The sequence below is a fragment of the Pituophis catenifer genome, unplaced genomic scaffold (assembly GCF_029215685.1).
Source record: "Pituophis catenifer annectens isolate HBS135680 unplaced genomic scaffold, rPitCat1.0.hap2 SCAF_4, whole genome shotgun sequence".
NCBI classification, from domain to species: Eukaryota; Metazoa; Chordata; class Lepidosauria; order Squamata; family Colubridae; genus Pituophis; species Pituophis catenifer.
In genome coordinates this window covers 48,988,096-49,132,274 of record NW_027256884.1, presented here as the reverse complement: position 1 = coordinate 49,132,274, position 144,179 = coordinate 48,988,096, and the positions used below count along the sequence as shown (strand labels likewise).

General features: G+C 40.3%; 1 protein-coding gene across 1 annotated transcript; it reads right to left on the bottom strand.

Moving 5' to 3' along the window:
- Positions 1 to 35,634: 35,634 nt before the first annotated feature.
- GRPR (gastrin releasing peptide receptor) lies at positions 35,635 to 116,795 on the bottom strand. The gene is made up of 3 exons (XM_070943413.1): positions 116,380 to 116,795; positions 36,963 to 37,314; positions 35,635 to 36,039 (listed from the first exon to the last, which is right to left on the bottom strand). Exons 1-3 carry the CDS (start codon positions 116,793 to 116,795, stop codon positions 35,635 to 35,637), a joined length of 1,173 nt encoding a protein of 390 aa, XP_070799514.1.
- Positions 116,796 to 144,179: the final 27,384 nt, after the last annotated feature.

The following is a 144,179-nucleotide window of genomic DNA, read 5'->3' as shown; positions in this document are numbered from 1 at the left end:
GTGTTGTTCACATTATAATTAATTGTATAATTAAATAAAATGGGAGATGAACATGGAAGTCTCTCCAAAGCAGCTAAGTAAATGTAATCTTTTAATCTGCTTCTTTATTAAGTAGACCATTTTGCAAGTAAAAACTCATTCATTCGTTGAAATTGCAGATTTCTATATAATTGTAACCAGTAGTGTCAGATTACATAGATTAGCTATTAACTATGTTTTCCTCTTATGAAAACAAGAATGCACAAATGGCTTCATTTCCCCCACAATTAGTAACATTTTGTCATCACAGCAAAACTAAATTCATTTTTTTATTTGGAGCAATTTCAACAGCAAGAAAGAGAGCAAAAGAAACCCCTTACAAATTTTAGTTTGACAAAAAAGTTAAATTGCCGTATTGGCAAAAAACAAAAACAAATTCTTCAAGGATGGGGGCTGGTGAGTGGGCGGGGCTTTGGTAACATTCGATGTATAAGACGCACCACAATTTTTGCCCACTATTGGGGGGGAGGAGTGCGTCTTATACTCCGAAAAGTACAGTAGTCATTATATTGTTTCAGCCCAGCATATTTCCTTAATATAAGTAGTGCTTCCTTCCCCAATGTTATTATAACAGCAACTCTACAGAATAGATTTGGCTGACAGGAGTGACCGGCTGAAGTCACCTTGTGAACTTCCATTGCTGAAGGTAAATTTGTTATATTGTACCTGGATCTTTATAGTCCTAATCTAGTAATTACATTATATCACAGTAGCTCAGACATGTTAACCTACAATTCTGTTTATTCTCATCGAACAAAGTCATTGGAAAGTGAGAATTACAACTCCAATCCAGAAACATCATGCTGGGGTCCTTGGTACTCTCTGAGATTGTTTGTTTTCTGGCAGACCCAGAAAACTTCATGAGCTGCGGTCGTATAGTGGTTAGAATGCATATTGCAGGCTAATTCTGCCGACTACCAACTGTTCGAATCTCATTGGGTGAAGAAGGTTGATTCAATCTTCCAAGGTCAGTAAAATGAGGACCCAGATTGTTGGGTGCTGACTCTGTAAACTGCTTAGAGAGGGCGGTAAAGCACTGTGAAGCAGTATATAAGTCTAACTGATATTGCTATTGCTATTAGTGCTGGAAGGAAGTCGGGTGATCATGTCAGATGATGAAAACTCCTTAATTTCACAACTCATGGACAGTTTCAGGGAAATTGTGACCATCCTAGTCTAAACAAACTCCAAAAATGCTAAAGAATTCCTGAAAGCCTGGCACTCAGACAAATCAGTCATCAACAGGCACATAGAAATAAACAACATTTACATACCACTCTAAACAGAGAATCCAGAAGCTGCAAAGGAAACAAAAAGACTAAAACATATTTTCACCAGTAATAAACACTCAATAAACAAAGATTAAGACCAAGATTAACACTAGAACAACAATCGAGAAGTAAATATTACCCCAATTAAGGAACTACCAACTCAAATAAACAAACTGACTGTAAACAAGAGCCTAATCAAGGAACCATCAAGAACACTCCCACCAACACCGACAGGGCTATCCACTGTATATAAAAGTATATAAAAGAGAGCAAACCCTGTTGTTTCGATGAAGAAAGACGCGTAGGCAGGATGATGATTCACGGGAAGGCCCCTCGGTGTGAAGGTACCTTGGGGAAGGCACACTCACCCCATCCAGAAGGCTTCCTTTTATTGTCATTTTACAACTATCATGGCAAAACATCAATCAACGTTTACTTGTCCTGATTGGCTAAAGAAAGTTCGTGAATGGATCCCTCATGTTTCCCACATGTTATTTCCTGTGACAAACAATGCTTATGTGTTGGGCCCACATGCCTTGTATATCTGAGATAAGGTCTCTGCCAGACATCCTGTCTTTACATTCCTGAGAAGATTAGGATTTTTGTGGTAGTTGTTTATTCAGCACGGTTTGCCAATGACTGAGATAACACCATCTCTGTCGAGTGTCAGCCATTCCCTCGACACATGATCCCGGGGACTGTAACAAGCCAGAAGAACAGAGATATGGTGAAGGGGGGTGTTGTAGCGTTTAGCAGGGCACGGTGATATCAGGTGGTGGACGGTATAGGGAATCTGGGGACAGGGTCAATAAAACGATGTCAAAGGAAACAAACGCTATTCAATACTAGGGACAGAGAGATCCGGAAGTAACTGGCAATCCACAACAAACCTGAAGGAGTAAATAGCGCGGTCACTTTAAATGCACAATTGAGCAAGAGTGGGGCGCTAGTGAGGAGACAGTTCTGGTGGCCATGTATGCGAAAACAGGTAGAGACATATGTACAAGGTTGTCCCGTTTGTATAAGAGCTAAACCCCTGTCAGGGAAACCGTCTGGTTTATTACAGTCCGTGGCTGAACCACAGAGGCCTTGGGAAGATATAGCCATGGATTTCATAGTCGAATTGCCTCCCAGCAAAGGACACAATGTAATATGGACTATTATTGACCTGTTTTCCAAACAGGCGCATTTTGTCCCCTGTAAAGGACTACCGTCCACACGGCATCTAGCGAAACTATTTGTCCAACACGTATATCGACTTCATGGCACACCCAAACGTATAATCTCAGACAGAGGTCCCCAATTTACCGCCCGGTTCTGGAGACATTTCCTAGGACAATTAGGAACAGAACAGGGACTGAGCTCTGCATTCCACCCAAATACCAACGGAGCCACTGAAAGAGCCAATACCGTGGTAGAAAGGTATCTACATTCTTATGTGTCATACCAACAAACAGACTGGTACGAACTCTTACCTTTCGCAGAATCAGCATATAATAACACCGTGCACAGCAGTACAGGTTATACACCCTTCCTAGTGGTTTCTGGAAAAGAGTTCCCGGCCATCCCCGATCTAGATGTACAAATGACTAGTTCCCATAGTCCAAAAGAATGGACAGAGAAGGTTAAACAGAGTTGGCCACACATCAAAAATGCATTAGAAAAAGCTTCTGAAGCGTACAAAACTCAAGTAAACAAACGGAGACGAGATAACCTACCCTTCAAAATAGGAGAAAAAGTGTATTTGTCCACAAAATATATCAATCTGTGTATGCCCAGTAAAAAATTAGGTCCAAAGTATATAGGTCCCTTTACCATCACCAAAATAATAAATCCCGTAACGGTATCCTTACAACTACCCCCCTTACTGAAAAGAATACACCCAGTATTCCACAGTAGTCTCCTAAAACCAGCAGCCAAAATAAGAGAGACAGGAACACATCCAGGGCCCGTGGCAGGAAGCTCATACAAAATTAAAAAGATCCTCGATTCTAAGATATATCATGGGAAGCTTAGGTATTTAGTACATTGGAAGGGATACCCTATATCAGAAGCAACATGGGTGAAAATGAAAGATATAGATGCTCCACGATTACTAAAACAATTCCAGGAAACATATCAAAACAAACCAGGTGGACACTTTACCACTTAATGAGAATAACCGAATGTTTTTATAACCCTACAGGAAGAGACCTGGTGGGGGGAGCCGCATGTCGAGTGTCAGCCATTCCCTCGACACATGATCCCAGGGACTGTAACAAGCCAGAAGAACAGAGACACAGTGAAGGAAGGTGTTGTAGCGTTTAGCAGGGCACGGTGATATCAGGTGGTGGACGGTATAGGGAATCTGGGGGCAGGGTCAATAAAACGATGTCAAAGGAAACAAATCGTATCTAGATCCGTTCCAGTCGGGCTTCAGGCCTGGGTACAGCACGGAAACGGCATTGGTCGCGTTGGTGGATGATCTCTGGAGGGCTCGGGACAGAGGTTGTTCCTCTGTCCTGGTCCTATTAGATCTCTCAGCGGCTTTTGATACCATCGACCATGGTATCATGCTGCACCGGTTGGAAGGGTTGGGGGTGGGAGGCACCGTACTGCGGTGGTTCTCCTCCTTTCTCTCTGACCGGTCGCAGTCTGTGTTGACAGGGGGGCAGAGGTCGACCCCGAGGCCCCTTATATGTGGGGTGCCACAAGGATCGGTCCTCTCGCCCCTTTTGTTCAACATTTATGTGAAGCCGCTGGGCGAGATCATCCGTGGTTTCGGGGTGGAGTACCATCAGTACGCTGACGACACCCAGCTGTACATCTCCACCCCAGACCACCCCAACGATGCCCTTGAAGTAATGTCCCGGTGCCTGGAGGCCGTACGGATCTGGATGGGGAGAAACAGGCTCAGACTCAACCCATCCAAGACCGAGTGGCTGTGGTTTCCGACGTCCCGATATAGTCAGCTGGTGCCATCGCTGACTATTGGGGGCGAAGCATTGGCCCCCACGGAGAGGGCTCGCAACTTGGGTGTCCTCCTGGATTCACGGCTGTCTTTAGAAAAGCATTTGACGGCCGTGACCGGGAGGATTTTTCATCAGGTTCGCCTGATCCGCCAGTTGCGTCCCTTTCTGGATCGGGACTCGTTACGCACGGTCACTCATGCCCTCGTCACCTCCCGTCTGGACTACTGTAACGCTCTCTACATGGGGCTCCCCTTGAGGAGCACTCGGAGGCTCCAACTGGCGCAGAGTGCAGCTGCGCGGGTGGTGATGGGAGCGACGTGGCGCTCCCATGTAACGCCCCTCCTGCGCGAGCTGCACTGGCTCCCGGTGGTCTTCCGAGTGCGCTTCAAGGTTTTGGTTATCACCTTTAGAGCGCTCCATGGCTTAGGACCTGGTTATCTACGGGACCGCCTGCTACCACCAATAGCCTCCCACCGACCAGTACGCTCCCATAGAGAGGGGCTCCTCCGGGTGCCGTCGGCCAAACAATGTCGACTGGCGGCCCCCAGGGGGAGAGCCTTCTCTGTGGGGGCACCTACTATCTGGAACGAGCTCCCCCCCGAGATACGGAGGATTCCGGATCTGCGTACCTTCCGTCGCACGCTTAAGACGTTCCTATTCCAGCAAGCCGGCCTGACCTAAACTTCTCCGCTTTTAAATGGGAATTTTAAATTTGGTTTTAAATTATTGGGGTTTTAAATATGGTTCAGCCAAATTTATTTAATTTGTTTTATCTCTATTTTAAATTTTGTATTTCCATGTTTTATTTTTATGGCTGTTCACCGCCCTGAGTCCTTCGGGAGTAGGGCGGTATATAAATTTAATAAATAATAATAATAATAATAATAATAAATGCTATTCAATATAAGGGACAGCGAGATTCGGAAGTAACTGGCAATCCACAAGGAACCTGAAGGAGTAAATAGCGCGGTCACTTTAAATGCACAATTGAGCAAGGGTGGGGCGCTTGGGGGCGTTCTATAAAGCCGGATAAGCAGAGGAATCGGGTGTCTCCGACTTTGTTTTTCATCAGAAAACTTCAGCGCTTACTGTATGACCACCATGTAAGCTACGATTAAACCAGATAGCTTCACCTTTGAGTGTGTGTGTGTGGTGTTTGTTCGGCGGAACACAGGTGGTTCCAGAGGAGGCTGACAATCTCCACATGCCCTTTTATTTTATTTTTTAATATTTTGCAAGCATACATAATTTCAGATTTGGAAAGCCGAATTCTTGGACGAAATATCTCTAATAACCCAGGCAAACATTGTGTGCAACAGCAACAACAAATTAAAGCAATGATGACTATTATAACGATGGATACTATTTGTCGCACCCATCCAAAATCTGGAAGCCAAGACCATAACCATTCCCATGAGGATTGTGGAATAGTGGAGCCAATTGGATTATCTGCAATCATGTTTTCCATGTGCTCAATTGTAGCTGAAATATTTGCTTTATAATCAGTAATATACATACAACAATGTGAATGAATCAAAGCACATACACCACCCTTGGCTGCTAAAATAATATCTAAAGCATAACTAAATAGGATAATTAGCATTTTCATTTCGTAGCATTCCAGGGATCTAAAGATGTTGATTCCATCCAGTTTCATGAAAAGAATAGCATGTATTAAAAGTCCTCCTCTGGCATGTGGGGTAACGTGCATGCAGATCCAACAATCAGTCTTGTTTACTAATCAAGAGACATTTTGCATATCCCATATATAGGAAATTTGATCCCAAAGACCTTGTTCTGGAATTCCATGTTGCAAAGTCATCGTAGCTGCGCAAGGAGGGAAAATACACATAAAAATAATACACATTATAATAGTTACAGAATTAGCATTTAAACAAGCAAAAGCCGCTACTAAAAAGTTCTCTGGTGTCTGCGGCATGTCCTTTTCCTGTAGCAATTTTGAGCAGAAAAGGCTTTAATCTGTCCCCAGGTCATTTGATGAGCCTGGCAAGGTGCTCGATCCTGATCCTGCTGAGGGTTCTGCAGGCTGAGTGAGAAGTTTAGGATCGGGTTCTTCAGTCCTTGGTGCCACACCATCCTTCCACGGTTTCACGCACCTAGCAGGGATCCACACCGGACCTGTAGGCATAAGCACAGCAGCATATCCCCTTCCCCATGTCAATAAGGGAACAGGTCCATGCCATTCAGGGTTAAGCAATAATCTATACATTACCTGTGACTGAGAGTGACTTATTCTACTTCCAAAATGATCATCTACTGGAATTGATAAATTTGTGATATTAAGATGATTCAGAGTAAACAGAACTTTATTTAACCATTCCTGTTTACCAGGGAGACCTATAGGAATTCCTCCTGTTTTTGTTTTATCCAAAGCAGACTTTAATGTAAAATTTGCACGCTCCACTATGGCTTGTCCTGTAGAGTTAAAAATATGCCAAAAAGATGATGTCAGCGCCTCAACGCTGGCATAGAGAGCAGAGGAGAGAGATAAGCTCTGAACTTTTGCCTGCTAAATCCCTTTGAAGTCGGGTTGTCGTGGAAATGAGGAGGGGAGACATTCCTGGGAAATGATGAGACAAGAAGGCTGGAGAATGACTTGATAGATAGCCAATGAGAAGCAGAGATTTGGGGATCGGAAAGGGAGGGATTGGGGGGCAAAAGGTCAGTCTTGTCCGCATCGAGTCATGATCCGGTTGCTGTGCTCAATTAAAGAAAAGATTTCCTTAAAGATTGGCAGTTTGGAAATTCATTTACTTTGAGATAGCATCGAAGTCTGACAGATGTTTAATTTGCCATGTGCCACAAAATTCAGCAAAGGAGCGATTACAATATGCAAGCCATTGTCTGTTTTTAATGTAGAAGGTAGGCCCATGACAGCAAATGTTCAAATACAATGATTAACAACATGTTTAGTAGCTTCCCCTTTCTGAGGAGTAGCCCATATAAAATAAGAAAAAGTAGCCAAAGTTGTTTGCTTTAAGCCCTCTTGGATTCACCCCAATGGAAGGAGATGGGGTAATCTGAGAACATTGAGGACATTGTTGTAAATCGCTCTAGCATGATTTAAAAGAATGTGAAATTGTTTTGCTAAAGCCTTGGCATTTTGATGAAACATAATGACTTTCCCATGGAGTAACAGATAAAACGGACATTGCTTACCTGAACGTCCCTTCTCGACGTGCAGCTGGAGAATCCAAAGCTTCGGGTAGTTCAGTAGTTGGGTAGCCTACACTGAGTGTGTTCCTTTAAGAGATTTCTCTTCAGACACGCCCACTTGCTCAACAGAGTCCCAGTTTTGTTCACGAAGAAAGAAGCAGTAGATCGTCAGGAAAAAATGTTCAGCAGCCCAACTGGGTGGGTTGGATTCTCCAGCTGCGCGTCGAGAAGGGACGTTCAGGTAAGCAACGTCCGTTCTCCAACGCGCAGCTTGGAGAATCCAAAGCTTCGGGATTTACCCAAGCAAGTTCAGACAGGGAGGGAGATCGGCTGCTGCACGTCATCTGAAGAGTTGCATATAGCTTGGAGCACACGGCGACCAAAGGATGCCTCCGCCGAGGCAAAGGAGTCCACCTTGTAGTGCCTGATGAAGGGATTTAAGGATGACCAGGTAGCCGCTCTGCAGATGTCGGAGACGGAGGCATTAGTGGCCCAGGCAGCCGTGGTAGCGGCGCTCCTGGTGGAGTGTGGAAGGATTCTCTGCGGAACTGGTGTGTTCCGAGCTGAATAAGCCCTGGAGATGCAGGATTTGATCCATCTCCCAATTGTCGTAGAAGAAACCTTCCGGCCCATGGAAGCGGGCAAAAAGGAAATGAAGAGCGATTCAGATTTTCGGAAATGCTCCGTTCGTTTAATGTATCTGCGCAAGGCCCGGCGGACATCTAAGAGATGCCAGTTTGCTTCCTGAGGATGCCGAGGTTCCGGGCAGAAGTCCGGGAGAACCAATTCCTGGGCTCGATGGAAAGAGGAATTTACTTTAGGTAGAAATGATGGATCTAGTCTCAGAACAACACGATTGGTGTGAAAAACGCAGAGGTCGCTTCTCACCGACAAGGCTGCAAGTTCAGATATTCGGCGAGCCGAAGTGATAGCGACCAAAAACGCCACCTTAAGTGTCAGAAAACGGAGGCTGATGGAGGCGAGAGATTCAAATGGTGGATGTGTGAGGGCCTGAAGGACCAGAGTCAAATCCCAGGTCGGGTAGCGATGTATAACCGGTGGGCGCAGGTTGGCTGCCCCACGAAGAAAGTCGCGAATCGTAGGGTCCTGAGAGAGAGGAAGCGGTGCGGAAGCAGAAAGGACAGTACTTAGTGCGGCAACCTGGCGACAAAGAGTGTTAGGCGCAAGGTGCTTGTCCAGACCTTCCTGCAGGAATCCCAACACTTCAGGGACGGATGCAGACGTTGGGTCCAGGTGGGATTTCGCACACCAGGAACAAAAGGAAGTCCAAGTTGCATTGTAAATGCGGCACGTAGACGGTCGCCTGGACGCTTGAATAGTGGGGATCGCATTGCTAGGCACATTGATCCTCCTTAGCAAGATCCGCTCAAACGCCAGGCGGTCAACTGCAACCATTGGGGATCTGGATGCAGAACGACCCCCTGGCTGAGGATGACCCTGTTCCCTGGAATCCGCCACGGCCGTGCCACCGATAGGTCCACCAAATACGCAAACCAGGACCTCCGAGGCCAGTGGGGTGCAATTAGAATGACTTCGGCCCTGTCTGCTATTATCTTGCGGATCAGATGTGGAAGGAGCGGTAGAGGGGGAAAGGCATATAGGAGGCCCCTGGGCCAGGGAGAGGCGAGCGCGTCGGCTCCTTCCGCTTGAGGACACCGATACCGGGTGAAGAACCTGGGAAGGTGCGTGTTGTCGCGGCTGGCAAACAAATCGACCAGAGGTGTCCTGAATCTGCGAACTATCTCTGCGAACAGGTCCGGGTGAAGGCGCCACTCGGCGTGGTCCAGATGTTGCCTGCTGAGCCAGTCCGCTGTGATGTTCGTGGTCCCGGCAATGTGCTCCGCTACTAGGGACAGGACATGCACTTCCGCCCATGTCAGAAGAAGGGTTGTTTCCTCCATCAGCGGTCCCAAGCGGGTCCCCCCTTGGCGGTTCACGTGCGCCTTTGCTGTTACATTGTCCGTTCGTATCAGGACATGGCACCCCTCCACAATCTGCTGAAAACGTTGGAGGGAGAGGCAGATCGCACGGAGTTCCAACCAGTTGATCCCTCTGAGACGATCCTCTGTTGACCACGTACCCTGGGCAACGTATGAGAGAAGGTGACCTCCCCATCCCGACAGGCTGGCGTCCGTTGTCACTACCAGGCGCTGTAGGTTTTGGAATTAGCAGCCTTGCTGTAGAGTCTGGGAAGACCACCAGAGAAGAGTCCTTGAGACGTCTGGCGGGAGGGATACTTGTGCGGAAGAGTTGCTTCTCCTGGCCCTCTGAAAGGGAAGGAGGAACCATTGGAGCTGGCGGGAGTGAAACCTCGCCCAAGGGACAACGGATAGGCAGGATATCATTTTGCCTAGCAGGCGGGAGAGAAGCAACAATGTCACCTTTTGAGACGCCAGGACCTGGGATGTCAGTGACTGGAGACTGGAGCATCGATCCGGAGACAGGAACACCTGGCCAGCCACTGAATCTATTATTGTCCCGAGATGGGGAATTCGAGTAGTGGGCTGTAAGTGGCTCTTTGGCATGTTGATGGAGAAGCCATGATGACGAAGGCAGCGACACACCACTCCTAGATCCCGAAGGGCTCGGGTCGGGGAAGGGGAGAGTACTAGGATGTCGTCCAAGTAGCAGTGGAGCCGTACCGGATGCTGACGTAGGTGGGCCGCCACTGCTGCCAGGAGCTTCGTAAAGGTTCTTGGGGCTGAGGAGAGGCTGAAGGGCATTGCCCTGTATTGGTAATGCCTGTTGTTGTAGGCAAAACGGAGATAACGACGATGGGACGGTCGTATGGGCACGTGGAGGTACGCCTCTTTTAAATCAATAGACGTCATCCAGTCCGATGGTCGAATGGAAGCCAGAATCGAGCGGAGGGATTCCATTTTGAACTGATGGTATATGATAAATTCGTTCAGCCTCTTGAGGTGTAAGATGCCCCTGTGACCCCCCGATGTTTTGGGGACCAGAAAAAATATTGAATAGAAGCCGGTCCCGCGATGATGGAGGGGGACCGGTTCTATGGCTTGAATCTGGAGCAGGTGATGGATTTCTGCCTCCATCAGTTGACGCTTGGCCAAAATGGATGAAAGAGGGCATTGGACAAAGTGGGGGGGGGGACGGGAGCGAAATTCGAGGGTAAGGCCCAGCCGGATTGTCTGGAGCACCCAGGCGTCCGTCGTCAAAGACTCCCACTGAGATAGAAAATGAGTCAGACGGCCGCCAATTGGAAGGTGTGAGTAGTCATTTTCCTCTTCTAAAGGCATGGGATCCTGTGCCTCGGAAGGGTCGTTTGGGTGCTGGAGCCTTTCGTCCACGGTCTCTGAAGGAAGATCTATCGGAAGGAGGGTCGAACCCTTGATAGTAGGGCCTGGAAGAGAAGGACCCGGAAGGTCCGGTGTCGGGACGAAAGGGCTGCCTGGTGGAGTATGACGAAGACCTTCGATCTGCCCTTTTGTAAGAGGATGGCATTACCTTCCGCTTATCCTTGTCCTCGACCAGGATAGGGTCCAAGGCGTCTCCAAAGAGACAGGAACCCTTGTACGGAGTTGAGGCTAGGCGCCATCTGGACTTAGCATCAGCTTTCCAATTTTTAAGCCACAATAAGCGGCGAGATGTAACGGAGGACACCAGGGCGCGTGAAGCGAACTTCGCGGCATTGAGCGAAGCGTCTGCCGTGTACTCTGTAGCCGCATCTACAGATCTTGTTCACATCTTGGCGGAGGCGCGAGTCGTCAGGAGGGAGGCGCTCCTGAAAGTTGTCGGAGCCAGATCAGGGACGCTCTGCTGAAGAAGGAAGCCGAGGTGGCGGCCCTAACAGCCCAGGCGGCAGCATTGTGCGTACGCCGAAAGGTGAGGTCAGCCTTCCGATCCTCTGCTCGCAGGCCATCTGCGACATCATTGGAGATCACCGAGGAAGTGGTTAGGTTGACCACAAGGGCGTCCACTGTTGGCAACTGTAGGAGTTCCTGGAGGCTAGGTGCCAAACAATACAGCTTTTTGTCCAGACCCGATGGGGCCGGCAAGGAGGATGGTGTGGACCAGGAACGCTGGATCACTTCGGAGAAGAGTTGTGGGCATGGAATAAAGTCCGCTTCGGGCTTGGGCGCCGTGAACAGGGCCTCATGTTGTTGTGAAGGGCCCGGTTGATCGACCTGTTGAGTCGGATCTGCCAACTTGGTGGCCAATTTGGCTTTGTGTAGGAGAGATTTAAATAGCGAGGGCCTAAACAGGCCAGAGAAGGTTGGTTTTTCAGGTGGCATATCAGCATCATCGGATAAGTCCATATCCATAAGGGCGGCCTCGTCCTCCTCCGAAGACGAATCCCTGCCATGACCCAGATCTGGATGAAGAGCGTCTACGTGTGTCATGGTGGGATACTGGTAAAGGGCTGGTTGGGATGCCCGATGCAGAGGTCGAGGAGGCGGATATTGTGGTTGAGGCCACGCAGCGTAATGGACTGGATGTTTTGATTTAGCTGCCAGAGTGCGCGATACCGTATCTGATATGATTTGTTGAATGTCATAGGGATAAGGCGGTGGTGCCAGCTCCGTGGCCCGCAACCCTGCGGCCGTGGGGGTGAACGTTGCCTCTGGCTGAGCCCTTTGAGATTGTGCGTTGGTACAGGAGAGGTCCACCGGTTCCACGCACTGGGGCAGAAATGATTCAGGTAAACTGCTCATGTCAGGTTGTTGAATTCCAGGCAGCAGAGGCAGGTGGTCAACCTGATGGCAGGGTTGATCACTGGCTTCAGATACCGGTGAGAGAGGAACTGGCAAGTGTGAGCAAGAAGCTAGATTAGACTGCTTATGGGCTTTTTCAAATTGTCGTTCCAGAGCCTTGTGCCATCTGGAAGCGTCCTTGGCTGCAGCAGAAGAAGACTTGGACCTCTTTGATGTTGAGGCGGCAGACGAAGACGAAGAATGTGCAGAACGTTTACGAGACCTCTTATGCTGCCTGTTTTGGTCTGAGTGCCGTTCAGGAGAACTGTGGACATCCTCCAGGTCAGAGGAAAGGTCACGTTCGGCCATATTGAATAACAATGAAAACAAAAGGAAAGGTATCTGTCTTTTTTTTTTAATTCAGTAGAATATTATTAATTGTCTATCCGTATGTATTATTAATTTTTGTATTTTTTTTGTATTTTTTTTTGTATTTTTTTTTTAAACAGGTATGAACTGAAGTTTAAATAACAGAGGGAGAGCTGAGGAAGACTACAACAGGTAAGTCCAGAATGAACCAGGGAGAAGGCAGAAGATATTGCCAGAAGTTGCCAGCAAGGGAAGAAATTGGCACTCAGCAGCTAACTGCTCATGCGTGAGACAGTCACTAGGCAGAAAATGGCAGCCGTTATATTTATTGGCCAGGAACCAAATAAAAGGCACAGGGCGAGGACTGTCAGATAAATTGAGGGACTTGGGAATGGATCTGCTGATATTCCAGTCCTCTTCAGATGTCCCAAAACAACGAACAGGCTCGAGAGATAATTAGGCGTTAGCAGATGCAGGCAAAAACGGTGCGAGCTGTCAAAATTCCAGCTCCCAGCGCCGAAGCGAACAGGAAAATGGCGCGAAAAGGGTCAGAGTCTCAAAGCGCCGTCGCTAAACAATTGAGGGTAACTTGTAGAGTCGCTGGTGAAGGGAACACAGCAGAAGCCTCAAAAGCACCCAGCGCTGCGTTAAACTGTTCGGAGCCAGGAGGGAGAGACCGTTGCGATGGCGAGGGCGGTCCGATGATTGAGGGCTCAGCGAAAAAGAGCCGCGGCGTTTCCCCTGCGCTCCCCAGGTGTGCGATCACTCAGAAGTGATCCAAACGCCGAAGGCCAGTCCAAACCAGAGAGAAAGTGCCGCTGAGAGCAGGGCAACGATCTCAAAGCCGCTCGTAGTAAAGGAGGCTTGAAAAAGGAGGGGGCGGTGTTGCCGTCAGGCTTGGAAAACAACCCACACGCCAGCGGCTGTTAAACGGGGTGGATGATTTAACGAAGTGGCCGGGCTTCCCGTTGGGGTAGGAACTGCCCACAAACAGCTTGCCTGAGGCGGCTGTCAAAGTAAAAACTCACCCCAGGCAATCAACGAAGATAGGAAAAAAATTCCAATGAAGAGAAAAAAATTAAAACTTTAAAGAATCCAAAGCTTCAGGAACAATAGTTAGGTAGAATGTAGAGAAATTTTCAGACAGTGTCACAGGCTCAACTGAGTGAACTAAACTGGGACTCTGTTGAGCAAGTGGGCGTGTCTGAAGAGAAATCTCTTAAAGGAACACACTCAGTGTAGGCTACCCAACTACTGAACTACCCGAAGCTTTGGATTCTCCAAGCTGCGCGTTGGAGAACATGTTGCTTCGTTGCAGCGTCTGCAACAGTATTTCCTTCTGATAACATATCTGGGAAAGACTGATGACTCCTAATATGTGCAATATAAATTTGAGTCTTTCTAATTTGTAAAACTTGCTGTAATGTCAAAAAGAGAGACAGAAGATCCTTATTCAAAGAAAGTGTAACATATGCACTAGGAAGATTAAAAATCAGTTGACACACATACTGAGAGTCAGAGATCAAATTAAAAAGCTGTTGAGAAAAAATGTGGAAAGCTAAAATAACAACAGACAATTCTGAACATTGAAAGGAAACTTTCCAGATGTCATCATGAGGATCTTTGTAAGCAATCACTCCTCTCATTCCTCCCCCATCAGAAAAATAAAGAGCTTGTGATAATGGAGAAGGAAAACAATTTATGAATAGTAAAAGAGGATATCATTAAGCAAGTAAACCTAGGATCTGTAGACAAATGATATGAAATCTTTGACAGGCTTGAGCACGCCCCAAGGTTATAATTTCAGCAGTAGCTTAAATAAAAATGTTGAAAAGAAAAAGAAGCCTTTCCCTTTAAGGATTGCTGAAAGGCAGAGCTTTCCCTTCTTGAATTCAAAACTCCTGGCTGGGAGGTCAGCTGCTTGAGAGTAGAATCAGTTTCTTGTTTATAGGAAAGCAGACAAGAAATAAATGCAAGCATAGTGTTTTGAGGCTAGCCTGTTTGAACTGTAAGAGTAACCCTTTTTTTATATATATCCTAAAGCATCTTTTGATTTTCTATGTGACCCTTTAAAGTTTTTTGAAATTCTTTTGATTTTCTATGTGACCTATAGTCTACTTTCTGTTTTTCCTAGCCCTTTGTAGTTGTTCGTTCCCTATAATTATTCAGCTTGCTATTTCTGTGTTTTTCTCCTTTCCTCATGTGTTAAAAATTCTAGTTACTTTAACTTGATTTCTTTTCCTTCTTGGGTGTGTGCTTTTCATTCCTGTGTCCCATAGCTGTGGGAAATAAGGTAGCTTCAGCTTCTTAATTATCCATAGATAAAAGTGGGGGCTGAAACTCTGCCTAAGTTTTTGCTTTTCTCATATCTTTCAACAAGGGTAAAACTTTTTTTTTTATGGTAATGAGGCAAATAAAGCCATTCAATACAATATACTTTTTGCTGTTCTAAAACTCCCAATATTTTTATGTATAGTTTACTAGTAGGAAATATTAAGAAATAACTAACAATCTCTATGAGAGATTCAATCCACAAATTAAATACTCAAGATATTATTAATTTTCTCAACTGTAGCACATACTACAGATGAAACTATAATTAAATCTCCTGGCTTTTTTCTTTTAGTCAATAACTCAAATAATGGATTAAGTAAATGCGTAGGTAACAAAAATATGAATGGACCCAATTAATAGTACCCAGCAATTGTTGCAAATTTACTAAAGAAATAACTTTTGGTAACTTTAAATGAGGAAAAGCCGGAGCAGAAAAAACTGCAACAGTTTATGTCCTTAAATACAGATAAGGAATGTGCAGCTGTACTTATTCTGAGCAATTTACAATCCATAGACACATAAATCATTTTATATTTCAGAAAGCCAATTAAGTTATATTTTTGAGCTCCAATTAAAATATCATCCATACGATGATATACCAAATAAAATTTAGCAATAGATCAAGGTAAGATAAGACTCACTAAACCAGAGAGAAGAGGGCCCTTAAATTGAGAAGTAATCAATTTAACTTCCAAAGTAAATTTAAATTCCACAGACTCCTGAGTGATTAAATCAAGGCCAGCATTATCTGCTGTGCAGATAAGAGACTGGAGGAGGAGATATGACTAAAGAAAAACACTCTTTTTAGCTCTGTCCCAAACAACATATTGTATTGAAGTTAAAATCATTAGAAAAACTTGCTTCCAATCTTCAGGAAATATATTATAGCCATTAGATATACCCTCCACCATCCCAGTAGTATAGGTGAAATGCAAACCTGTCTCTGTGATGCCTTTCCTTAGCTCTCTCAAAACTTTAGATGGCAAAGGATTCCACTGATATTGAGCTTGTCCCTGGGGATTAACCGTCTGTATGACAAGAAAAGCTTGGAGACCCTCTACCCCAGTGAGAGTTCCTTTTTGTTGCTCTTCCTGAAACCCTGCTATGACAGCTGAAAATGTCTCCTGTAAAGGAGAAACCAATAAGGGAGCTGTCGGGGAACTAATTTCTTCTGGCTGTGTAGCTGGCAAAGTTAGCTGAAAATAAAGAGAAGGGGGAGCAGACCCCTGATCAGAAGACAGAGAGAGAGATGGCGACGGTGCCTTGAGTTTATGAGTCCCCATAACCTCTACTGCTTCCTTACATTTTTGCCACAGCAACAAATACTTTATTTCTGCTCGTGGCGGTGAGTCTAACTCACTTAACTTAATTCCTGCCATTCCATTACTTTAAGTATTTTCCTCAGTTCTTGTGCATGAAACTTCTGCGGAACTGAGATTCCCCCCCCCCCCATACTCACAAAATATTGAGAGCGAAGTTCGCTGAGGTGCACCTGGGCTCGTCCAGCCGAGTAAGCATAGGAGGAATCACGTCGGGGTCACCAGATGTTGTTTCGATGAAGAAAGACGCGTAGGCAGGATGATAACTCACGGGAAGGCCCCTCGGTGTGAAGGTACCTTGGGGAAGGCACACTCACCTCATCCAGAAGGCTTCCTTTTATTATCATTTTACAACTATCATGGCAAAACATCAATCAACGTTTACTTGTCCTGATTGGCTAAAGAAAGCTCGTGAATTCCATATGGATCCCTCGTGTTTCCTCATGTTATTTCCTGTGACAAACAATGCTTACGTGTTGGGCCCCCATGCCTTGTATATCTGAGATAAGGTCTCTGCCAGGCATCCTGTCTTTACATTCCTGAGAAGATTAGGATTTTGTGGTAATGTTGTTTATTCAGCACGGTTTGCCGATGACTGAGATAACACCATCTCCACAAACCCCACTATCTTTTAGCCCTTGTGATATTATCTAATTGGGTAATGAAATGTCTGCAAGAAAACAACCAAGCTCAGAGAGCACCAAGGACCCCACAATTCAAACCTGAGCTACAAATATTTTCTTTTAATGGTACATTATGGTAAAGGAAATCTCTTTTACATCATGCATATTTTATATTTGACAGAGCTGATCAACAACAGCAAGATACATGATTGAGTAGAAGCATTCAGAATGTTGAGAATAAATATTCCCCTGTTTTGGCTGTTATGAACTATCAGTCTTGAATGGTGCTATTTAAAATTACATCACCTCTTAAATATGAATTGCTTTCAGGAATCTTCTGCCAGGTTCTCTGATGGAATATTGTCTTCAATTGCACTGCTACATACAGTATGGACATATGGACAACTATAGATTGCAGATGGCAATGGAGCAGAGATAAATAGAAATTTCCTTTGAGTTCCCCCCTTTAACTTTTTTTCAGCTATTTGTCTAACAATGTTTCCTTTCTACCTTTATTTTCTCAAGCCTACTTGCACCACTATTTTTTGTATTATAAAGAATCTCAACAAAATGCTAAAGACCTACCTTCAGTAGAGCATGTGGCTAAAAGCTCTACTGAATTTTAATTAATAAAATGTGGTTGCACAAATATATCTATAATTCCAAATGTGTCTTTTGAGTACTTACAATTCCTATGCTTCAATACACATTTAAAGACATGGGGTTTCATACTATTTGGAGTTGCTGAATAAAGTGTCTGTGATATTTGACCGGCAAAGTCTGGGTAATAGCAGATGTACTGCTCCATTTTTCATGAACTAGAAAGCAGGCAGGGGTCAGGGTTTAATGAAATCAAACGTGATGAATGGAAAATATGATCTCAGCCTCATCAGCAATGTCTGCACAAATTATTCATTCCAGACAAGACTCTACTTTCAACAAAAGAATATGGGCCAAATCAAATGCCATTGGGAAAATTAAATTATATGTAAATAGTTCAGGCCCACTATAACATTATAAGCATATGACCAGAGGCAGGGTACAACCATAGTAACTAATTGCATACTTATCCAAATTAACTTAAAGAACAATTGATTAAGATTGGTTCAGTGAAAACAGTTTAAGAAGTATTATATTTTGGGAGGGAAGGGGGCCCTTGAGTTGTCTTTCCTAGTGCCATCGGTCCCTGATGCTTGTCCTATCTACAAATCCTTAGATTTTGTTTAGAATTAGGATTGTCCTCTTCTTGTTTGTGTTTTGATTCTGATCTTATTTTTTTCTACCGTTTTCATTGTACCAAAATAATTTTTAGACCATTGATTATCTTTCCAATGCTTTGTTTAAAGTAGTTATTTTCTGCTTTTCGTGGTGTGTTTGGAATTTAAAGGCATTTAAGATAAAAATAATATAAGAACTAATTGTGTCTAATGCTAAAATAAATGCTAAAAGAAAATCCATATGTAATTCAGCTGCTCTATCATGGGCTCTTAAATCCCTTGGTGACTGATATGTTTCCAATATGTCCCTATAGGGTAATAAAGTTGCTTGCATGAGAAGGGGGCGGAGAAGAGTCAAACTTATGGATTTCAGAAGACAGAATTTTGATGAGATGGCATGTCAGGTCAGAGCCAATGACTTGAAATCCTGAAGGATGAAAATGCCCAAGAAGTATGGAAAGTATGGTAGAGTTGCAGAGAATTTCTACAGGATAGGTAAGAAAGAAACTGGGGGGGGGGGGGGGAATTATTTAATTTGATTTTATTCTATTTTTAAATTTTGTATTGTATGTGTTTTTATTGTTTGGCTGTGCACCGCCCTGAGTCCTTCGGGAGTAGGGCGGTATAGAAATCTAATAAAATGAAATGAAATGAAAATGAAATGAACTTTCTAAAATGATGAAAAGACAAAGGGACATGGTACAGTTTAGACTGGACAAGGAAAGACTGAATAAAAATCACTTACTGTACTATCAATAAATACAAGTACATAAATATATTATAAATACAATAATTACCTCTGCTAACACCCATTTCATTTAATTAGAATGGATTGATATAAGTTTAAATCAGAGCCACAGGTTATAATCACCATTACATTGGTTTGCTAACAGTCTATTTGGGAATGTCCAAAGATCCAGCATAATATATTTGCCTCAAAGAGTGCTAAACAAACATTTTAGTGGATTTCAAAATTATTGCTATATATCCTAGAATTAGTACTTCCATCCACTTGATTTCTCAATTTCTTGACATAATATATATATAGAAATGGAATTATAGTTCACATTCCTGAATATATATTAGAGTCAACTGGATGCTGATTAGAGTGAAAATAGAGTCATTGAGATGTAAATATTTGCAAACTATGGAGGGGAAAAGCCAGCTTCAAGTTTAGTTTCTGCCACAAAAATTCTTTGGATGATTATTTATTTCAGGCTACCCTACATCAGAGGGTAGTAATGGTGAAATTAAAATGAAGGCTGATTCCCCATATAAATGGCCTTCAACATTAAATTAAATATGGATCTTAAATAAATGATTAAACAACAACACATTTGATAGGTAACCTGTATCACTTCAAATGCTGATGATTACAATTCTTAGCATTCTAGGAAACATTATCAATAGTGAGTAACAAAGGGAACTGTAGCTCAGCATTATTAAGAATATGGGGTCTAATATGTCTTTGACAATGAATGTTGAATCTTGGAACCATTAGAACATTTCTGAGGAAGATGTATAGATTTGTATTCATCCACACTGTATTGGGGTGATTTGAACAGCAATTAGACACTTTCCTTTCCATGAAGTATAGTGCCTCACTTCATGGAGCAATAGGATACCTCTTATAATGGAAGTTGAATGGAGATTGCAGTGATTGGATACTTTTCACAAGATAAAGCAGGTTAAAGCTGTTGATTGGTAAACATTTCTGTGAATAAACTTTTGTTCTCCTTTATCTGTATGGATAGGGCTACTAGATCTTGGCTACAAAATTATGTGTGAGCATTATATAGTAACAAAGAGCTACCATGTTTCCCCAAAAATAAGATCCTGTCTTATATTTTTTTGAACCCTGAAATAAGTGCTTGTCCTTATTGCTATGCACTCAAAAGCCCAATTGGGTTTATTATCAGGGGATGTCTTATTTTGGGGAAAACAGGGTACAGAATGTTCTAATACTTCAAGGCTATGAATCTAGTTATCATTCAGATTTTGCAGTCTAGTTCTGATTAGTCCTACATATGGGCTTTTCTCCATTGCTAAATTTGAAGCGCTGTCTACACATTCTTGAGCTGACAGAAAACTATGCTGAAATGAAAGCTACTGTCTCCAGATTCCATTGTCTCCCTTGCATTAAAAAAAGTACTACTTTAGAGGACAACCAGTATGATGTAGTGGTTAAAGCACTATGCTAGAAACTGGAAGACTGCCCCACTTAGGCATGAAGCTTTGGACCAGTCTCTCTCTCGGCCTTAAGAATATGGCAACAGCTGATATTTCTGAAGATCTTGTCAAGGCAATCATCAGGAGTCAACACTAAACTGAAGGTATCCCCCACTCCTTTACTTTAGCACTGGTTCTGCTAAGGGTGATTGAAGCCTGTTACAGTCATGAGGTGGGCAATGAGATTGTGCCATGGCATATAGATGAACTTAAGTCATGATTGTGCTACAGTTAGATATGGGGAAATCTTGTAGTTTGTACATATGCATAAAAATGATATAGAGTGAGACATATATAATGAAAGATGCTAGGAAGATTTGTTCATAGATCTCCAGCACCTCATTTTACACAATCTTGAAATGAACTGAATTTTTTCCTGACATTACTTTATTGGATATGATCTTAAAGGAACTTGATCTGCCCCTTGGTTCATTTCAGTAATAAATGTGAAAGAGAAATTCTTGATAGAATTTCTTGATAGAATTTCTACCAAGAATTTCTATAGAACTGGGAAGGGAAAACAGAGAAAGCAATAAAGTTTCTTGTTCATCCTCAGCGACACTTTCTTATTATTTCTCAATCATTCAGCAGTATTTAAAATCATGCAATTTTTCTTTTATTTATCTAGTTACTGCTATTTTATCTTGCTTCTAATATGCTCCATTGCAAAGGCTCAGTCCAGATGACTATCACGTCAGAATTGGATTAGGTTTTTTTAGGAATATTTCTTTGAAGATTTAATATTTTAGGCTTCAAGTTAAATCTATTTTATTATCCTAAATCTGAAGTGGTTGTTTTTTTTGCTATGCTCTCACAGCTTTACTTTTAGCATGCTTTTTACAGCTTGTTCTCAGCAGCATGTTTTCATTGTTAATTTGATTTTATTATTGGAGCTCTTATTTGCTGACAAATGAATGTGCAACCTTCAGGGGAATTCAGGCACCATGTTAGTTTTCTGGAAGCAAAAGGGAAGATTTGGCAGCCCAAAGGAGATAGAGTCAAAGCATGCCCATTTTTTTTCTACATTTATGATTTTTCAGCCATAATCCATTCTCTCCCATCACTAAACAGCCAGGTTTAGCTGAGTAATGCCACTGACCAGGAAATAGCTGGAGAGATATCTCTTCTCTTCTCTTCTCTTCTCTTCTCTCTAAAGAACCACTATATTGCTACAGAATTGCATGAAACCAAAGATGAAAACCTAGAATGCATATGGGTCAATATAAAAGTAAAAAGGAATGATATAGCCATAGGTCTATAGTATAGGCTACCCAATCAAGCAAATGGTTTTGCTAACCAACTAACAAATATATGTAACAATCACTACTATAGTAATGGAGGACTTCAATTACTTTGACATCAATTGGAAGACTAATTCTGCACCAAGTGAGAAATCAAATAGTTTCATAACCAACCTAGCTGACAACTTTGTTGTCCAAAAGGTAGAGGAGGAAACTAGAGTGAGAGCCATACTGGAATTAATTCTTACAAAGAAGAAGTGATAGAGGGAGTTGAAACTGCAGGAACCTTGGGTGAGAGTGACCATGTCATACTAGAATTCAACATAACACAAACACAAGCAATAGAACATAATGATACCAGAGTCTTAGATTTCAAAAGAGCTGGTTTTAATAAACTCAGAGAGAACTTGGGAAAGAGTCCTTGGATGAAAATCCTAAAGGGGAAAACAACTCAAGAATCTTTGGAAACTCTGAAAAATATGAAAGTCCAGACCAGCACAATACCACTGAGAAAGAAAAACAAGAGGGATAGTGGTATATGTACGACATCATTTGAAATCCCAACAGGTTTTTGCTGATCAGGAAGGCCGGGTTCTCATGCTCGAAATAGAAATTGCCCAGTGGAAGTCTTTATTGGTTTGTATTTATGCCCCTAATGATAATCAGAGGACTTTTTATCAAAACTTATATGTTAAATTGGGGGAACTGGAATATGAACATGTCTGTCTAGTGGGGGATTTCAATGCTGTAACAGATAGAATGCAGGATTATGTCCCGGGAAACATACAAGGAAGGTTAAAGGATATTAAGAGAACATTACCAAAAATATGTAATGATTTAAGGGAGGAATTTGGATTACAGGATATATGGAGGTTGAGAAATCCCAATAAAAATCAATATACTTATTTCTCTCCCAGACACCATTCGTGGACCCGAATAGATATGATATGGATGTCTCTTGAGTTGAGGGGGCTGGTCTCGGAAGTGGAAATAGGGCCCAATCAGTGGGCGGATCATAACCCGCTAATGGTAACTTGGAAGATCCCACATTGTAGGAAGAGTAGATGGAGAATGAATATAGGTATCCTGAAAGATGAAGAATTCATGAGTAAATTTAAGAAGGAGTTATATCTTTTTTTCCAGGAAAATAAGAAAGAGGATACTTCAATATACAATACATGGGATACGGTTAAGGCAGTGATGAGGGGATGGTTAATCAAATATATGATTGACAAACGTAGGGCGGGTAAAAAACACCGAGACAACCTCTTGAATAAATTACAACGGGTGGAAGAAAGGATGCAAAATGGATTAACTCAGACAACATTGATAGAGGAAAGGGAGTACTGGCAACACCAGATTAAATTATTAGATCAAGAGGAATTAGCAAATAAACTAAAGTGGACTAAACAAAACTTTTTTGAAAGGGCGAATAAAACAGGAAAATGGTTGGCTTATCGGCTTAGAAAGGAGCAGGAACAACGGAGAATAGAAGGGCTGAAAGATGTAATTGGGAATTTCCATTGTACTAAGGAAGGCAAGAGAATGGTAGCTCAGGATTTTTTCACACAGCTTTATCAGAAAGGAGAGGAAAATATCTGTGAAATTCGGAAATATTTGGAAAAGACAGACTTGCCTAAAGTCTCGGAAACAATGAAGGAAATTCTTAATGCGGAATTTACGATAGAGGAAGTAGAAACAGTTATGAAAGCACAGGCGAATGGCAAAACCCCGGGTAGAGATGGCCTTCCAGTTGAATTATACAAAATAGTGTTTGACGTGATAGGAAGACACATGACGGATTTATTCAATGCGGTTATGAAAGAGGCTCAGGTTCCAGTATCTTGGACCGAGGCTTATATTTCTATTATCCCAAAAGAAGGAACTGATCTATCTCTTATTAAGAACTATAGGCCAATATCATTACTAAACTCCGATTATAAGATATTTGCGGGGGTTCTTGCAGCTAGGCTTAGCTGCTTCCTTAACCAATTCATTCACTCAGACCAAAACGGCTTCCTTCCTAATAGATATCTACGAGATAATCTTAGAATTATCATGAATACATTAGAATTTTTCGAAAATCGCCCGGATAAACAATTAGCCTTAATTTTTGTTGACACCCAAAAGGCGTTTGACAGAATCAGTTGGGAATTTATGATTTCTCAATTGGAATATATGGAGTTTGGTGGGAATTTTATTCGGGCAATTCGAGCTATCTACCGGGAGCAGACTGCAAGAGTTCTCATAGATGGAGAGGAGACGGAGAGAATTCAAATTCATAGAGGTACAAGACAGGGATGTTCCCTTTCCCCATTGCTATTTGTATTAACTTTAGAGCCTCTGCTTAGAGAAGTGAGAGGAAACACGGAAGTAAGAGGAATGAAGATTAGGCAGGAGGAAGTTAAAGTTCAGGCTTATGCAGACGATCTTGTATTTATCTTGGATCAACCACTGGACTCGGGCCTGAAATTATTATGTTTGATTAGAGAGTATGGGAAGGTAGCGGGGTTAAAGATGAATGAAGAAAAAACTAAAATCCTAGTGAAAAATATGACTCAGATGCAAAGGCAACAGCTGGAGCAGTTAATGGGTTTAAGAATAACAAATAAAATTAAGTATCTGGGTATATGGTTGACCGCCAGATGTTCCTCCATAAAGGAGGATAACTATCTTCCTCTTTACAGCCAGATGCTCAGAGACTTAGAAAGATGGAAAAATCTCCAGCTATCAATTTTGGGAAGGGTGGCAACCATTAAGAGGTGCGTGTTACCCAAATGGTTATTTCTATACCAAACAGCCCCGGTAAGGTTGAATAAAGAGTTTTTTACAAATTTGGATAGGAGTATATCTAAATTTATCTGGCAGGGAAAGAGGCCGCGGATTAGACTTAAAATGTTACAAGAACCCAAAAATAGAGGAGGATTTGGACTCCCAAATTGGGAGCTCTATCACCAAGCAGTGAACTTGATTTGGGTGAAAGAATGGATGGTCCTACAAAAGAGACGACTTTTGACATTTGAGGGAGCCGGTCTTCAACATGGCTGGCACTATTTTCTATGGCCGGGAGCATCCGGCCGTCCTAGATACTTTGATGATCACTATTTACGTAGGACGCTTGGGTACACTTGGGAAAAGGTTAGAAGAAGAGTATATACAAAAGTTCCATGTTGGATTTCGGCGCAGGAAGCTCAGGTTTACCCGACATTGTATAAAGGGGAGAAAACCTTGACGTATGAAGGTTTCTTGGATGTTCAGGGTAATCCAAAGTCACGAGAATTATTAACTCTTCAAGGATATAAGATAGACTGGTGGTCTTATTCGCAAGTGCACTCCAGGTATAAAAAAGATTTACATAGTGAAGGAATCTACCGTAAAAGACAAGAATTGGATAAGATCTTATTAGAAGGAGGGAAAGGGATATTATCTAAATGTTATGCATATTTATTGTCTCTGCAGATAGGACAGGATGTAGTGAAGGATTGTATGATAGCATGGGGGCGAAATTTTGGATATCCCCTTGACTTCCAGCAATGGGAACAGATTTGGTTGAAAAATATGAAATTAACCATGGCCTCCTCATATACAGAAAACATATATAAAATGATCTACCGGTGGCATCTACCCCTGGCGAGATTAGCTAAAATGTTTCCCGGGACATCTGCCTGCTGTTGGAAGTGTGGTTACAGCAATGGAACCTATTTTCACCAATGGTGGACCTGCCCGCAGGCGGTTAAATATTGGAAAAAAATACGGCAATGGATTTTGGAAATTACACAGATTAATTTGGAATTAAGACCTGAGATTTTCCTATTGGGGGCAAAACCTTTGAATGTTAAATCAGATATATGGTTCTTGTTGATTCACATTATCACTGCAGCAAGATTAGCGTAAGCGCAGGAGTGGAAAAATCAATACTTACCGATAGATTTGAAAATAATATATAAAATTAATGAGTGTGCGGAATCAGATAGACTAACTAGATTGATCAATGGTAAAAAAGATTCAGAATTTTATAACAGTTGGAAAGTATGGTACGATTGGGTCCAGAAAAGGTGGGATAGAATAGACATATGATGATGTATATATATGATGGCAAATATGTATGTATAAAGGAATGATTTTATACTTATGGACAATGTAATCATATTATACCATGGTGGCAGGATTGTATATTTTATTTGTGTATTAGTGTATAGAATATATTAATAAAAATTATATATATAAAAAAGAGAAAGAAAAACAAAAAATCCAAGAAGAAACCAGCATGGCTGCACAAAGATCTCTCTGACAAATTGAAAGACAAAAAGGACAAGTACAAAAAATGGAAAGAGGGACACACAACTAAGGCAGAATATCAGCAGATAGCCAGAATCTGCAAAGATGAAGTCAGGAAAGCAAAGGTTCAGAATGAACAAAGACTTGCAACAAAAGTCAAAGATAATAATAAAAAAGTTTAATCCAACATATAAATAACAAGAAAAAAAATCAAGGAAACAGTCGGTCCACTAAAGAGAGAAGATGGCAAGGAAGTAACAGGCAACAGAGAGAAAGCAGAGCTGCATAACTCATTCTTTGCATCGATCTTCATGCAAAAAGAAACTATAGCCCAACCTACCAAAAACATAACTGTAAAAGACAGACTAAAAAAAAAGTCAAAATAAGCAACAACAACAAAAAAATAGTAAGAGAACACCTGATCTTGATGAATACAAATCACCTGGACCTGGCGGATTACATCCCAGAGTTCTAAAGGAGCTGGCAGATGTCATCTCAGAACTACTGTACCACATCTTTCAAAAATCCTGGAGCACCAGGGAACTATCAGAGGACTGGAAAAGAGTGGATGTGGTTCCCATCTTCAAAAAAAAAAAGGGGGGGGCAGGAAAACAGACCCAGGAAACTACAGACCAATCAGCCTAACATCAATACCCAGGAAGATACTGGAAAAGATAATTAAAAAAAAAATAGATCTGCAAACAGCATGGGTTTGTTAAAAACAGATCATGCCAAACCAATCTTATTTCATTCTTCAACATAGTGATTAAATTAGTAGACCAGTGAAATACTGTGGACATAGTATACTTAGATTTCAGCACGGAATTCGACAAAGTAGACCACACCCTACTTCTTGATAAGCTAGAAAAAAATGGATTAGATAGCATCACCACCAGATGGATATATAACTGGCTGACAAACTGTACTCAAAGAGTAGTCCTTAATGGGTCTATATCAGTGATTTCCAACCTTTTTTTTTTTTTTTGGCTATGCCCCACCTAACCATCTCTAAAATCCTGATGCCTGAGATTCGACTGGAAGCATCGTGGCGAGACAGTCAGGGAATTAGTGGGCTCCGGTGGGCTCTGTGAAAACCTGGACTGACAAGCCACTGCCGAGAGGTCTTTGGACCGGACTGTCTCATAGGGACAGGGAAGAAGGAGAGGCACCTCAGAATACCAAGAGGAACAGGCAAGTTCCTCAAAGGTCAGAGGAAACCCTCTCTGACTTGGCAGTGGGGGTGGCGGCCATTGTGGCCGCCAAGAAGCTGGGCCAATCGGGCTAAGCATTGAGCAGGAGTGGTGACCTGAATGGAGTTTTGAGCCGGGTGAGTGACAGCCAACTCATAGGCAAAAAAAGAAAAAGGTTTTTAAATCTGAAAGAGCCCCAGCAGAATAACAGCAGCTAATGGGCATGGGAGAAAGGAAGGAAGAAGATTAAAATGGAAACTTAAATTGACAAAACCCAAAAAAAAAATTGATTTTTGGATAAAAATATTTTGAGAACTTTAAAAATTAGAAGAAATAAAACCCCATAACAGTGTAAAGGATTGGAAAGAAAGTAAGCAGATCCTTTTTTGAATGTTGGAGAAAAATTAAAGAGAAATTTGAAATTAAGCCCTGTAATAGAAGTTTTGTATCAAAAAAAAAAAGAGGGGGAAAACGGACTGTGTAATTTGGATTGGACTTTAAAACTGATTTGGCATATATAAAGGTAAAAAGAAGAGGAAATTTTTTTTAGCAAAGACCGTTAACGTGGATTGAAAACAAAATGGATACTTTTTCAGGCTGCTGATTGGAATTGTGGATTGTAGAGAGACATCTACAGGAGAAATAAAATCATTACAACACTGAACTTTTGCTTTGGAAAAAACCTTGAACTTTGATGGTGATAACAGCCGTGAGAATTTCTAAGGAGGATTTGTTTGTCTGTAAGCGGCTTGATTATTAAAAAAAGCAGCTTGATTATTTAAAAAAGAGGAATACAACGAAACTTTAAATTGGAACAATATTAATCCGGAAAGAATAAAATGGCGCAGGAAATTAGAGAAATGATGAAAATGATGTATTTGTCACTGAAAATGGAAGTAAGGAAAATAATTACAACGATGCATGGAGAACCGAAACCAGATGATCCAAAAATTGTGTTAGAGGATACTCAAGCTGACAAGGAAATAATGAATGAGAAGCAAGTCACAGAGATTGAAAATAAAGAAGAAGACAAAGACAACGAAATTGACTATGGAAAACTAAATGATTGTGTGGATAGTAATAATAAAAAAGGAGAATTTTAAAGATTAGATTGAGATTAACAATGGAAAAAATAGAAAAGGTAGAAAGAGACAAAGAGGGAAAAAGGATGGAATAGAAAGAATATAAAAAATTTAAATGATTACACTGGGGTTAACAGTGGGAAAACAAGAAAGAGGGAAAAGGGATGGAAAAGAACGGGAAATACAGAGCAAAATAGAAGAGTCCAGGATTTTAAAATACAAAATGATTACACTGGGATTAACCATGAAGAAATAAGAAAAAGGGAAAAGAGATGGAAAATAATGGGAAATACAGGGCAAAACAGGAGAGTTCAGGATTTTAAAACACAAAAGAAAAGAAGGGGAAAGAAAAATAAAAAAATAGAAATAGAAAGGGGGAAAGGGAGGAAGAAATGAAAGAGGAATATGTTACATATAATTAGAATTGAAATAAGAATTGATGAATTGAAATAATTTTTAGAAATATGTAATAGTTTGAATATTTTTAACTAAAATTATAGAAATTGTAACAATTGGAATATTCTTAATTGCATTGTTTGAATTTATATAAAGTTTTAGAAATATATATAAGTTTAATAAATCAGAGGATAACAGCTAGAATATTTTCAAATTTAATTAGGGAAATTGTAACAATTGGAATATTTTTAATTGTATATCTGGAACCTAATCAAAAAAGGAAAAATTGAAATGATATTGTATTATGAACTAATTAGATCGTGGTGAAAGCAGAAATGATTAAGATGTTATTTGAAGAGGTATAAATACATATGTTTGATAAAATAATGGAAAACTAGAGATAAGATTCAAGGAATTATATGGTAGAAACTATTATTATTATATAAAGAGAAAAGATGGCTATATAATTAACTAATTTTTATTAAATGTTGGATTGTATTATTTGGAATAAGATTTAAGGAATGTATGGTATAAAACAATTGGGTCTACTATTTTTATAAGAAATGAATAATTGTAACACCACTTAATTAATTGATTTGTATTAAGATGTTAGATATTGAAACAGCTGACAATGGAAAACATTAGTGATTATATTAAAGGAATATAAGGGAATACTAGGAATTATATTTGTGAGATTTTAAATTTAAGGGGTTTAATATAGAAATGAAGGGAAAAATTGAATTTGGTTAAGATTAGAGGTTAGGATGAAGGGTAATATTGATTTTAAAAAAATAGAGAGAATAAATATTATTGCAAAAAGGGAATATATAAATTGTAAATTTAGTTGAAATGACTAAAAATTGTTTAAATTTGTGAACCGGCAAATACTCTGTTCAGAAAAAATACATTGTGTGTTCGTTTGTTTGTCTGTGTAAAAAATAAAAAAAACTTTAAAAAATAAAAATAAAATCCTGATGCCGCCCCTCCCCATGACATAATTTTTACTATTCAAAAAGTGAATTCCTACTCATGCAGAGGAAGCGTAAAAGGCCATTAACTTGGTTTAAACAAGGTTCCAAAGAACATGGCATCCATGAAAGAGAAAAATAAAAGAACAAAAGACAGTAGAAGTACTGAGGATCTTAAAAAATAATAGTATGAAGGGATATGAAAAAACAGCAAACCAAGTTTCAAAACATATAATAAACTGAAATGCATAAATATAAAATAATTTTAATGAAAGCTTTTTCTGTAATACTTTGATCATATTAATTACTATACATATTAAAATAAAGGTATCTAACAAATTCAAAATACGATTTGAGCTCACCTCAAGATCATATTTACAATGCAATCCTATGCATGTCTACTCAAAAGTAAGTACCATTGTCTTCAATAGAGCTTACTCCCGGGAAAATGTTGTAGGATTACAGCTTTAGTCTACTTAAATTAGTGAGATCCTTGTGCTTAATACCTGCTGCAGAGATTTTATATTAGGCTCCAATTTAGTCAGCTTCATTCTCAAGTCTCCTGATTCAGTGATATCCAGTCAATTTCTTTTCTTCACTAGCAAATCATTTACAGCACTAAAGCCAACATTCAGCTAAATATGAATATGGGAATGGTACAGCAGTTTTCTTGCAAAGTAGATTGAATTTGGGTATTTAGTTTCTGTCTCATCACAAAGCCATGCCTTTTATGCATAGGGTTTGTGACTAAAAGAAATAAATGTGAGAAAAACTTATGAAATGATGCTAATTATTAAAAGAAATAACTATTAAAAGAAGATGGCGTAGAAAGAGGGAAATTTAAAAAACATTCTTAGCTTAATTTATGAATAATAAGATTGTCATGAATGAAATGGGGGATGTAACCTATGATCCCCCTACTTGCCCACTCGGTTTGAACCTGCAGCTTAGTGGGGAAATGCTTTGGTAGTTCAGTAGGTGGAGGTGAATCACACAAGCCTGACAAAGCCTACGCATGCGTGGCCCAGCCCCAGATTGCTCTGAGGAAAAGTCTTGTAAAACACGCCCTGGGAAAACACAGACTAAAAATAACTGTAAATCTAACAATTTCTTACTTAAACTTGGGTCCTGGTTCTGTATCCTCACTGCTGGGCTTCCCCAAGCAGTCATCCACTCTGTCTCCCCACAGAGCAGCTCTCCCTGCAACCACCCAGCAGCAAAGCCCACAGGAAAGAGAGAGAGAGAAACTCTGCCAGTCCCATGGATCCTTAGTGGAAACACATCTGATTGGCTGGCAGTTGTTCCCTCCTCCCCCCAGCTGGGATATCCTTTTCAGACCAGGCCCTAGGAAATGCACTTTAACAAAGACAACAATAGCTGTCAACAACACAGCTGTTTCATCACAAATATATAAGAACAATTGGCGGGCTTTCAAAAATCCAGTTAATAGCTCAGTTTCGAATTGCCCCCATTAAAAATTAAATTTCCCCCCTGTGGCACATGGGCCCCACATTGGGAACCACTGGTCTACATCTACATGGAGGGAAGTAAGCAGTAGGGTACCACAAGGTTCTGTCTTAGGCCCGGTACTCTTCAATATCTTCATAAATGATTTAGATGAGAGAATAGAAGGGGAACTTACCAAATTTGCAGATAATACTAAAATGGCAGGAGTATCTAACACCCTAGGAGATAGGCTCAAGATTCAGATGGATCTTGACAGACTTGAACACTGGGCCCTATCTAACAAAATGGAATTCAATGTAGAGAAAAGTAAAGTCTTACACTTAGGCAAGAAAAACCAAAAGTACACATACAGACTGGGTGAAACCAGGCTTAATAGCAGTAATTGTGAGAGGGATCTTGGCGTCTTAGTGGCCAACCAGTTAAATATGAGCCAGAAGTGTGCGGCAGCAGCCAAAAATGTCAATGCAATTCTAAATTGCATTAACAGAGGGATTGAATCAAGATCAAGTTTGGTAGTAATACCACTCTATAAAGCCTTAGTAAGACCACACCTAGAATACTGCATCCAGTTTTGGTCACCACACTATAAAAAAGACTTTAGAAAAGTGCAGAGAAGAGCAACCAGGATGATTATGGGGCTAGAGACTAAAACATATGAAGAACGATTACAGGAACTGGGCATGGCTAGTCTAGTGAAGAGAAGGACCGGGGAGACATGATAGCAGTGTTACAATATTTGAGGGACTGCCACAGAGAGGAAGGGGTCAAGCTATTTTCCAAGGCACCTGAAGGCCAGACAAGGAATAATGGATAGAAACTGATCAAGGAGAGATTGAACCTAGAAATAAGGAGAAAGTTTCTGACAGTGAGAACAATCAACCAATGGAACAGCTTGCCTTCAGAAGCTCTGGGAGCTTCATCACTGGCAGTTTTCAAGAAAAGACTGGACTGCCATTTGTTAGAAATGCTGTAGGATCTCCTGCTTGGGCAGGGGGTTGGACTAGATGACCTACAAGGTCCCTTCCAACTCTGTTAATCTGTAATCTGTAAAATATGGCATTAGAAAAGACTAAATGTGCTGAACTCTTTCAACATGGAAGTTTCTCTGGCTTTGAATAAAAGACCATTTGAATAAAAGACCATTCTCTAAAAAGGGATATATGTATTTCTTTCACTTCTGTCTTCAAAAGAATTCAGAACAGTGCATATGGAACAGATGATGGTAATCTCCTGTCTTGGTAGTTTACAAATTTAGACTTGTCTAGTCTCCTAAGATTATATGGAGCACACTTCCTGTCTCTAGTCCTAAATAGCTGATTGCAAGTTCCCTGACCTTTTGAAATGACAATTCACGTGGAGCTTTATGGCTGCATTTATTTTACGAGTGAGCAATTTGGAAGGAAAGGTACTTACCTTCTGATAAGATGCTGCAAAATTGTAACGGAAGATCATTCCAGATATTACAATATTTGATGATTTGGCTACATGTGTATATGTTTCAGTTTGGCTCATTTTATTCTACACTGATGCAGCAAAGGGAGTCTTTGTTTTAAAAAAAAATAGCTATTAAAGCCTTGATCTTGGTAACTATGATTTTTTCTATTCTTATTAAATTTGTTTTAGAATAATTATCTGCAGTAGCTATGTTACATAGGCTTCAGCCATAAGTTTGGTTTGTTCTATAGCATCTATGTCTGCTACTTATTGCTTTAATAAATAACATGAGATCTAAGTAGAAATTTAATGTAACTTAATGAATATTGATAAAAGTCAAGCTCAGTGTTGATATCTTCATGATCCATGATTACTGAAGCAGTTTTTACTGCTTTCTTCCATGAATCTGTGAGATTCTGATATTGTTGACCTTCAATTCCCAACATTCCTTTAGGAAGCATGATTTACTGTGAGATGTGCTATATGTTGTGGTTCCATAACATCTGGAGGACCAGTTTGTTTACACAATGTGCTTATAATTTGATTTGAAAAAATACCAAGCAACCATTCTTTAGCATTTAGGTATTGCTTTGTTATAGCTTTTGTAAGAGTCAGTTTGATCTAGTGGATAAGACACCAAGCTAGAAGACCATGAGTTCATGCCCCTCTTAGCCATGAAAGCCAACTCAGTGACTCTAGGGTACTCTCTCTCAGCCCAACCCAGCTCACAGGGTTGTTGTTGTGGGGAAAATCGGAGAAGGATACTAGGCATGTTCGCCATCTTGAGTTATTTGTAAAAATAATAAAGCAGGATAGAAGTAATAAAATAAAATAAAAGCCAAATATTTACTTGTTTTAATGTTTTAGTAATCCACTTAATCAGAAACCAGAATGTAGAGGGAGACAGCATTCAAAAAAATAGGGATGATGCTAGGACAAAAGCTAAATTTTATTTTATTTATATTTAAATTAATTTTAATTTACATTTAGTATAATTGTTCTGTCATTCCATATTTATGATTTTTTTTTCCTGTTACATCCAAAATTATAATATGATAACTATTTTTGGAAGTCTTGTCAGTGCTTTTCCCATGGCTGATCTCCCCATGGGGAATCAAACTGAGAATAAGACAAGCTTTAAGCCAGCTATTTTCCATCATGTTTCATCCTTTTTGATTATAATACATGCCAGATGTTAAAAATGTTTTCACCATTGCAAAATCTGGAATTTCTATTTGTTTTGCGTCTATTAATATCAAAACATTTAAACTGTATTACTTATATCATCTGGAAGTATAATGTGGCAGAAGAAGAAAAATGGTTGAGATTTTAGCATTGATCACTTACATCATTACTATAGTCTATCTTTGAAAATGTAAGGAAAACGTGGAGATTCCTTTTACATTTGTTCACCATAACAAAACATGTATAGAGCACAATATGACTTATCTTGACAACATTGATACATGGGCTAAAAACATTCTTATAAAAACTTTATGACATTTGAGTGCTTTACTCTCCCCACACTCTACCCCACATATGTAAAATGCATACACCTGTAAATATAATGAAGCTTACATTTATTGAAATGGCACCACTTTTCACATTCAAATTATATACACTATACTTTTGCATTCAGATGGGGGCAAAGTAGTGAGACAAACCCCAGTAAGCTTAATTCTCTTTACACCTTTTAAAAAGCACCATGGATTAATACTGCCTGAAAAATCAGTGTGAACATCCAAGTTGATAAAGTTCTTGAAAATGAACAGGTCAAGATCCTGTGGAACTTTTGGATCCAAACAGACAGACATATGGCCCACAATATACCTGACATCACTATTGTGGAAAAGAAAAAAAGTCTGGTTCATTGATATTACAATACCAATAATGCACAAATTAAAGAGAAACAACTAGAAAAAATGAGTTATTGTGATTTGCAAATTGAAGTTGAGTGATTGTGGAGGAAGAAATCAATGGTTGTACCAATAATAATAGGAGTCCTTGGAGCAATACCCACAGGATTGCCTAGATACATAGGAATTTTGAACTTATTAGACCTGAATATTTTGACTTTGCAAAAAACCACCCTACTCAGAATTGCCTGTATACACAGACGTTACCTTAACAGCTCTTAGGTACATGGTTAGGACTTGAACTGTTTTTATCAGTCCCAGACTGTGAATTGAACTGAAGACATCATCATCAGCAGCAGCAGCAGCAGCAGCAGCAGCAGCATCATGCTCTTCCATTTAGTTACATGACTCTAAACATGTTTCAACATGTTTCTTTTGAAGAAATTGTGCTTTTCCTTTAGCAAACTGGCTTACTTTTCTTTAATACAGAAAGCAAAGAACCAGGAATGTATGTTCTTAAGCTTGAATATGGATAAATGGAGATTCTATTATTTTATCAATAGAAACTGAGAGACTGTAAAAATCTAACATATCAGTCCAAGGGAGAAGAATAATCTCATGCTGTACACATTTATCTGTTAACTGAATGCAAGTGCATGGCATTGTTCTGCCTTGGCCTTTAGAGTTCTTCAGTTTGTCCTGAAACTCCTAGGAAGGTCCTAAAGTGACCTTCCACTTTAAAAAAGAGAACTCAAATATCAATGGTGTACTAGAAGTGGGGAAGATAAGAAGAAAGGTTCAAAAGGGAGTAAAAAGCTGGCTTTGCACTGAATCCTGTGCTTGTTTTTTGTATATCACAGATAACCCAGTGAGGGACAGGCTCATTCCAGCAATAAATAAAAGTCCAAAGCTTTATATATATTTATAGGGTTGTGGAACATCTTAGCTTACGTAGGTAAAACCTGGCTAGAAAGAATATGCATATATAAAATAGTTTCTCTAAAATTATTTTCTTTCATTAAGCCCCCTGCCTTTATTTGGCTTTAGAACAGTATTTCTCAACCTTGGCCCCTTGAAGTTGTATGGACTTCAGCCTCCAGAATTCCCCAGCCAGTCATGCTGGCTGGGGAATTCTGGGATTTGAAGTCCACATATCTTCAAAGGGCCAAAATTGGGAAACACTATGCTAGACCACCCTTTATCTAACATCTAACCAAATATTTTTTTATTCCAAATCTCAGAATTCCTGGCTTGTGCTGCAGTCCTTTCACATCTACAAAGGATCAGACACCATGTGAATGAAAATGGACCAGCATGTTATAATATGAAATCATAAAAACAAAATGCAGGTATGGACAGCCCTTTAAATCTGCATTATTATTTTTTCTTGCACACTGCCTAATTCATGGTCTGGCCACAGACCCATTTCTTTATGTACATACTGGTATGTACATTTGTTGCTGACTACATACAAATAGGCAGCAATAGTTAGTAAGCTCTGGCAGTAAGTATTAATTTCATGCATACTGTACATTTTCTTCATGACAGTTGTGGTTGCCATTAATAAAACTGAAGGTGATCATGGATTGCTGGTTGGTGCTCTTGAAAGATGTCATCCGGGTGGTGCTTCTGGCTGTACTCTGGGATCGAATGAGAAGACGGGTTTTATAACAAGATAACTGGTGATTAAATTGTTTCCGAAAACTTTTGCTGAGCAAGTACAAGGCAAAAGGGTTTATGCAAGAGTTAATAAATGCCAATATTCGAGCACAAAGAGAAGTGATAAAGTGCAGGACAGATGTATCCACTTCTGAATAATGGTATGACCGATATAAGTAGATGATATGGTTAGGGAGCCAACAGAAAGCAAAGATACAGACAAAAACTAGCACTGTCTTGGCGAGGCGTTTCCGAGATTCCATCTGAAAAAAAAAAAAGAGATATTAGCTCAACAATGCCAAAGATAAGATGAAATCCTATGTTTAGTTTTAGTTATCTAGACAGTAATACATGGATGATCACTCTGACTTCCAGTTCTCTTGGGTTAGTCTTTATTTATTTTCTTAAAGAATTGCTTTTCTTTTGAAATTGGTCATTCTAAATATCACTCATGCTCTGCATCCCTAATTACAGCCATTTGAAGTCCCATCCAAATACTGATGTTTTATAGGAATATGACTTTTATCTCCTTTGTATTTTAGGACCAGATTGTAATGTAATTATGTAGGCAGAGGCCTACATAATCTGACCCAGGCTACCTTTTGAAATTAGTGCTCCATGTTTATATTTGCTACTTGATACTCAGCATGTTTTCTGCATTAAATCTCATATGCTACAAGACCAGATTTTGACCCTCATATCAGTCACTTATTGGCTGCTATTATACAGTATACAAGCTTTACTGCAAGGGGCAGGGTAAGTATAGTTCAGCATATTTAGTGATGGCAGTCTTTGTCTTACCCTGATACAAACTAGACATTACCAAATCATAATATTATTAAGTATTTTTTCCATCTATGTTTAGAGGTTCTTGTGTGGTGGCATTTTACCTAGTCAGTACGCTCCAGCTTCTGCCAACCTAGCAGTTCAAAAGCATGTAAAAATGCAAGTAGAAAAATAGGGATCACCTTGGTGGGAAGGTAACAGCGTTCCGTGTGCCTTCGGCGTTTAGTCATGCCAACCACATGACCACAGAATTGTCATCAGGCAGCGCTGGCTCTTCAGCTTAGAAATGGAGATAAGCACCGCCCCCTAGAGTCGGGAACAACTAGAACTTATGTGCGAGGGAAACCTTTACCTTTACCTTTATGTATGTATATGTCCTTTTAAACCAAACATAACATACCTGCTTTCTAACCTGAATAGTTCCTTCCATTGGTAGATTGTAAGCACTCCGGATCAGATTTTTTGCAATGAAATAATAATATACTGAAATAACAGACAGCGGGATTACGTAAAAGATAAGAAAGGAAGCCATGGATTGAATTTTTGGATGCAGTTCATTGGTAAGTGGGTAAGGTGTGCAACTAATAAATGTTTTATTAGTGCCCTTGTCATAGAAACGACGCAAGTCTGAAAACACAACCTCTGGAATGGCCAGCAGCATGGAGAAAATCCAAATTGTAGCAGCTTTCAAACAAATCTTCAGCAGGGCATGTGAAGCTTGGATGTCCATTGGTCTCACTATGGCTTTATACCTAAAGACAAGAGAAAGAGTTCTGTTATTGACCAAATCAGACGATTTTTACTAGGACAGAATCATATTGAGTAGTGCTTTTTTTGTAAAATGTATACAATTTACGGGGGGAGAGGGGGAGATGGTTCCTTAAATACTAAAGCAGGATTGCACCTTCTGTTTTATTTCTCCACCCTAGGCACTGAATCTACAGTATATTGAATTGTAATATCTCTTTTGCTGAACATGAATGAATAGTTGTTCATTTATAAAGACACTAAATCTCCAATGGAAACTCTGTAGAAATCAAACTAGAGATGATGACAGGATTCAACAATTAAATAAAAATCACAGGAAACTCTTGAGCTGCAAGTATAAACAGGGAGAGTTATTCCTTTTCTTTGCCATAATCAATCTTAATTGAAAGGAAAGAATCTACCTTGTCAGTGCCACATTTTTTTCCATCTGCATATAATAGTTTAGATGGTGTCTATTTCCAAACTACAGAAATAAATGTTTATTCTTGTCTTTGATTTCTCATAGCTGATATTACATATTGCTAAGTGTGCATATTTATTCTATGTATGGTTAGTTTTGGAGCTGCGTTTAACATCAACATATGCCAGCTAATGCTTACCTTTTTGTTTCTCACCCAGTTTCCTTCCATGTTTCTTTGAATTACAGTACCACAGATTGCATAATAATTGTTGTTTCTTCAATGATGTAAAATTACTTAATTTTGCTAATTAGATAAATAAATGGGAAGCTTTCTTAGGGAATTGGTTCCAGTTATGACACCAGTTAATCAAAACTTCACCTGGACATTTTGTGAAAAAGGTAAGCTTCATTGACAAATGAAGCAATTTGTTCTTTTTAACAAAATTTTCCAGTATTTATCTATCAATTCAGATCGATGCAAAAAGATTTGCTTTGGGAAATACAGGGAATTTCAGGTAAATTATCATGGTTGAATTGCACTTATTTCATTATGACATAGCCAAAGGTTGGATATAATATTGTCCAACAAACTGTAGTTTCCTGGTCTTCCACACTTCAATTAAATTCCAGTGGAAGACCTGGGGCTTTTTAATATTTCAACAGTACAGTTACTGCCAAAAGGGAAATCCACTATCCAAGTTTTCCGCTCACAAATTTGGTACAGAAAAAGATTATTTTTGGTGTTCAGAATTAATTTCTGAATTAATTAATTAATAAGAACTACAGGAGATAGCCTGAGACCAAACAGAAAGAAGTCTATTTGTTATTTTTGCTCTTAATGCTACTGTCATACTTTTGGTAGATCTGTGTATTGAATGGCTATGATAAATATTTTCATCAGAAGTTAGAATTTATTTTTTTCTTCACAAACTGATAAAACTCTACATGGCTATCATGCTCACAACTGTTTATCAAAGATGTTGATGTTTTGAGACCAAACCGAAAGAAGCCTATTTCTCTATTTTGTTCATAATGCTATTGTCATATTTTTGGTAGATCTATGTATCTAATGGTTATAACTACTTTCATCATTTGAGGCTGGAATCTATTATCCTTCTTGATAAAACACTACATAGCTATTATGCTCACAGTTGTTAATCAATGACATACAGTGCTTCAAAATGTAGTTTTCAAGCAATGTGACCACAAACACCTGGTGCTGTTAAATCAGTTCACTAGGCAAACAATATGTCATAACAGAATTTGCCATGCACTATATAAAAATGCATTGCTACAGGATTCAGGGTAGCTAATGTATGTTAAAATGAATCTATGATGTTGGAACAAGTCTGTGTCAAGCACATCTTGGTCAATGTCAAACCACAGACTGATTTATGTTTGTTCTAGATGACCATTCTTTGATAAGAAAAAGCAATATTCTAAAAGCAATATTTTTAAAATGAATGTCAATGGAAAGTTAATCAATCCTACTGAAGCCAATAGCATATGAAAGGCTTATCTGTGGCTTGATATTGCTCACTTTGATTATTCCAGAATTTTTGTAAAGAAAATCATGAAGCAACTCGGCTAGAGATATTTTTAGAAGACATACAATGAAAATAATTTAAAAATATTTAAAATACAGATAGTCCTCGATTTACGACCACAACTGAGCCCAAAATTTCTGTTGCTAAGACATTTGTTAAATGAGTTTTGCCCCATTTTATGACTTTTCTTGCCACAGTTGTTAAGAGAATCTGGCTTCCCCATTGACTTTGCATGACAGAAGATCGCAGAAGGGAATCACATGACCCTGGGACACTGCAACTGTCATATATATGAGTCAGTTGCCAAGCATCTTAATTTTGATCATATGAACTATAGGAATGCTCCAACCATCATAACTATGAAAAATGTTCTTAAGTCACTTTTTTCAGTGCTGTTGTAACTGTGAGGACAATTAACCAGTGGAACAGCTTGCCTTCAGAAGTTGTGGACACTTCCTCACTGGAGGTTTTTAAGAAGAGACTGGACAGTCACTTGTCTGAAATGATATAGGGCCTCCTGCTTGAGCAGAGGGTTGGACTAGAAGACCTTGAAGGTCCCTTCCAGCTCTATTCTGATTGATTGAAAAACTATGGTTATTATTTATATGTATATATTAAATAGCAACCTCTGGAGTAAGAGTAATCTTGTAATTTGAAGATTGGGGGAACATGGGTACAAACTGAAAGTTATGAGATGTATATGCAGATATCTATTTATGCAGTTCTTTAAAAATAATTAAAAAATAAGATGCCAATATTCTTGGAAAGCAGGAATCCTGAATTAAAAATCTCTTCCTCTACCCCCATCAAAGGCTGAACCTCAACTAGGCTTTTTTTACTTTGTATCAGCTCATGGCTTCATTTCTTTTTTAGGAGCAGCCTTATTCTTGCCTCTCTTTCTTCTTCATGTTGGTTTAAAAATGTGAAGAAGAAACAGAGGCAAGGATAATGTAGCAACTGGATGATCTACTACTAAATGAAAATAATAAGCTTTTATATCCATAGCAATGACACAATATATTTATAGCAGGATATCTGTATCTGCATACCTCAGGATTTATAATAACCTGCTTTCTAATGAATCTTAGATCTATGCCTGAGTGATGTCAATGGGTAGATTGAAAATGGTGAAAGAAAAGCAACTTGTTGAACCCCTCATGAACTCTCACCTACAAGATAAGCTATGTTAGTATTAATTCAGGGGTGGAAACTATGGTCCCCTTTATGACCTGTGGACTTCAACTCCAGCCATGCTGGTTCAGGAATTCTGGGAGTTGAAGCCCACAGGTCATAAAGGGTCCATATTTTCCCACTCCTGGTTTTATATGAACATTCCAGATTACTTTAGAAAAGATCAAATTATTTTCCTAAAATAAATAGAAATGTCAGCTGTGGCAAAATTTTCATTTACTTAGTCTAATATGGTCTAAATGAGAGGTGGGATTTTTCATCTGCAGGATTTTCCTGACTTTAGCTATGCAGTTATAGTACTCTCATTCTCTCAAATACACAATCTTACATGCACAAACACACACATATATATACTCAAATAAAGATGATAGAATTGTGTTTCATCACATGTAATTGCTATTGTCACATCTAAATTAGTCTTAGGAGAGCAAGCTTTGCAACTAGTTGTAATCCTACCCCATCTACTACTTTGATTTCTTCTGATTGGTAGCATCTTTTCAGGCTTTCAGGCATTTTTTTATTCAGGGATTGAATGTGGTATCTTCAGCTTGTAAGCACCAGCTAAACTACTGATCCATAGTCTGTTCACACCAGTCCCATAAGCCAATTGCACACCTGGTATTTTGTGTTGCTACAGCAACCATCAGTCCAGAAAACAACATAATTTGTATATATTAATGAATGAACAGCACTGAGTATCAAGTTTAGCAGTAACAGAGAAGATTTGTTTTTAAATTCTCTTCCTAGATCAGCAAACTGTCAGAAATATATATTAAATGTAACTGTTTTAATGTTTGAAGTTCATATTACATTTTTCCAATTGTTTCATACTGTATCAAATGATTAATATAATTACATTTCTGTAACTTTCTTCACTTCTGTTACTGTTCTTTAATCAACTTTATCAAATGTTTTCTCTCTATGTAACTGATATTGCAAATAAAGCAGAAATAATTATTTAAAAAAAAATCAAAAGAATGATAAACTACCGTATTTTTCGGAGTATAAGACACACCTTTTTCGCCCAAAAAAGAGGGTGAAAATTTGGGTGTGTCTTATACTCTGAATGTAGCCCTGCCCAGCCTCGTAAATGAAGATTTCAGAGGCTGAAAGAAGCCACTGAAAGAAGCTTCAGAAAAAAGCCTCTGAAAGGCTTTTATCTAAAATAATATGGCAAGCAACAAAAGAAGAATCAGTAAAGGTTCTAACCATACTATGTTAACAAATCTGGAGAATGACACAATAACCAACAGATCGGAAGAGGTTAATCTACATACCAATACCAAAGAAAGGAGATTGAACAGAGTACAGATAGTTCTTCACAGTGGTGGGTTGCCCCCGATTCGGACCAGTTCACAAGAACCAGTAGTAAAACCGGCCAGAAGCCCCGCCCACTGCCCCGGATGTCATCACCAGCGATCTGCGCATCCCGTTGCAAACCGGTGGTAAAGGTAAGTAGAACCCACCCTTGGTCCTTCAGAAGAAAAGCCTCTGAAAGAAGTTTCAGAAAAAAAGCCTCCAAACAGAGCTTCAGAAAAAAAGCCTTTTTTTTCTGAAGCTCCTTTCCGGAGGCTTTCAGAAGCAGAAAAAAAAGTTTTTTTTCTGAAATGGAGTTTCAGAAGTTTCAGAGGCAGAAAAAAAAAGCAAGGCACAGAGCTCACAACCAACGAACCTGTTGCTAAAATTCACCTCTGGAAACAGCTGATTGGGAGTATTCCGGGAGGCCGATCCACTCACCAATCAGCTTTTCTTCTTATTTTCCTCCCCAAAAACTAAGGTCGACTTATACTCTGAAAAATACGGTATTAGTACTACCTATTATAGAACTATTCATGTAGTCTAAAAAAATGAATACAACTTGAAGGGTATCTTATTTTTTAACAAGCCAGTGGGATTTATTTTCAAAATATGCCTAGTCTTACAAACATTTTGAAGATCATCAAATGGTGATACATATTTGTTGAGGATGGGGGTCCAATAGCACCCAGTCTTTAGTGCCTCTCAATCAATGGTGAAATCTAAAATTTGTTACTATCAGTTCTGGGGGCATGGCTTAATGTGACTGGGTGGGTGTGGCCATTGTTTTTTTACTTTTAAAACCATTTTTTACATGTAAAACCATGTAAAAAATGCTTTCAAAAGGCTCTAACGATCCCAGCTGAGTTGCCTGATCATCAGAAGGTTTTTAAAAAACCCTCTGCTGATCAGGCAACTCAGCTGGGATCTCCAGAGCTTGGATCATCAGAGCCATTTAAAAGAAAAAACCTTTTTCTTTTAAATGGCTCTGACGATCCCAGCTGAGTTGCCTGATTGGCAGGCAACTCAGCTGGGATCGTCAGAGCTTGGATCGTCAGAGCTTGGATCGTCAGAGGCATTTAAAAGAAAAAAAGCCTCTGATGATTGCCTGGCTCAGCTGGGCATGGGGGACGGGGGCAGGGATTTTTGCTACCAGTTCTCTGAACTGCCCGCCACCATCGCTACCTACTCATCCGAGCCGGTCTGAACCGGGAGCATTTCACCCCTGCTCTCAATCCAGTAATGGTTGAATTTTTAATGTATCAATGGGCTGTAAATGAACAGTTAAGTATCTATACCCTGTCTTCTCTTTGTCATTCATTTTGCCAACTTCATCTAAGAGATAATCCCAGGTTATTTACCGCCGCCTTCCTTCTAGGCATGCATATGTCTTGACTCTTCTCCTGGTAGGATGGATTTAATAAGGTATTAGGCTTTGTCTGAAATATATTTCTTAGAAATAAATAAATCTCTCTGTAATAAAGCTTGATTCATTAAACAATGCTGAGATTAGATTTCTGCTTTCAGGGGTGCTCATGTGTGCACACAAAATGCTTCAACCTCTAGTAATACTTTAGCTCTTTTTCTCTTTTCCCCCTTGACACAATATGTAGACATTGTCAACACTACATGAATTTTATTTATTTGAAAGCATTAGGGTTTTTTTATTTTTGAGTTATGAATCTCACATGATCCATACATTTTACAATACCTCTAAGAATAATGAGATATGAGTTAAACAGATAAATATGAGACACCCTGTATTTTTCCCATGGAACAACAACTGATGGAGCAGATTTTTTAACAAACATAATGCAGATTCAACTAAAAGGATATCACTCTCTCTGGGTCCCAACTGATTTACAAACTTACAAAAATTATGTTTATCCCTATACCTATAGAGATTTATCCAGTGGTGGGATTCAGCTGGTTCAGGCCAGTTTGGACAAACAGGTAGTTAAATTGCTGGCTGCCCCTGCCCCTCCCCACCCTGCCCATTCCAGGAGTTCCCACAGGCCCCATTTTAGCTCCCAGGTAACTGCAGGGAGGTCTACTAGGCCCAAAATGGAGTGCGGGGTGTGTGTGTGCAGTGCACCCCCTATGGCCTGTTTTTGCTCCCAAGAGGCTTCAGGGAGGCCTCCTAGGCCCAAAATGGGGCACAGGGTGCAGCACAGCCCCCCCGTTGTCGCTCCCAGGGGGGTGCAGGAGGCCAAGTGCTGCTTGTCACACCCCCTGGCCATGGCCACCATGGCCACGCCCATCCAGCCGGTCATTAGGGCAGAGAACTGGTTGTTAAATTATTTGAATCCCACCAGTGGATCTATCCACACAGTATGTTTTGTTTTAAAAGAAGAAAACAAAGAAATTGACTCCATATTTTCTTTAGGGTAAAATGGTAAGCACATAAGGACTCCATCATGGTATATTTTTCTCAGCAAAAATAATAATAATAATGAAGCAACACATGCTTAAGAAATTTAAATACAAAACAAGCATATATTTTAGAAAGCCAGATGAAAGAAAATTCAGTACAAATTGTTTTTATCTGACAAAGTTGTAGAGAAAATACTTAATAAATTTGTAGGTTGCAAAACAAAGACTTCATAGTTTGCTAAAGATTTGTAAAATGTGATAGACTTAAATAATAATTGGACATGTATGACAAGGAACAGATTAAGGTGCTGCTAGGTCAGAATAATCAGTGTGCTTCAAAAAACTCATTCGACAAGACCTCTGACCTTTTAACCTAATGACTAATCCAACCATTGATCAAGCCTCATGAGCTAATAAATTAGCACTTTTCTCCAACAAATTATTTTAAAAAGTCTCCCTAAACTAAAATTCTTAGCAAATGAATTTTCTCTTGTTCTGCACAATATTCCAATTTGCATCACTTGGAAATCACAGGACATTATCTCAATTAAAAAAACAAATTTTTAAAAGAAACTGTTACCATAGTTATACAAATATAATATTTTTCAAAAGCAGGATTTCATTTGGGAGCAGAAGCAAACAAGAAATACCTTTGATAATGTTGTGTATTCAGATTAAACACACAAGGAAGCGGGCGCCCATTAACAGTTGTTTATTGTAGTAACGAGGGTATTAACAGAAACTGACAACCAAGCAAAGCACAACGAACCAACAATTCTCCTCAGAGCGAGGCTTATATAGCAAGCTGTCAAATTGTGTAGCCAATCCGACAGCTGGTGGCTCCCGCTACTTTTGTTGCTAGCGGCTGCTCCAATCAACATTCAAACGCTAGTTTAGGCATAGGACTCAACACTCCTTCCCACCCGGACCGTGCATGCATAATCAGCCAAGTACGCCGGCCGGCGTCGGCTCCGCCCCGAGCGGCGAAGGACCGGTTCCGATGAAGGTGTGTCTGCCACGTCAGATTCTGGGACCAACGGCGAAGGCAGACTGACAGGTGGTGGAAGCTCCGGACCAATGGCTTCGCCGGGTGATGGTGGTAAGGCAGCAAGCGGTTCTGCACGGTCTAGGCAGTCGGGGCCCGTAAGCAGTGGTTGCAACCCTTGCGCAGTAACCGAGGGGCAAGGGGGTGCCTCAGGGGCCAACATGGGGTTGTTTGCATCAGCAGCACGTCGCCTTAATTGGTTAATGTGGCGCCTCCACACTCTCCCATCAGTGAGCTGAACCCTATAAGAGTAGGGGCCTGTTAATTGTATTATTCTGCCGGGCATCCACCTTTCCCCCTGATTAACATTGAACGCATAGACCAGATCCCCTACAGCAAATGATCTAGCGGGCAGCTGGACGTTAGGCCGTCCAGCCTGAGCATAGCTGGGGTGAAGGTGGTCCAAAGTGATTCGGAGCCGCCGGCCCATCAATAGCTCAGCAGGGCTGAGCCTTGACGTGGGAGTAGGGGTAGAGTGTTGCGCCAGGAGATACTGAAAGACCCTATGATGCCAATCGGACCCCCTTAGGCGGTATAAGGCTTCCTTTGCTGACCGCACGGCCCTCTCCGCCAATCCGTTTGCAGCCGGGTGTGAAGGGGCAGTACGTGCGTGCCGAATGCCTAGCCTGGCCAGAAATAATTGGAAAGGGGCTGATGTAAATTGAGGGCCGTTGTCCGTGACGACGGTGTCCGGAAGGCCATGTGTCGCGAACAACCCTTCCAAAACTCTTGTAATAGCCTCAGTGGTGGTAACAGACATGAGGGACAGTTCCACCCACTTAGAGTAGGCATCTACCACAATAAGGAAGGAACGACCCAGGAATGGGCCAGCTAAATCAAGGTGTAACCTCGACCAAGGGGCCTTGGGCGAATCCCACTCTTGCACTGGGGCGGCGGGTGGGGCGGACCTAGACTGTTGGCAAATGGAACACCTTGCAACCCAGGTCTCAATATCTTTGTCAAGCCCAGGCCACCAGACATAACCTCTGCCCAAAGTTTTCATCCTCACCACTCCGGGGTGGGCATCATGAAGACTGGACAGGATATTCTTGTGCAGAATGGTGGGAATTACAACTCTGTGGCCCCAAAGGAGGCAACCTTCTTGCACAGACAGCTCATGTTGCCTGTGGAAGAAAGGCAAGAATTCTGTCCCTGGGTGGCCATCCGGCCAGCCCCGCCGGACCCAGTCCAGAACCCGAGACAGCACCGGATCGGACGCAGAACGTGTCCGCACCTCGCTAGCTGTCACCAGGGCAGGAAATTCATTGATCACAAGGACAGACCCCACGGGAGATGGATCCTGGACCGGAAAAGGGAGAGGACAGCGGCTGAGGGCATCTGCGTGCCCAATGGCCTTCCCTGGTTTGTATTGCAACCGGTATGAGTAAGCAGCTAAAAATTCTAACCACCGTGACATGCGCTGGGACAACACCAGTGGCGTTTGGCGGTCAGAAGCCAACAAACCCAATAAGGGTTTGTGGTCGGTCACTAGGGAGAAAGAGCGACCATATAAATAATCGTGGAATCTTTTGATTCCAGCCACCGCTGCCAGGGCCTCCCTATCAAGTTGACTATAATTTCTTTCCGCTGCAGAGAGCGTGCGGGAGTAATAAGCAATTGGGGCTTCAGCCCCATTAGGTAACAGGTGACTCAAAACCGCCCCCACCCCGTAGGGGGAAGCATCACAGGTCAATGAGACAGGTAGGGAAACATCATATTGAACTAGGACGGCATCAGAAGTGAGCACATCCTTGACTGCCTGAAAGGAGGCAGCCGCCTCCTTTGACCAGAACCATGGAGTTTTCTTATCAAGGAGTCTATGCAGGGGCTCTGCCAAGGAAGCCTTATGAGGCAAGAATACTGCATAAAAATTAAGGAGCCCCAGGAATGCTTGCAATTCAGCCCTCGAGGTTGGTGTAGGGGCATTCTTAATTGCTTCAACCTTGGAAGGCGCTGGCCTGATACCGGCCGCGTCGATAAGGAAGCCTAAGAATTCGACCTGAGGCACTCCTATGTGGCATTTTTCTGCTCTTAGTTTCAGCCCTGCCTCCTTAAAACGGGATAGTACAGCCCTTACTTTGACAACGAGGTCCGCCTGATCCGCAGCCGCGATCAGGACGTCGTCGAAGTAAGGGACCACCCCCTGCAACCCATGGAGTAAGCGCTCCATGAGACTTTGAAAAATTCCCGGGGCCACAGAGACCCCGAATTGGAGGCGTGTACACTTGAACGCCCCACGGTGTGTAACTATAGTCTGGGCCAGGGCTGTGTCCTCATCGACGGGAAGCTGCTGATAGGCTTGAGCCAGGTCCAGCTTCGCGAAGATTTTGCCCTGGCCCAACGAGTGCAGCAAATGCTGCACTACAGGGACGGGGTAATGATTAGCCTGGAGGGCCCTATTCAGGGTCGCCTTATAATCGGCACAGATCCTAATGGATCCGTCCGGCTTTAGGGGAATGACTATGGGTGTCTCCCACTTGGAATACTCCACAGGCTGCAGAACCCCTTGAGCAATTAATTTATCCAGCTCTAGATCTACCCGGGCTCTCAGTGCGAGAGGCACTCTGCGAGGCTTAAGCCGGATCGGGGCCACCTGAGGATCGAGTGAGAATGAGATTGGCACCCCTGTGTATTTACCCAATTGGCCATTAAACACCTCAGCAAACTCTCGGGTCAGCTCAGCGGAGACATCCATCCCGATAGCATGGATACCAGACACCCCCAATTGCAGCGCAGCGAACCAGTCAAGGCCCAGCAGGGTCGGCAGACTGTCCCGAACGACGATCAGCGGAAGATGACCTGCAAAGGAACCATAAATAACAGAAAACGACCCAGTGCCCAGGGTAGGAATAGCCCGACCCTGATAATCTTTGAGTTTGACTTGGCACGGTTGAAGGCGTTGTTTAGCGAAAGTCGGGATCAGCTTCTTGAGGGTGGACCATGCAATCAGCGATCGGGAAGAGCCAGTGTCCACCTCCATCCGGCAAGGCGCTGATTCCAGGAGGACCTCGATGTGAATCTTGGATGCAGAGCGCTGTGCAGACGCTTGACTCACTCCCACAGCGTCAACCTCGGAATCTGGGAATGGCTGAACAGCATTCTCTCGATGGACAGCTCGCTTCGTTCTCCGCTGTTTGGGGGTGGGCTCCCCTGAGTTATCTGGACTGGGGAAAACGGCTCGGCAGACCCTGGACAAATGGCCCCTCTTGCCACAACGCCGGCAGACTGCCGTCTTGAACCTGCAATCCGCGCGTCGATGCTGACCGCCACAGCCCAAACAGTTGCCCTGGGATGGTTTAGAAGGGGTGAAATCCTTGCTTTTCCGCGCTGTCTTGAGGCGGCTCACTTCTTCTTCCACTTCTTCGTCCCCTTCCTCATCAGAATCCTCATGGTGTACTGAATGGGGATTTGCAGGTGGGGAAACCCCCGATGGCTGCGCACGCTGTATCTCCGCTGAGGAGTGAGCAGACATTTCTGCAGCCCGGGCCTCATCGAGGGCAATTGGAAGTGTCAGATCTGAACGTGCTAACAAACGCCGCTGAAGTTTAAGATCCCTCACGCCACACACCAGCTGGTCTAAAAGCATTTCATCCAGCTCTCGAAATTCGCAGTGCAGGGCAGCAGTTCGCAATGAGGCCATATATTCGCTCACGGATTCACCGGCCCTTTGGGATCGCTGGTGAAAAGCATGGCGCCGGGCGATTTTGGAGGGCGTGGGGGAGTAGTGGTTCTTCAACTTGGCCAGCAGGGTCTCCCACGGAATTGAGAAAACGGGTTGTGGTGCGGCCAAGGCTCTGGCGGTTACAAAAATTTCCCGGCCACATGAGCTCAAGAAATAGCCTCTCTTTCGAGTGCTCGATAAATCTGCCAGGTCATTGGCCTGGAGAAAGCACTCAAAACGCTCCACGTATTCATCCCAGGTCTCAGAGGCCGGTTCGAATTGTGAGAATGGGGGAAGCGCGAAAGCCATCGTACTCACAGAATGGCTCTATGGACGCTCTTCTTCTTCTCAGGTTTCCAACTACTTCGACTCGTTACAAAATGAGAGTTGAATGGGCCGCCTCACAGACATCCCACCTTCGTCGCCAATTGTTGTGTATTCAGATTAAACACACAAGGAAGCGGGCGCCCATTAACAGTTGTTTATTGTAGTAACGAGGGTATTAACAGAAACTGACAACCAAGCAAAGCACAACGAACCAACAATTCTCCTCAGAGCGAGGCTTATATAGCAAGCTGTCAAATTGTGTAGCCAATCCGACAGCTGGTGGCTCCCGCTACTTTTGTTGCTAGCGGCTGCTCCAATCAACATTCAAACGCTAGTTTAGGCATAGGACTCAACAGATAATTTGAAATTTTTATTCATGAGATGGGAGTTGGGAGGGGGAAAATTGTAATTAAAGAAGCCCCAATTCTACCCTAAATTAAGAAATTACATTGTTGTAAAAAGGGAAATTACAGCAATGAAAATAACTATGATATTCTGCCATTGGAAGTTTCATAGTGCCAGATGTCCTTTTCCAAGTTACCTGAGAAGTAGTTAAAAGGGACCAGGTATACTGATATAAACATGACATTTCATATATTTTCAAGAACCGTAATACTTGCATTACTCAAGACAAATGCCTTCTTGAAAGATGCTTCTAATCAAAATATCACTGTACATGAGCACTATTTGTAACTGGGAATCAGTTCTTATTTATGATTGTTACAGGGCACTTTCCACCCTCTGCTTAGGAGCAGTGATGACCTTAAGAAGATAGAAAGTAGGGACTGAGCAGATGAACCAAGTCAATCATAGCACTGGGTATGGTGTGTTACAAAGTTCAAAAGGAAGAGCGACTCTAATTTCTTTACTGTTGAAAGTTAATCCTATAAGGCAGAAGCTATCTACCATTTTGATATCTTCATTGTCAGTTCTAAGGCTTGTTAATCTACCTACTGTCATTGGTTTGATTTTCTTTATATTTAATTTTAGTCCGATTTTTAAAATTGTGCTCTTTCATTTTACTGCTAGGGTTGCAACTCTTTTTCATTTTTGGCTATCAGAGTAGTGTCATCAGCATAGCACAGGTTATTGATGTTTCTCCCTCCAGTTTTAAAACTGCTCTCAACTTCTTCCAATTCTACTTTTCTTAATATATATTCAGCATATTGGTTGAATAAATAAGAGAAGAATATGCAGGTTTGTGGCACTCCTTTGTCAACTTGGAGCCAAATGTTTTGCCATATTCTATTGACACTGTGGTTTCCTCACCTATGTATACGTTTCTCACCTATGTATACGTTTCTCATGAGAACATTGAGTTACTCCAGGTTTCCCATTTTTCTGAGTATTTTCCACTTCTGGACAACAAAAGGCCTTTGAAAAATGATGATGGAGTTGGAAAAGCCAAGAGGAGCAGCAAGGATGTAGCAAAATAGAAAACAGAAAAGTAAATGACACATTCTTGAGGATAAAGCATCTCTTTCCAATTCTATTATTCTATGAGATTTGAAGACAAGTCAAAGATCTTATGCTGGAAAACCATATTCAGACATAAGGAGTGGTACTATTGATCAGAGCGAAGAGACAGAGACTGTTGAATAGCTATAAAAGGGGGGGGGGAATATAAAAATATAAGAGGGGGGAAATGACATTGCCATAGATGTGTACTATGTATACTATGGGCCACCCAACCAAACAGACAAAATAGATGAACTTTTTCCTACTCAGGTAACTAAGGTATGTAGGAAGCAAATCACAATAGTAATGGGGGACTTTAACTACCCCAAGTCTCAAGTGGGAGACAAACTCTGCACCAAGTGGAAGATCAAACATGATCCTGACAAACTTAGCAAACAACTTTGTTTCCCAAAGGTAGAGAAGGGAACTAGGGAATCAACCATATTGGACTTAATTCTCACTAACAGAGAGAATGATAGAAGGTGTTGAAGCTACAGGAACCTTGTGGGCCTTGTTGTGGGGGGGGGGTTGATCATGCAATATTGATGTTAGATATTGAATAGACAGGTGCAGGAACCAATCAGGAGCCCGTAGCTAGAGCAGGAAAATTAAGCACATGTCAGTGGCTGAAGCCGCGAACAGCTCTCATTTAAAAAGAGCTGCCGCGGCTCGCATCGCCATTGCTATTACTGGAGCTGAATAAACCTGTTGACTTTGCCGGACGTGTCCTGTGTCCTTTGTCTGAACCCACTATTCAACAATAACAATGAAGGTGGGATCTTCAGAAGAACAAAAGGCACTAGGCTGAACAGACACTCCACGTGGCAATCGATGGCCATCGAACTCAACAACTGGCCAGCGCAAGATATATTCTATAATTCCATCCACACCATTCAACCCATTGGGAGAAGACTGGGATTCCTACATGGAACGTTTCCACATGCTCCTGGAAGCCAACAACCTCTTGAGCCCTTCCGAACAAAGGAAAAGAGCACTATTCCTCACACAATGCGGAGCTGCCAGTTTTAAAATGGCAAAAGCCCTATCTTCTCCAGCGGAATTGAGAGCAATGACCTGGCCAGCACTACAAAGAATCCTGAGGGCACACTACACTCCCCAAGTATCGTCCCTTGTGAGATGACACAAATTCTACTGGAGAGACCAATGGGAAGGAAAATCCATCAGCGAGTTTGTCGGTGTGCAAAATAGCCACCACCTGCCAGTTTCTCCAACCTGGACAAAGCGATGAGAGACCGGTTGGTATTGGGACTGCGAGACCTTACCCTACAAAGCCAATTGCTTGTGAAACCAAGAATAACTTTCCAAGAAGCCATGGAAGAAGCGACGGCGACCAAAGCATCACAAAAGTCCGTAGCCACGATGAAAAAAATGAATAAACTAACGCAAGCAAATGAAGACACCACCGTCCACTATGAGGACGCTGAGACCGAATCCAAGGATGGAGATGAGGATGAAGTACATCATCTCCATTCGGAACAGAAAGGGAGACCCCAAGAAAAAGGAAAAAAGGACTTCTGGTGTGCTGAATGTGAGGGAAACCATCCCAGGACTGAGTGCAGATTCCAAGATGCCATCTGCTAGCGCTGCGATTGAAAAGAACACATCCCAAGAGCCTGCACAGCATTCCAACCAATTTCCCACAGATCCAGTCAATCCAGCTCTCCACAATGTTCAAAGAATTTCCAAATAAGCAGCAGGAGACAACCGTTCAGAAGAAATTGCCAAAATGAGGATAATGGTTCAGAGAGGGGAGACACACCAGACCATAATAGTTGGCCACTTGAGCACTGGAAAAGCAAAGAAGATGGCGGCAACCGTTTCCAAAGAAGATGGCGGTGACCGTTTCCTGGAGGTCAATTCAGATAGAATCCTGAGTTGACCTCCAAGATGGAGGTCTACTCAGGATCCTACCTTTCAATGGTCTCCTGGACAACCATCAAACAACTAGTACCCAGAATCACAGCCCACACACTCAAGCTGCAGAAACTGATGCTAAAGAACTACCAAGGAAACTGAATTCCAGTAATGGGAATCAGTTATTTCAATGTAGCTTTCAAAGATTTCAAAGGACAGCTACCCCTAACCATAGTAAACCAGGACAGACCTAGCCTACTGGGGCTAGAATGGTTTGAACCTCTGGGCTTGGCAGTGATGGGAATCAACCAAGTTGAAGACAACAACTGGGAAGAGGAACTACTAAGGGACTTCACAGATGTTTTCAATGGAAAACTAGGCAAGTACACAGGGACCGCCATCTCCTTTAACCTAGATCCCGAAGTTGCCCCTGTCCAGATAAAACCAAGGAGGGTCCCATTTGCTCTATGGCCCAGAATTGATGAGCAACTGGATAAACTCGTTGCCCAAGGGGTCTTAGAGCCGACGGACCATGCTAAGTGGGAGACACTGATAGTAACCCCTGTGAAGCCAGATGGGTCAGTGTGTTTGTGCGGTGACTATAAAAGTACACTGAATAAAGCCTTACAGCAGAGCACATATCCTATGCCAGTTGTGCAACACCTGTTGCATTCCCTGGGTCAGGGAAAAGAGTTCACAAAGCTTAACCTGGCCCAGGCATACCAACAGCTGCAATTCCTTCCACACTGAGGGCAAATACATTCTGTCCCCTGCCCAGCCCCCAGATTTTGCTGGTTACAGGACTGCCTCTTTGCCTCAGCCTGTGGAACAAGTGTCTCTTCGAATTGGAGAAGGCCATGCTGCATCTTTAGCCTCCAAGCTGAACGATTGGAGGTCAAGGTTTCCCAGTTGTTAATGTCCATTCCCAGGGCCTTTAGGTCCCTCTTGCAGATATCCTTATATCGCAGCTGTGGTCTCCCTCTGAGGAGCTTTCCCTGCACTAATTCTCCATACAGGAGATCTTTCAGAATCCGACCATCAGCCATTCTCAGGACATGCCCCAGCCAGTGTAGGCATCACTGTTTCAATAGTGTATACATGTTAGAAATTCCAGCACGTTCCAAGATTGCGCTATTTGGAACTTTATCCTGCCAGGTGATGTCAAGAATTCGTCAGAGACAGCACATATGAAAGGTGTTCAACTTTCTCTCCTGCCGTGCGTAGAGGGTCCAAGACTCACTGCAGTACAAGAGTGTGCTCAGGACGCAGGCTCTATAGACCCTAATAACAAGCAGATTTACCCATGAAGAGAGTTCTCCAGCTCTCCTCATGGGTAAATCTGCTTGTTTTAGGGGGGAAGGGGAGTGTCTGTTTGGGTGAGTGAATCATGTGACTGCAGGGAGGAAAGTCCTCCAGCTCTCCTCATGGGTAAATTTGCTTGTTTTTAGGGGGAAGAGGAGTGTCTGTTTGAGAGAGTGAATCATGTGACTGCAGGGAGGAAAGTTCTCCAGCTCTCGTCATGGTAGCCCTAGGACAGTGATGGCTAACCTTTTTGTCGTCACGTGCCAAAAGCAGGAGGAATGTGAGGGGAGGCTCATGCACCCGCATGCCCACACCCATAATTCAATTCCTCCCAGTGACCCACCCCCCTGCGCATGCGCGTGTGACCCCCCCTGCGCTCCCCCTGCTTTTGGCACATGACAGCAAAAAGGTTACCGGTGGGCCCGGTAGGCCCGGTTTTCACCTTCCCCAGGCTCCAGAGGCTTTCTTGGAGCCTGGGAGGTGAAAATGGCCTTCCCCACCCCTCCAGAGGCCAGAAACAGCCCATTTCCTGACTTCTGGTAGGCCCGGAAGGCCCGAAAACCACCTGGCTGGCGCACGCATGCGTGCTGGAAATGAGCTAGGGCAACATTCGTGTGCCCACAGATATGGCTCTGCATGCCACCTGTGGCACCCATGCCATAGGTTCACCATCACGGCCCTAGGAAATAGAAAAATGGGTAGTGACATTCACACCCTGCCAAGAATCTCGGCCAACACCACACGCAGCACCCACACATGATTGGGAAAGTCCTAGAATAGAATATAATTTTTTATTGGCCAAGTGTGATTGGACACACAAGGAATTTGTCTTGATGCATATGCTCTCAGTATACATAAAAGATACGTTCATCAAGAATCCTAAGGTACAACACTTAATGATAGTCATAGGGTACAAATAAGCAATCGGGAAACAATATCACTATAAATCGTAAGGATTCAAGTAACAAAATTACAGTAGTACAGTCATAAGTGGAAGGAGATGGGTGGTGGGAACGATGAGAAGATTAATAGTAGTGCAGACTTAATAAATAGTTTGACAGTGTTGAGGAAATTATTTGTTTAGCAGAGTGATGGCCAGTGGTCTTCCGGGTGCGTTTTGGTTACCACCTTTAGAGCGCTCCATGGCTTAAGACCAGGGTATTTACCACCTTTTGCCACCAGTAGCCTCTCACCGGCCAGTACACTCACATAGAGAGGGGCTCCTAGGGTGCCGTCAGCCAAACAGTGTCGACTGGTGGCCCCCAGGGGGAGAGCTTTCTTTGTGGGGGCACCTGCTATCTGGAATGAGCTCCCCCCGGAGATACGGAGGATCCCGGATTTATGCACCTTCCGGCGTGCCCTCAAGACCTATTTATTTCAACAGGCTGGCCTGGCCTAACTTCCCTTTTAATTGTAACTTTTAAAATTGGTTTTAAAACATTAGGGGTGTTTTAAATTGTTTTGGGCCAAATTATTTAATGGGTTTTTATATTGTCTTTAAATTTTGTAGTTTGTGTGTTTTATCTTTCTGGCTGTTCACTGCCCTGAGTCCTTCGGGAGTAGGGCGGTATATAAAATCTAATGAAATGAAAAGAAATGAAATGAAATGAAATGAAATGAAATGAAATTTGGGAAAAAATTGTTCTTGTGTCTAGTTGTTCTGGGGTGCAGTGCTCCAAAGCATCATTTTGAGGTTAAGAGTTGAAAGAGTTAATGTCCAGGATGTGAGGGGTCTGTAAATATTTTCACAGCCCTCTTTTTGACTCGTGCAGTATACAGGTCGTCAATGGAAGGTGGGTAGCAATTGTTTTTTCTGCAGTTCTAATTATCCTCTGAAGTCTGTGTCTGTCTTGTTGGGTTGCAGAGCCAAACCAGACAGTTATAGAGGTGCAAATGACAGACTCAATAATTCCTCTGTAGAATGTATCAGCAGCTCTGAGTTGGCGCAGAAAGAACATTCTTTGTTCTGCTTTTTTGATGACTTTTTTGATGTTAGCTGTCCATTTTAGATCTTGCTATATGGTAGAACCTAGAAATTTGAAAGTCTCTACTGTTGATACCGTATTGTCTAGTATTGTGAGAGGTGGAAGCATGGAAGGGTTTCTCCTAAAATCTACCACCATTTCTACAGTTTTGAATGTGTTCAGTTCCAGATTGTTCCGGTCATACCATGAGGCTAGTTGTTTAACCTCCCGTCTGTATGCGAATGAGAGCGATAACTGTTGTGTCATCTGTGAACTTCAGTAGTTTAATAGATGGATCTTTAGAGATGCAGTCATTGGTATCCAGAGAGAAGAGAAGTGGGGAAAGCACACAGCCTTGGTGGGCCCCTGTGCTAATTGTACAGGTATCTGATGCGATTCTATTTAGCTTCACCTGCTGCTTCCTGTTTGTTAGGAAGTTTATGATCCACTTGCAAGTGTGTTCAGGTACCTGTAGCTGGTTTAGCTTAGTTAGAAGTGTGTCAGGAATGATGGTGTTGAATGCTGAACTAAAGAGGACCATTGCATAGGTCTTTGGAGATTCAAGATGTTGTAGGATGTAGTGCAGAGTCATATTAACAGCATCATCTGTTGATCATTTTGTTCGGTATGCAAATTGCAGGGGTCTAACAGCAGATCGGTGATGATTTTCAAGTAAGACAGCACTAGCCTTTCAAAGGTTTTCATTTCATTTTCTACAGATGTTAGAGCAACTAGTCTGTAGTTGTTCAGTTCCTTATGGTGGGCTTCTTCGGCACTGGGATGATAATACAGCGTTTGAAGCAAGAAGGAAAATAGCACATCTCTAGCAATTTATTGAAGATACGGGTGAAGATGGGGGCCAATTGATCAGCACAGACAAGGAGTTATCTTGTCTGGACCTGGAGCTTTTCCTGGCTTTTGTCTGTGAAATAGGCCTTGCACTTCCTTTTCTGTGATCACTAGGGGTTGTAAACCCAATGGGACGGGGTCAATTGTAGAAGGCTTGGCTGTTGTTAGTGTGTCTAAGATGGGGGTTGTGGAGATAGGTAGCTGTAGTTTCCTTTCAAACTTGCAGTAAAACACGTTCAGGTCATCTGCCAGTTGTTGATTTCCTTCAGCCTGGGAAGGAGGTTTGCCATAGCCGGTGATATTTTTAAGAGTTTTCCACATGTTTGCTGGTTCATTTGTTGAGAACTGATTCCTTAGCTTTTCAGAGTTGCTTCTTTTTGCTGCTCTGATCTCCCTTGTTAATACATTTCTGGCCTGATTGTATAGCATTTTATCACCTTTTCTGTAGGCTTCCTCTTTGGAATGACGTAGCTGCTTAAGTTTAGCTGTGAATCAAGGTTTGTTGTTACTGTATATTCGCAAGTTCCTGGTGGGTACACATAGGTCTTCACAGAAGCTGACATATGATGTTACAGTCTCTGTGAGTTCATCTAAGTCTGCGTAGGTACTTTCAAAAACATTCCAATCAATGCAGTCAAGGCAGGCCTGTAGCTTTAACTTTGCCTCCTCCATCCAGATCTTCACTGATTTAATTGTTGGTTTTGTGGTTTTAAGTCTTTGCCTGTAAGCAGGTATGAAGTGAATCATGCAATGATCAGAGTGTCCCACAGCTGCTCATGGTAAGGACCGATAAGCATCTTTTAGTGTTGTGTAGCAATGGTCTAAAGTATTCTTGCCTCTAGTGGGACAATTGATATGCTGAAAGTATTTTGGTAGCTCTTTCCTTAAGTTTGCCTTGTATAGATCTCCCAAAATAAAGGCCAGTGAATCAGGGTATTTGGCTTCAATCTCCATAATTTGGTCAGCTAGAGTTCGTAATGCCTTGTTTACACAGGGTTGTGGTGGTATATAAACAGCAATTAGAAGAAATGAGGAAAATTCACAAGGTTTGCAGTTGATAATTAATGTCTCTAGGTTTTCGTCACAGAATTTATACATTATAGTTATATCCTGAGACCAGCTGTTGTTGATATATAAGCATAAGCCTCCTCCCTTCTTTTTACCAGATGTTCTGCAATTCTGTCTGATCGTTGAAACTGAAACCCTGGAATATGCAGGCTGCTATCTTCAATTGATTCATTTAACCAGGTTTCAGAGAAGCGCCATCTTGGATCCCTTCCAAGACACCATGGTCCTGCATACACATTGACTTTGCAGGACCCTGCCAGGGAAACACATTTTTAATCACAGTCGATGCATATTCTAAATGGTTAGAAGTAAACTTCATATCATCGACCACAACAGAAGCAGTCATCAGGGTTCTACAGAGACTATTTGCAACACATGGGTTGCCCGATTTAGTAGTCTCCGATAACAGGCCACAATTTACTGCCAATCAATTTGAAATGTTCCTAGCTAGCCAATGGATCAGACATGCACTATCTGTGCCAGGACATCTGTCCACTAATGGACAGGTGGAATGGATGGTGAGAACAACCAAAGAAACACTAGCTAGAATGTGCCCCTGGGAAATCCAAGCAAAAATAGATAAGCTACTAAGCATACAACACATAACTCCCAGTGCAACCACACACAGAAGTCCCACAGAGCTATTGATGGGGAGGAAGCTGAGATCTCAGTTAGACAGGCTACACCCCCAATATAACGGAGAAAACCCAGTAGATTCTACCATAGACCGTTCCAAGTGGGGGATAAGGTGTATGCGAAGAATTATAGCAGAAACCCCCTATGGGTTCCAGCGAAAATAACTCAAATCACGAGCCCATTATCATACAGAATAGAAACAGAGGACGGCCGAGGGTGAAAGAGATACATAGACCAACTCAGAGGCCGAATAGTTAGAAAGGAACATGGGACACAAGAGGAAGCCTCAGAGCAGGAGAGGAAACACCACACAGAAACCACAGAAATAGACCAGGCCCTACCCAATACACAGCCAAACATACAATAACAACACTCAAACCCGAATAGAGTCAGCAGGCACTTATCTGATGTCCAGCGATGAGTTCTTGACGTTGGAGACAGTCCACCAGTTCAGCAGGGGAACGAAGAAATAAATATCCAAAGAGATAGATCCATGCCAATAGCTGAGTTTGAAAGAATTCCAAGAGTACCCACAGGAGAGGCACAGAACCCAACCTCTCTCCATGAAGCTGAGTCAACTGAACTACGGAGGTCAAGTCGCACCTAAAGATGGCCCACTTACTTGCGTGATTACATTGCCTGAGAAGAGCCTGATTGGACAGTACCAGCCTAGAAGGGAGGGGTGTTAGATATTGAATAGATGGGCACAGGAACCAATCAGGAGTCCATAGCTAGAGAGGGAAAATTAAGCGTGCATCAGTGGCTGAAGCCGCGGACAGCTCCCATTTACAAAGAGCTGCCATGGCTCGCATTACTATTGCTGTTACTGGAGCTGAATAAACCTGTTGACTTTGCCGGACATGTCCTGTGTCCTTTGATTGAACCCACTATTCAACAATTGGAATTCAACATTATGCAAGTAACAAGCAATAGAACAAAGTCAAACAAGAGTCTTGGACTTTAAGAGAGCTAATTTCAATAAACTTAGAGAGAACTTGGGAAGGATTCCATGGATGAGAATCCTTAAGGGAAAAACAACTCAAGAATCTAGGATTAAAAAGAGGCTGTCTGGAATAACCTAGTTATGGAAAAAACACATCATAAAATATCTGTTATTGTTGATGTAGCTATTTGTTTGATTCTAATTTTTATCATCATTGATTGATCATTACCATAGCATCTATACTCATTAACTAGTAGTACCATACACTGCTTCATATTCAAAGGCCAAGGGAACATCTGTATTTATCTGTGTATTGCTTGTTAAACAGCACAAATGCTTTAAGATGCAGCTTTAAGGAGCTGCAAACACTCACTGAGTTCATTTTCCTGTCGAGTCTGAAGCTTTTTTCCTTTGAATCCTAGCTACCGCATATCCTTATTGATTATCTGTACTGACTTTTCCTAGAACAATCTCCACAATGCACTGTAGATATTTAACAATATGAACTGAGAACAAATGAGAAAATTTATAAAAGCCAGAAAAAATGGACATGAGAGAAAGATCATAAAGATGCAAAGAAAAGAAAAATGGTGGGGGCGGGGAATCACTGAGATTTTAAAAACAATTTGTATTCTATAGGAAAGCATCATATAAACCCCAACCGGATAAGGTCCAGGAAGAAATAAATTACTAACATTCAAACAAATGTTTACAATGAAAGCATTTAACCAAGACTCTTACTTAGTGAAGAATCTGCCAAACCTGCAGGAAGATCTGCCCTAATTTGCATGGGAAATCCTTCCTTCCTTCCTTCCTTCCTTCCTTCCTTCCTTCCTTCCTTCCTTCCTTCCTTCCTTCTATGGAAGTAATTAACTATACATTCTCCTGATATTACCAAGAGTACTATTGTCATTCAAAAATATAAACTATACTAATCTGAAGGGAGTCAACCCTTTAATGCTTATTAGTGCTTTTATAACTATTTGGTTTATTCTAGTTTGTGTAATCTCAGTTATGCTGATACAGTTCTACAAAGGAATTACTGAGTCTGTCATTTGCACCTTTATAACTGTCTGGTTTGACAAAGCAACCAAACAAGACAGACACAGATTTCAATGGACTGCAGAAAAAATAATTGCAACCCCCTGCCTTCCATTGAGTACCTATATAGTGCATGAGCCAGAAACAGGGCTGTAAAAATGTCTACAGACCAGGGGTGAAATCTATTTTTTTTTGCTACCGGTTCTGTGGGTGTGGCTTAATTAGTGGGCGGGGCTTGGTTGTAAGGTGACTGGGTGGGCGTGGCCAAGTCAATGTCACTTCTTTGCCCTTTTTTAACCTACAAAACACAACACAACACAACTAGCTCACCCACAATGTAAAAGCAGCTGTGCTAGATCCAAAATGGCCCCGCAACAAGCAGGAATCTCACACAGCCACAAAAAGCCCCAAAAAAACAACTTTCACACTTTACACAGACACAACACAGCACAACACAAGTGGCTCACCCACAATGTAAAAGCAGCTGTGCTAGACCCAAAATGGCCCCTGCAACAAGCAAGAACCTCACACAGCCACAAAAAGCCCAAAAAAACACCTTTCACACTTTACACACACAAAATTCCACATACAGCTTTGTGAGATTTTGTGTGTTTGTGTAGTTAGAGTGAAACACTACAGAAACACACAAAATCTCAGAAAGCTGCACAAATATTATTTTATTTTATTTTATTTTTATTTTTATTTTTATATAAAAGCAGCTAAATTTAAAACTTCCTAAACTTTAAATGGCTAGATCTAAAAAAAGAACAACTAAAAAAAAACCCCAATTAACTATTTTTTTTAAAGCTCCCAAAGGGGAAAAAAACTTACCCAATAGAACAGGGGTCTCCAACCTTGGCAACTTTAAGACTTGTGGACTTCAACTCCCAGAATTCCTCAGCCAGCTTTGCTGGGTGTTGAAGTCCACAAGTCTAGCCAGGAAGACAGGCAGGCAGAAAGAGATGCTCACCGATGAGCTTGATTGCAGGCAGGGAGATTCAGTTGCTTGCTGATGCATGGATTGCGATTGTCATGTGATCAGCAGCTAAGGTAAGCAAGCTGGAGGCTGGAAGAGGGGGGGGAGAAAAAAAGAAACTTTTTTTCTTTTACATGGCTCTGGTGATCCAAGCTGAGTTGCCTGATTAGCAGGCAATTCAGCTGGGATGTCAGACTTGGCTGGTCAGAGCCATTTAAAAGGAAAAAAGGCTCTGATGATCGTGGGGCTCAGCTGGGCATGGAGGGCAGGAGCAGGGATTTTTGCTACCGGTTCTCCAAACTGCCCACCGCCATCGCTACCTACTCACCTGAGCCGGTCCGAACTACACCCCTGCTACAGACCCCTCACATCCTGGACATAAACTGTTTCAACTTCTTCCCTCAAAATTACACTATACAACTTTGCACAATGCACACCAAAACAACCAGACACAAAGACAGTCCCCCACCACCACCATGCTATCACTCTGTTAAATAACTAATTCCTACAACACTATCTATTTCCTGGGACATCAAACCACCTAATATGGCTGTATTACTTATTATCCTTCCCATCTGTCCTTACCTTTACAACCAAGTACTTACATAGTGACTAAATTAGTAGACCAGCAAAATACTGTGGACATATTGTAATATACTTAGATTTCAGCAAGGCATTCAACAAAGTAGACCACAACCTTCTTCTTGGTAAGCTAGAAAAAAGTGGGATATATAGCAACACCATCAGATGGATTTGTAACTGGCTGACAAGCCATACTCAACAAGTAGACCTTAATGGTATTACGTTTACATGGAGGGAAGTAAGCAGTGGGGTACCACAAGATTCCGTATTAGGCCCAGTACTCTTCAATATCTTCGTAAATTATTTAGATGAGGGAATAGAAGGGGAAATTACCAAATTTGCAGATTATACTAAACTGGCAGGAATAGCCAACACTCTAGATGATAGGCTCAAGATCCAGATGGATCTTGACAGACTTGAAAACTGGGCCCTATCTAGCAAAATGGAATTCAATGTAGAGAAAAGTAAAGTCTTACACTTAGGCGAGAAAAACCAAAAGTACACATACAGACTGGGTGAAACCAGGCTTACTAGCAATAATTGTGAGAGGAATCTTGGAATCTTAGTCGACAACCAATTACATATGAGCCAACAGTGTGCAATGGCAGCCAAATAAGCCAATGCAATCCTAAATTACATTAACAGAGGGATACAATCAAGATCAAGTCAGGTACTAATGCCACTCTATAAAGCCTTAGTAAGACCACACCTAGAAGTTTTGGTCATCACACTATAAAAAAAGATGTTGAGACTCTAGAAAAAGTGCAGAGAAGAGTAACCAAGATGATTAGGGGACTGGAGGCTAAAACATATGATGGACAGTTACAAGTACTCAGCATGGCTAGTCTAGTGAAGAGAAGGACCAGGGGAGACATGATAGCAGTGTTTCAATATTTGAAGGGCTGCCACAGAGAAGAGGGGTCAAGGTATTATCCAAAGCACCTGAAGTCTAGACAAGGAATAATGGATGGAAACTAATCAAGGAGAGATTCACCCTAGAAATAAGGAGAAAGTTTCTGACAGTGAGAACAATCAACCAATGGAACAGCTTCGTTTCAGAAGTTCTGGGAACTTCATCACTGGTAGTTTTCAAGAAGAGACTGGACCGCCATTTGTCAGAAATGATGTAGGATCTCTTGTTTGGGAGGGGGGCTGAACTAGATGATCTACAAGGTGCCTTCCAACTCTGTTAATCTGTTAAATCTATGCCCTTAGATTGTTAAGACTCAGGGGCGGGTTTCAAAACCAGTTGCTACCGGTTCGCTCATGGGTGCTCGCGCGCTTGCGCGCTCGCACGTGCACACAATGCTTCTGTGCATGTGCAGAAGCCTCTGTGCATGTGCAGAAGTGTCCAGGCAGGTAGGCGGAGCCTCCCGCCACCGCCGCTACAGGTTTGCCCGATCCGGGGTGAACTGATAGCAACCCACCACTGTTATGACTATAACTTGGGGTACTTGGTTGTAAAGGTCTTGAGAAAGCAAAAGAAGGACCTCCAGCCCAGATGATCACAGCAGGGAACAATACAAGTGGCAAGTGATTGACAGTTTATAAGTGACTTACCTTGCTAAATTTAGGTCCATTCTCCTGCAGCTGTGATTATAATGCACCCAGCCAGTGCTGTAGTATAAAGCCTATTCTTATTACTGCAATATTGGCCTAGTGATGGCTGAATGACTCTAGAATAAGGTGACCAGACGTCCCACTTTTGGCGGGACAGTCCCGATTTTTAGCAATTTGTCCCGCGTCCCGCGGCGTTTCAAAAAAGTCCCGATTTTTCATTCTGCCTCTTGAGTCCCGCTGCCTCTTGAGCCCCAGCTGATGGCTAGAGGGGAAAAAAAACCTGTGTAAACTCTTGCCGGGGCTTCAAAGGGCCGCCCTACAGGCAATCAGTGTAAAGAGTTCCTGAAGCAGTTTTTTTTCCCCCTAGCTAAGCTGCAGAAACGAAACCGAAACCAGGATCTTTGGTGCAACGTGACAAAATGAGGCAGAGAGAGATTTATTTTTATTTTTATTTTTCCTCCCCAAAAAAGGTAGGTGAAAAACTGCAAACAATGGGAAATTTAGGAGGAGAGTTCAAGATTTTAAAACACAAAAGAAAAAAAAAGCTGTATTTAACTAGGGAATTGTAATAATTGAGATACTATTAATTGTATATTGTCTTGAAAGCAGAAATGGTTAAGTTGTGGTGCAGAGGAATATATGGGGGAAATTATTTGGTTTATTATTATTGGTAAATATAATTAATTGATTTGTAAGAAATTGGATTGCATGGAAATAATTGGAATATTCATGTTCATATTGATTAATATACAAAAAAGATAGTTTTATAACTAATTGATTTATATTAAAATGTTGAATTTGTATTAAACAACTGTATTACATAATTAACCAATGTGAGGATGGATATAAAAATAGATGACAATGGGAAGGAGTATAATATAGAATAGAAGGGAAAAATTGAATTTGATTAAGATTAGAGATGAGGATGAAGGGTAATATTGTTTTTTTAAAAAAATAGATGAGGAATAAATATGGCAAAAAGGAAATATAGAAATTGTAAATTTAATTGAAATGACTAAACGCTGTTTAAATTTGTGAACCAGCCAAATACTCTGTTCAAAGAAAATACATTGTATGTTTGTATGTGTGTTTCTAATTATTGCTATTTATTCATATTTGTTCTCTTTTATTCTTTAAAGTTTAACAATTCATTCTTTATCTTAATATCTTTATATTTGCTTGGGGTTGGCTTTCTTCCCTTTCATCTTTTTTATTGTACAGCAATCTTTCTCCTCAAACCTACCACCTCTCTCTTTTCTTTCCTTCTTACTTTCTCTTCCCCCCACCCTCTTTTTCTCCTCCCTACTTCCTCTTCCTTTCTCCTTCTCCTCCTCTCTTCCTCCCTCTCTTACCCTCACTCCTACTCTAATTTCCATTCCTTCATCCCTCTCTATTGCTGTATCCTTTAATGCATATGGACTACTCAGAGGGCTGAAAAAGTTATTTTTGACTGGTCCTCACACTTTTGACCAGTCCTCGAACTTATGACTGTCCTCACATTTTACATTTTTGCCCTATCTTGTCATCATGGTGAAGAGAAGCAGTTGTGAAATGAGTGACATGGTTGTTAAGAATGCTGCATGGGCATAAATGTGAGGATGGTCATAAGTGTGAGGACCAGTCAAAAGTGCGAGGACCTGTCAGAAATGACTTTTTTCAGCCCTCTGGTTAGTCCTTTTGTGCATATGGACTACTCGGAGGGCTGAAAAAGTTATTTTTGACTGGTCCTCGCACTTTTGACCAGTCCTCGAACTTATGACTGTCCTCACATTTTACATTTTTGCCCTATCTTGTCATCATGGTGAAGAGAAGCAGTTGTGAAATGAGTGACATGGTTGTTAAGAATGCTGCATGGGCATAAATGTGAGGATGGTCATAAGTGTGAGGACCAGTCAAAAGTGCGAGGACCTGTCAGAAATGACTTTTTTCAGCCCTCTGGTTAGTCCTTTTGTGCATATGGACTACTCGGAGGGCTGAAAAAGTTATTTTTGACTGGTCCTCGCACTTTTGACCAGTCCTCGAACTTATGACTGTCCTCACATTTTACATTTTTGCCCTATCTTGTCATCATGGTGAAGAGAAGCAGTTGTGAAATGAGTGACATGGTTGTTAAGAATGCTGCATGGGCATAAATGTGAGGATGGTCATAAGTGTGAGGACCAGTCAAAAGTGCGAGGACCTGTCAGAAATTTAATTTAATTTAATTTAATTTAATTTCGAATTTATATACCGCCCTTCTCCCTGAGGACTCAGGGCGGTGTACAGCCAAGATAAGAAACATAGAATACAAATATTAAAACATTTAAAAATATATATAAAATTTGGCCCAAAAAATTAAAAATCGCAGACTAATTAAAGGATTTAAAAATTTTAAAAATTTCTTCTTAAGCCAACCCGGCTTGCTGAAAAAGATAGGTTTTCAGGGAACGACGGAAGGCATTGAGGTCCTGGATTCTTCTTATCTCCGGGGGCAACTGATTCCAGAGGGTGGGAGCCCCCACAGAGAAAGCCCTCTCCCTGGGGGCCACCAGCCTACATTGTTTGGCTGATGGCACCCTGAGGAGGCCCTCTCTGTGGGAGCGCACGGGTCGATGGGAGGTCATCGGTAGCAGCAGGCGGTCTCGGAGATAGCTAGGCCCTATGCCATGGAGCGCTTTAAAGGTGATAACCAACACCTTGAAGCGCACCCGGAAGACCACCGGGAGCCAGTGCAGCTCGCGCAGGAGTGGTGTTACATGGGAGCGCCATGTTGCTCCCATCACTACCCGCGCTGCTGCATTCTGGACCAGCTGGAGCCTCCGGGTGCTCTTCAAGGGGAGCCCCATGTAGAGAGCATTACAGTAGTCAAGGCGAGAGGTGACGAGGGCGTGAGTGACTGTGCACAGGGAATCCCGATCAAGAAAGGGCCGCAACTGGCGAATCAGGCGAACCTGATAAAAGGTCCCCCTGGTAACAGCCGTCAGATGTTCCTCCAAAGACAAAAATGACTTTTTTCAGCCCTCTGGTTAGTCCTTTTGTGCATATGGACTACTCAGAGGGCTGAAAAAGTTATTTTTGACTGGTCCTCGCACTTTTGACCAGTCCTCGAACTTATGACTGTCCTCACATTTTACATTTTTGCCCTATCTTGTCATCATGGTGAAGAGAAGCAGTTGTGAAATGAGTGACATGGTTGTTAAGAATGCTGCATGGGCATAAATGTGAGGATGGTCATAAGTGTGAGGACCAGTCAAAAGTGCGAGGATGTGTCAGAAATGACTTTTTTCAGCCCTCTGGTTAGTCCTTTTGTGCATATGGACTACTCGGAGGGCTGAAAAAGTTATTTTTGACTGGTCCTCGCACTTTTGACCAGTCCTCGAACTTATGACTGTCCTCACATTTTACGTTTTTGCCCTATCTTGTCACCATGGTGAAGAGAAGCAGTTGTGAAATGAGTGACATGGTTGTTAAGAATGCTGCACGGGCATAAATGTGAGGATGGTCATAAGTGTGAGGACCAGTCAAAAGTGTGAGGACCTGTCAGAAATGACTTTTCAGCCCTCTGAGTAGTCCCTATACACATAGCCATGGCCACCCGGTCACATGACCAGCTAGCCACACCCACCCAGTCACATGGCCTCCAAGCCACGCCCACACAATAAGCCACGCCCACAATGGTGTCCTTCTTAACCAATGTTAAAATCTGTTCACCTTACCCTATACACATAGCCATGGCCACCCGGTCACATGACCAGCTAGCCACGCCCACAAAATAAGCCACACCCACAATGTCCCTCTTTACCAATGTTAAAATCTGGTCACCTTACTCTAGAAGATACTATAAATGACTTCATATACATGACTGGAGAATAATCATATTCATTGCATTTAATTTTAATTACATTTCAGTGTACATGAAAAGAAATTAGATACAGCTTCTGACTTGCTCATTATTTTTTAGCTTAAAGCAAATCCACAAGCAAATCTCCTTGGCCCTGCTCTGTGATATGCTTACTGGATTAAGTGTTCAATTCTACTGTCCAATTTGTTGATATAAATAAATATATAAAGTAATGTTAAAGATTACAGGGTAAGTCTAAGAAAGAAGGTAGAAAAGAAGGGATAAATAGAAGAAAAGATGGATTTAGATTGTGCACATATGCATGCATACACATACACATAAACACATATACCTTCTAATTACAGAAAGCAAAAACTAATTGGGAGAAGTTCCTCTATGGTGGCTTCTCTCGAGGGTCAACAGAAGTAAGGAAAACTACAAGGCTTAAGAACACTGGAAAGATAATAGTACAATCATGCACACTCTTTTCTATTCTGAATTTAACAATTTGAGAAAGTTCATTTTCTATGAGAATTTCATTGAAATCTTCATTTTAAAAAAATCAAATGAACTATAATCCAAGTTGTGCAAAGTTAATTTGCAACTGTATGGATACAGAAGGCAGAAATCAATATACAATTTAATTTTTAGCTACAGGAATCAGTGTCTGTCTCTAGAAATTAAATGTTTGCTTCAATAGGATCAGTTTTTAAATGATTTTGAATGTATCATTTTCACAAGAATATGGAGACACATGGATTGAAAGACACATGGATCCAATATGCCCACAGATGCTCCCTTTATATCTGCCTGACTTTCTCAGTCAGGATCCAGTCAGATTTCAATTTATTTAAGCCCAAAATAGGTCCCAGAGACATTGCCTCATGTGGATGGTTGCAGCTCAACCCCTGACCGACCCCTGCTCAAGAAAAAAAAAAAAGGACAAAAATGAACTGGGCTGCTAGATGTAGTAATAATAAAGTGACCAGATTTTAACATTGGTAAAGAGGGACACCGTTGTGGGCGTGGCTTATTTTGTGGGCATGGCTTGGAGGTCATGTGACTGGTGGGCATGGCTAGCTGGTCATGTGACTGGGTGGCCATGGCTATGTGTATAGAGACTACTCAGAGGGCTGAAAAAAGTCATTTCTGACAGGTCCTCGCACTTTTGACTGGTCCTCACACTTATGACCATCCTCACATTTATGCCCGTGCAGCATTCTTAACAACCATGTCACTCATTTCACAACTGCTTCTCTTCACCATGGTAATAAGATAGGGCAAAAAACGTAAAATGTGAGGACAGTCGTAAGTTTGAGGACTGGTCAAAAGTGCGAGGACCAGTCAAAAATAACTTTTTCAGCCCTCTGAGTAGTCCATATGCACAAAAGGACTAACCAGAGGGCTGAAAAAAGTCATTTCTGACACATCCTCGCACTTTTGACTGGTCCTCACACTTATGACCATCCTCACATTTATGCCTGTGCAGCATTCTTAGCAACCATGTCATTCATTTCACAACTGCTTCTCTTCACCATGATGACAAGATAGGGCAAAAACGTAAAATGTGAGGACAGTCGTAAGTTCGAGGACTGGTCAAAAGTGCGAGGACCAGTCAAAAATAACTTTTTCAGCCCTCTGAGTAGTCCATATGCACAAAAGGACTAACCAGAGGGCTGAAAAAAGTCATTTCTGACACGTCCTCGCACTTTTGACTGGTCCTCACACTTATGACCATCCTCACATTTATGCCTGTGCAGCATTCTTAGCAACCATGTCATTCATTTCACAACTGCTTCTCTTCACCATGATGACAAGATAGGGCAAAAACGTAAAATGTGAGGACAGTCGTAAGTTTGAGGACTGATCAAAAGTGCGAGGACCAGTCAAAAATAACTTTTTCAGCCCTCTGAGTAGTCCATATGCATTAAAGGATACAGCAATAGAGAGGGATGAAGGAATGGAAATTAGAGTAGGAGTGAAGGTAAGAGAGGGAGGAAGAGAGGAGGAGAAGGAGAAAGGAAGAGGAAGTAGGGAGGAGAAAAAGAGGGTGGGGGGAAGAGAAAGTAAGAAGGAAAGAAAAGAGAGAAGTGGTAGGTTTGAGGAGAAAGATTGCTGTACAATAAAAAAGATGAAAGGGAAGAAAGCCAACCCCAAGCAAATATAAAGATATTAAGATAAAGAATGAATTGTTAAACTTTAAAGAATAAAAGAGAACAAATATAAATAAATAGCAATAATTAGAAACACACATACAAACATACAATGTATTTTCTTTGAACAGAATATTTGGCTGATTCACAAATTTAAACAGTGTTTAGTCATTTCAATTAAATTTACAATTTCTATATTTCCTTTTTGCCATATTTATTCCTCATCTATTTTTTTTAAAAAACCAATATTACCCTTCATCCTCATCTCTAATCTTAATCAAATTCAATTTTTCCCTTCTATTCTATATTATACCCCTTCCCATTGTCATCTATTTTTATATCCATCCTCACATTGGTTAATTATGTAATTATGTAATACAGTTGTTTAATAAAAATTCAACATTTTAATATAAATCAATTAGTTATATATATCTTTTTTGTATATTAATCAATATGAACATGAATATTCCAATTATTTCCATGCAATCCAATTTCTTACAAATCAATTAATTATATTTACCAATAATAATAAACCAAATAATTTCCCCCATATATTCCTCCAAACCACAACTTAACCATTTCTGCTTTCAACACAATATACAATTAATAGTATCTCAATTATTACAATTCCCTAGTTAAATAGAGCTTTTTTTCTTTTGTGTTTTAAAATCTTGAACTCTCCTCTTTTGCCCTAAATTTCCCATTGTTTGCAGTTTTGCACCTACCTTTTTTGGTGAGGAAAAAGAAAAAGAAATCTCTCTCTGCCTCATTTTGTCATGTTTCAGCTTTACTTTCGCTTTCACTTTTTCAGCATAGCTAGGGGAAAAAAAATCTGCTCCAGGAACTCTTTGCAGCCAATTAACCTATGCGGAAGCTGTAAGGGGCTGTTTTTTCTATTTTTGCAGGCATGGGTCTACTCATTTGTTTTCTTTTAACACTGATCAGCTGTAGGTCGGCCCTTTGAAGCCCCGTGGCAAGAGTTTAAACAGTTTTTTTTTTCCTCTAGCCATCAGCTGGGACTCAGGAGGCAGAATGAAAAATCGGGACTTTTTTAAAACGCCGCGGGACGCGGGACAAATTGCTAAAAATTGGAACTGTACTGCCAAAAGCGGGACGTCTGGTCACCTTAAGTAATAATGGCGGCTGGGCATAATCTCCATTTCTATTTTACATATTAAGAACTAAGTGTAAAACTATTACTATTTTAGGAACAGAATGTTCTGAGGAATTGGGGCTTGTGGAAGGAATTTACTGATTCCCTCCTCCTTGGAAAAATGATTATTATACCTGTCTCTATTACCTATTTTTTGGACTATTTGTTCCAAAGAAGTGAGTCAAGTTATGTGTCTTTCTTTCTCCAGTTTGTTTGTTTGTGTGGGGGGGGAGGGAGAGAGAGAGAGGGAGACGGGGAAAGAGAGAGGGAGGGAGGGAGAGGTTATGTCTCCTGAGTGCTATTTATATGCTTCACAAGTGAAGTGATAAAGATCTTAAGAGGTGTGTTACTTTTCTTTCACAAACAAAATAATAGCTTTTGCTTTCCAACAGTATAAAATATGATTTTCATTAAAATTCATAATATGAAAATTCCCTACCACTTTGCATAACTGATGCATAAAATTGCTTCCTTCTCTTTTGGTACATCTTTAGAGTTGAGAGCTAGATTAGAGAGAGATCATCATAGTCCACTAGGGCTTTTCATGACCTTAATTTAGCCATGGATCAAAGTGAGATAAATGAAGATAAGAAAGGAGAAGCAATGGAGGTAAGACATTCAATTCAAACTCTGTTATGTGATGATTCCATGGAGAAGCATGCATTTTCATGATTTTTCATAGGTTTTATATGAATGGCCATCTAGTTTGCCATCTAGAATGATCATTCTAGTAAAATCTGTTTTTGCATTTTGAAACTCCAGTTACTCACGTCAACTGTCTGGCATGTCCAGGTTTGGTTTGGCAAACCAAGGATAATATATGATTTTTACCACTATCTTATTAAAAGATTACTCCTGCATGTAATGGTTAGTGCTCCTGTTTCTTGTTGCTGCTAGAAACTTAGCTGTCCACTAGAAATTTAAATGGCCAGAAATGTAAACTCTGGTTTTCATAGCTTTTCTTTTCTACTTAAAACTGTCCTATAAAAAATATTCCTTTCTTTAATTACCCAATTATTATTGAATTTTCAATAATAATATCATAATATAATAACCATAATATCCATAATAACCATAAATAATATCCATAATAACCATAATATCCAACAGTCTAATGCCTAATATCTTTTTACTTGGTATTATTTAAAGCCTTTCCACTGAAAAAAAATATAGCTTCCAGGAATTATCTGATTGTGTGCACCAGTGGTGGGTTCCAACCGGTGTTACCACCGGTTCTCTTCACGCAAGCTCATTAGATTTCTGCCCAGCTGAGGTGCAGCAATCCACTCTGCCGCGCCTATCAGCTGGGCTAAAAAATGACAAATGAAGTTAGGTATAATGCAGGGGCGGGCGAGAGAGCCAGCTCACAGTCATAGAGAACTGGTTCGCTGACATTATATCATCACCACTACCAGCTTCCCTGAACCGGGCTGAACCGGGAGCAACCCACCACTGGTGTGCACTTTATTTAAACATTTTATGCAGATGCACAAAAAAGAATATTCTAGTTTGAATCAGATGGAATAATATAAATAATAGTTAAGAGCTTGAAAGTTAAACACAATCAGAATTGAGAATCAGGAATAATTCTATAGCAATGGGAGATATGTGATTGCTTCTATGTGAAAGTAATCTTTGTGATGTGAAGAAAAAAAATTGCTTTCCTTTTGTTCTGCTACAATCAAGAGCCATGTGGCCAGTGACTAAGCCTGCTTGAAATCCCTCTTGCAAGTCATGGTTAGATGAAGATGTCATGCTAGCCTAAAATGTGGTTGACTTGTTTATTTGACTTGTATAAATCCAACCAGAGTGGTTACTGCAAATACAGGTAGTCCTCAACTTATGACCACAGTTGAGCCCAAAATTTCTGTTAAATGAGACATTTGTTAAGTGAGTTTTGCCCCATTTTATGACCTTTGTTGCCATAGTTGCTAAGTGACTCACTGCAGTTGAGTAATATGGTTGTAAAGTGAATCTGGCTTCCCCATTGACTGCTTGCCAGAAGGTTGCAAAAGATGATCACATGACCCTGGGACACTGTAACCATCATAAATATGAGTCAGTTGCCAAGCATTTAAATTTTGATCATGTGATCATGGGGATGCTGCAATGGTCAAAAGTGAAAAAAAGTCACTTTTGTAAGTCACTTTTTTCAGTGCCATTGTAACTTTGAATGGTCACTAAATGAACTTTTGCAAGTCAAGGACTACTTGTACAGGCAGTAGGTAAATTCCCTATTTCACATTCCATTAATCACAGTTTAGCTTGTGTTCTTTTCATATATTTCTTAATAGATCTGTTTTTTTGTGTAAATATAATGATGTTCTCAAAGTAGTTTTCCCATTTTACAGTATATTCAGTAGAAATATATTAAAATAAATTCAACAAAACACATTGTAACTGAAATTACTTTAAAAAATAAACACACAACTATCCAAAATAATAACTATCCAAAATAGCAGAGTGGGAGCAGATTGATCCTCAGGGAGGGATGCTGTTCCAGAGGGCAGGTGCTGCAACCCTCCTATCAGAATTCACTTGTTCTCTTTATTTACTTCTCCTGTGGGCCTCTGACTTTGCTGTAATACGAGTAATTCTTTTCTTCTAGCTGTTTCCAGATCATTTGCTTTCTTTTAATCATCACATCAGAATGATGGCTGATGTCCAATGGTTATTGCATAAAGAGATTGTCTTTATTAATTTTTAAGCCTGAAGAAAGATACTTGCATTTTCATATACTCTACCCTATACTTCCTGATTTTTTTTCTTTATGCTAACTAGATAATGGGACAGTTGTAAATGATGAAACTTGAGAAATTGAGGTTCAATCCAATACTAATACAACAGGCATCATTACAAGAATTATGCTACAACAATCATAGAAAAGAGGGAATGTGTTTTATTCCTGATATGGAAAATTGTATGGTCAAGTTAACTATGAGACTGCCTCTTTTAGAAGATATCTGCCATCTTTTTGAAAGCATCTGCACTAGGTCAGAAAAGATACTCCAGGTCCCTTAAATGTTGTAATCTAGTGGGACCTATGAAGTGCACCTTTTTAGTAGTGGCTCCACTCCTGTGGAATACCCTTCCCCAAGAGTTGGCAAGCCCTCAGCCTTTGAGCTTTGCAGAAGGTCATAAAAAGTTGGCTCTTTCCTTAAAGATAAGGATAGGATGAGGCTAGAGAGCTGTTTCTTGCAACATGGATTTTGGTTTTCTTTGTTGTTTCTCATATACATTTGTATTGTTGCTGTGAGGTACCCAGAATGTTATATGAGATGGGTGGTGATATAAGTCAAATAATAATAAGAGAAGAAATTGTAGCAAAATATTAGTTTTGGAAAATACATGATTCATGGATTACCCACTTCTGCCTTACTTATTAAAGACTTTTAAACCCATCATGAGCGCCATTAATTGGGCTAGAAATTATAGCAATTTTGATATGAATACATGTGGAAACTCCTATATGCCACAATTTCTGGCCAGTTGAATTTTTTATATTATCTTCAAACTACCTTATGAAAAGTGCCTAACAGTAATCTAATAATAAAATCACTAGTACCCTATGTTACTGCAGCCAGGTCTCCTCCAGGCAAGAATGCACCCAGTTTATATACCCAAAGTATATAAACTTTGCCACCAATATTATATTGCTGTCCAGCATCAATGACCAATTGAGGAGGATCCTTGGGCACAAATCTGATTCAGAAGAGTGGATGCAACCTCATTCAGAACACAATCCCATTAATTCCCAAAGTCCCCAAAACTATTAACAATTCAATCTTGCCTTTGTTAGGTTTGAACTTGTTCTTTCACATTTTGAGACTAGGCTGAAACTGCCATAACTAAAGATGAAGCAGGGAGATAAGCAGAATAAACGCCAAGAATGCTGCTTAAAGATTGCTTGGTGAAGTGGATAAGAGGGAAACAAGTGGTTAAGGAAACAAAGGAAAATGTTATTTGTAAATGCTTACATACCTCAACTACCTGTGAATATGAGTGGACATACACCAAACCCGGGAGTTCATGTAACATTAACACCTTTACTTCCATTTTCACTTCATTTCAATTTTCAGAATTAGATATCATCAAACACATGAATGACAGTTCACCCCAAAGCTGCAAATAATGCTTCCACTGCCACTGCAGTTTTGAAGCAATTCTAAATCTGATCTTCAAGTGCTGTCCCAAATACATTGCAGTCATCCAACTGGGAAGTGACCAAGACATAAGAGACTGTGAGCAGGTCTTCCTGATCTGGGAATGAGCATAATTGCCACAGGATGGATCTGCCTAAAACTCCCTGGACATAGCTACCACCTGCTTTTGAGATGGACCTGCGATTCCAAGAGAATTTCCAAATTGTGTACCAGTTGTGCCTGGGGAACTGCTGTTCTGCAACAGCTACGGATCCCAAAGAACACAGCACACACAAACTCTGAACAAAACTTAGTTTACTCAAATAACGCACTTTTAGCAAATGCCGGCTGTTAATAAAGTGTTCTTAACAGCCTGCCAGAATTCCACAGATAAGATAGTCAGAGTCTTACTCGAGTTGGCAGAAGGTCCAGAAGCAAGGATGCAGAGACATCCCAACGCGATGATTAGCGAACTAAAGTTGTTTCCTGCAGCTTGTTATCAGCTGCGTACTTTCTTAAATAGGCTAAGGGAATGGCCAATTAGCCCCAAGCCTTACTCTCGAGGAGACATCCTCCTGAGGAGCTACTTCTGTTTTTTGGCAGCTCTGCGTGCCCGTGCATTGAGAAGAGGCTCCTCCTCTTCATCCTCTTCACTTAAAGGAGCCTCTGGAGGTTCTGAAGGCCCTGACTGAATCCCTGCCTCTGGCACCACATCTTCTTCAGCCTCCTCGCTGTCTGACTTGAGCGCCGGCTGCACAGACTGCTGGCACAGCACCACACCAGCCTCCTCCTCGTCGGGATCAGCAACAATCCGCGCTGGCTGCTGGCGGGCCACAACAACTGCTACTCCATCAGAAGTCAAATATGACACCTCTCTGGATTCAGAGGGGCTAAAAACCTCAAGCCACTCCATCTCTCTCTAGGATTGAGTCAGAGCTGGTTCCTCCCCATCCAGACCTTCACAGCCCCCAGGCACTGGGTTACCACATAAGCGGCATGGCCTGCTCTACCAGGGGTGAAGATGTATAACGGCATAGCTTTTTGATGCTTTAGGGGATAATGAGAGCTTCCCCAACCTGCTCCCTTCCAAGTTTTTAGACTACAACTACTATCATTGTTAGCCTACAAGGCCAATGAGTATTCTTTTTTAGGATTATGAGGTTTTCAGCTCAGGGCAACGATTTAGGGAATATTGCCACAAAATAAAATGACTATGTGTTTATAAATGGGTACGTATATGCTACTGTTATATACTATATGTAAGCCTCTTGACACTTTTTATTCTGGTTTTGAACTTTCAGGCTGAAAATAGTATTTAGGAATAAATAATAGTAATAATAGCTTTTTCAAATAAGGCTAATTCTATCCATAATTCTATTATCCATGGATATTCTATTGTCATATGGATAATTCTATGTATAGCCCTCTCCAAATGTACTGTTTTAAAGGAAACATGACTTGGCATTCTAATTCCATTCCATATTTATTTTGTTCTGGCAGTGAAGATCTGGTTCATTCTTGGGATTGGTAGGCATTTTGGATAATCACTCAATCCATCCATTCCTATTTTGTAAACATAAATATTTATTCCTTCATGCACAGTGCACGCAATGAAGCTTTGGCCCACACTCACAAATGTCATACACTTTGCAAAAGGATAAATGTGTGATTCAGGTTCCGGTTGGTGATTTGCAGTGACAGGGTGTGGAGTGAGTCCTCGCTGCTCCTCTACACCTTTTTTCATTGTGTTTTGGGGATCCCTTGGGGGGCGTGGGGCCCGGAGAGTCCTGTGGACAAGAGGGGAAGCCAGGCGAGTGGGAAAGTGGGGTGCAACCACTTCTCGCTGGACCCGGCGCCTCTGTCAAGCCAACGCGGTGAGCCGGCCGCTAATGGCGGGCCTGAAGTTGCAATAACCGACAAGTGACGGGAAGTTAAGAAGGAGATCGGAGGTGCGGTGCCAGATCGAAAACCTTATTCCCATACCCTAGAGTGATTTTTGCGCTGAAAGAGGAGGTCGGGGGAGTCGGGAGAGGAGCGTTTTGACTCGATGTGAGGCGGCGATGGAGAGGGCAAAGCGGATTGCAGCTACGGAGACCCGACAACCCGACGAGCTGACGAGAGACACAGAGGGAGTAGATCGTCTTCTTAAAGAGCCCCAGATGGTGTGGTGAGAAGGGAAAAGTTAAGGAAAAGTCTTTTGGGGCGGTTGGGTGTTTGTTTGGCGAACGAAGCGAAAAAGAAGAAGGAGAAATTTGCGATCTGCCTTTGAGAGCTCTTGAGAGTTTTAGAGATACAGGAAGTGCGTCCATTGAAGTGGAAGACTGTAACAGCAGAGGACTGACAAGGAGACGCTCTAGCCGTGAGCTTTTACCATTGAGAAGCATCGGAACTTAGCAGAGCTGAGAGGCGAAGACCTAAAGCTGGGCGATTACTGTACTACATCATAGATATACTCCTACTTATTTTCCCTCCTGCTCCTTCCAATATTTGTGACTCTAATACCCAGAACTTTGACTTTGTTTTTGATAAGTACTTTTAAAATCACCAAAAATTATACCATACTATTAAATAGATTTCCTTAGTGTTAAGTTACATTGAAGTCATAAATTGATTAACTAAGTATTATTAAATAGTCATTGGATAAAATTTTATATTAGGACTTAGATTTGTATTTATTGAATTGATATATTATATATAGCTATTTTAGGTATATTTATCTTACTCACTGAATCTCTTTAACCCTAAATATTTATTTCTTTTGGTAATAGTTATTTTATAGATTTATTTATTTTATAGTAACTTTGTATATATTAAGGGTTTAATTTTAGATATATAAGAACTATTGAGAGAACTGATAAATTTATTAACTTATTCATTAATTTAATTTATTAACTGTCCAACTTATTAACTTATTAATATATCTACATTAACGAATTATATTAAGACTGTACTTAGTTTCATAAGAACCCTACTTTTACTTATTGTGGTTAGCTGGTAACGTAGAACTATCATACTATAGTAATCTAAAATCAAGTTCTTCCTGAAACCTATTAAGAGATCAGGGGGAATCAAGTAAGGAGGTTGGGACCTAAGATAGTGCCCCGGAGTAAAAAGTGGCAAGTGCCAGTGGATGATCATTTGGAGAAAGATTGAGAATATAATTAGAGACCAAAAAGCGCTTTTGAAAGAAATGGCAAGTTTGACATCAACTATCGCTAAAACCAATAAAAAAGTGCCATCCATCCCCACGTTAGCAATGTCATCTCCAGCTACCCAGAAATTAGTAGAGGGTCTACAGAAAACAGACAAACCCCCAGCAACTCCAACGTTGCAAACGGTACAAGCGTCTCTGTTAACAATACAAGAAACCATGCTTGCGATGCAAGAAAAACTTCTGAATAGCCATTCTGAACTGAAATTAGATATACATGGACTTGATGCTAAAATGAATGAGATTCAAATTTCGATCGCTAGTAATGAGAACAGAATCCAAAAAGCGGAACAAAGAATAGAAAAAAATGAGAAGAAATTGGACATAGTCGATCAAACCCTGTTGGTGCAGAATAAAGAAACAGAAGACGCCCTAAAACAACTCGAGATGGACAAGGCCTCATTTTACTTGCGATTCCAAAATATAGTGGAAGATAAAGATGAGGACCTAGGAGATAAGATGGCCGAGTTGATTGCAGAGACTCTCCAACAGGATAAGCAAGAAATAATTCGAGAGATCGATGAAGTCTACAGAGTTCAAACAAACTACGTGAGAAGGAACAGGCTCCCTAGAGAAGTCCATGTTTGGTTCGCTAGGAAAAAAGTGAGAGATATTTTGTATAATATTGCTAGGGAGGAAAAAATTATTTTGGGGGGAAAAGAAGTGAACATCTTAAAACAAATTCCAAGGAGAGTGAGGGAGAGGAGGAAAAACTATAAATTTCTGACAAATCAATTAAATAGGAGAAGTATAATATTTAGGTGGCTCTTGCCAGAAGGAATGCTAATATCTTGGCAAGGGAGGAAAATCAAAATCGATTGTGTAAGTGACGCCCAAGACTTCCTAGAGCAATTAAGGGGAGGTGAAGAGGAACAAATTAGTAAGGAGGAAAACGAAATAGTTAATACGGAAGAAGAGACATCTCAAGAACAACTCACAACAGAAGATATAGAAGAGGAGAAGAAAAAGGAAGACACAGAAGAAAAGGGGAAAAAATCTAGACCAGTGAGAGCAGTAACATTAAAAGGTAAATAAAAACTAGAGACTAGAGAACAGTTATAGGAATGAACGATACTAAGATCTTATCGTTAAATGTGAATGGTTTAAATGATTATAAAAAAAGGAGGATAATATTGTCAAAATTGGCGAAACAAAATCCCGACATAATTTGTATCCAAGAGGTTCACATAAAAAAAGAAGAAGCCAACTACTTAAATTATACTAAATTTGGTAAAGTATTCTTTTCATTAGCTGAGAAAAGAAAAAGGGGGGTGGCTATTTATGTTAAGAAAGGAATAGAGGCAGAATGTAAATATAAAGATGAAAAAGGGAGAATACTTATAGTAGAAATAACGAGAGGAAATTCCAAGGTGTTATTGGTTGGGGTTTATGCCCCGAATAAGAAACAAGCGAAATTTTACCGGAAATTGCATGAACAGTTGGCAAAATGGGCAAATTATGAAATATGTATGCTAGGGGACTTTAATGGAATAATAGATCCAAATTATGATTACAAATGCGATATAACTAAAAAGAATAAAAGATCTCCCTTACCAAGGACCTTTTTTGATTTAGTGGACGAGATAAACCTAGCTGATATGTGGCGCACTTTACACCCCCACGACAGACAATTTACTTTCTATTCAATGCCACAAAACTCTTGGTCTAGAATAGATATGGTCTGGGCTACCAGGAAACTGGGCCTAGAAATTAAAAAGGTTAGCATGCACATAAATGCTTGGGCAGACCATAAGCTCCTTGAAATTAGTTGGCACCACGATACAAAGAAAATACAACAGAGATGGAGTCTAAGGACTAAGCTGCTATATGAAGAAGAGTTTATATTGAAATTGAACGAAGAAGTCAAACGCTTCTTCTTAGAAAACGGAAACCGAGAGACAGCCAAAGAAATTGTTTGGGATACTATGAAGGCATATGTGAGAGGGGTTGCCATCTCATATACCGCCTTCAAAAACAAGGAAAAAAGAAAGAGTAGAGAAGAGCTTACCAATAAGCTATTGCAAGCTGAAGATAAACTCCAGCAATGCCCGGGGGATGAGGCGACCAAACAACAGTGGTCGATGATAAGACATAGATTGAACTTATTGGACCAGGAGGAAATGGCGCAAAAAATAAAAAGATCCAAGCATTACTGCTTTGAGAACGCTAACAAGTCAGGGAGATGGCTGGCGTATAAACTAAAAAAAGAGAGGGAAAAAAACCAAATATTAGTATTAGAAGACTCCCAGGGTAATTTGCTGACGAAAGAAGAAGATAAATTAGAGAGTATAAGAAAGTTTTATGAAGGTCTATACAAAAGTGAAGGAATTGCGACAAACAAGGTATAACAGTATTTGTTGGAAGCCAAACTACCGTTAATCCCTGAAGAAGAAAAGGAAATGTTAAATGAAAAGATCACTATTGAGGAATTAAAAATGGCCCTTTCTAAAATAAAGAAGAATAAAACTCCAGGCCCAGATGGTCTCCCCGGGGAATTATACCAAAAATTTGATGATGCCCTAAAACTAGAGTTACTAGAAATACTAAATGAGGCTACGGCAGGTATCACTATCCCAGATTCGTGGAGGGAAGCGTATGTGACGCTTATACCCAAAGAAGGTGCCGACCTGAAACAGATATCCAACTACAGACCTATCTCATTGTTGAACGCAGATTATAAATTGCTTATGAATATAATCGCGGAGAGGCTCAAAAAATTTTTAAATCGCTGGATACATAAAGATCAAAATGGCTTTCTCCCAGGGAGACAGATCAGAGATAACCTGAGAATAGTTCTAAACACCTTTGAATATTACGAACAACATCCTGAAAAACAGCTGGCCTTAATGTTTGTCGATGCCCAAAAGGCATTCAACAACTTGAATTGGACATTTTTAATAAATCAAATTGACTTAATGGGATTCGGTACCAACTTTAGGAAGATGCTTGAGAATATCTATAAAAACCAGAGGGCAAATATACTAGTGAATGGAGACAGAACCCAGTCGTTTCAGATCCAAAAAGGAGTCAGGCAGGGATGCCCCTTATCTCCCTTATTATATATTTTGGCACTAGAGGTGCTACTTAGAAAGATAAGAGCTAACAAAGATATTAAAGGATTAAAGATTAGGAACAAAACATTCAAAACCCAAGCTTTTGCTGATGATGTAGCCCTCATAATGGAAGACCCGTTAGAATCCGGTCTAAAATTAATGCAAGAAATCCAGGACTATGGAGAGGTGGCGGGCCTTAAACTCAATAAGGATAAAACCAAAATAATAGTGAAAAACATGACAGTTCTACAAAAGGAAGAATTGGAAGATTTACTAGGCCTCCAGACAGTTAGGAAAATAAAATACCTGGGAATATGGATCACTGCAAGATTCTCCTCATTAAAAGATGATAATTATATCCCACTTCTGCAGAAAATACACCAAGACCTTGAAAGATGGAAAAAGCTTAAATTGTCTCTGATTGGTAAAATTGCAGCGATAAAAATGAATATCTTACCTAAAATTTTATTCTTATTCCAAAACATTCCATTTTCATTAGACAAAAATTTTTTTTTCAATTTGAACAAATACATCAGAAACTTTCTGTGGGAGGGCAAGAAATCGAGGATCTCTTTCAAGATACTCCAAGGGAAAAGGAATTTGGGAGGTTTTGGGCTCCCTGACTGGGAATTATATCAAAAGGCGGCAAAAATGATCTGGATCAAGGAGTGGATCAAGTTACAAGATAGGAGAACCCTGATTTTGGAAGGACATGACCTCCTAGAAGGATGGCACTCCTACCTTTGGGATATAAAAAACAAGAAAAAATCCCATTTCCACAAACACAAAATTAGGGAGACTCTTATTCGTACGTGGGTCGAGATTAGGCAGAGGATTTATACCAAGGTACCCAATTGGCTTTCCATTATGGAAGCGTTGGCGGCACCAAACAGGAGAGATGAGTATAAATGGAGTACATACAAGGACATCCTCGATGAAGAAGGGAAACTTAAATCACTGGACCTATTGAGGAACCAGGGCCTAAATTTGGACTGGTGGAACTATTTTCAGATTAACTCAAGATTCCAAAAAGATAGAGACAAATTTGGTATAGCAGCAAAATACGGATATTTTGACAAAATTATTTGGGGAGCAGATAAGAAAATGTTAACAAAAATCTATAACTTTTTATTAGATGAAGATAAGGCAGAGTCCATAGCGAAAAATCAACTGAACATCTGGGAAAAAAATCTAGGACACAGACTAAATTTTAACGATTGGGAGATAGCGTGGAACAGAAACTACAAAATAACCAAATCGACAATGTTTAGGGAAAACCATTACAAATTGCTACACAGGTGGCATCTAGCCCCAGCGAGGCTAGCCAAGATGTTCCCAAATCTCTCTCCCACATGTTGGAAATGTGGAAAAACGGTCGGCACTTTTTATCACCTATGGTGGACTTGCCCTGAGACTAAAAAGTACTGGTCCAAAATCAGACATTGGCTCTGTGAAATAACGGGGCAAGAGGTAGTCCTAGCCCCAGAGCTTTTTCTCCTAGGTATAACCGAAGAAGGCTTTAACAATAATATAACCCAATTGATAATCCAGATCATAACTGCGGCTAGATTAGCCTTCGCAAAATGCTGGAAAAACAAACTTATGCCCTCAGAAGAAACTCTAATAAATAAGATCCTAGAGTGCGCAGAAATGGCGAAACTGACAAGTGAGTTAAAAAATGAGGATAATGTAAAATATTATGATGTATGGGGTATTTGGTATCACTGGTTGAACAATAAGATGAAAACATGACTTTAGAATTTTGACTTGGCACATGAATTATAGTAATATTGTATAAAATAATGTATAGTTAAGGATGAAGCTTTTTTAACTTTTGTTTCACTATATTGTATAAACACTGCACCTCCGAAAGGAGAGATAGATTGTATTTTTTCTTCTTTTTTGTTTTGGAAAACTCAATAAAGTATTTAAAAAAAAAAAGTGTGATTCAAAATAGCTCTGGGAATTGTTTTCAATTCAGAGCACTCTGATGTTTGCGCTGTGACTCTTAGTCAGAAAGATGAAACAATGCAAATCCAAATACCTCATCCATTAGTGAGTGTGTGGGATCCTTGATGCTCTCTGAGCTTGCTTGTTTTCTTGCAGACATTTCATTACCCTAACTAGGTAACATCATCAATCTAGTAAGGAGTGCTGTTTGCTGTTTATATTCTGGTGTCTTGCCTGTCTGTGTGGGTGGGGCAGTCTTAGAGATTCTTTGGTTGGGCTGTTTGCTGTTGGTTTCTTTGGCAGTTTCTTGATTGGGGTATTGCTTACTTGATTGTTTGTCTGAAGTTAACCTTGAAGATAATCTATGCTGATCTGAGTGCTGATTACTGGTGGAGAGGTGCTGGAGTCTTTTTTTCTTTTGGGATGCTTGATTGCATCTTTTGCATAGTCTATAGATGTTGTTGATGTCTATGTGTCTATTGATGGCTGATTTGTCAGAGTGCCAGGCTTCTAGAAATTCCCTGGCTTTTTTAGACTTGGCCTGGTCTAGGATTGTCACATTTTTTCCAATTGAAACTATGGTTAAATCTGTCTATATGTTGTGAAATTAAATAATTTTTGTCATGTCTTCTGACTGCCAGTTAGTGTTCATTCTCCTTTATTGGTACTAGTGAGTGTGCAAGCAATGCAGGATGTCAGTTTCTGGAAATTAATTGTGTCTAGCTGAACTTGGGCTAAACATGGAATGCAATAAATATTATTAAGCAACAATAACTGGGAAGCAATATTTTAAGAATTTATTGTAAGTCTTTACTGTTGGAGGAAGTCTGTTTTTATTGAGAGCTTTAAGGAAATTGCCTGGTCACAAATTCATGTGGATTCAGGATTTGTTTTAAAGGGAAAATAAAAATGTATTACACTTATATTCAAAAGAACTCAGCAAGGTAGGATAAGCAGAATGAAAGACTAGCCATGGATCACTCAGTAAACATAATGGGTGAATAAGGATTTCAATTTGTAATGGCCAACTTCTAAGTTCTGATCTCTTATAGAGAAGCACAGAGAAGATCTTGGAGGAATTATGCTGAGATAGTTTCAACATATATAAAAATATGCTTTAAGGTTTGAAAACAAAGAAAACCCTAGGAAGAACAATAATAAAGGCAGAAAAAGAAGGAAGGAAGGAAGGAAGGAAGGAAGGAAGGAAGGAAGGAAGGAAGGAAGGAAGGAGAAGGACTCAGTCTGGCTCCATCCGACATCTCTGTTAGAGGAAAGAAGAAAAATGAAGCCAGGCTTTTAAGATTCTGTTATTGTAGTGTGTATTAATAAAGTACAATTCCACACAAACTTGCGGAGTTAGATCTGGTCTGTCCTACCTGATATTGTTACATCAGATCAGCTGTAAACATTGAAATGTAATATAGGTAGTCCTCAGCTTACAACCACAACTGAGCCCAAAATTTCTGTTGCTAAGCAAGATAGCTGTTAACCTAATTTTGCCCCATTGTATGACCTATTTTGCCACAGTTGTTAAGTGAATCATTACAGTTGTTAAGTTAGTAACATGGTTGTTAAGTGAATCTGGCTTCCCCATTGACTTTGCTTGTCAGAAGGTTGCAAAAGGTGATCACATAACACCAGGACACTGCAATTGTCATAAATACATGCTAGTTGCCAAGTATCTGAATTTTGATCATGTGAACAAAAGGATGCTGCAACAGTCATAAATGTGAAAAGTGGTCATAAGTCACTTTTTTCAGTGCTGTTGTAACTTCAGACAATCACTAAATGAATGATTGAGGACTATTTTTAGAAAGATTAGCCCTGCTGTTCTCCTATCAAAGTAATTATTTAAAGGATTTTATCTCTATAAATAAAAGTTACTCAGATTGCAACAAACCAAATTTAAATTTCCTGGACTAAACTGCAGATTGGAAAGCAATTATGTTAGTAATTTCATTTATCTTCAATTTTGTAATCAGCTGCTGAATCCAAAATTGCACAGAAATGAGTATGCTAGGAAAACATATGCTCAGAGAGATCTGAGTGCAAGTCTAAATGAATGTTTTTGTGCCTTTTGAAAAATCAGATACTGAACACCTGTGCAACTGAATCAGAATCAGAATAGAAATGGAAGGGATCTTGGAGGTCTTCTAATCCAGCCCCTGGTTCAACCAGGAGACCCTGTACCATTTCAGACAAGTGACTGTCCAATCTCTTCTTAAAATCCTCCAATGATAAAACACCCATAACTTTTGAAGGCAAGCTGGTTCCACTGGTTAATTGTCCTCACTGTCAGAAAGGTTCTCCTTAATTCCAGGTTGCTTCTCTCCTTGATTAATTTCCATTCATTGCTTCTTGTCATGCCCTCTAGTGCTTTGGAAAATAAATTGACCTCCTCCTCATTGTGACAGCCTCTCAAATACTAGAATATTGCTATCATAGTGGCACAGTGGTTAGAATGCAGTACTGCGGGCTACTTCTGCTGACTATCGATTGCCATCAGCTTGGCAGTTCAAATCTCACCAGGCTCAAGGTTGACTCGGCCTTCTATCCTTCGGAGGTCGGTAAAATGAGGACTCAGATTGTTGGGGGCAATATGGTGACTCTGTAAACTGTTTAGAGAGGGATGTAAAGCACTGTGAAGTGGTATATAAGTCTAAGTGCTATTGCTATTGCTATTGCTATTGCTATTGCTATTGCTATTGCTATTGCTATTGCTATTGCTATTGCTATTGCTATCATATCCCCCCTAGTCCTTCTTTTCTCTAGATTAACAAAACCCAAATCCTGCAACCATTCTTCTCCAGGCCTTTAATCATCTTAGTTGCTCTTCTTTGCACTTTTTCCAAAAGTCTCAACATCTTTTTTATAATGTGGTAACCAAAACTGGATGCAGTATTCCAGGTGTGGTCTTACTAAGCCTTTATAAATCCGTAGTAATATTTCATGTGATTTTGATTCTATGCCTCTGTTTATAAACCAAGGATTGTATTACGGTAGCTTTTTTGGCTGCTGCTGCACACTGCAGACTGATGTCCCTCTCACAGTTACTGTTTGTCAGCCAGGTTTTGCCTAATCTGTATTTGTACCTTTGTTTTTTCCTGCCCAGGTGTAAAACCTTGCTTTTTTCCACATTAAATTTCATTTTGTTGGATAGGACCCATTGTTCAAATCTGTCAAGATCTTTTTGGATCCTGAGCTTGTCTTTTGGGATGTTGGCTAGTCCTGCCAGCTTGGTGTCATCTGCAAATTTGATGAGTTCCCCTTTGTTCCCTTATCTAAATCATTTATGAAGATATTGAAGAGTACTCAGCCTAAGATGGAATCTTGTGGTACCTCACTGCTTACTTCCCTCCATGTAGATGCAATACCATTGAGGACTACTCATTGAGTATGGTTTGTCAGCCAGTTACAAATCCATCTGGTGGTGATGTTGTTTATCCCACATTTTTCTAGCTTACCAAGAAATAAGTTGTAGTCTGCCTTGTCAAATGCCTTGCTAAAGTCTAAATAAATAAATGTCCACAGCATTTCGCTGGTCCACTAATTTAGTCACTTTGTCAAAAAATGAAATAAGATTGGTTTGGCATGATCTGTTTTTTTTTTTAATTAAAAAGTTTTTTAAAAAATTTACAAATGTTTTCCCATCCCCCCCTCCCCCCTCCCACCCCTGACTTCCCAGAGCAAAATACAGGGTATAGCATTTAACAATCATATACTAACATATGCTAACTATCTATAGACTCCTATCTCCCTCTTGTACTTTTAACTCCCCTTTTACATGACTAAATTTAAATACTTTCTAAAGTCTCTTTATTCATTCATAAAATATTTGAAACTTTTTAATCCTATATTTGTTTTGAATATAGTCAATCCATCTTCTCCATTCCAAAATATATCTTTCATTTGAATGGCCCTTCAAATACGCCAAAATTTTGGCCATCTCTACTAAGTTCACTACTTTTAGTGTCCATTCTTCAATAGTAGTCAAATCTTCCTTCTTCCAATACTGTGCCACCAAAAGTCTTGCTGCGGTTATTAAATTTAAAATCAAATTAGTCTCTATAACCGTACAGTCTGTAATTATACCCAGCAAAAACAGCTGTGGAGTAAACTTTATCTTCTTTTTAAGAATATTTTGCGTAATCCACCATATTTTTATCCAAAATGCTTTGATTTTTTTACATGTCCACCATATATGATAATACGTGGCATCATCACACTCACATCTCCAACACTTGGATTGCAAGCTTGGATACATACAAGCTAACTTTTTAGGATCTAGATGCCATCTATAAAACATTTTGTAAAAATTTTCTCTCAAGTTTTGGGCTTGTGTAAATTTTACATTTCTAACCCATATTTTTTCCCATGTTTCCATCATTATTGACTCCTCAATATTTTGTGCCCATTTTATCGTACAATCTTTAACTAACTCTGTTTCCGAATCTATTTCTATCAATGTGTTATACAACCTTTTTATATGCATTTTGCTCTGATCTCGGATTTGTTTTACCAAGTTTTCCTCATTTTGCATGATGCCAATTTTCTGATCCTCTTTCCATCTAGCTTGTAGCTGTCCATACTGAAACCAAGTTTGAATTATCCTTTCTTCTTTTAATACATTCAAAGACTTTAACGGTAATGTACCTCTTTCCATATTAAGAAGCTCTTTATATGTAATCACATCTTGTTTTTGTTCTGCACTTACGTTCTCTATGACATGTCTGGGTACTGCCCATATAGGTATCTTATCATTTCATTTGTATTGATATTTTTTCCAGACACGCAATAAAGCATTCCTTAATATATGACTTTTAAAAATCTTATCCACCTTCTTATCATATAATAAATAGGCATGCCATCCATATATCAAATCAATATTCAATATTCTTCTTTCTGTTAAATTAATCCAGTCACTGATTGCTGATAAGGCTGCTGCTTCATAATATAGTCTTAAATTGGGCATTTTAAGACCTCCTCTTTCACGTATATCTTGCATTATTTTTAATTTTATTCTTGGTCTTTTCCCTGCCCAAACAAAATTATTAATACCTTTTTGCTATTCCCTTAGATTTGCATCTTTTTTAAGTATAGGTATCATTTGAAAAAGAAATAAAAATTTAGGCAAAACATTCATTTTTACTGCTGCTACTCTTCCCAACAAAGACAATTGTAGTTTTTTCCAATTGTCCATCTCTTTCTAAATTTTTTGCCATAACAGTTCATAATTATACTTGTATAATTTTACATTTGAAATTATAATGTAAATCCCTAAATATTTGACCTTTTTACTATTTCAAATCCTGTTACTCTTTCTAATTCATTTTTTTGATTTATAGTCATATTTTTAGTTATTATCTTTGTTTTCCCCATATTTATTTTAAATCCAGATACTTGTCCATATTGATTAATTATATCCATTAAGCCTATAGCTGATTGCACTGGTTGGGTTAAAGTAACAACCAGGTCATCTGCAAATACTTTTGGTCTATAATCATAATGCCTAATTTTAATTCCCTTTATTTTGTCTGACTCACGTATTTTGTTCAGCAAAAGTTCCAAAGTCAAGATAAACAATAATGGAGACAGGAGACACCTCTGTCTTGTTCCCTTTTCAATGTTAAAGGTTTCTGTTAAGCTACCATTAATTATTATTTGTGCTGTTTGTTTTTGGTATATTGCCTTAATGGATTGTGTAAAATACTCTCCAAACTGCATCTTTTGTATTATTTTCAGTAAAAAAGAGCCTTGGTGGTACAGGGGTTTAAAGCACCCTGTTATTAAGCTTATTAAGACCAGCTGCCTGCAATTACTGCAGGGTTCGAATCTCGCCAAGGCTCAAGGTTGACTCAGCCTTCCATCCTTTCTAAGGTAGGTGAAATGAGGACCCAGTTGTGGGGGCAATAAGCTGACTTTGTATAAATATACAAAAGGATGAAGGCTATTGCTGAGCACATTGTAAGCCGCCCTGAGTCTTCGGAGAAGGGCGGCATATAAATCAAATAAAAAAAAAAAAAATGCCAATTCAATCGATCAAATGCTTTCTCCGCATCCAAAAATATAAGCACTGCAGGGACTTGGTTATTCTTCCCCAAATACTCTAATATATTAACAATTTGCCTTACATTGCTTTTCATCTGTCTCCCATTTATAAAATCTGATTGATCATTGTGAATCATTTGTTGCATGACTGACATTAACCTATTTGCTAATATTTTAGCAAAAATTTTGTAGTCTGTGTTAAGTAACGATATAGGCCTATAATTTTTTGGCTGACTATGATCTTGATCCTCTTTCGGGATCAAAGAGATAAAGGCTGTTCTCCAAGATGGAGGCACTTCTCCTCCGGATTGTATTTTACTAAATAGTTCCCTAAGTGGTTCCACCATTTCTAACTGCAAATTTTTGTAATAAACAGCTGTCAAACCATCTGTTCCAGGAGCCTTACCAACTTTTAACTGCTTGATTACCAAGAGAATTTCCTCAGAGGTTATCGGTTGATTCAATCTTTCCCTTTGCTCATCTGTAATTGTAGGAATATTCTCCCTCTGTAAATATCTATCTATGTCTATATCTTGGATTTTATCACTAGCATACAACCTCGTATAAAATTCTAAAAATGCTTTTTTAAACATATTATGTTGATACACCTCTTTATCTTTGTATTCTATTTTCTCTATAGTACGTAACTTTTCTTTTTTCCTTAACAAATATGCTAACCACCTACCTGGTTTGTTCGCATTACAAAAGGTATTATGTTTAGCATATTACAAATTATGTTGATCTGCCATCAACATATTAAACTGCCTTCGCAATAGTGTAATTGCTTCTTTTGTTTTCCTATCCGCTGGATTCAATATTAACATCTGCTCTTTCTTTTTTATTTCCTCTTCTAACTCCGTCCATTTTAATCCCTGTCTACATCTGTGTGTATTGTTCAAATATATTAAAATACCTCTCATATATGCTTTGCTTGCATCCCAAACCATTTCCATGGGTGTACCCTTATACGTATTCATAACAAAAAATTATTTCATTAATTTTTTACATTCTTTCACATTTTCCTCATATCTGAATAAATTTTCATTTAACCTCCAAGACCTCCTAAGACCCTTGCCATGTTCTAATTCCATCCAGGCCGGACTATGGTTAGTTAAAGTTCTTGGACATATTTTCTTCACCCTAGAAAAAAAATCATTAGTAATTAATATAAAGTCAATTCTAGAAAAAGATTGGTGCCTATCAGAGAAAAATGTAAAATCTTGTTCTCCAACATTCCGTTCTCGCCAAATATCTCTCAGTTCCATGTCATCCATCATATCAAAAAAAGATTTGGGCAATTTAGCACGCGTTTGGATATTTTGCAAGAGTCCTTTTTTGTCTTTCTGGGTATTCAATACTCCATTCCAATCACCCAGTAATATACACAATTTGTAATCCCATTGTATTAATTTAGTATGCAAAAGCTTATAAAATTTTTCTTGTTGTTGGTTAGGTGCATATACTCCAATTAAAAGTATTTTCTTCCCTTCTATTAACAATTCAATTGCTATATATCTTCCTTGAACATCTGCTTCAATTAATTTAGCCATTAAGTTTTTCTTTAAGTGTATAACTATACCATTTTTCTTGTCTGGAGCGGATGCAACAAAATGTGTTCCCAATCTTGCATTTATTAAATACTTTTGGTCTCTTGTTCTAATATGTGTTTCTTGCAAACAAATTACATCATTTTTAAAATGTTTCAAGTAATGAAATACTTTCTTCCTCTTTTGCGATGAATTTAAACCGTTAACATTCCAGGTTAAAAATCTAGTTGCCATTTTTGGCACCTTGAAGCTTTTGGAGCGCCAACTGAAAATCCTCCTGAATTTTCTTCTTCGGCCTTGCTCCTCCCACTGCTTCTGTATTTGTAATTTCTTGGATTGTCGACTGAGTTTGCTGTATCTTTAATTCCTCTTCTTTACATTTGGTTGCTGCTCGAGTCTGTCGTTGATCCTTTGGTTCTTCTATTTTTTTCAAATAATTCCAGAGCTTGAACAGTACCCGAAAGTTGCAATAAATCTTCTTGAGTAATCGAGGCTCCTTCTTGAGCTTGGGCCTGAAGCCCTTCTTTCTCCCCCTTTCTTGTCACCTCTGCTTCTTTTCTTCTTCTAATTTCTGGAGACAGTGGGCATCCAGCCTTTAGCACATTGATATAAAAATCTCTTGCCTTCCAAACTGTATTGAGACGATATCTTTCTCCTGAGTAGTTCACCACTAATCCAGCTGGAACCTCCCATCTGTACTTTATCTGGTGATTTCTGAGTTCTTCGACCAAGAAGGCATAATCCTTCCTAGTTCTCAACATTTTGGGGGAGATTTCTTTCAGTACTAAAACCTCCTGTCCCACCACCTGAAGTTTGTTTTTATAAGAAGCCTGTAAAATTTCATTTCGTGTCCTCCAGGTGGTAAAGTAGATTACAATATCTCTTGGTAATTGTCTCTGTCTGGCAAGCCATGAATTGACACGGTAAATTTGGTTTATTTGCCATCCTATCTCTACCTTTGAATTTCCAATTAACTGTGCGAAGACTTCTGCAAAAATCTCTTTCAAATTCTCTTGATTGTTTTCTCTCAGACCTCTTACCCTCAGGGTAAACTCCATCTCTCTGTATTGTATCATTGTAATTTCTGCGTCTGCCTTTTCCATCTTGGCTTGAGCCTCACCCATTTTATTCTCCAAAGTCACATTGGACTGATTGATTTCTTCCACCCTTTCCTCCAACAATTCGATATGGCCTGCCAGACCCTTAAGCGCCAAAACAATGTCTTCTCTTATTTCTTTATTTCGAATTTAAATTACCTCCTTAATTTCAGCCATCTCCTCAGACACGTTTTTAATTTTCTCCTCGAGAACAGATGTAATTTTTCCTTCTAAAGCAGAAGCTTGCACCTTTAAAGCCTCCTGAAGGGCTTCAAGTGTCAATGTTTGTGAATCCGCTGGGGCTGGCAAAGACTGCATTTTAGATGGTAAAGCTGGGGATCCCCCAGCAATTTTAGGCACACCAGTTTTTATTTGCTTTGAAGCCATTTTCTAAATTTCAAATTGCACTTTTTCCACAGCCAAATCAACAAGTCCAATAAGTCCAATTAGTTGTAAATATTATACTTTGTAAAGAATCAGTGCTATATTCTTTAGTCTTTAAATCTTAATTCTTCTGAGGTAAAGTCCATTAATTTTGAATGGGGCTAGCAGCACTAACGAGCACTTTCCTCTTAACTTTCACTTTCACACCCTTTAAAGTTACGGCGCCATCTTCCTTTCCCTTTTTCTTTTCTCCCTCTTAATGATCTCAGAAGGAAGTAATGCTCAATCAGAGTTAAAGTTTAGTACTTGCAGTTATAATCACTCCTGCCTTTGCTCTGCCTGCTTTTGAATCAATGTTTTTTAAGAAATTGTTGCAGGGGTGGTCGCGGCGTCTTGTTCTGCTTAAAGCAGAAGTGTCCTGGTTCCAGAGCTCTGTCAGGCTTCTAAGGAGCTCTCACCCTTCGAGCCCCAGGATTGTTCCTGGGGGTCTTGGGGAGCTCTACCTTTGCTGGCTGCTCACCTTCCCCCCATTTTCCCGAGGGGAAAGTATCCAAACCGCTAGACAGCTGATTTGCGCTGTCCTAGAGGTTTTAACGCGATCCGGGGCTGGCGCTCCCAAAGGAACATCTTCCAATGCCTACGGTGCCACCGGAAGCCCCGCATGGTCTGTTTTTAACAAACCCGTGCTGGGTTTTATAACTAGAACTAGAACTAGAACTATTTGTTTCTAGATATTCACAAATCTGTTTTTTTTTAAATTATTATTATCTTTACCAATATCTTCCCAGGTATTGAGGTTAGGCTGATTGGTTTGTAATTTCCTGGGTTTGTTATTTTTTCCTTTTTTTGAAGATGGGAACCACATCAGGGGTGAAATCCTCTCAGCTCAGACCGGCTCAAGCAAGTAGGTAGCAATGGCAGTGGGCAGTTCGGAGAACCGATAGCAAAAATCCCTGCCCCCCAGAGATTTAGTGTGTTTCTATAGTGTTTCACTCTAACTACACAAACACACAAAATCTCACAAAGCTGTATGTGAAATTTTGTGTGTGTAAAGTGTGAAAGTTGTTTTTTGGGGATTTTTGTGGCTGTGTGAGGTTCCTGCTTGTTGCATGGGCCATTTGGGTCTAGCACAGCTGCTTTTACATTGTGGATGAGCCAGTTGTGTTGTGTTGTGTTGTGTTGTGTTGTGTTGTGTGTGTGTTTTCACTGCGTTTTTGTATTTACCAGCTGAGTTCATTATTTCTGGACTGTCAGACTTTCTGTAGCTTGCCAAAATTTCTTATCAGTAACTGATACTACGCATGTCCGCATTATTTCACTTGCTTCACATTCTTTCCTTTGTTCTCTTGCCAGAGGTCCGGCTGCTGAGAAAGCAGCTGGCACGAACTTTATTCAAAATGTAACAATCAATTTTCTTAGTTAGTGAGATGTTTTATTTTCTTTATAACAAATAAATGAGTTTTCTTAGAAAATATCTTCGGGTTTTATTTTCTTTCTTTCTCAAGGAAAGGCCTCGATCCACTCCTCGTAATCAGGTACGATTATCCCAAAAGCAGAATGGGATTAATCAATGCCCTGACATCTGGTAGCAGTCAGACGGCTGAAATTATGTTTTTTTTTCCTTGCTTGTTACTTTGATAAGACCTCTAGGCTAGTTAGCTAGATGATTGATTTACGACTGAGGAACATTAATTAATCTATCTGCTAAGATGCCGAAAAAGAAGAAGAAAGGCAAAATGAAACTAAGACCACTCTTCATAAATGATTTGATTGATCTTTCCAACGAAGAGGTGGTAGACAGGAGGTTTTCAGATTTCCAGCCCCTTGCTACAGCCACACGCCTGGAACTAGAAGCCATGGGAGAAGGAACGAAGGGAGATAAGAAAGAAACTGCTTTTGAAGATAATGGGCTACAACTGAGGTCAATAGTGTCTCCTTCTGAATATGCATGCTCTCAAACAGTCCTCCCAGAGCCTTCTGATTTTGTAACGCTTAGTGCAAGGCCAAAGTTTTTACAAATGGCCGAGCATTTCCACCCCCACGCAGAGAGAGAAATAATTCATTATTCTCCTCGAAGCTCTCAGCTCACCCTGGATGAGCAAACTATAAAAACCTTCAGGGTCACTCCTAAAGAGCAAGCTATAAGAAACTATCGTGACCAGATAGAAATTTTTGAACAGAAGCTATCCCAGGCAAAAATGGATTTGTTTATGCTTGAGCAAGATAAGAGAGTGTCTAGTGTTTTCAAAATGTCTAAAAAAGCCATTTTGCCTTCTTCTTCGGAGCCAAAGACACTCCCCCTGGTGGATTTTGTGTCAGGCCAATCAGAACAGAGAGCTGTGCCCACGTCACATTTGTCACATGGTGTTCTCTCTCATCAAATTACATACAATGCCATGTATGCAGAGAGATTAGCTGAGCTGCCCGAAACTAGAGGTGCAGCACCATCTGCTGGCGAAAGTAATTTACTAGAGAAAGCTGCAATGCCACAAGTGTCTCCACAGGCCCAAACTCAAGCACCCCCTGGTGGTGCTGGTGTCTTTTTAGATGGAACACAACAAAGCTTAATGCAGCAAAGGCAAATGACTCCATCTCCAGCAGGTCATGCTAATATTGCAGCTCAAGCACAGATGGAACACAGCAGATTCCAGTGCAACAGCCTCAACCACAAATGCATGCACAAGTGCCTCCAGCTGTACAACCAGGGCCAGCTCCTGGTCCACCTCCAGTGCAACAAGTGCCTTTACTTCCACAGCCAGCACCTCAAATGCACATTCCTCAACAGGCATCTTCTGTTGCTCCACTGGCTGGTGAGTCAAAATTAAAGATGTCAGGACAGAATTATAAGGCCTGGGTCAGTGAGATTGGATTGCTACTTCATAGAGAAGGCACTCACTGTATGATTTTTAACCCGCCTGCTCAGCCTTGGTCCCCTGCAATAAGAGACTTAGAAATTAAAGCTTGCACAACATTATTGATGTCCATGGATATTGAACTGCAGGTTACATTTTCGCCTGATGCAACAGCCCAACAAATTTGGGCCCAATTGGAAAATTGCTACAGGCCTGTTTCAATTGAATCTTCATATTTGCTCATGTCTCAATTCCATGGTTCAAGATTGAAACCTGGTGAACAAATTGGAGGACATTTGACCAAACTGAAAGGACTGAGAAGAGAATTGAGAGAGAGAGGCTATAATATTGATGATATTCAAATGATCAGCATTATTATTAACTCTTTGAACTATGAATGGAAAGATGTCATTACAAAGATTAACCAAGTCCCTATTGCTCAACGCACAGTGGACAATGTATGCAGACTTTTAATTGAAGAAGAAGCACTCATGTTAGCCATGCCACACTTGAGAGGACCACCAGCATCAAGAGCTCCAGCTAGGCATCCCTTCCGAGGAAGGACCTACGCTCCAAGGATGCCAAGATGCTACATCTGTGATCGTGTGGGACATGCCACCCGGGATTGTCCGCAACGAGTTCCAGCTCCCGTCACGTACCAGCCCAGAGGAACAGATTCCAGAGGCAGAGGCAGAGGCGGAAGACAAGGTCGTCGTGGTCCCCGGCGTGATCACAAGCTCCACTCGCCACATTGGCTTTAACCAATGATCCACAACCTCAACCAGAGTACGACAGACGATTCCTGTGGACTTTGGACAATGGTGCAGCATTGCATGTTACCTACAGAAAGGAACTTTTTACAGAGATGCATGAGCCTGAACCAGAACTACGTGAACTATTCTTTTTCCAATCATCCTTGTCAGGTCAAAGGAAAAGGAACTGTTTATGTTGAAGAGCTCGATGCATTCATTCCTGATGTTTATTACATACCAACAGCAACTAGTAATTTGCTTAGTCAGAGTCACTTGTCTAGAATGTTAAAATTCCAGGTTCACCACCTTGAAAAAGCAAGTTACATAGTTAAAGATGGAGATATTGTTGCTGAAACCATATTAATTGGTGGTGTTTATTACTTAAAGCCAAAGCCTAAGCCGCAAACACAAGCAAGTATACAAACTCCAAAAAGGGAGAGCACAGGCCCAGAGAGAGATGCTCCAGTGAGAAATCCTGTTGCTGCTCCAAAGGCTCCTAAAGCCAACAAAAAGAAAATTGGGAAAAAGGTTGCTCAGAGCAAGCCTGAGGTTCCTCATAAAATGGTTAATGTTGAGAATTCACTAAATGTAAACCTTTGCATTCTAGGTGTATCCATAAATGGCATAGAAGATTGGAGCATGCCAGTTTCCGTGTTCTTAGGAAGATGCCGGAGTTCGCAAAAGGTTTGGATCTAAAGGGGTGTAAGGTGTTTTTGGATTGTGCTGTCTGCAAAAAGGCCAAATCCAAAGCAGCAGCCATTCCCAAACGCGCTACACACCTGTTAGCACGCATTTTTGATTTGGTTCACACTGACATAGTTGGTCCATTTCCGCCATCATTCGGTGGTAGAAAATATTTTCTAACAATTGTTGATAATTACTCTAGATATGGATATGTATATCCTATGAAAGAAAAATCTGAGACCTTTCAGATCTTTAAAGACTTTGCAGCCCTTGTTTTTACCCAACACCAAGTTCGCATCGCCAGAATCTAGAGTGATCGTGGTGCCGAGTTCATGTCTCAGCGTTTCCAGGACTGGATGCGTAAGAATGGAATTCTTCATCAGACGTTGGCTCCTTACACACCGACTCACAACGGAGAGGTACTGCAAACCATGATGCATTGTCTCCTAGAAGACGCCAACCTTGATATGATATACTGGGGTGAAGCTATAAAATATGCAAATTACATTGTCAACCGTACTTGGAGCAGTGTAATGAATCAGACTCCTTTCTTCATGTTGTATGGCTACAAGCCCAATCTTAAAAACATCCATATTTTTGGTTCATACGCTATGGTGAACATTCCCTTAGCTCAAAGAAGAAAAGGAAGTCCAACAGCAAAGAGACTGAGATTTATGGGTATTGATGATAATTCAAAATGGAGCAAATTTATTGACTCTAAACATGTAATTGTGATTTCCCAATCTGCTAATTTTGAGGAAGATATTGACTGGTCCAGGATTCATTCCAATGATCCTGGAGTTTATTTTCCTAGAGATGATACTGCTGATGCTACGCAGATTGATGATCAAGATTCCACTGATTCTTCTCAACCCGATGTTCCGTCTTCACAAGCCGCGGATGCTGACGCTAGCGACGAAAGTGAGGACGAGGACGAAGCAGAAGAAGACTGGACTGTTGTTCCGAGACGTTCCAAGAGGGACACAAAAGGAATCCCTCCACAACGATATTCTTGGCAACTGACAAAAGCACCCTTGCCTTTGATTTGCAATGTTACACTTCCACCTGATAATTTCACCCAAAATCAAGCAGCTCCATGATTCAGAGCAAGACAAATGATATGAAGCAATGCAGGTTGAAATGGACAGTCTAAAGAAACTTAAAGTGTTTACACCTGCAAAACCTCCAGCAAACAAAAAGGTCATTGGCACTCAATGGGTCTACAGAATCAAAAAGAAGCCAAATGGTGAGTCATTGTACAAGGCCAGACTTGTAGCTCAGGGTTTCGCTCAACGTTATCCTGAGGACTACACAAATACCTATTCACCGACAGTTCGAACTGAGAGTGTAAAAATTGCTTTAGCAACTGCAACTATTCTTGGCTTAGAAGTTTTCCAGTTCGATGTTGACACAGCTTATCTGCATGCAGACCTAGATGAAGAGATCTACGTGAGAAGTCCTCCAGGATTCCAATAGCAAGAAGGGGATACCTGGTTTCTAAACAAAAGTCTTTATGGTCTGAAACAGTCTGGTTTAATGTGGTATTTATGTCTTACTGACAAACTAAATTCAATGGGCTTTATTAAGTCCGAAACTGATGAGTGCGTGTTCACAAAAAGATCTAACAATGCATATGAGATAGTTCTTGTTTATGTTGATGATATTGTTTATATTGGTCCAAATAAGCAAATGAGTGAAATTTTTGCCAAAGCTTTGCAGAGATACTTCACATTGAAATCATTAGGTCATATTAGCACTTATTTAAGTGTTCAGATTGAAAAGACACAGAAGGGGTTTAGTCTTTCACAAGAAGATAAAATTGAACAAATTTTGCATCATTGCAACATGAAAGATGCTAACGCAACAAAGACACCCATGCAAACAGATTTTCATAACTTGACACAAGAAGAAAGTCCTGAGTTTGAGGATCAAACACTTTATCGTTCAGTTATTGGGTCACTGTTATACATTAGTAGTTGGACCAGACCCGACTTTGCACTTAGTGTTAATCTCTTGTCTCGACACGTAGGTAATGCAAAACAGTTTCATTGGACATGTGTTAAGAAATTATTGAGATACCTAAAGCACACTAAACAATGAAGTTATTGTTAGAACCAACACATATTGATTATGCAGAATTAAGTTGTTATGCAGATTCTGATTGGGCAAGTGATAACAAATCACGTAAAAGTACTTTTTTTTTTTAATTTGATTTATATGCCGCCCTTCTCCGGAAACTCAGGGCGGCTTACAATGCGTTAAGCAATACTTCAGGTTATATGATGTTCTTAAATAGATGTCCTGTTTATTGGCAAGTGCGTAAACAGAATTTTGTTTCTTGTTCATCTACTGAAGCTGAATATGCTTGTGTTTCAGATGCATGTAATTCTCTAACTTGGTTTGATGCTTTAGTCACAGATATCTGGACACACCCAATCCGATCGATCACAGTGATGGAAGACAATGAATCGGTGGTTTATATTTCTGAATCACATTTTACAGGTTCTAGGTCCAGACACATTGACATCCGTTATCAAAACATAAAACATTTAGTGAAAAAGGGTTTTGTTAAAATGCAGTATGTATCTACGCATGATCAAATTGCTGATATGCTCAACAAACCACTTCCAGCAGCTCAACACAAGTATCTGCGTAAGAAGATGTGCCTTATTTGATGCTGTACTGATATTCGCTCAACTGGCAAAAGAAGGGAATGTCACTGCGTTTTTGTATTTACCAGCTGAGCTCATTATTTCTGGACTGTCAGACTTTCTGTAGCTTGCCAAAATTTCTTATCAGTAACTGATACTACGCATGTCTGCATTCTTTCACTTGCTTCACATTCTTTCCTTTGTTCTCTTGCCAGAAATCTGGCTGCTGAGAAAGCAGCTGGCACGAACTTTATTCAAAATGTAACAATTAATTTTCTTAGTTAGTGAGATGTTTTATTTTCTTTATAACAAATAAATGAGTTTTCTTAGAAAATATGTTCGGGTTTTATTTTCTTAAAATATACTCGCAAGGAAAGGCCTCGATCCACTCCTCGTAATCAGGTACGATTATCCCAAAAGCAGAATGGGATTAATCAATGCCCTGACATATATAAAGTGTGAAAGTTGGTTTTTTGGGCTTTTTGTGGCTGTGTGAGGTTCCTGCTTATATTGTGGGTAAGCCAGTTGTGTTGTGTTGTGTTTTGTAGGTTAAAAACGGCAAAGAAGTGACAGTGACTTGGCCACACCCACCTGACCAACAAGCCATGCCCTCCCAGTCACCTTACCACCAAGCCCCACCCACTAATTAACCTACACCCACAGAACCGGTAGCAAAAAAAATTAGATTTCACCCCTGAACCACATCAACTCTTTTCCAATCTTCTTCACTAGAATCATTCTTCACTAGAAAATCTGATAGTTCTCTAGTGCTCCAAGATTTTTTAAAGATATGATACAATGGTCCTGAGATAACATCTGCCAGCTTCTTCTGGGATGTAGTCCATCAGGTCCCAGTGATTTGTATTCATCATGGTCAGACAGATGTTCTCTTATCATTTTCTTGCTTATTTTATTTTATTTCTAGTCTGTCTTTAACAAGTTATGTTTTTGGTAGATTGGGCTATAATTTTTTTTGTGTGTGAAGACTGATGCAAAAAATGAGTTAAGCAGTTCTGCTTTTTCTCTACTACCTGTTACCAGTGGTGGGCTGCAAAATTTTTAACAACTGGTTCTCTGCCCTAATGACTGGCTGGGTGGGCATGACTGGGTGTGGCTGGGCATGGCTGGGCGGTCACATGACTGAGTGGTCATGTGACCAGGTGGGCATGGCTGGGTGGTCACATGGCTGGGTGGGCATGGCCAACTTGAATATAAGGGTCACACATCATGATTCATCACTGGTAATTCAAACAAGCCTGGGACACAGACAGCCTAGGTTAGCTGGCCTGGACCCCCTCCCCTCCCTGACAGCTATATGGATACAGTAAGTCCTTGCCACAGGACCAGAAGAGCTCTTGCTGGGAAAGTGAGGCTACCTTTCGCTGTGCTGCGTAAGATGAGAGGCAACAGCAGCAGCGGAGAGAAGCAGCCACTGATCCAGAGAGCATGTGGTGACATCCACATGCTCTCCAGGTCAGCGGCTGCTTCTCTCCACTGCTGCTCTTGCTGAGAGAGCACGCAGCACAGCAAAATGTAGCAGCCTCTTTCCTCGAAGTCCCATCCACGGAAAGTACTGCAACAGAGAGAAGATGCTGGCTCTGGCCTTACCCAGGGCCTCAGCCCACATGCCGCCTCTGGCCTCAAGCTTCAGCCCCTTCAGGCCAAAGCAATTTATCTAGCCTGTGACCTGCAGCACTTGACCAAAGGGTCATGAGGGGCAGCGCGGGAGCAGGAAGGCCGAAGCAGTTTGGGACACTTACCTGTAAGAAGCACTGTGGTGTAGAGAAGATGCTGGCTCTTGCCTTCCCTGGTTCTGGCCTTCCCTGGGACCTCTGCCCACATATCACCTCAGGCCTCAATCTATAGCCCACCAGGCCAAAGCAATTTATCTGGCCTGCGGCCTGCCGCGCTCAGCCCAAGGGTCATGTGGGGGAAGCGCAGGCACAGAGGGGCGCATGGGGCCCCAAATGGACACTTATCTGTGACCATGCGGAGAGCGCTACAATGGAGAGAAGCAGCTGGGTTCAATCTCCGGCGTCATCATCAATTTCAGCTGCTTCTTCTGGCCCTTGGTGTTGGGTGAGCCTCAGTAACTCACAGAGCCGCTCCACATGCTCTCCAGGTCAGTGGCTGCTTCTCTCCACCTCTGCTCTTGCTGAGAGAGTGCACAGCACAGCAAAATGTAACAGCAATGAGCTGCCGTTTTCCTTAAAGTCCCATCCGTGAAAAGTGCTGCAGCGGAGAGAAGCTTTATTCTCTCTGCCATTTGGGGCCCCTTGAACCCCCCTGCACTGGGGTGAAATGGTCCCGGTTTGGACTGGATCGGTTGATCCGGTAGTGATGGTGGCGGATGGTTCGGAGAACTAGTAGCAAAAATCCCTGCCCCCCCCCCCAGTCAATGCCTACCCAATTGCCCGGTTGCCCGCTTGGTGCTTCTTTTAAAAGCATTTTTTAACAACCTATTCGGCTGAAAGGTTGTAAAAAATGCTTTTAAAAGTTTTTTAAAAAAAGGCTCTGACAATCATAGCTGAGCTGCCCGATCATCAGAGCTTTTTTTTTTTTTTTACTTTTAAAAGCATTTTTTTTACAACCTATTTGGGCAAATTTATTTTTAAAAGTAAAAAAAAAAAAAAAGATAGTGCGCCACAGCTGATCACCCCTCCATGCGCTGTTCTAATTACCCCATGCCTTCTTTGGCATGCACTGCATACACATGCGCAGCCAGCAAACTGGAAGTAAACCAGTTCAGATTTCACCACTGCCCTGCGCCCCCGCTGTCCCTGCAACCATTCAGCTGAACACAGCAGACCACAGGCCAGATAAATTGCTTTGGCCTGGGAGGCTGTAGCTTGAGGCCAGAGGCGGCATGCAGGCAGAGGCCCTGAGGAAGGCCAAAGCCAGGGACTGGCACATCCCCTGACTCAAGGCGAAGGGCGAGTGGGTGACATGTGGGTGGAGGCCCTGGGGAAGGCCAGAGCCAGGGACTGGCACGTCCCCAGCTGGGCCCCAACCTGAGGTGAAGGGCAAGTGGACGGCATGCCGGCGGAAGTATGGTGAAAGCCAGGCCCGAAAGGTGGCTTACCTTCACAGGCAGCCATGGTGAACAGAGCAGGCGAGACGTGGAGATCAGTTGGGCCACATGGCTGGTGTGGTAGGCCCAGTGAAGGCAGGCAAGCAGGGGAGGGCTGCAAGGTGCAGAGATCAGTTGGGCCACATGGCTGGCATAATAGGCCGTGGCAAAGGCAGACAAGCATGTGAGGCGCAGAGATCAGCGTGGTCTCAGCCACATGGTCTGAGTGAGTAAGCCAGAGAGTAGATGGGCACGGCCGCAGACATGACTAGCCACTGGCCAAGGCAGGTGCAAAGTGATATAGAGTGGGGTGGAGCATGCGGCAGAGTGTGGCGGAGTGTGGCAGAGCATGGCGGGATGGGCGGAGCCAGCCAGTGCTGGGATTTGCCAGTTCGCCGAACTGCGCATAATCATAATAACTGGTTGGCCTGAACCGGTCTGAACCGGTAGCAGCCCACCACTGCCTGTTACTTCTTTGCCATCTTCTCACTTTAGTGGACTGACTGTTTCCTTGACCTTTTTCTTGTTATTTATATGTTGACAGAAACTTTTTTTTAGTTATCTTTGAGTTTTGTTGCAAGTCTTTGTTCATTCTGAGCCTTTGCTATCCTGACTTCATCTTTGCAGATTCTGGCTATCTGCTGATATTCTACCTTAGTTATGTGTCCCTCTTTCCATTTTTTGTACTTATCCTTTTTGTCTTTCAGTTTATCAGAGAGACCTTTGTGCAACCATGCTGTTTTTTTCTTGGATTTTCTTTTTCAGAGGTATTGTATTGGTCTGGGCTTTTATGATAATATTTTTCAGTGTTTCCCATGCTTCTTGAGTTGTTTTCCCCTTTAGGATTTTTATCCATGAAATTTTGCTTAGGCTTTCTCTGAATTTGTTAAAATCAGCTCTTTTAAAGTTTAAGACACTGGTTGGATTATATTCTATTGTTTGTGTTTGCATTATGTTGAATTCCAGTATGATGTGGTGGTTCTTGCCCAAGGTTCTGGCAATTTCAACTCCCTTTGTCACTTTTTCTCTATTAGTAAGAATTAGGTCCAGTATAGCTTTTCCTCTAGTTCCCTTCTCTACCTTTTGGGTAACAAAGTTGTCAGCTAAATTGGTTAGGAATCTGTTCCCAAACCTCATCAATCAGGGAAAATATGTTACATATAAGGATAGAAGGGAGACTGAAATCGAGGCAAGAATCAAAAGAATAAGGGGTAGATTTGGAATGGTGGTACTATTTAAAGATCCAATCACATTACTTGAAAGACATGAAAGAGTTGGGCATTAACAGGGAATCAATGATAATAGAAAAATCTTTCTGGGGACAAATGATAAATTGGTAAAGAAAATTTATTAATTCTTATTGGATTATAAAATGGAAGAAGAACAGGTCAAAGAAACAATGGTGGCATGGGTAATAAATTTTGGGTACAATATACAACTGGAAAAATGGCAAGAATTATGGGGAAAAAATAGGAAAATAACACTGGCAATATTGTATAAAGAAAATTTATACAAAACGTTCTACAGGTGGCATCTTCCACCAGAGAGATTGGCAAAAATGTTTAGAAATTTATCACTAAAATGTTGGAAATGCAATCACGAATCAAATGCTACCATATGAGGTGGTCATGTAAAAAAGCAAAGCAGTATTGGCTGACAGAAGTAATTGGAGAAGAAATATAATATAAACCAGAACTATTCCTATTGGGAATTATAAATGGGAAATATAGTAAAGGGGTAATTTACTTAATAATACGTATTATAACAGCAGCAAGAATGATTTTTACCCAAAATTGTAAAAATAAGGAAATCCCCCTAGAAGATGAAATGATCAAAAAAAATTGACATGTGTGGAAATGGACAAATTAACGTTGGAATTGAAAAATAAAGTTAAGTCAGATTATTATAAGATATGGAACAAATTTTATCAATGGTTGGAACGGAAAGGAGGAATGAAAAATATGAACTGACTAGAACTTATAGAATGGAGTAACTACAATATGGAGTATGTAAGTAACTACAATAGAATGAAAGAGGATAAGACAAATGTATAGGTAATATAGATAGAAAAATGATGTCTTTATATATGTAAATACTGAATAGACCAAATGTATATAAGTAGCAAAGTATATATGATACTTATTGTTTATTTTAGTGTGTATGGCAAAGATAATGCCATGACGGTTACACTGTGTCCAATATGTGCTTAATAAAAAATTTCAAAAAAAAAAAAAAAAAGAATCTGTTCGATCTCCCATTTGCTGCAGAGTTTGTCTCCCAGTTGATATCAGGGTAATTAAAGTCTCCCATTACTACTGTGGTATGCTTCCGACATATATTTGTTAATTGATTAGCAAAGAGTTCATCTATTACTTCTTCTTGGTTGGGTGCCTGTAGTATATGCCTATACCAATGTCATTTTTAAAAAACTTTTATATTGACCCATATGGATTCTAGGAGGTTTTCATCCTTGGTTTTGTAGTGATCTTTTATATATAATGCAATTCCACCTCCTCTTTTGTTAGGTCTATTTCTTTTGAATAGTTTTATCCTTCCATCAGTATATTACAGTCATGAGTTTCATCCCACCAAGTTTCAGTAATGGCAACTATATCATACCTGTCTTCATGTACTAATACTTCAAGTTCAGCCTGTTTGTTCCCTAAATTTTGAGCATTAGTGTATAGGAATTTGAGTCCTCTATGGGTCTTAGGTATGTTTCTTATATTTCCTACTTTGTAACTGGGATTTCCATCCATTCCATCATTCTCTATTTCTTTATATTTTTATTTTTTTTCTTTTTTTTTCTTTACTCCCTTCCTTCTTATTTGATTGATCATTTAGTGGTTTTTGTTTGGAATTAGGTTCTAAACGTCATGAAGATTGGCTCCCCTCCCACCTCAATTTTAGTTTAAAGCCCCTTTGATAAGATGAGCCAGTTGTTTTTTTAATATATTCTTTCCAGGTCTTGTGAGATTCACCCCATCCCTTGCCAGTAGCCCTCCATATAGTAATGCAGATCATGGTCTAGGAAGCCAAAGTTCTGTTGATGACACCAATTTTTAAGCCAGTGGTTTGTTTCTAAAATCCTTTGCTCCTTCATTGGATGTTGGTCTTTTGTTGGAAGTACAGATTAATTTTTGTTTTCACCAATTGTAGGCTCATCCTATAATTTCTTGTATTAGCTGCTTTGGCACATCATAATCTAGCTGCTGCATGTCCATAAGTTCTCCATAGATAGCAGTTTTGCAATGGAAACCTTAAAAGCACTCAATAGTGCTTTGAAAATGAAGTCAATAAAGTAGCGTCGAAGCAGGAAGTAATCAAATTGAGAAATGTCTGAAAAGGCAAACTCCTAGACGTTTTTACAGCTTCACAATATTGATTCTGTTCTGTGTGTACACTACCAAACAGGCACTTTCAACACTGATTTTCTATTGATAGGAGAGGTCTATCTGATTTCTGAGAGGTAACTGATTTCTGGCATCCTGCCTCTCTCCTCAACAGGTAATTGTTTCAGGTAGGTTTAATCATAAGTAGAAGAAGAACCCCCAACAAGCCATCATTACATGTATATATCTACATATGACAGGAACCAGAAATACCTCACAGACACAGATGAAGGCAGCTCCTCGAGACTCAGGGAATACATCTCAAACTAATCCTGCCAAGACTGCAGACATAACCCTTGTAACATCTTCCCTTTTTCATTAATACAACTATCACATTTTAAAACATTAAAAAACCTCACTAACCCTATAAGCATTACATATATACATTAAAATGATATAAAACACTGTATTACTAAAACACTACAAACACTACATTGTGAAACATGTAACATTCTGATGCAAGCAATTGTAACATCTTCCCTTCATATTAACACAACTATCACATATTAAAACATTATAAAACATTGTGAAACATGCAAAGTTCCGATGCAAACAACTGTATCATCTACCCTTTTCATATTAACACAACTATCACATATTAAAACATTATAAAACATTACAAAAGAGTTCAAATTGTAAAAGGGAACAATATCAACACTTTATACAAATTGAGTCTGTTAGATTGTAGAAAAAAACAATATCAACACTTTCTACAAGTTGAGTCTGTCAGGTGGTCGCTAACATTGGTTGCTGTGAGTAACAACTGGCCCTCTTGCGCCAACTGGCTCTCTTTGCACTATGAGCTTCTCCGACCTCACTGGAACTGCTGAGCTCTTCTCGCCGCTTACTGGAGTGTCCGGCGCTCGAGTGCTATCTGGTATACCCATTTGCTCCGAGCTCTCATCAACATTAATCTGAGACCCCATCCCTGTGCATTCCTCATTGTCCATGGGTAAATGTGGCATGGTAATACCAGATACGTCTGACCTGTCCACAGGATATGTAAAGTCTGGTCGCTCAGCTACACGCAAATCTACCCGATTGCAACAATACAAAGTTCCTTCAACATCCACTAAATAGGAACGTGGAGCCACTTGGTGTAAGCAACTACCCATTTTCCAGTGACCTGTTCAATCTCCAGGCAGCAGTCTCATCCGAATCCGTTATCCGATCTTCAATTCTGGCAAATCTCTAGCTGAGTTGTCATATCTTGCCTTGACCGCTTGTCTCTTCAGCCGTAACTTTTCTGGAACCTTTTCTGGGTTCTTAATTCTTCTGATTTTTTTTTTAAAGTTCTCCAATTACTTAAATCCAAAACAAACTTCTAGTCGGGTTTTATCACTTTATAACTTCTGCCTTAATCTTCTTCTTCCGTCCTTCACACCTATTAGCTGCTATTATAGCTCCAGGACTTTACAGTTATTTTAAAAGTCTTTTTTTCTTTCTTTCTGCCTATGAGTTAAATATCACTCACCCGGCTTCAATATTCTGTTCAATTCTCTGCTCCTGCCCATTGCTTAATCCGGTTGCCCCAGTTTACCGGCTGTAATGGCTGCCGCCCCCTGCTGCAAAGTCAGAGAGAAAAACCTCCGACCTCTGAGGAACTTGCCTGTTCCTCTTGGTTTTCCAAGTTGCCTCTCTTTCTTCTCTGTCCCTGCAGGACAGATCTTATCCAAAGACACCTCTGAAGAGGTTTGTCAGCCCTGGATTTCGCAGGGCTCATCATAGCCTGCTAATCCTCGACTGTCTCGCTGCGACGCTTCCAGTCGAATCTATTCTGATATTTGTATTCTTTCTTTCTTTCTTTCTTTCTTTCTTTCTTTCTTTCTTTCTTTCTTTCTTTCTTTCTTTCTTTCTTTCTTTCTTTCTTTTATTAGATTTATATACCGCCCTACTCCCAAAGGACTCAGGGCGGTGAACAGGCACAAAATAAAATACATAAATACAAAAGTTAAAAGATATAATTAAAACCAGATTAAATAATTTAGCCCAAGACAATTAAAAAATCCCAATAATTTAAAATTATAGTATTGATAATTCATCATACTTGGCTGTTGTTTAGAGACTCTATTAACACAATCCTTACCCCGCTCTAAGACTCTCAGTCGTTTGTCAGTAAGTTCTATAGTCTGACCCATCTCAATTGCTGCTTGTAAGCTTAAATTATGCTCCCTCAAGAGACAGCGGCATGTGCTTTCACTAGTAATGCCCAAAACTATTTTGTCCTGAATGAGCTCATTCCTTAAGGGGCCATAGTCACAACTGGTTGCTTTTTCCTTTAAGCGTGGGACAAATTTATCTATCGTTTCACCTTCTTCTTGCTTGCAGCTGCCAAATATGTATCTTTCAAAAATTACATTTTTGAGAGGTCTGAAATAAGTCTCTAAAGCATCTAGAATAACTTTGGTATCTCTTTCTTGCTCCACAGAAAGGGTTAAGGTGTGTCTGTAGATATGGAGGCGTTCACTGCCCATCAATCTCCTTAATGTGGCAGCTTGAACTGCTGCCGACTTCTCTTCCAAGCCTGTACCTAAGGCATAATCTTCGAACTCTGCCCTGAACTTATTCCAATTGCTGCCGCAATCTCCACTCACCCTCATAGGCTCAGGCAGAGGTATACTGTTAGCAACTGCCATACTTCCACTGCTTAGCTTTCAGAGGTATGCTTCAAATGTATCCGGAAGACATGGATTCAGACTTCTGATACCATGTTTCAGGTAGGTTTAATCATAAGTAGAACCCCCAACAAGCCATCATTACAGGTATATATCTACATATGACAGGAACCGGAAATACCTCATAGACGCAGCTGAAGGCATTCCTCGAGAGTCAGGGAATCCATCTCAAACTAATCCTGTCAAGACTGCAGACATAACCCTTGTAACAGTAATCCCTGTTTTTATCCTTTCAAGGGATATTTCCCTTGCTCACCACTGTACATTCATAGCCTAGACCCAAATCACTGAATTAGAAAGTTAGTCTCTTCCAAAAGCATTAAGTAGTACCATTCACCCCCTCCCTTAAATGCCTTGCTTTTTTCTTCCTTTTTCTCCATCACCTGGCATAATAGGATATGCCATACTTAGATACTGGCAATACCATGTCAAGATACTAGATATACTACATTGTGCTCTCAGAAGAAAAGTAAAATATTAGTAATATAAATATATAAATGATAAGTTTTAAAGACTTTCAATAGGAAGTGAGTACAGGGCAATAGCACAATATAAAAATGATTGTGTGATTATTGCAGGGCCGAGCTGAGGACTTTGTACAGTATCTGTATGATAAAATAACTCAGATTTGGGAAGACTTGGCCGCCGACTGGGTTAGTTCAGACGAGATGACTGAGGCAGGCCTTGAGAGTGTTATCTGGGAGGAGTTCGATCCTGTGGCTCCCGAGGACGTGGACAGGATCTTGGGACGGCTGAACGCGACCACATGTTTATTGGACCCGTGTCCCTCCTGGTTGGTGCTGGCTTCCCAGGAGGTTACACGAGGCTGGCTCCAGGGGATTATCAATGCTTCTTTGAGTGAGGGTGTCCTGCCAGCCACCTTGAAAGAGGCAGTGGTGAGGCCTCTCCTCAAGAAGCCATCCCTGGATCTGGCTGTTTTGGCTAACTATCGTCCAGTCTCCAACCTTCGTTTTATTGCGAAGGTTGTTGAGAGTGTGGTGGCGTGACAGCTTCCCCAGTACCTGGATGAAGCTGTCTATTTGGATCCGCTCCAGTCCGGCTTCAGACCTGGGTACAGCACGGAAATGGCATTGGTCGCATTGGTGGATGATCTCTGGAGGGCCCGGGATAGGGGTTATTCCTCTATCCTGGTCCTATTAGACCTCTCAGCGGCTTTTGATACCATCGACCATGGTATCATGTTGCGCCGGCTGGAGGGATTGGGAGTGGGGGGCACCGTTTTGCAGTGGTTCTCCTCCTATCTCTCCAACCGGTCGCAATCCGTGTTGACAGGGGGGCAGCGGTCGACCCCAAAGTGCCTTGTTTGTGGGGTACCACAAGGGTCAGTCCTCTCGCCCCTCCTGTTCAACATTTATGTGAAGCCGCTGGGTGAGATCATCCGTGGTTTTGGGGTGGAGTTCCATCAGTACGCTGATGATACTCAGCTGTACATTTCCACCCCAGACCATCCCAACGATGCCTTGGAAGTGATGTCCCAGTGCCTGGAGGCCGTGCGGGTCTGGATGGGGAGAAACAGGCTTCGACTCAACCCTTCCAAGACCGAGTGGCTGTGGCTGCCGGTGTCCCGGTATAGCCAGCTGACGCCATCGCTGGTTATTGGGGGTGAATTATTGGCCCCCACGGAGAGGGCCCGCAACTTGGGTGTCCTCCTGGATGCACGGCTGTCTTTAGAAGGGCATATGACGGCCGTGGCCAGGGGGGCTTTTTATCAGGTTCGCCTGATACGCCAATTGCGCCCCTTTCTGGACCGGGACTCCCTACGCACGGTCACTCAAGCACTCGTCACCTCTCGTCTGGACTATTGTAACACTCTCTACATGGGGCTCCCCTTGGGGTACACCCGGCGGCTCCAACTGGTGTAGAATGCGGCCGCACGGGGGATTATGGGAGCAACGGGGCGCTCCCATGTGACTCCTCTCCTGCGCGAGCTGCATTGGCTTCCAGTGGACTTCCGGGTGTGCTTCAAGGTGTTGGTGATCACCTTTAAAGCGCTCCATGGCTTAGGGCCGGGGTACTTACGGGACCGCCTTCTGCCACCAATAGCCTCCCACCGGCCGGTTCGTTCCCACAGAGAAGGCCTCCTCAGGGTGCTGTCGGCCAGACAATGCCGGCTGGCGACCCCCAGGAGGAGAGCCTTCTCTGTGGTGGCACCTACCCTTTGGAACAATCTACCCCCAGAGATATGAATGATCTCCGACCTCCGGACTTTTCGTCAGGCCCTAAAAACTTACTTTTTTCAGTTAGCCGGTCTGTCTTGATTTTATGGTAGGTTTTAAAATTTGATACGGATTTTAAATTGACAAGTTTTAAATTACGGGCCAAATTTATTTAATTATTTTAAATCTATTTTTAACTGTAATGTTATGTATAAATGTTTTTATTTTGGCTGTTCACTGCCCTGAGTCCGAAAGGAGAAGGGCGGTATAGAAGTTTGAATAATTAATAAATAAATAAATAAATAAATAAATAAATAAATAAATAAATAAATAAAATTGTATATCAAGTATTTCATTCTCTCCCACCTTCATTCCTGCATATTAGATTGTGAATCTGAGGACAGGGGCTGCTCACATTTTGCTGACAGCTCAACAGTGATATACAATCCTTGTTAACAGCCACAACTAGGACTGGCAACTACTGTTCCTGGATCATGGCCTTATCACCTCCAGATTGGATTACTGCAAATTGCTGTACAAGATTTTGTCCTTGAATAGTATCTAGAAGCCTCAGCTGGTACAGAATGCAATGATGTGGGCGATTATGTGCAATCCTAGAACAGCACACGTTATCCCTCTGCTTTGCAGTTTGCTAGTTTGCTTCCAGGACTAATTCAAGGTACTGATTTTGACTTTTAAAGCCCTGCATGGCATGGAACTGGGATATCTGAGGGACTGCGTCTCCCTGGGTACAATGGCTCACCCCATTAGATCCGTCAGAGTAGGCATGCTATGAGTACCATTGGCTAGGAACCTACATTTGGGACTCTCCAGAGACATGCCTTCTCTGCCATGGCACCTTTTTTATGGAATATTATTCCATTCCCCAAATTAGATTAGTTCCATCCATACTCCAGAAGGCCCTCAATACCTAGATATGTAATCAGACCTGGGGCTCCCAGGGAATCAGAGATATATTCAGATGGCTCCATTGCTAGATACCCATTCTTTCCTCCCTTTTCCAAGGGTTGGTATATTTGTTTTTATAGTTTTTATTTTAATCTGGATTTTATATTTTTGTATTGCCTGTTTTTTAAATTTGATGTGATTCAGTGGTTCTAAGCCTCTCAGAGTCGTGTATTGTGAGATTGTAAATTTGATAAATAAATAAACTCAGTTATTAAGCAATAGATTTGTTAAGTGAAACATGTGGCAGTGCCTTTTTGCCTTTTGTCAGTTCTGCTGTGGTCATTAAGTGAATCACCCATGATCATTCAATAACCTTGTGGCTGGGACCTTGCAATCTTGCTGATTTTAATGTGCAAGAATGCTTGTGTTTCCCTTAATAATTAGGGAAATGTTAAGGACACATGGATATTGTTCTCTGCACCATTTCTATCCAGATGGCAAGGTTAAGTTTAATCATACTTCTTGTTTTTGTTTATCATCATTTTTTTTAATTCCCAGAGTTAAATTCCCTTTTAATTACAAGCTTATTTATGTTGAACACTGAGTTTTTAATATTAGACTTTTTATTAAGCATATTAATATATGAATAATGTTATTTTTCTTGCTTGCTTCTTTGCTTGCAAAATAATTCAATATTTTTGATTTTGAAGTGGTGGTTATTGTTTGCATATTCTGTCCTCATTTGTTTGAGTCCCTCTAGTATGATCTATGCATAAAAATATGATTTAATGCACAGTCTGTAACTCTTTATATATTCAGTGAGGAATTTGCAAAAGGGTCATCATAAACACATCTATAGCACATCTCTTCCCCATTTTATTTTTGCAATTCTTGAAAAATAAATTCCACAATTAAAAATAAATGTATGATTATGTTAATTCAAATCCAGTTTTTCATTTCTTTTTTTGTCCAAAGTGTAGATAACATTATTATATGCATATAATAGCCATTTTATTCTCTTATACAATAATGTCTGATATTTTCAACTACCACCTTCATCAATGCTGTCATTTATAATTATTTATCTTCTTTTTAATTTTATAGAGCATTTTCTTTTGAAAACTTTCTGAACTGTATTCTTAGTTCTGATTCTCTAGTGGCATCAGTTTATGAACAGCAGTTTAGAGTACAGACTCAAGGGAATTTTGCTTCCAATATGAGATCCTGGACTATCAACTTTTAGTACAGTTTTGCCAGAACTCCTTTTCATTGTTAAAGCTAGTACTTTCAGTGATGCTGAATTTCTGGAAACAGAAGGCTAAATTCTCTTCATAAATCCCTTTAAGTTGACTAAGATGCCTTTCCAAGTTAATAAATACATTTGAAATCAGCCTACAGAGAAGGTCAAAATGTGCAGAAAACTAAGGGCTTCTGTGTCTCCTCTGTGTAGACCAACTGGAAATGAAGTTGTTTTAAGAAATCCTTTCATATATTTCATTTCCTTCCATCATTTTGGCTACTGTGATACCCATTTTTTTTTTGATTCACCTAGCTCCCAATGTGCTTATTTTCTCCTCCTCTGCACACAAGAAAAGCAAGCAGCAATTACTTCCCAGATCTGGGGGTGTCTTTTGAGGACAGGTTAAAAACAAACAAAAAGCCAGAACATATTTACAGTTCTTCTTCTCACTTAAATTACAAAGTCCAGCTTTTCCTGGCAGACAGCCCAGTATAAAACAGCCATTGAAGGCCAAGAGCCATAGAGTACCAGTCAACTGGTACAGGGGCATTTATTTAAGATAAAAGGTAGTTCAGCAGATGGACTGGATTGCTCCAGTTATGCCAGCTAAACATTGCTTTTTAGGCAGAGGGAAAAAAACCTCAGTGGAGATCACCTTTCCAGCATGCTAAAGTTATGCAGGACATGACATTATCCATTAAAGCCTTCTGAATTGGCATGTGGCCCATCCTGGAGCGGAGGCAGCCACAAAGTTCAGATTACTCCTAATTCTTTCTTAGTAGCTGCCTTGCACACAATGCCCAACCCAGGATATTCCCTGAGCAAGAGAATATGGCTCCAGCTAAATAACTGAATTGAAGCTCATTACAATGATAATAAGACAAACATTGGATAAACAGGAGACATAGGTGCTTTCCATATGGGTATTACTCCCATCATCCCCAGTCAGATATCCTATAGAGAGAAAGAATGGAAGGTTTGTAAGCCACCTGAAGTCACCAGAATTGGGCAGCTATATAAATTTGTTTAATAAACAAACAAACAAATAAATACAGGTAATCCTTGTTTTATGACCACAATTGAGCCAGAATTTTTCTTGGTAAGCATGACAATTGTTAAGGGAATTTTGTTCCATTTTAAGACTTTTCTTGCCACAGTTTTTATGTGAATCACTGCAGTTATTAAGCTAATAACACAGTTGTTAAATGTATCTGGCTTCCCCATTGACTGTGCTTGTCAGAAGGTCACAAAAGGCAATTCCATGACCCCAAGATACTGCAACTGTCATAAATACATGCCAGTTGTCAAATATCCAAATTTTGATCATGTGACAATAGGGATGCTACAATGGTCATAAATTTGAAAAATGGTCATCAGTCCCTTTTTCAGTGCCATTGTAACTTTGAACAGTCACCTTCAATTGTAAATTGAGGACTACCAGTAAAATATGTTTTAGTCTGAAAGGCATCCTATTGGAGAAGCTTAATCAGAAGATCCCTGACTTCCATATATAGATAGATAGTCAGTCTATCTAAAGGAGCCCTATGTATCAGTTCCACTTCATAGCTCTAACGAAACTAAGAATCCAATATGGATTTGTCAAAGAAACCATGCCAAACAAATCTTATTGCATACTTTAGCAAAGTGACTAAATTAAGAACTTTTAAATTAAGAACTAATTCCTTGAACTAATCAAGGAAACCTAACCTAGAACTAAGGAGAAATTTCCTGAGAGTGAGAACAATTAACCAGTGAAACAACTTGCCTCTAGAAGTTGTGGGTGCTCCATAACTGGAGATTTTTAAGAAGAGACTGGACAGCCATTTGTCTGAAATGATATAGGGTCTTCTGTTTGAGTAGGGGATTGGACTAGAAGACTTCCTAGGCCTCCCTTGCAACTCTATTACACTGTTTTTTGGTTAAGTGGTTGAAGAATATAAGGCTGTTATTTCAATAAAAATAAGTGTATTTGTTTTTCCTTCATATTTGGACTGTGTTCCTCATATATCAATATTAAATATTAATTTTATACATTTCTATACAGCATTTTTGCAAGTTATTGAAAATCCATGCATACATTTATTATTTTCTATAAGGGGTGCTGTTATACCTCATCTTCTGTTGGGACCATGGGAAATTCATGTTACTACACGATCATCATATTTGTAGAAGCCACTCAGAGACTTATTATGCATATTTGAAGCTGCCTATTGCCAGTTAGCTGGATGTGACTGTTTTTCATATTTTTAGATAACGATAACTTGCCCATGGAGTTATTTTTTAAGACAACTTTTCTAAAAAAGTTATTTCCCCTTCCAAAGAACATAGTTCAGTACAAAATTCCTCCACTTCATTCTGGATAATATGTGAAATGGCTTTATGACATGTCTATTATCTGTGTCCTTTTAAAGAACTTTATTATTACAAAAAGAAAAATCTGTTGGCTTTGAGACATTGAGGCTTTCAATGTCACAAATTCATTCTTCATGTTTAAAAAATGTACTGTAGTCACTAGTCAGATGACCAGACAATGGGATTAAGTAGAAATGATTTTTAATCATGTTTTGTTTATGAATCTCTTCAAAATGACTCTGTAGCTAATACTAAATGAGGAGTCTCTTTGGTGCAAGTCAAGATAATAACCTTCCCTTACAATTTTAATACTAGTCCTTACTTTGTTTGAATGAGTTCTGCTTTATGTAATGATATTTTTAAATTGGATAAAAGGACACAGATAGATGTACAAGTATGTACAAAGATGTACAAATGTGGCACAAAATCACAGCTTTGGGGAACACCTATGGCTGTTCTTTTCACTTTCCTTCTCTAAATGCCCAGAAAGCAAACCCACCCCGAAAATAATCATATAATTTACTTTGAAATTATGCCAGATGTCAATTCTTTGTCATATTTGTTTTGGACAAAGAATTCTAGATTTTAGACATAATTTTAAACCAAAATAAATTTAATTATGAAGAGGTACTTTTTAATGGTTGCATCTAATTCTTTTTAGAAGAAATTAGCTTATTTAAGCAATGAATGTATATATAAAACTAAATGGAAAAATTATTAGACAGACTATTCATTTCCTTTTTATTTATTTATTTATTTCTTCAATTTATATGCCGCCCTTCTCCGAAGACCCAGGGCGGCTCACAATACAAGTAGATGCCTAGTGAATTGGTTAATATAGATTATTTTTGTTCTTCAGGAACAAATTCCTTATCTTAAGGAATTTATTAATTTAAAAAATCTATGCAAAGCTCTCTTTTGTTCTGTATTATTCTAAATAATTGAAGCAAAAGAATTTAGCACCAAATAAAGCTGTTCCTTCTGTGATAATTAAGGTGTTTCATTAAGCTCCTAAGATTTGCAGAAAAATAAATTAATATGGGTTCTGAACATGTGTTTTACCTCAATTCATCACAAAGGAATACAAACTACAAATGTGTTAATTGTAAATTATCTTAAGTAGATTTATCACTAGGAAACCTTATTTTTTCAATACAAAATATTTTAAATATTACAAATAAGCTTAGAATATTTCTTGAATTTTTAATTAAAAAACAAAATGAGTAAATAATATTCCACCTGTAGACCTATCAAGTGTTAAAAGTTATTTGCATTGATTTCAAATGTTAAAAGCAGTTTAAAGCAGCAACTCTAAATCTATACATTTAGGTATGTAAATCCCATTGAATTCAAAGAGTTTACTTTGAATAAACTTGTATCAAATTTCATTATAATAATGATTCAGCACAAAAATAGATTACTGAAGTTAAAAGATATCACAGCCATCCCCCTTGGAAAGTTAACTATCTTACCATGTTTCATATGTAGCTTTAAGTGATACTAAGCATGATTTTCTTGGCTTCTCATTATAATTTAGTCATAATCTTTTTCTTGATTACATTTCAGCCATGTTAAAACTGCAATCAAGGTTTGCCTTCAGACAATACGACTGAATCTCAAGAGATGTTCAAAAAGGCACATACCTGTCTGCAGAAAGAGCCATGAGGGTGAAGACTGACACCCCCACTGAAGTAAGCTGGATAAAAGAAATAAGTTTACATCCAACTCGACCAAAAAGCCATTCAGGAGACAAATATCTGCTGGCATCCACAGGAACACAGGTGATCAAAAGAAGCAAGTCTCCAAAAGCCAGACTGGAAATGAACAAATTGGGGACATTTCTCATGGACTTTACTGTACAAAAGATTTTAATCAGGGTGATATTGCCAATTAGCCCAATCAAAATGATGATCCCATAAATAGCTGGAATTGCATATAGGAATCTGTAATAAAACAAGTCCTCACCCGAGAAAGAGAAATTTGTATGTTGATCAGTAGAGACATTACAAAGAATTAAATCACTGAGTTCTGTATCTAGAAAAATGCAGTCCTCGGCCATTCTTGGGATTTGGCTAGGAAATGAATGTTCAGTTTAAAAGGAAAAAGCACGAGCAAATTGTTTTGAGTTGTTTGCCTTCCTCCTCAGTAACTATTGACAGAAGTGGTTATATGTGATATTGCTTATCATGAAAGACACTCATAATAAATAAGCTTATTCAAATGAGCAAGTGTCAACCTAGTTTCATTTCCAAAACTGTTCTCTTTGTCAGTTAGTTAGAATGGTGAATAAATATTTTCCTAGTTTGTCAAGAGCAAAAGATGCCATCGATGCAAAGCTATCCAGGTCCAAGATCTATGCAGCTTTCACTGCCAAAATATATATATCACATTTTGCAAGAACAATTGGTCGTTGCTGCCTGCCTTGTCTTTTCAGCCTGCATTTGTAGGTTGTGTTTACAGCAAAAGTAAGGAGCAGCTCTTTTAAACACACAAATGCTAGAGGCAGGATCTCTGGGACGTCAGCACTGCTTGCTTTACTTCACATAATATTGCAAGCTTCCTTCAATGGATATTTATTTAATAGATGTAGGAAATTTCTTGCCTGTTTTTTGGGGCATGCCAGCCACCTACTGGACAAGTTCATCATTGCCCCACCAAATAGAGTCAGAATCTGTTTGGAATATTTTTGTTCTAATGTTTCTCTGTAGGATACATTTGTGAAAAAAGCCCCAGACTTTTGCCTTTGGTTTAGGGGAAAAGAGAAAGAAAAAATAGTTTATGGTTTATTTTAGAAATGTGAGTTAGGGAAAGGCTCTGTGTATTCAGTTGAATAATGCAAATGATATATAATCGTGGAAGGAAAACTGATTTTTCTAATATTATTAAACTCTAGTTTTTATCAGCTCCATCTAGTATGGCCAGAAATGATGAGAATCAGAATCCAGCAACTTATGAAGGAGTAAATCCCAGTGAATAGGACATAAGTGCTGTCCAGCAAACAAGCTGAATTTTACATCTGTTTATTTGGCCAGTGTTGCTTGGGGGAAGGCAGAATTTACTACAATTACTACAACTGGTGTCCCAGAAAGGATTACTTCTGAAATTATTTCTCTCAGGATTGCATTACAGATAGGTGGTAAGCAAGTACTAAAAAAGCAGCAATAAGAACTCCTCCAAAATTAAATCAGAAAAAAATTCAGATATCAGGAACACTTGAATTATTTTTCTCAGATGATAACAGATGCAAAAAATTAGGTTTCATTTGTCTGAGGACTCCACATCATCCAAAACCCCCATGAACTCTCCAAAGCAAAAGCATCACCTCTGTTTTACTGGTAAGTGACAATAAAGTAGAAAGAGGAAATGGAGTTTTGTTTTTTTCTGGGTAGAAAGAATATTTTTTGCAATTACCCTTTCAAAACCCAGGTCATTCAAGCTCTTTTTTAAAATGCCCCAGTGAAGCAAAAAAGGGAAGCACAGAAATGAGAATCTTCTTTCTTTCTTTCCATGTGTGGAAAGTGACAATCAGAACTGAAAAATTTGGAGGACTGGTAGGGAGCACATGGAGCAGCAAAACAGGCAATTTTCTTGCAGTTAGATTTTAATCTCATCTCAAAAGTTCAGTTAAGGCAATGTCAGCAGAAATTGAATTTTTAAAAAAACACGGACCAGGAAATCAAAAGGAAACCATTGGCCAATGACGCTTTATCCATTTGGTCACAAATGCACATTTTATTACTGCCACATTCACCCTTAAAGTTACAATTTATGTTGGCATTTATATTTTGCCCTGGTTCTCAATAATGTTGGTTTTAGGACAAAAGGTCTTGATGTAAATTTCTTTCCATGGAATCTTTAGCCCAAAACTTGATTGTTCTCAAGAGGATTTTAAAGTCTCTCTTTTTGTAGTGAAGAAAGGCCCCTCTCCCCAGATAGAAGAAGAAACTATGAGGCAGTAAATAATTCAAACATAATACAAATAAATCAAATACAAATGATTAAATCACAACCGTTTAAATCCTTTCAACTAAAACACTAGCCTTGTCTGACTCATTTCCAGAACTGACAGCCAGAGGGCTAATCAGAAAGACTAACAAAACCATCAGAATGTAGCAACAAAGTAGCCAAACACGTAACCCAGTAGCAATATCTTGTTAAACCAATTACCATCTTTTGTTAAATAAACAAGACACAGGAACTAGTCAAATTTCCCAACTCCATTTCTATTTTCAACAGAAATAAACCTTTTTTTCCTTCCAGACAAAGTCAAACTAAGAAAATGATCCCATCAATAGAAATAGAATTAATACATCACCAAATACAGGATTTAATTATCAAGGGCATGTGTTAAGCTGAAAGACTCAGAAAGAATATATAAACTCATGTTTGGATGTCAATCACTCTAGCTAGCCAAGAAACTTTGCTGAATGTCACTCGTCTTGGTTTCTTGCCATTAAAAGACTTCTTTCTGGCAGCTTTGCTTTGCTATTCCATTTATTCTTCAAAGCATTGTTTCCCAGCTGGAAGAATCCTCATCGGGAGGCATTTTCCTCCCAACAGTAGAAATATACACATATCACAGATGCAATTTAAACAACAAATTTGTAAAATTCAGAACTGCAAGGCTATGTCATTAAAGCAAAACAATGTATTAACACCAGTTTGGATACAACTCTGACCTGGAACATAAAGGAATTTAACATATTGCAAAGAAACATGTTATTATTTCTCATGACATGAGTAAGTTAATTTTTCAGTAAATATTAGCCTCCTCAAACTTCCCAAGATTTCCATACCATGAAAATTTCAGTATGGGGAGAAGAGGTTGTAGCTTTAACGCAGGCAGCTTTATCTTCAATGGACAGTGAATTATATTAGCAGGAATTTCAAAGTGCTTTAGGAGGAATGTTGAAATAATGCAATACGGAATTTTTCTAGAATTTGTTGGAGTTTGTTAGTTTTGTTTTCCAGAAATAATGATTTGGTGGAGATTGTGGGATCTAGGAATGCAGTTTCTAATATTACTTTAGAAAATGGGAAGTATTTCTCTGTCTTCTCCTTTACTCCAAGCCTATAATCTATCTATATTGTATTGGCTATAACAACATGTTAATTAAATGTTAAACTGTTTCCAGTTTAAATTAAGTGGTTCACTTCTTGCATCTTTGGGGAGCAATGCCTTCAAGTCAATGTTGACTCCTGGTGACTGCCTGGTCAGGTTTTCGTGGCAAGTTTTTTTTTTCAGAACTTGCCTCATCCCTACGTCTGAGGGAGAGTGACTGGTCCATGGACTCCCAGTTGGCTTTGTATCTAAGATAGGTTTAGAACTCACAGTCTCCCAGTTTTTCATCTGATGTCCCACCCACTACACCAAAATGGCTCTTTTGTGTCATTACCACCTCATAAATGAGCAGCAATAAGGATGGCATCAGTTCTTGCAGAAAGATGGTGTGTGTCAACCTGCTGCCTCTGTGGTAAATAATCTTCTGAAGGCCTCCATTTGAAGTGAGTACAAACCACTTCAGAATAATCTAATTTAGATTCAGGTGTAATTCTAATGGATCTATCTGAATAAATTCAAATTAAATTGCATTTTAATAGTGCACAATCCTAATATAATCCATCATTTTGTTTTTGTCAGGGCATTGATTAATCCCATAATTGGCTCTGGGACAATCACCCTGATTTAATTAGAGGAGATGGATCGTGGCTTCCTCCAAGTTGCAATATTCTGAAAAGAAAACCCGAAGAAAAGTTCTCTACTAAAACTCATTTATTTGTTATAAAGAAAATAAAACACCTCACTAACTAAGAAAGATAATTGCTACATTTTGAAATAGTTCGGGCCAGCTGCTTTCCAGCAACCGGCAATCGTGGCAAGAGAACAAAGGAAAAAGAGTGTGAAGGAATGTGGGTGGATCCGGAAACACGTAGCTTACTGATAAGAAGTTGGCAAGCTGCGGAAAGTCAGACAGTCCAGAAATGATTAGCTCAGCTGGTAAATAAAAGAACGCAGTGACATTCTTCACCAATGGCAATCAAATACCTATGCGAAGGCAATAAATAAGATGACTATAATAGTATCAACCTGTTCATGTTCCCCAGCAATGGCATAGACACATTGTTTTTCCTGCTATACTGCATTTTCCAATATAAATATGTGCATTTACAAAAAGAACCAAGTCAATAAAGGCTGCCATGGGTGATTTAATTCAGTTCGAAAAATAATTGAAGTCTGGCCAATCACAAAAATTCCTTTTACTGAAATGCATATTATTAGTAAGGATACCTAAGCTGCCTCAGCATGAGTGTTGCTTGAAGGTAGGCATGCACACTGTTGTCCTCTATCAAACCTCAGCCCTCCAAGAAGGCAACCTCCATCATTTTCCTACTATATATCAAAAATAGTGTTTTCTGATTCAATAGGTTTATTGGAATAGTGTTTGCCCACTTAGTAGGTGATTTTCCTGACACAAGCAATTCGGTTCAGGTTTCCTGTTGTGCTTCAATGCACTGTAAATAAACATTTCCACTCCAACTGGCACTTTTCTGCACTGTGACAGGAATTCTCCATCCCCTATGCTGATTGACCAATGCCCTCAAGGCCATTTTGTTCTCTAACACTGAGCTTCTGTGTTGCCTGCTCACTCCTGAAGGGACCTCATTTGATGAACTTGCTATTTTTCCCTTCATTTCATCAGTGGGCCTTTAAATTTCTTTTGCCAATTTAACAGTGGACATTTCCATTGTTTTAAACCAGATGAAACTGACAGAAATTCTGCCATGTTCTTCTAGGTCAGGGAATAATAAGAATGGTAAAAAGAGGAGCTAGGGAAGGAAAGTATCAACTACAAGGGGAATCAGCATACAGCAGCTCATAAAAAATAGTCTATCAATGGAAACTGCATGCCCTGAAAATATATCATTTTCTAGTATGGGTGGGGCAAGTAAAAAAGCAAAGGCAATGGCAATCACAGTCAGGACAGAAGACCAGACAATTACAATGGCTAAAACAGAGAAAAAAGTTAAAATCCAGAAAGATTCTGGATATGCAGAATTCTAACATAGATTTAATTTCTAGCTAATTTATAGTGGAGTCAAGTAGCATAAGGCTACAATGCAAAAAAAAAAAAAAAGTCCTAAGTGACAAATTGTTTCCCATTTCTTTCCATTTTTTAATGCAAAACAGAAGTTGATCTGAACCTCAAAATGCCACATTTTTGTGAGTTCAAGATGCTTGCTTGATTTTTAATGTGGTTATATTCTGCAGTTTATGTTGTATAGAATGTTAATTTTGCTTTCCAAATGGGAATGGGCTGTCTCATGTTATGGCCACTAACAAGTCAGAAGAACAGAAATAAAATTCACTAATTAATTCCTGAGATAATTCACCTGATTTTATTGTAGAACTGATATTACAGTTAATCTAGGACTCAGAGTACTCTAAACTTTAAAATAGTGTATTTTTGGTACTCTGTTTATATTTTGTAAACTTCCAACAAATAAAAAATGAAGTAAATACTAGGTTAAAAAAATACTCCCAATGACTTTCATAATTATTGATTACAATGTTATTATCACATTAAAAGAGACTTCAAATTAATTAAATAGTATTTATTTTTACTGATGCCTTTAATTTGTTATAGAAAATATTTCATTGAAGAGTATATTAATACTAAGATCGATTGTACATTCAACTATACTTGTATCCATAAACACAATAATGAATGTTTGGAATGGCTTTATAAGTCTTTTATGTCACTTTTGAGAAAGTCATTACAGCTCTTTTTAAACCACCCAAATGCATCATCAATCATTTGTCTCAAATAGCAGCCTTGCACAACATGTTTCCATCTTCTGAAAAGATCACCAAAGGCTGCACATGGCACAGCATTAGTAAGCTTGGATGTTATTTGTTGAGATTCAAAAACAGTTGTGGTTGAAACATCTGCTTGGCAAAAGCACTTTAACCTATCATAGATCCAAACTCAGCTTCAAATTGATGGATTTAAAAAAAGTCTAAAATGATAAAAATTTGCCTGTAGGCAAAAGTAAACTCCAGAGTAGCTTGAATATTATGTCACATAGTTTTAGAAATTTTAGAATTTCCAGCTACTCACCCCACAATTATTCAATCATTTATCCCACTAAAATATAATCCACATCTGATTCATCTGTAGTAGTTTCCTATAATTATCATTGTTTAGGGCATGTCAAATTTTTCAACTTTCAATTTCAAAACATTAAGGTTGATCAAATGTTGTGATATGCCTTGGGGATTGTAAAGATATTTTGGTTACTTTAATATAATTTAGATGTGCTTGGTAAATAACTACATGAATATCACAACTTTTTATCATTTTGATTGTTTCTTTTCACAGGTTCAGCTGTCTTCCTCTGTGAAGTGTTATTTTGTCTGAATGTATTAATACTGCTGGCCTCATTTCCTGTGAGTGTGATAACTGATCTGTAATGGTTTCTGAAAAAAAGAACAAATCTGAGAATATTCACTCATATGAGCAACCTAATTGGGTGGCAGAGACTTGTTGCCTTCTGAACTCCCAACACTGTGAAACATTCTCAGATATGGCCTACTGTTAAGAGAACAAAGTAGTAATGATGCTAGAAACTACCCAGCAGCCAGTCTTGCAAGAGACATATATCCAAAAGTGCTTGAAAAGTGGGAATGAGCGAATAGTTCTTTTGTGACCCCTGTTGTAAGTTCACAAGTAACAATCTTGAACAAGATCCAAGAGAGCTGGGATCAAGCCAAAAACATATCTCTTGGTAGAAGAAAGTTAGATGTCAAAGATACTTTCACTGTGAAACTTAGATATATTAGCAATAACAAATGTTGCTAATAGAAAATTAATTAAAAATAGAAAATTAATAAAACTTTTAAAAAATGTTGCTATGCTGGAGCTGATTGACTGGTCTGAAGATGATATGAACCACCTTTGACGTGCAAGCTGACTACAGCGGAAATAAAGAAGTTCATTGACAAACCAATGCAAGTACCAGAGTGGCTCTGTCATGTCCAATCAATAGAGAGATGTGTGAAACAGGTCAAAGAAGCAGCAAGCAATGTTTATACACATGAGAAATGTGAGGGTTATATCAGGAAGCGAGTTGGTGGCTGATGTCACAGAACAAATCAAGACAAGATTTGATTAAACTCGTTTAAACATTTTTGTAACTCTGACAGTTGCTTTTTGATGTTAGTTTATGGTTGCATGGATTATTTTTTGCTTAGCTAGATAAGATTCATGAAGGAAAAAACTTTAACTTTTGTAGCACAAGGTGTAATTTTGAGAAGATAATGTTAACAGTATTTGTGTTACAAGAGACTTTTGTGGGGTATATGTTCCTGTTATGTCCGTGCAGGCATGAGCAGAAACTTTTCTTCTGCCACGCAGGTGCGGGACATATTTTAATGTTATTGGTTAAAGGCTGATAGTTTTCCTTTAAAAGGGGCTATCAGCCGGAAATTGCATGTTGGTTTTACTGAGTCATTATCTGCAATAAACATTGCTGGTTGAAGTTTTGCTTCTCCTCTGTGTTCCTACTCTGACACATTCTATTGGCGACGAAGGAGGAATTGCTGGGCCCTGAGCCAATGTAGAGATAAAAGAGGCACGCATGAGTGGAGACTGTTTGTTTTGGAAAGAGAATGGCTAACTCACCACAGTTTGTTCCGTTTGATCCTGAAACACAGACATGGGATTCTTATCTAATCCTTTTTGACTGTATATTGGAAGCTAATGACTATACAAATATCACAAACAATCGTAAACGAGCACTTTTTTTGAGCATTTGTGGAAAAGAAGTGGTTGAGATGGTGAGGGCCCTCATTGCACCCCAACCCCTGCAGACAGTTCCTTGAGACATATTATTAAGCAAATTGAGGGAATATTATGCTCCTCAACCATCTTGCATTGCTAGAAGACATGCTTTTTACTAACCAGGCAGAGGGTGAGTCTATCAGTTGTTATATGGCAGCCTTCAGGAAAGCAGCTATCTATTACAAATTTAGCAACTTAGATGAAGCCCTTCGAGACAGATTGGTCTGTGGGGTTCAGGATGTTCGGTTACAGAGACGATTATTGACAAAACCAATGCTTTTCTGTAGTTAATGCTACAGATAGCAGTAGAGGAGGCGCAAGCCACCGAAACATCGAATAGATCGATGGAAGAGATACAGAAGTCGGGCAGCTCCCTGGCGGCTAGAAATGGGGAAACCGTCCATCGGGGAGAGGTGGAATTACGGGAAGACACTGAAGATGAGGGAAATAATCATGATGATGTCCATTGGTTGAGAGCGGCTAGCAAGGACCATAGATGGACAGAAGATCGAAAGTTGTTCTCCTCATGTATAGGGTGTGGTGGAAACCATCTGAGAGCTATGTGTCACCATAAAAACATCATTTGTAGACTGTGTGGGAAGAAGGGTCACCTAGTAAAAGTTTGCCATGCTGCATTGCTTGCCCCCCCAACTGGAAAGACTTCAATTCGAAATGGGGGGAAAGCGTGGCCCACCGAGGCTAAGAACTCCAGAGGACGACTGTTTTACTATTAACATGGACGCTTGTCATTCAGCAATCAAACTGGGATTCCGGAAAGTAGTAAAATTTACATTACTGTCCTTATTGTGGGATCTCCCTACTGGATGGAAGTGGATACAGAGTCAGCAACAACATTTGTATCCTGGCAGACTCTACGGAAATTAGTGCCACACGGATGGCATACAAGTGGAAGCTTATGCGTAGTCGTATTTGTTTGAGAGATTATCAAGGAAATAACATCCCCATTAAGGGTAGCGGAATGTTCCACATAGAATATAAGGACTTCTCCGGGCCACTTAAATTGGTTGTTGTTGAGGGTGCACTGCCTAACCTCCTGGGACTGGATTGGTTTGCAACATTGGGGTTAGAGATTACCGGGATTTATAAAATCTATGGAGAAACCACCAGAGAGTTGAGTAAAGAATTTGCCAATGTGTTTGATGGAAAGTTGGGAGAATATAGGGGTACCCCGATATCCTTCAGTTTGGACCCCAAGGTGGCACCAATAAGAATGAAACTGAGGAGGGTGCCATTTGCACTAAAGCCCAAAGTTGACAAACAACTAGATAAATTGATTCAGCAAAGTTTACTGGAACTGGTGGACCACGCCAAGTGGGAGACCCCTATTGTGATACCAGTGAAACCAGATGGGTCGGTCCAAATTTGTACGGATTATAAATGTACGTTGAATAGGGCTCTTCAACATAATGCTTATCCATTACCAGTGGTGCAGCACTTGTTACATTCGGGGGGGGGGGGTGCAGCACTTGTTACATTCAGGCTCCATCAAAGCCTGATGGAACATTTGTTATATGGCATCCCTGGAGTTATGCCCTATTTTAATGACATGCTCATCTCCATTACCAATAAAATAGAATTATTTGAACGACTATGACATTCAGATAAAGAAACTACAAAGATTTCAAGAGGCTGGACTAAAGGTAAAGGAAGAAAAGTGTAAAGTAGCAGTAAATCAAGTTGAGTTCCTGGAATACCTGGTCAATGCATCCAGATTGTGCCCCACCAAGGAGAAAGTACAAGCAATACAGGCTGCACCAACACCAAGGAATAAGATGGAACTCCAGGCCTTTTTAGGGCTCCTCAATTTCTATAGTGTGTTTTTGCAACAAAAGGCACCTGTCGCTGAACTACTATATCGACTATTGGGGAAAACGGTGCCATGGGTATGGGGGCGCAGAGAAGCAGCTGCATTTGTGGGGGTAAAAAAATTAATTTCCTTGGATAGCGTCTTAGTTCAGTTTAATGAACGTCTGCCGTTAGTCCTGACGTGTGATGCATCCCCATTTGGAGTCGGGGGAGTTTTGAGTCATTGCCTTCCAGACAATCGTGAGGCTTTCTTTTCTAGGACATTATCATCTGCCGAGAGAAACTATAGCCAACTTGATAAAGAAGCATTGGCTGCGGTGGCTGGAATTAAGAGATTTCACGAATATGTTTATGGAAGGAGATTTGATTTAGTGACAGATCATAAGCCACTTTTGGGACTAATCGCGGGGGACCGGCAAACACCACAGGTCCTGTCCCCAAGAATGACGCATTGGACAGAGTTCCTAGCAGCATATAGTTATCGACTTATACATTGACCCAGCATAGAACGGTCTAAGCTGATGTCTGCTACCTAATCTAGTGGAGGATCCAGTTCCAGCAGCATCAGTACTGCTGATTGAGACCATGCTGTCCATTCCTGTTATGGCCGCAGAAGTGGCAACCCAGTTGAGAAAAGACTGAATGATCATACAAGTGTTAAACTGGGTGTGGAGGGGATGGCCTAAAGAGACAGGGAGTGTAGAGTTTAAGCCACTCTGGGTAAGGCAATACAAACTTTCAATGCAGAAGGGTTGCCTATTGTGGGGGAATCAGGTAGTGATACCCTCAAGGCTAAGGAAATCATTATTAGAGACTCTACACGAAGGCCACCCTGGAATTGTAAGGATGAAGGCGTTGGCCCGTAGTTATCTGTGGTGTCCAAATATAGATAGAGATATTGCGGAGTGGGTGGCGTTGTGTCAAGCATGCCAGGAATCGAGACCGGCACTTCCTGCAGCACCACCACGGGACTGGGAAACACCAAAAGGCCCCTGGTCTAGAATACATCTCAGTTTTGCGGGGCCGATAAAGGGGCTGTCCTTCCTAATTGTTGTGGATGCCTATTCCAAATGGCTGGAGGTGGCCATAATGAGGTCAACCACAATAGACACTGTTGTGAGAGTATTAAACAAAATATTTGCAACATATGAGTTGCCAGATGTGTTGGTATCAGACAATGAGCCGCAATTTACGGCAACGGCATTCAAGGTATTCCTAGTAAACTGAGGAATACGTCACGCCCTGGTCATGCCATTTCACCCCGTGAGTAACAGGCAGGCAGAATGAATGGTGCGAACGACGAAAGAGGCCTTGACTCGAATGGATCCAGGGGACTATCGAGAGAAACATGATAAGTATTTGCTCAACCAACATGTCACTCCCTATGTAGCCACCGGAAAGAACCCAGCTGAATTACTTATGGGTCACTGGCTGAGAACAAATTTAGATAGAATACACCCCGATTATTCAACAGAAACCCTCACAGACTGGGAAAGTATGGTCAGAACCTTTGAGCAAGGTGATCTACTATATGCCCGGAATTATACTGGTCAACCCATATGGGTGCTGGCACAGATTAGAGATGTTACGGGTCCCCGTTCATACTGGGTGGAGCTCAAGGATAGGCACCTATGGTGCCAACATATCGATCAGCTTCGGAGCTGAGTGAGGGGGACAGCCGTTAGGGAGCTGGAAGAAAAAACCTGGGTGGGAATCCAGAAGAGCGAGAGGGACAACAATGCAGTGAAAGGGTATCTGAAGGGCTGAGGCCAGCGCAGAATGAAACACCTGTTATTGAGGGTCCATTGCCACGGAGCTCATCTCGCTTTTCCCTATCTCCAACTGAGGGATATGTTCAGTGGGGCCCCCCATCTGATGTAGTTGAAGAATCGTCGAGAATGCAGTCGATGTGTGAGGGTCCGACAGAAATACAGGAGAGCCTCCAGTCGACGCGAAGCCGCCGTAGACCAATGTATCTGGATGATTATGTTTGTGGTATACAAAGTTTCCCCAAGGAAGAGGGAAGGAGTGTTATGTCTGAGCAGGCGTGAGCAGAGACTTTTCTTCTGCCACGCAGGTGCGAGACATATTTTAATGTTATTGGTTAAAGGCTGACAGTTTTCTTCTAAAAGGGGCTATCAGCCGGAAATTGCATGTTGGTTTTACTGAGTCATTATCTGCAATAAACATTGCTGGTTGAAGTTTGGCTTCTCGTCTGTGTTCCTACTCCCACACATTCCAGATCCGATGTGGATTTACCATATCAAGCTAAATGCGCAATTGCAAAAGTAACAGCAGATTTGAATTCTTGATGTAAAAACACATATTTTTAGAATCTCTCACTGAAAAAAATTGCAAAAATTAATTTTCATCACATTAAATGATACACCATTGTATATGGTGGAAGGTACTACTTGTTTGGATGGTCAGTACTATATGTTTGTCCTGGAAGTGGTTGGAAAGAAACTGATTAAGATGTACACAATCATCTTTGCATTATTTATGGAATACTACAGTAAATTAAATAGAAGTGGGGCTAGAACTGACCCCTGTGGCAAGCCATTCTTAGTAGAAAAGGAATTACTAGTGGTGTCTCCTATAGTGACCTTGAAGTATTAGTTTTTTAAACATGTTCTCCAGAAGGCTTGTTACTTTTAGACACAGAATAGTTTTCTTCAGCTTGAGCATCGAACCATCAAGCCACACCATGTCATAAGATGCAGTCCATGGAAGTTTTAGTCCTTTTTGGAAAAAAGCTTCAATATATGACATGAGAGTCAGAACTTCCTCACAGCAGCTTCTCTTAGTGCGGAACCCAGCCTGAAAAGAAGAGATAACCCTATCAACATGTTGGTATATTCTGTTATAGTAATTATTTCAAAAGTTTATAGGGTTAGGGTTAGGGTTAAAAACGGTGGGATAGAAACTGTAAATTAACAATGTCAATGGCTTATAAGGAAAATCTATACAAAATGTTTTATAGATGGCATTTACCACCAGCGAGATTAGCAAAGATGTTTCAAAACTTATCAGCTAAATGTTGAAACTATAATCAAATACCAGGTTCATATTATCATATGTGGTGGACATGCCCAAAGGCAAAAAAATACTGGACTAAAATACATACTTGGCTAGAAAAAATGATAAAACAACACATAGAACTGAAACCAGAAATATTTCTGCTGGGGATACTACCAGAACAGTATAATAAAGGGAATATATATTTAATTTTTTAACAACCAGTTCTCTGTCCTAATGACTGGCTGGGTGGGTGTGGCTGGGCATGGCTGGCTGGGTAGTCACATGACTGGGTGGGTGTGGCTGGGTGGGCATGAGACTGGGTGGGCATGGTCAACTCGAATACAAGTGTCACACATCACTGAGGATTCAAATAAGCCTGGGATACAGACAGCTTAGGTTAGCTGGCCTGGACCCCCTCCCCTCCCTGACAGCCATATGGATATGGTAAGCCCTTGCCACAGGAACAGAAGAAGAGCTCTTGCTGGGAAAGCAGGGCTACATTTTGCTGTTCTGTGTAAGACTGTCACGAGTGTTTCCAGGATTGCTGTGGCTACTTGCCTACTCACAAACAGTATGGTTTCAATCAAGCCATCTCCTGTTTGTAATTACCTGCAAGCCTTCCCCACCCTAGTTAATTGCAGGTTAACTCCTCATATAAGCAAGGACCTTTTCGCTTGCTACTTGGGCCTAGACTCCGGTTTAGGCCTAAATGCACAGCTCCTGCAGGAAGCTCAGTGCAAATGCCGCAGATGGGAGAAGAATGCAGATAAGGACTCCAGACACCGTTGCAGAGAAACTCCCATGGATGCTTGCCTTTTGCTGTTTTGTAGCACCTAAGCTATCATCGGGACTGCTGTTGCTGGACCTTCTTCCTCCCACAAGCTTCAAGCAATGTTTGCTGTTTGAACTGTTTTTACTTCAGGTGACTTTTAGCTGTGAAGTTTGTGCTGCCCCCCTTCTATTACCTCGATGATGTATCGACGCCGAAGCTGCTTATCTTCATGTTAGCTTTATTCTCTTCTGAACTGTTTTGATATTGTGGAGAGGAATCTAGGGAGATGGCCTTGCTTCACATAACCAAGATAAGACTTTGTTTTTAATGTGCTTTCTTAAAGACATAGTGCTTTTTAAATGTTTTAAAGTAAATTATATTTTTACACAAGACGCCTCTGTCAGATTTATTTCAGTCTCAGTGTGTTTGCTCATGAGCTGGTTCATGGTCCGGGGTACCCCTCAACCCCATTCCCTAACAGTTGGTAGCAGAGGATGGTTTAACGAACCTACGCTCATGTGGTAATGCGCTAGACTGGAATGTCTGCAGTTGAACAGATGTTGATTGGGGCAGCAGCAGCAGCAAAAAGCATGAAGTCACAAAGTGGACTGTCTGGGGCTCAGGCCAAAAATGCTTTGGCTGAAAAACCCCAAACCTTAATTGATTTAGGGTGCAGTTGTCAGATATGCTTCCTTCAAATTCCAGGAAAGAAAGACCCAAACTCCATTTTTATAGAGATTAGTACTTTTACTGAAAATGAAGTGATCGCTACCCAGGTAAAGCTGGGACTAAGCAAAACGCGCGAAATTGCATCTAGAAAGCATCTCCCCCCCCTTCTGTCCATCATCCATCATCCAATCCACAGGTCTCCCAAAGGTCAGGTGGAATCACATCTGGCAGCGTCATCTATCAGGAATGTAATGACGGTTGGTCTGACTGCTCCTTTGGAGAATCACTTTCGTTTCAGGGAAAACTCCTCCTGCCTTCTTCCCCTCCCTTCTCCCCCCTAACTTTTTCCCACCCGTTTCTTATGGCAGCTGAAGCAGTGAAAGCAGAGGCTGACATTCGGCCCCTCTGCAGAAAAGACGTTAGTCCTAGAATAGAAAAAAAAAGAAGGAAAAAGCGGAAACAAAATATATACAATATATATACAAGAATTAGGGTTTATCTGGGCATTTGGTGTAGAATTGTTGTATTTTCTTTGGGGCCTGAACATCCCGTTTATTCACCCATTCAGCTTGAGACAAAGGGAAATGTTTCCAGGCCACCAAGTATTGCACTTTACCATGGTGTTTCCTAGAGTCTAAAATTTCCTTAACTTCAAAATGTTGCTCCCCCTCTATGAGTATGGGAACTGGAGGGGAGCTTTGGGTCGGCCTTAAAGGAGACGAATGTTCAGGTTTCAGCAAGCTAACATGAAATATGGGGTGTGTCCATCTCAATGATTTTGGCAACTCTAATTCAACGGTTACTGGATTAATCAATCTAATCACACGAAAAGAACCCACATACTTGGGACTTTTGTGACGTTGGTAAGTACTTTGTGGAGAGGTAGACCTTATCCCCCACTTTATACATGTGTGCTGGGGACCTTTTCTTATCGGCCTGAGCCTTATGGGCTCGGTGTGCCTCATCTAACGCTTTTCACATTACTGCCCAGGTACTCCTTAATTGGTCAATCCAGTCAACCAGGGATGGGTTCTGGGGATCATCTTGAGGTAATTCAGGAATCGGTACGAAATCTTGGCCCGATGCTACTTTAAACGGAGTGAACCCGGTACTACTGTGTATGGAATTATTATATGCTACTTCTGCAAACGGCAGTAAATCCACCCAATTGTCTTGTTGGTAATTCACGTAACATCTCAGGTATTGTTCTAAAATCCCATTGGTCCTTTCACAAGCCCCATTCGTTTGCGGGTGGTGACTGGAACTTAGACCCTGGGCGGAGCCTATCAACTTCAAAAACTCCTTCCAGAAGTTAGAAGTAAACTGTACACCTCTGTCCGAAATTATTCTTTTTGGAGCTCCATGTAGTCGGTAAATCTGACGAATAAACAGTTTTGCAAGGGTTTTGGCTGAAGGGGTTTTTGAACAAGGGATGAAATGCACTTGTTTGGAAAACAAATCTGTCACCACCCAAATGACAGTACACCCTTCACTCTCTGGTAGGTCCACAATAAAATCCATGGATATTTCTTTCCACGGAGCATTCGGTCTAGCCACACTTTGAAGTAATCCAGGTGGCTTCCCTGGAGGTCTTTTAGCCGAGGCACACACAGGACAACTAGCCACATATGCCTCTATGTCCTTTTTGAGCGCAGGCCACCAAAACTGTCTCTTAACAAGGTGTAAAGTTTTAACAAATGCAAAGTGTCCTGCTATCTTAGCGTCATGGGCATACTGTAATACTGTTGCTCTTAAACTGGCAGGAACATACAATTTTGCCCCAATCCACGCTAGTCCATCACGGAGTGTACATTCATTTGAGTGGTTGTGAAACCACTCGTCAGTTTTCAGGGCTTCTCGTAATTTGAGAACCAAATCTTCCGAGAGCTCTGGCTCGACTTTTGCCTGTGCTCAGGTAGTAACTGGTGCTGCCAATTGTGTCGAAGGGATAATAGGCTGAACCACCTCCTTCTTGATGCTGTTGTACTGAGGCAATCTGGAAAGTGCGTCTGCCATGAAGTTCTTTCCCCCAGGAAGGTAGCGTAGGGTAAAATTGAAACGATTGAAATGTTGGGCCCAACGAACCTGTTTTGGGGACAGTTTACATGGTGTTTTTAATGCCTCCAAGTTTTTGTGATCAGTCCAAACCTCGAAAGGGTGCTTCGCTCCCTCTAAAAAATGTCTCCATGTTAACAACGCCCATCTCACTGCGAAAGCCTCCTTTTCCCATATGACCCATCTTCTTTCTGTTTCTGACAGTTTACGGGACATGTAGGCACAAGGCTGCAGTTCCCCGTTTGCATCTTTTTGCAAGGGTATTGCTCCCACAGCTACATCGCTCGCGTCAGCCTGTACTACAAACGGCTGTTCCATGTCTGGGTGTTTGAGTACTGGTTCAGCCGCAAACAGCCGTTTCAACTTTTTGAATGCGGCTTGACAGTCCATAGTCCATTCAAGTGGTTTCGATGGTCTTGGTTTTACTTCACCCTTTGTTTTCAGAAGATTTGTAATTGGCAGTGCGATTTTGGCAAACGAGGGGATAAACTGTCTATAAAAGTTAGCAAACTCCAGGAAACTTTGTAGTTGTTTGCGAGTGCGTGGCGCGGCCCATTCCAATACTACTCGAACCTTCTCAGGGTCCATCTCTATTCCTTCATGCGATATGTGATATCCAAGATAGTCGATTTTGTCTTGGTGGAACTCACATTTAGAAAGTTTGGCGTATAGTTCAGCAGCCCTGAGTTTTTTCAAGACAGTTCACACCAATTTCACATGGTCGGCCATGTTGTCAGAGTAGATAAGAATGTCATCTAAGTAGACCAGCACCCCCTTATACAGGTGCTCATGCAAAACTTCGTTGATCAATTGCATAAATACAGCAGGGGCTCCCTGTAAGCCGAAAGGAAGCACTCTGAACTGGAAATATCCCAGTGGGCAATTAAATGTTGTTTTCCATTCATCCCCCTCTTTAATTCTCACTCGGTAGTATGCCTCCCTTAGATCAAGTTTGGTGAAAATTTTTCCCTTCCCTAAGTGGGCTAACATGTCCTTCATGAAGGGGAGGGGGTAAACATTCTCCACGCAAATAGCGTTGATATTTCTATAATCGACCACCAGATGGAAGGAGCCATCTTTCTTTTCGCGGAACATCACTGGCGCCGCCACCTTGGGCTTGGCTCATTCGATGGACCCCCGTTCTAGATTTTTGTCAATAAAATTCCGCAATTCCCCTAATTCTCGAGGAGTAATGGGGTAGATTTTTGGTTTAGGAAGCTTCACCCTGGGGAGTATCTCAATGGTGCAGTTGGTAGCCCGGTGGGGAGGCAGCGTGTCAGAAGCCTTTTCGCTAAAAACTTCACAGAGATCCCAATATTCCCTTGGAATCTTCTCCTTTCCCTCAATATAGTCTGTTGCTACTTCACTCTTTCCAGGTTTGCCCCGCCCTTCAGGGGTGAGCACTCCTTCTCTGGATTTGGTTTTGCAGTGCAGATGCGCAGGACCCCGGTCTTCCAATTTACCCGTGGGTTCCATTTACGGAGCCAGGGCAATCCAAGTATGAGGGGTCTCTCCATGCCAGGGGCCACAATGAATCTGAGATTCTCTACATGATCTCCCAACTGCAATTCAAGGGGTTCGGTCATAAAACTGGCTGGGCCCCCTCCCGCAATCGATCCGTCTAGCTGACAGAACGCAATGGGTTTTTTAGCGTTTTTAGTCTCAGTCCCATTTCCTCCACCACCTTTGGGCTAATTATGCACCTGGTGCACCCCGAATCTAACAAATCTAACATTTGGGCATGGGTCCCAGTGGAGGGCACCCTTACTTCTACGGGAATGAGCAGAGGGTCTTCTGTGTGACTCACCCGATCGTCGGTGTCGGAATCGGAGTCCGTCTCGCTATCGTCATCGTTGGTCGGAGTTCCCAACTCACCCTGGTTTTGGGGAGTGAACTCAACAACTTCTCCCTTCAGGGCGGTGCTGTGGGTCTTGGCGGGTATTTTGTCACCTTTCTTGGCCCCGGAGCCAGCAACTTTTGGCACTGGTTTGGAGAAGCATTCGGCCGCTCGGTGCCCTTCCTTCCCGCATTTGAAACAGGTGAAGGGTTTTGATTTGGGTTTGAATTCTGCTCTTCCTCCAGCCGGTTTTGTTGCCCCCTTATGGTGGAATGAAGATGACTGATCTCCTGCACATCCTCCTCGGAGTCGGCTTTGGTTCAATTCGATCTCCACATCCTCAGCTACTATGTACCAACTCTGCAAGTCTTCGGAGACCCCCATACTTCTGCAGTCTCTGTATATCTCTTCATTCAGCCCATCCTTGAAACTTTCCAACAGAGCCATTTCTGACCACCCTGTCATATAGGGTGCCAGTTCACGAAACTCTTGGATATACTCTGCCATAGGCCTCCGGCCCTGCTGGATGCCCTTCATCCTGAGTCTCGCCTTTCGTTCAGCTAGGTGGTCTTCAAACTGCCTTCTAAGGGCCCCCATGAATTGGTTGTAATTTCTCAGTAAGGGGGAGTTATTATTGTGGAGGCCCACCATCCATTCAGCAGCTAGTCCCTCTAAGGAATTTGTGACACTTCTCACTCGGGCGGCATCTGGGCGTCTTCCCCCCAGTCCTGCATATGGTTCCACACTTAGGTCAGGAAAAATCCCAAGGTCTTCGGATTTCCATCATATTTCCCAGGTAGGGGGGGAATTTTTGGCTTTTTGCGTCTGCGGGGGGGGGCCTGCAAGGCTGGGGGTCCCTGGCCGGCCGCATCCCTCCCTTGAACTGCAGAAGCCTGGGATGTTCCCTCCTCAGCTTCTTCCTCTCCCCCACAGGCTGTCTCTTCTGGCTCCCCCCTGGGGTCTTCTCCTCCCTTCTCCACAGGGAACCCAAAAGACTCACGGCTTTCCTGGCTTTCCTTGCTCTCTTCCACATCATGGAGAAGTTGCAAGGCTTGTGCTAGCATGAGGCTTTCCCTTTGCTGCTGCTGCCAGACTGCCTCTTTCTTGCAAGGTCGGAAGCTAGTTACTCCCCGGGGGGTCTTTCCCCAGTCCGGCAATCTTCCTACTCCTTTCGACCATCTGGCTTCTTCAGAATCCAGCCGGAGTTTTTCCAACCATTCTGCATTCTCTCTCTCCTCTTGGAGGGCGGCTGCCGTGGAAACCACTGCCCCTATCTCTTCTTCACTCTCTCTGTCTGACATGATTTGAATTTACAGTCCCCTCGGTTTTGTCCGGGATGACTGTGGAGTGAGTCCCAGCTTAATGTCAGGTATGCTTCCTTCAAATTCCAGGAAAGAAAGACCCAAACTCCATTTTTATAGAGATTAGTACTTTTACTGAAAATGAAGTGATCGCTACCCAGGTAAAGCTGGGACTAAGCAAAACGCGTGAAATTGCATCTAGAAAGCATCTCCCCCCCCTTCTGTCCATCGTCCATCATCCAATCCACAGGTCTCCCAAAGGTCAGGTGGAATCACGTCTGGCAGCTTCATCTATCAGGAATGTAATGACGGTTGGTCTGACTACTCCTTTGGAGAATCACTTTCATTTCAGGGAAAACTCCTCCTGCCTTCTTCCCCTCCCTTCGCCCCCCTAACTGTTTCCCACCCGTTTCTTATGGCAGCTGAAGCAGTGAAAGCGGAGGCTGACAGCAGTGGAGCTGTAAGTTTTGGAGCAGAGGCCTTAACTTCTGAAGTGCCTAAGATAGTGAGTAAACCATCATCACCAAAAGAAGTAGAGACTGTAAGAACGCCACTTCAGGTCTTGAAAATAAATTCAGAGGTGGATGATGAATTTAGGAAGGCAATCCTTCAGTTTTTAGGTTTGCCCACAGTAAGTCAGAACCCGACTGCTGATTCTAGTGGATTATTAAAGAATCCAGCCGTGAAAGGAAAGAAGATCGAAGTCCTAGAAAACACCAGATTGGTAAGAGACTTTCAATCTTTTCCTAAAACCCCTACCTCAGACCATAAGTGGAGAATGGGGGATAACAGACTGCTGATTCGAATGTTCCTGCTTCTTTGTTAAACCAGCATGGCCAAGTTGATGTTGCACCACTTGCTGTTGAAGCCATCATAGATCAGGCCATACCATTATTATTCATTAATAATTCAGATTTTGACCAATTTATTTTCAAACCTGTCATTTCCTCAAATTCTTCCAAATGCTTATGTATCTTTTTCAAATCTTTCTCTATATCTTTCAAAATAATCAAAGTATCATCCGCATACAGATTTATCTTATATCCCTTATACCCTTCCAATTCTTCATCTTTTTCTATCATTTTAGTCAAAATTTCCATAACCAATAAAAATAATGTTGGAGAGGACTTCCGGTTTCCTTGTCTTCGGCGACGGCGGCGCTCTCTGAAGCTCCGCCAGCCCCGCCGCCTGTAGAGCCGCTTCGAGACGAAGAAGCGGCTCGAAAACTTCTAAATCCACAGGATTGAAGAAGGAGAGATCGCAGGGCACAGGTTGAGCCCCTGTAACCCCCCAGGGAAGTTTCTGGGGAGAGAACAGGCGTGGCTCCCTCCCAACCTGCTGAAACTCCGGGCGACGTGGGACGATTCTGCTTTTGCAGAACAAGCCGGCTGCAGGAAACTTAAAGCGAAAGAACCAGCTTTAATAAACAGCGAAACTACTGAATCCTGAAATTTGGAAACGCAAGTATTAGCACTTTGTTGACTTTTCAATCTGAGAAAATGCGAGTGAGTGAAAGTGCTTTGAAAAAACATGGCGCCTAGCCTCAGAGTTAACGAGCCAGCGAGTGTGGATTGGTGAAGTTACTTTGCTTTGTTATAAAGTTTCCAAGTTGCTACAAAGTTGCCTTGCTTGTTATAAGAGAAACAACTGGGAAATTTTTCCCTTTTCAATATTGGACTTTGCTTTATTTTAACCCTTATTTGATCAAATCTGGGGGACTTTTTTAGAAGTCTTTGTGCAGGAGGGAAAGGAAAAGGAACTTCCCTCTTTAGAAAAACTAGATCACGAGCCAGGATGGCTTCAAAGAAGCAGGAAGGGAAGGCATTAGGGGGGGGATCCCCCACACATAAACATGAAACGCAACTTCCCCCTGCTCAACAGCTACAAACTCAGAAAAAAGAATTTGATGTGGGAGATTTAAAAGAATTTATTTCTAAAACTTTGGATGATAAATTTCAAAAATATCAACAGGAGATAGATGATAAACTTCAAAAATCACATCAGGAATTTATGCAGGAAATTAATGAAGTTAAAGACATGGTGAAACAGAATCAAAATAAGGTGACCAAAAAAATTTCAGAAGTGGCGTCTGGCCTGGCAGAATTTATTGGGACAGTTGATTTTAAAGTTGAAGAATTTAAATCAGAAGTTAATGTTAAGATGAAAGATAATGATTATAAAATTGATGAGGTTGACAATAAAATGCAGAGAATTGAAGATGAGATTGTTATGATACAATTCCGGGCGATGGAATTCGCCATACGGCTTCGGGGAATTCGAGAGGAGGAGAGACAGGATTTGAGACAAGTTTGCTCTGAAGCCTTGGCTAAGATTTTACAAGCTAATCCTGATTTGGTATTTCATAAAATAGATAAAATATACAGAGTGAACTCTTGGGTGGCCAGACAAAGACAACTGCCCAGAGATGTGGTCATATACTTTACTGATAGAGAAATCAGAAATGATATCCTGCAAAAATCTTTTCACACTTCTGTACAAGTGGGGGGTTCACGACTTGAAATTTTTAAAGAATTACCTCCTAAAATGCTGAAAGCTAGAAAAGAATTTGGTTTTCTTGTTAAGGAATTGAAAAATTTACAGATACCCTTCCGGTGGGACGCACCAGCTGGGATAATTTTTAGATATAAGGGAGAAGGATATCGGTTGAATACCGTGGAGAAGGCACAACACTTTTACAGTACTATTCTTAAGGAAAGAACACCATCTCCACGTACATCTACAGTTTTGGAGATTAAGGAGAGTGAAGAGAGGCAATTGAAAGAACAGTCTAAGCAGGAATTAGAAATAGTGCAAGGTGCAGAAGGAGGTTTTCTGAGCGAGCCCCTGTTGGATTCTTCTCCAATTTTGGATTTGATTCAGCTGACTGAAGTTAAAGATCAACGTATAACTAGAGCTCAATCCAAGCTACTTAAACAAAAGCAACAACAACAACAGGAAAGACAAGACAAGAAGGCAGTTAAGAGTATCATACAAGAGAGTGGCGCTATGGGAGGAGCGAGATCGAAGCTCTCGGATGAACTTCAAATATTTTGCTCTGCGCTCCAGAAAGAGGCTGATGACCTTTAAGTGTCTATCTTGGAATGTCAATGGGTTGAATTCAGCACAGAAAAGGAAGAAATTATTTACATACTTGAAACAATTTAATAATGATATAATATGTTTACAAGAAACGCATATTACAACTCAAGATCAAAAATATTTGATAAACTCAAAACTAGGAGCACATTATATATCTTCAACTTCGCAGAAGAAGAATGGTGTGGTTATTTATGTAAATAAAAAATTAACAGCGAAAGTTATAGAAGTAGATCAAGATGGTAGGTTTGTAGCAATTGAATTGCTCACAGCAAATGGTCAAATTCTTTTGATTGGAATTTATGCTCCCAACCAACAACAGGATTATTTTTATAAGATGTTACATACTAAAATATTGCAATGGGACTATAGATCTATTTTAATTATGGGAGACTGGAATGGAGTAATTGATTCTAAACTAGATAAAAAGAGCTTGGCAAAGTCTAGAATTAGACTACCACAGACTTTTTTTGATATGAAAGAAGATATGGAACTAAAAGATGTTTGGAGAATACATAATCCAAATGAATTGGATTACACTTTCTTTTCTGATAGACATAGATCCTTTTCTAGGATTGATTTTATCCTGTTGTCAAATGATCTACTTGTTAAAACAAAAAGAACAAAGATTTTTCCAAGAACTTTGACTGACCATAGCCCTGTATGGATAGAAATTGAGATGGACAGGGTTGAGAGACGTTCTTGGAGATTAAATGAGAACTTGTTTAGATATGAAAAAAATACAATAGAACTTAAAAAGCATTTGAAAGAATTTTTTGAAATAAATTTGAACAAAGGTACCCCAATTGAAATTGTTTGGGACGCAAGTAAAGCTTATATGAGAGGGGTACTTATCTACATGAATTCTAAACATAGACTGTTCCGACAAAAGAAAAGATCTGAGTTGGAAATGGAAATAAAGAATAAAGAACAGTTACTTATTAAAAATCCAACAGATGAAAGAATACGAAGTGCTATAAAACTTTTGAAAGACCAATTTCAAATGCTTATGGCGGAACAAGTTGCAACAAGCCTACAATATGCGAAGCATAATACATTTTGCAACGCTAACAAACCGGGCAGATGGTTGGCTTATACATTGAGGAAAAAACAAAGTACACGGACTATTGATAGTATTGATATTGGAGGGAAAGAAATTTTTCAACAAAATTTAATTAAAGAAGCTTTTGTGGACTATTATACTAAACTATATGCCAAAGAAGAGGTGCAGAATGGACTTATAGAAAAATATTTAAATGATAAGAGAGTTACAAAAATTACTGATCAACAAAAGGAAAGAATGAATTATCCTATAACAGAGGAGGAGATAACAGCAGCAATTAAACAGTTAAAAACAGCCAAAGCTCCTGGTACGGATGGTTTGACTGCAGTGTATTATAAAACTTTACAAGCTGAAATGGTGGGACAACTTAAAGATTTATTTTGTAATATTCAACAAGGGGGTAAAATACCCCCATCTTGGACAACTGCTTATATATCTTTGATACCAAAAGAACAAGTTGGTCCTAAAAAACCAGAGAATTACAGACCAATATCTCTTTTGAACACAGATTATAAAATTTATGCGAAGGTATTAGCCAACAGGTTGATGCCAGTAATTCAAAAGGTGATTCATGAGGACCAAGCGGGATTTATTGAGGGCAGATATATGAAGGACAATGTAAGGCAAGTAATAGACTTATTGGAATATCTTGATAAGAATAAACAGATCCCTGCAGTGCTGGTTTTTCTGGATGCAGAGAAGGCCTTTGATAGAGTGGATTGGAATTTTCTACTAAAGACTTTAAAAAAGATGGGCTTTGGGGACCAATTTATACAGGCGATTTCAGCAATTTATCAAGAGCAAAAAGCACAGATTATTATTAATGGAAGTCTGACGATTGAGTTTAAAATTGAAAAAGGAACAAGACAGGGATGTCCGTTGTCCCCACTTTTATTTATTTTAACATTGGAAGTCTTGCTAAATACAATACGGGACTCTAAAATTTTGAAAGGTATAATGATAAGGCAAGAGGATTATAGAATAAAGGCATTTGCAGATGATCTGGTGGTTACCCTATTACAACCAATGGAATCAATAATCTTGATGAACGACATTATACAAGACTATGGTAGAGTTTCAGGTTTCAGACTGAATTCAAAAAAGACTAAAATGATAGTTAAAAATATGACACAAGATCGTAAACATGAGCTTGAAAGGAGGGCAGGTTTTGAAATTGTACCTAAGGTAAAATATCTTGGAGTTCAGGTTGCAGAATCAAACATGAAATTGTTCCAAAATAATTATGAGGTGTTGTGGCGAGAGGTCCAGAAAGACATGGAGACTTGGAAAAAGCTGCAACTGTCTTTACTTGGAAGAATAGCAGCAGTTAAGATGAACATTTTGCCAAGATTTCTGTTTTTGTTTCAAATGATTCCGGTGCTTAAAAGTGACAAACAACTGAAAGTTTGGCAGTCTGGTGTGAATAAGTTTGTCTGGAATGAGAAGAAGCCGAGAGTGAAATTGAAAATTATGCAAGATGTTCCAGAAAGAGGAGGCCTTAAACTCCCAAACCTACAGTTATATTATGATGCAGCAGCTTTAACTTTAATAAGTGATTGGTTTGGAAGTAAAAAGACTGGAATACTGAATGCAGAAAGTTTTGATCTTGAATTTGGATGGCATGCTTATTTATTCTATGACGACAAAGTAGACAAAGTATTTAAAAGTCATATACTTAGAGAATCTTTGATGAGAGTTTGGAAGAAGCACCGACTCAAATGGGATTACAAAATACCGTTATGGCTGGATCTTGGTCATACTATGTGGAATACAAATATAATGTCACTTGGGGGGTTTTTATATAAAGAGGTTCTTTTTACAGATGCGGGCAGATGGCAGCTGAAGACATTACAGACACTGTTGGATGAAGGAATTAATTTAACTTGGTTACAATATAATCAACTACAATTGAGATGGAAAGAGGACCAAAAAACTGGTATTATGTTGCATGAGGAAGAATTGGTTAGACATATAAGAGAGAAAGGTCCAATGCATATTAAAAGGCTTTATAATGTTTTGCTAGAAAGGGATTCAGAAACTGAATTAGTTAAAGATTGTATGATTAAGTGGGCACAAAATTTTGAAGAACCAGTGATGTTGGAAACATGGGAAAAAATTTGGGTTCAGAATGTTAAATTTACACAGTCGCAGAACCTGAGGGAAAACTTTTATAAAATGTTTTATAGATGGCATTTAGATCCTAAAAAGTTGTCATGTATGTACCCTAATGTTCAGCCAAAATGTTGGAGATGCGAATGTTTGGATGCTACGTATTATCATGTTTGGTGGACCTGTAGGAAAGTTAAGGCTTTTTGGATAAAAATATGGTGGGTTATGCAGAATGTTTTGAAGAAAAAAATTCAATTCTCTCCACAATTGTTTTTATTGGGTATAGTTAAGGGTTTTACACGGGGTGAAATAAAACTAATACTGTATATGATAACTGCAGCAAGATTGTTGATAGGTAAATATTGGAAGAATGAAGCTTTGCCTACTATCGAGGAATGGACTTTGAAGATGGCTAGTTTTGCAGAGATGGCAAAGATTTCAGCATACTTAAAGGATTGTTCACAAGAGACTTATGAATGGGAATGGAAAAGGTGGATAGAATATGTTCAGAACAAATACCAAACTAGAAAGTATCAAATAGCTTTTATTTGAAAATAATGTATTAGAAATATCTTAATGTAAAGAGAAAAAGAGGAAAAATTATATAGGGGGAGGGATGGGTTCAGGTTTATATATCAGTGTTATTAGTTATGAGTACATAATAGGGAAGTCTGGGGGGGGAGGATTAGGGAGGGTTAGGGAGGACGGGAAGTTTGGGGAGGGAGGTGGGGGGGTGAAAAAAAGGGGTGAAAATGTAATTGTAAAACTTTTGTAATAAAAAAAAAAAATAATAATGTTGGAGACAGGGGACATCCTTGTCTTGTACCCGCTTCCAATCTTATCTCTTCTGTCAGCCTTCCATTCACCTTCACTCTTGCACTACTTTTTTGATACAGTTTTGAAATAACATGTATAAACTTATTACCAAAACCTAGTACCTCAACAATTGTTTTAATAGTTTCCCATTGTACAGAGTCAAAAGCTTTAAAAATATCTAATGATATTATACCTATTTTATCAGCATTATATTCAGCAACATCTATAATATTTAATACTATTCTGACAATATCACTCATGTATCTACCCTTCACAAAACCTACTTGGTTATAACTTATATATCTATCTATAAATCTACTTAATCTATTACTTATAATGGCAGTAAATATCTTTGCATCTTGATGAATCAAAGAGATGGGCCGATAGGACTCAATCCTTTCTAAGTCTTTATCTGGTTTAGGGATTATAGCTATCACCGTTCTGTTCCATGACAACGGAACTTCTCCACCATGTAAAATTCCGTTAAATAGTTTTTGCAATTTTGGTATTATTATTTCCTTAAATTCTTTATAAAACTCAGCAGGTAATCCATCTTCACCTGGAGCTTTCCCTAATTTTATTTTTTGTATTACTCCATTAATCTCATCTTGTGTTATATCTTCTTCCATTAAATCTTTATATGTTTGGTCAATTTTCACAACATGTTTTTCTAAATAGCTTCTCAGTTTTCCCCGATCAATTAATTTTTTCGAATATAAATTTTGAAAAAAGTTCCTGACCACTTCACATTTTTCTAATTTTTTATAGCATTTTATACCCTTATCATCTATCAAAATCTGAACTATTAATGAATAATAATGGTAAGGAGTGGGAGAATATGCAAGAACAACTTGGGATAAGGATTAAAAAAACATTGAAATATTTGGGCATAACACTTTCACTCAAAGTTAAAGAAATGAAAAAATTAAATTATGATGTGGTGATGAATGAAATTGAGAAAAAGATAGATAAATATAAAATGATAAAGTTGTCTTGGTTTGGTAGAATTGCAATGTGTAAGATGATGTTGTTGCC

Bases quoted from the DNA above. Each gene is read 5' to 3' on its own strand.
- GRPR (XM_070943413.1), bottom strand. From the start codon at position 116,795: ATGGCCGAGGACTGCATTTTTCTAGATACAGAACTCAGTGATTTAATT. The intron at 37,315-116,379 runs GTATGTGCCTTT...TCTTGTCTTTAG, and splicing joins ATGGCTCTTTCTGCAGACAG to GTATAAAGCCATAGTGAGAC. The intron at 36,040-36,962 runs GTATGTTATGTT...TTTTTTTTTCAG, and splicing joins CTATTCAGGTTAGAAAGCAG to ATGGAATCTCGGAAACGCCT.